Source organism: Peromyscus californicus, unplaced genomic scaffold (genome assembly GCF_007827085.1).
Source record: "Peromyscus californicus insignis strain IS unplaced genomic scaffold, ASM782708v3 Scaffold_6__1_contigs__length_162567912, whole genome shotgun sequence".
In the NCBI taxonomy this organism is placed as follows: domain Eukaryota; kingdom Metazoa; phylum Chordata; class Mammalia; order Rodentia; family Cricetidae; genus Peromyscus; species Peromyscus californicus.
The window spans coordinates 136,798,291-136,930,229 of NW_026294584.1; the positions used below are offsets into that span (position 1 = coordinate 136,798,291).

At 41.2% G+C, this 131,939-nt stretch overlaps 2 protein-coding genes across 2 annotated transcripts; both read left to right on the plus strand.

Moving 5' to 3' along the window:
- Positions 1-4,420: 4,420 nt before the first annotated feature.
- On the plus strand, positions 4,421-64,039 carry LOC128099739 (alpha-1-inhibitor 3-like). Its single transcript, XM_052721560.1, has 37 exons — positions 4,421-4,506; positions 5,672-5,855; positions 6,566-6,725; positions 6,840-6,892; positions 15,975-15,995; positions 16,237-16,405; positions 16,783-16,867; positions 17,864-17,913; positions 22,975-23,006; positions 24,396-24,510; positions 24,670-24,779; positions 25,431-25,592; positions 30,490-30,717; positions 30,901-30,964; positions 36,177-36,325; positions 37,437-37,586; positions 41,571-41,720; positions 42,902-42,986; positions 45,383-45,554; positions 46,169-46,397; positions 47,137-47,263; positions 47,515-47,636; positions 48,114-48,165; positions 50,429-50,512; positions 50,780-50,956; positions 51,151-51,238; positions 52,035-52,191; positions 52,427-52,501; positions 52,997-53,177; positions 53,924-54,147; positions 55,538-55,756; positions 55,918-56,045; positions 57,481-57,571; positions 58,211-58,279; positions 59,229-59,331; positions 60,475-60,516; positions 63,936-64,039. The coding sequence occupies exons 1-37, from the start codon at positions 4,421-4,423 to the stop codon at positions 64,037-64,039; spliced, it is 4,497 nt and encodes a 1,498-aa protein (XP_052577520.1).
- Positions 64,040-74,238: 10,199 nt separating this feature from the next.
- On the plus strand, positions 74,239-130,920 carry LOC128099740 (alpha-1-inhibitor 3-like). The gene is made up of 35 exons (XM_052721561.1): positions 74,239-74,324; positions 75,487-75,670; positions 76,385-76,544; positions 76,659-76,711; positions 87,242-87,262; positions 87,481-87,649; positions 88,031-88,115; positions 89,111-89,219; positions 95,647-95,764; positions 95,924-96,033; positions 96,726-96,887; positions 100,746-100,973; positions 101,158-101,221; positions 105,585-105,733; positions 106,834-106,983; positions 111,784-111,939; positions 112,940-113,024; positions 115,475-115,664; positions 116,264-116,492; positions 117,230-117,356; positions 117,608-117,729; positions 118,206-118,257; positions 120,534-120,617; positions 120,885-121,061; positions 121,268-121,355; positions 122,152-122,308; positions 122,544-122,618; positions 123,119-123,299; positions 124,055-124,278; positions 125,650-125,868; positions 126,030-126,157; positions 127,420-127,510; positions 128,143-128,211; positions 129,068-129,170; positions 130,733-130,920. The coding sequence occupies exons 1-35, from the start codon at positions 74,239-74,241 to the stop codon at positions 130,918-130,920; spliced, it is 4,593 nt and encodes a 1,530-aa protein (XP_052577521.1).
- Positions 130,921-131,939: the final 1,019 nt, after the last annotated feature.

Below are 131,939 nucleotides of genomic sequence, written 5' to 3' on the forward strand. Positions count from 1 at the left end.
AGAGAGAGAGATCTGGGCCTGGCATGGGGTTTTGAAATTTCAAAGCCCACCCCAGTGACACACTTCCTCCAACAAGGCCACTCCTCCTAATTCTTTTTATCCTTTCAAATAGTGCCTGGTGATTAATCATTCAAATATGTGGGACTATAGGGAGCATTCTTATTAAATCACCTCATTCTGCTCCTTGGCCTCCATAGACTTTCAGTCATATCATCATGCAAAAATGCATTCAGTGCAATTTCAAAAATCCCTATAATCTATCACAGTCTCAACACTGTTTAAAAGTCCAAAGTCTCTTCTGAGATTCAAGGAAATCTCTTGAATGCTATCCTCACAAAATGAAAATGAAAAAAACAAGTCACATACTTCCAACAGACAATGGCACAAAATATACATTATGATTCCAAAAGGGAGGAAAGGGAGTGTAGTGAAGAAATACTCAACCAAATCATAACCAAAAACTAGGAGGACCATCTCCATATTCTGAATCTCCATGTGTGATGTCAAAGTGCTCTTCAGGTCTCCAAAGTTTCAGCTTTATTGACGACAACACACTTCTGTCTTGGGCTGGTTTCACATCAGATGTGCACATCTTCTTTCCAGGTACCCATGACTCTGACATCACCAACATCCTTGTTTGTGATGGCTAAGAAAAACTCCTTTTGCACTAGAAGCACATTCTAAATTCCTAAAAGAGGAAAATTTCACTTTGTGCTAGCAACCCATTCTAATTTTCTAAAAGATGAGCTTCCAGTAACTCCGATTCCATGCCCCCACCCCAAAGTTGTAAAAAATGCTATGAGATAATTAATCAGTTATGCTGGTTTTTAAAATCCACTTTTGGGTGTGTATCATGAAGTGATACAGCTCCTTTATGAGTGTACACAGGAGGATAGAGAGAGGTTCTAAAGTTGAGGAGAGTAAAAGCAGTTTCTCACTCAGCTTCACACTTCACACAATTGAGATAGTTGTGTTGTGCACCTTTAAGAACCCTTCCTCTAGACAGATCTGCATAACATGTCTTAGATTTGAGTTAAAGGCTATTGACCTGTTGGTAGTAATTAAAAAATTCATTTAATGATATTTTGAATTAAGTCTTTGGTCTTCTAAAGTGTATTTGAACTCTGTAACAGGTGTCTCCAAGGCAATCCAGGCTTCACCTTCACAGCTCCACACAATGGCCTCTCTGGGCCTCCATGCAGGGATACCCCTGACACATGCCTTAGTGGCTCTCCTTAGCCATGGAGGAAGATTCTACAACCCCTTTCTTGTATTCTTGACTCTAGAGATCAAACCGTGTGACTGATGCTACCAAATTCTGCTGCTTGATGGGGCTGGCACTTGGGTCCCTTCTTTCAATTCTGTTTGCATCAGCTTTCTATTGTTGATAGTTTCTTTCACTGCTTAAGGTTTTCTTTAATTCCTTTTCACAGTTTGGAAGTTTAACTTGGCAGGGTACTGCCCTGAAGTAAATAGTCCCCTTATACCATTTAACACCAGGTTTTCTTTAAAGTTTTTTTTAATCTCCTTGAACACTGGATTTTGTTCCATTATGTTTCTTGGTGCTCTTTTTCTCCTCAAGTAGACATTTTGTGTTTCACTTTGTCCAGCTTTCTCCTTTTCATGATAGGTCTGCATAAGAGTGATTACTATTAACCACATGACAGAGTCAATACTAGGCTATATTAAAATATCCTTTGCCAACACCATTAATTCAAAACTCTTTAATTTAGCCTCAGGCAGATTTTTGAGACAGAGGCAAAAAGCAGCCTTATTCTTTTCCAAAATATCACAAGAATGGTTTCTAGGTCACTTACTAATATCCTTCCCCGCTGAAACTTCTTAACCCAGGCTGCCATAATTTACATTGACCTCAGCACATGTTCCTACTAGGATAGCCCAGTAAGCACCCTTAAAGTGTTCAACCACTTCTCTATTCCAAAGTCCCAAAGTTCACATTATGTCAACTCAGCATGGCCAGGCACATCACAGATATATCCCAACCCCTGGTACCAATTTCTTGCTTACAGTTTCAGAGGTTTAGTCCATTATCATATTGCAGGGAACATGGCCACATGCATGAGTCATGGTGTTGGAGAAGTAACTGAGAGCTACATCCTGATCCATAGGCAGAGAGAGAAAGACAGAGACAGAGAGACAGAGGGGAAATTCTGGTGGCATAGGATTTTGAAACTTCAAACTCACCTCCAGTGGCAAATTTCCTGTAACAAGATCACACCTTCTCCTTTCAAACAGTTCACTCTCTGGTGACTAAGCTCCACAACATATGAGCCTATGGGGGCCATTATTATTCAACCATCACAGTAAGGAAGATGTCAGTTATCTTGGAGGTTTGCCACCTTTATTTCCTAGATATAACTCATCTCCCGATCTGTCTACCTACCAGGGGGTCTGTCTAACTCCTAGTCTCTCAGTTTGAAACACCATCATCACAGCATGTCTAGATAACTACTACAGTCATCCAGTGGGGTCTCTAGGTTTTCAGTCATCCTCTCAAGCTACCACATAAGTTATCATGTTCAATAGAAAAGTCTTTATATCCTTTAATTATTTAAATCATTTTAGGTTATACTCCAAGTCCTTCCCATAGGCCCTCTTCATTTAAGCTTAGCTTTATTGCAGCATCAATATTCCAATGAAATATTTCCATTTTAGACATGTCAATGCTTTCCTGGTCTCCACACCTTTCACAGGCTTTATCAAGATTCAGATCTGTACTCCACTTTTTCCTCTGACTCAAAACTTTAAGTAAATCACTGTAGCATGTCTGTTCTCTAACAGAAAGTCATCTTGTGAGGTCTGAGCCTGGGTTATGCACAATCTCAGACAAGCCCTGCCATCTGATACTATCCTGCATTGTTAGGACTCATTTATGTTTCTGTATCTGCTGCTTCTATAATCATCTGATAAATTTAAAGCCATTCATTGTCATGCTCCAAAATAAAAAGAAGAAAATGAAGGTGAAAAACTGTAGTTATTGTTTCAGTGGAATTTGGATGAAAAGGATCAGTTCAGTAGCTGTTGAGGCTTCCTTTTGATGATTAATTGGTCAGAGGTCAATCAATGAAATACAGAAGTGTTTTTTCCTCTTTCAAGATTTCCATGCTTACCCTACATCCCCTCTTCAGCATATTATATAACTGAAAGTTTCTTGTCCCAACCAGTTTGAGGCTTATATTGATTGTAAATGCTTGACCAATAGCTCAAGCTTGTTACTAACTAGCTCTTACATTTTCAGTTATTCCACATTTCTTATTTATGTTCTGCCACATGGCGGTACCTTTATTAGCATGGCACAATCATCCTCTGCTCTCTCTGCCTCTGATGGCAACTTCTGACTCAGCCCTTCTCCTTCCCATCATCCATAGTTTGGTCACCCCACCTATACTCCTTGCCTGGCAACAGACCAATCCACATTATATTAAACCAATTCACAATGTACAGAGGATTGTTCCACAGCAATGTCCTTTCTTTTTACTTAATGCCTCAAGATTATAGTTGTTCTAGCTTATGATATTCCTTCCTCTCAAGCCAATGCTGTAAGTTTTTGCAAAAATGGACAGTCCCGTGATCTAGAATAGAAATGCTAATGTACTTCCCAGCTCATACCTTAATGTCCTTCCAAAGGAACAGAGTTGTATCCCAAATATTGATGTATTTAAATCATTTAAAGCAATCACCTCTAGCTGCACAGATTATATTTGACTTCCTAGTAGACCACAGAGATAAAGTTTCTCAACTGTACCTGTAGATGAACTTGGTGAACTTCTGTTCTAACAAAGAAGGGTCAGGCATGGTGACTTGTAGTAGGTGAGTTTTTGAGCTTGCCCCGTATCCACAGTTCCCCTTTCACACACAACACCCATGAAGGTAGATACTTGAATGACTAGAAACAGGAGAACTGAAAATCTCCAACCTGGACTACTCTAGGGACTCTCACATGAGGAAAGAGAGAAACTGAGTTGTCACCTCCCAGGGAGTGCTGCTAGATTCCAGGTGACCAGAAGCAGTGAGGTAGCAAATGTCACACAATCATAGCACAGTCACCCACTGCAAAGATTTACAGGTGGGTAGTAGGAAGACTGAGAAAGTCTGCTCTAATTCAAACTAAGTAGATTCTGTGCCCTTGATCCTTCACCAACACCATCCAAGATACTCTGGCCCCGTTCCTGAGACTGTTGCAACTTATTTGAGTTGTGCTGAGGCCACCACTGAATACAGTGACACTAACAGAAAACTCTTGCAAAATTCCACTTGTCTGGTTGGACACCTAGAGTGGAGGTTCCTGTTTACGCAGAGCACTCGTAAATAAAGCACTGTGTATCGGGGACGTCTCTGGAAACCCTAGCAGGGAAGAGGACTTTATAGGCCCTGTCTTCTTGTCCTTCCTTCCTACATCATGTGGAAGGACAGACAGGCTCTGCAATGTCTGATTTCAGTTCTTCTTGCCTTCCTGGCCTCTGCTTCCTTATCACCTGGACAACCGTGAGTACCACCAAGATCCTCTGTGGATTGTTCCTCCTCCAATCAAAACCATCCATTTCCTTTCACAGTTCCTTCTCCCAAACCCCTCCCTATATCATTTTACTTTTCAATTAACAAATAATAATTGTATGTATGTTTTGCAACTTTACTATTACATGATTCTATGATATCATTTTTCCAATTCTAAAGCAATCAGTGTTACTAAACTGAGGTGTGATGTGATTTAGAATAGCATTCCTCTTACAACTGTACCACTAATATCTAAAACCCCAGTGGTCAGAAACACTTTTCTGTGTTGAAACCATTTCATCTCTTTGAAGATAAGTACTTACATTGTTGGCACTTTGGGTTGGAAATGTGTAGCCTATAGTTTAACCTTGGGACAGGTAAGGATTCAGGCACACTGCAACTCTGTGGATGTTTGTGTCTTAAAACAACATTCTTGTTAGGATCAAAGACCTTGGATTAAACTACAAGTAGAACTTTTATTTGGTGCCCAAATAATCATATTATCAGGATTATATTGTTGAGTGACTTTTCTTGTCATTTTTTTTAAATTAGGAAAATATATTTAAAGTGGTAAAAATAAAAGCAATCTTTTGATTTTTTTTTTCATTATGTGATGTAGTGGTGATAGTCTAGATTTTGGTCTAGTTTGGGTACAAAAAACTCTAATGCCAGAAAAAGGTAGAGAACAATTCCTACAGACAGCCTTTGGCACATGTTCAAGTATAGCATATGTGAATCATGCTGCTTTGAATTGCACAGTCACATTATAAGTCTTAGGTTTAAGGGTACTCCCCTAAAAAAGCAGGGTACTGTTATTTTTCGAGAATTAAAAATGGTAATCAAGAGCAGTCTTGATAAATTTTTATGAAAAGAATAATTTATCCTCCCAGATTTTTATCTAAAAAATTTAAAACCTCCCAGCACTTGAATGCTCGCTGCTTCAGTGATGGTAGTGCATGCCATGTGAAGCTGCCTTGATGGATATCACTGCTGAAGCTGAGTGATTACCATTACAAACACTGATAATTGACCACTCTGGGGTATCATGCTGTCACCTGCCATCTCAGGCTGGAGAGTCTTGGATGGTGATGATTATTGTGAAGAAACTACAGCCATGATATCTATCCCCAGCTGGCCTCAACTTTTCCCTTTCCAGGAAGTATATGGTGCTGGTCCCTTCCCAGCTCTACACTGAGACCCCTGAGAAAATCTGCTTCCATCTATATGATCTGAATGAGACAGTGACTGTCAGGGCCTCCTTGCAGTCTAGCTGGGGAACCAGAAGTCTGTCCAATGAGTTTGTGGTTGACAAGGACATGTTCCACTGTGACTCCTTCACTGTGAGTACTAGATACCTGTCCCTGTTTGTTTTCTATATTTATGTACATATGTGTGTAGATGCATATATAATATACTTACATATTTCTAAAAAAGATTAATCTAGAAACACAGCTACTACTTCATAACAATAGACACTTAGAACATTTACCCAATAAACAAATAGCATAGATAATCCCACCCCAAAATAGGAAGAGCCAATACTTGTGCATGTGCTGCTTTCCCGCTGAAGTTCCTCAAAGAACCTAACCCAGAGAAAGAAGGATTTTGCCACTGTGTAGTACTTGCTGGTAGTAAGTTACAGACTTCCAATTAGCACTCCATCTAATCAGAACCACATCTCCTATGTGTAGTTGCTATCCTGAATAAGTGCTGGGTTTCTTCTTCTGTACCTATCCTCAAGATGCAGTTCCTACCACCATCAATATGTTAGTTTTCACTCTACCTTAGATCCACAGTTATATCTAATTTTCAATCAAGATTATATTTATTCCATAAAACGACTGTGTCATTGTTGCTTCCATTGACTCATGAATGATGTGTTTTTCTTTTCATACTTTGTTTCTGACATACCCTCCTCACATAACACTTAAACAGAAACTGAGGGACCCTGATCTCCTTCCCATGGTGTGGATGGACAGGAGGTAAATAGGAAATCTAAGAACTCCAAAGGATCTGATGGTGAGGAGTCTTGTTTTCCTCTCATTCTCAGCTCCCCAGAGTCTCAGCTTCAGATGAGAAAGTGTCCCTCTCTGTCCACATCAAAGGACCGACACATGAATTCAACAAAAAGAGTACGGTGCTAGTGAAGAACAAAGAAAGTGTTGTCTTTGTCCAGACAGACAAACCCGTGTACAAACCAGGACAGTCAGGTACGAAGGTCCATCACGGGCTATGGAGTGAAGAAGCCATCCTGAACATGGCACAGAGAGGGCCTGGCTCTCTGGACCTCACTAGAAAATTCTCTCTCTCTCTCCCTTTTCCAGTCAAGTTTCGGGTTGTCTCTATGGATAAAAACCTACGCCCCCTGAATGAGTTGGTGAGTCTTTTACATGTGGGTATTGGTGGGTTTGTGAAGACACAATGTGACTGAAATATTCTCATTTCTAGCCCCTTGCTAAGGTATGAGTTGGTCTTCTTCTCTACTCTGTTCTTTTTACTATTTATACCCCTTACTCAGTTACCATTGACCATGCAATGTCTTCCTTATGTTTTGCACTCCATTACTGGTTAACTGTCTTTGGATTTCTTTATACTTCATGGAGACTGTTACTGTACAGAACCTTTGGGCTTAATCACATTTTTCAATCATTTCTTTTGTAGTTTCTGTTACTTCGTGCCTTCCTTAAGAAATTCATTTCTAGTCTAACAGGGGTATTTCTCACATATAACCTTATATTTAAAATTTAGATCCTTCCCTAAATGGACTCTCTTAGTAATAAAATAGCATTTCAGAGTCTCTTGTCCTGTGCACTTCAGCAAGTGGCGGGTGTCTGTGCTAATCACCCTCACCTTCTCTGACAGGGCTGAGAGATGCTTTGATCTTTAAGTATAAAGATACATCAATATCAGTTGGTTTAACACTATGTCCTTTAGCAGCAGAATAATAATGGGTTCTCCTCTGGTCCTATGGCATGTCTAGCCACAGATTCTTGGCCCTATAATGATGTCTAATGTGGGTTTCATCTTGCGTAGTAGGACTTAAATCCAGTCAGAGAGTGGTTGTCTACTTCCATGACATTTGTGCTACTATTGCACCAGTGGGCTTGTCTTGCTAGGCCAGTGGTTCTCACAGTTTATAGGGTTCACGGCTAGGTGAGATAATGATCCTGCCCTTCTGGTAGTGTGCATAGCACCTTCCTGCTCTGTGAAACTTACTCAGTAGTGATGGCTCCAGTCATCAACAGCTTAACTGTAGAATGTGAAAGCCCATATTAGACATCTAAATAACATCCTCTCCAACTAAGAAGCATAGATTATTGTGTCAGAGAGGAAGGAATGACTGTAAGAGCCAGAGGTAGTGAATGAATACAAGGAGACAGTCCTCTAGACTTAGCATGGCAGCCACACATAGGAACTTATAATTCTGTTAGCATGCACAAGCACATTCCAGACCAGGCCAGACCAAACCTTAGCATGGAGAGGGGACATGTACATGAAATCCCACCCTTAACTGAGGTGCTACTGCTAACTGATAGCTACTGGCAGAAACTCAGTTTTCTTTAGAGTATAGATGCAGATAAGTCAACTATGCTCCAGTGGAAGCCCACATATCCAAGAATATATGGGAAGCACAAATTGGAATTAATGTGAAAAAAAAAGGGAGAAAACACTAAGTCAGGTGGGTAGGGAAGGAAGGTAGTTCTGGTATGAGTTAAGGGAAGGGGTGAATATCATCAGAAAACAGTGTACAAAACTCTCAAAGAACTAGCTAAAAATTAAAACAAACAATAAAATAGCCATCCCATTTTACTTAATGTGCTCTTTACAGATAACAAATTACAATAGACATCCTTTGGTAGAGAGTAGAGATTCTATCCTATCACAATAATCTATTGTATAATTCTATCAAGGATTTTTTTCTTTTTTTATTGTTCTCTCACACAATACATCATGACCATATCCTCCCCTCCCTCCACTCCTCTCAGTCTCCCTCCCTCATCTAGATTCATGTCCCTTCAGAAAAAAGCAGGCCTCCCAGGGATATATGCTGTACATGGCATAACAAGATGTAATAAGACCAGGCACAAACCCCTTCTATCAAGGCTGGATGAGACAACCCAGTAGAAAGAAAAGGGTCCCAAGAGCAGGCAAGTTAGTCAGAGACATGCACACTCCCACTCTTAGGAGTCCCACAAAAACCCCAAACAAACAACCACAGCATGCATGCAGAGGACCTAGCTCAGACCCACAGAAATCACAGGCTCTGTGATTTCTTCAGTCTCTGTGAGCCCCTATGAGCCCTGCTTAGTTGATTCTGTGGGCCATGTTCTCCTGGTGTCCTTGATCCCTCTGGCTCCTACCATCCTTCCTCCCCTCTTTTGCGGGGTTCCCCGAGCTCTGCCTAATTTTTGGCTGTGGATCTCTGGATCTGCTCCCATCAGCTGTCAGAGGAAACCTCTCTGATGACAATTGGGCTAGGCACCAATCTTGTGAGTATAGCAGAATATCATTAGGGATCATTTCATTTATTTATTTGTTTGTTTTTTTATTGGTTGGGGTGGTTGGTCATGTTTGGTTCTACCCTAGGTCTCTGTCTGGCTTCCGGTTACTGGCCATCCAGACAGTGTGGGCCATGGGTTGCCTCTAGTATCTTTTCCCTCAAGTTAGACCAGTCATTTGTTGGCCATTCTTACAAGCTCTGGGCCATCATTGCCTCAGCACATCTTGCAGGCAGGACAAGTTGTGGGTTGAAGGTTTTGTGTCTGGGTAGGTGTCCCTGTCCCACAACTAGAAGCCTTGCCTCCTTATAGAAGATGGCCAGTTCAGACTCCATATACATCATTACTAGGAGTCCTCAGTAGGATCACCCTCATAGGTTCCAGGAAGTTTCCACTGCACTAGGTTTCCACATTGCTCTCTAATGCCCCCTATTCCAGCTATCTCTTTCTGTACTCTCTCCCCCAATCCCTTGCTCCCCACCTGATCTCTCATGCTCCCATCTCCACTGGCCCCCAGTCCACTTGTAAAATCTTCCAAGGGAGATCCATGCATCCCTCCTAAAGCCCTCCTCGTTACCTAGCCTCTCTGGATCTGTGGAGTGTAGTGTGATTATCTTCAACTTAGCAGCTAACAGTCGTTTATAAGTGAGTACACGTCATGTTTGTCTTTCTGGGTCTATGTTGAATCACTCAGGATGATTTTTTTCTAGTTCCCTCCTCATTGTATACACACACATGTGTACGGTTCTGGTGAGCAATCTCTTCACTACTTTACCTATCTCTGTTGGCTGTTGACACTAAAGTTTCCAGTTTCACTTCCTAGCACTTTGTGTGTCTCTGTGTAATACATGTTCATTCTGTGTGCATGTGTGTGTGTGTGTGTGTGTGTGTGTGTGTGTGTGTGTATACATATGTATGTGCTAGCCAGAAGACAATCTTAGATTTCATTTCTTGGGTGCCAAACATCATATGTTTTGAGTCAGAGTCTCTGGCTGGCCTGGTGCTGTATGATCAGGCTAGGCAGCCTGGCCAGTGACCCAGTGACAGCTGTGTGTTTCTGCTTTCCATCTGGGACTACAGTGGGAACAAGTACCCACTTTTTGTCTGGATTCTGCAAATGAAACCCAGGTCTTTCTGCTTGAGCAGCTAGCATTTTACCAACTGCCTCTCCCTCCTGTCTTTTACCTCCTGGTTTCATAAGGATTACAGCACTTTCAATTTTATTTAGGTTAAACTCACTTCCTTGAATTAATCCTTGCTTCAGTATTTCAACAACTACTCCTGGATGTTTTATTTAAATTTTACTATCAGGTTGCAATTCTACAATCAGTCTTGGAAATGTGATTGAAATATTAATAACATATATATTGATTTGGAAAGAGTATAAATCATTTCATGACAAATGTTTCTGTCTAGTGCACATGTATCTGCCCATTATTTTATGTTTCTCTTTATGTAATTCATAATGGTTTGCAATGTTCTTCTTAGGCCTACTGAGTTTCTTATTTGACTTATTCCTGCAATCATAGTTTTCATTAATGAATGGTGTTTATAGAATTTATAATTTGCTGCCATAATTTTCAAAGCAATTAAGATTTTTTCTATGTACCCTATCACTTTTTATCATATTGATCTTGCTGAATTCATTAGTAAAAATGATTTATCTTGGATTCCAATAGGTTGTGTGTACCAGTTATAAAGTGATCTTGCTACTGCTGTATAGGGATCATTTTCTCTGACAGTTAAAGAATTAAAAGGCAGGAAAAATCCTGAGCACAGCAGACAGAGTCAGCCAGTAAAGGAAAGCTTTTATTAGAGTTGAGAAAACACACACAGCAGGCACATGGGTGGGAAGACCCTCTGCAGAGGGGGATTGGGGAACCCTGCCTCTCTCTGAGGTCTAGGGTCTTTGAGGATGACTGAGTGGTCTTTCTTCCTTAAATTGGGGTGGATCAGCTTGAACAAAGACAGAGAAGCAGATATTACTGTAGGGTGAACTCATCTTGGTCTTTTCCTTTAATGTATCAGGCTGGTCCATGGCAGAGGTGCCCTGGTATTAGAGGGAGAGACCTACTGCAGCCTTTAGGCCTGTGTCATAGGTCAGGAGTGTGAGGAAGAAGCCAGGATTTCACTGTTTCTATTATCTGTCTGTGGCTTTTCTTCCTGTCTGTTTACCTACCAGGGCCGGTCTAAGTATTAGTCCCTCAGCTGATAGAAACAATACTCCTTCATTACTCACAGATTTTATATCTTAGTTTCCTTTGCTGATCGTGTAGACTAGGTCATCCAGGATGATATTAAAAGAAATCATATGTAGGACTTTTGTAAAATTTTCTTTTTTCACAACTTTTCTTAATCTGCAGTCTCAATTGACTTCTTTTTAAAAAACAAACAAACAAACAAACATGATTTCTCCATGTAATTCTGTCTTGGTTGAAACTGTCTATGTAGACCAGGTGGGTCTCGAACTTACAGAGATCTGCCTGCCTCTGCCTTCTGAGTGCTGGGATTAAAGGATGTGCCACCCCTGTCTGCCTGGCTCAGTTGATGCTTTTAAAGTCTGTTAAGTCAGCAGGTGCCTTTTCCTTTTCTTTTTTTTTTTTTTTTTTTTTTTTTGGTTTTTCGAGACAGGGTTTCTCTGTGTAGCTTTGCGCCTTTCCTGGATCTCGCACTGTAGACCAGGCTGGCCTCGAACTCACAGAGATCCGCCTGGCTCTGCCTCCCGAGTGCTGGGATTAAAGGCGTGCGCCACCACCGCCCGGCTCTTTTCCTTTTCTTGGCTCATCCTGATCTTGGAAACTGAAACCGCAGTAGTTGTTTCCAAAAGGGCAGTGTCTGCACCCTCGTCTTCAGTATTTGGAGGTGAAAGTGGGTGACAATAAAGACATGGCATTTGAAAAGAACAGGAAAGAGAAGCTTCTGTCCAGAGTACCGCTTAGTTCAAAAGGTGAGGAATAAGGCACACAAAGAGAGATCAGAGGAAAATGGAGAGAGCCTAGTCTCATCAACACAAGTCACAAAGCCAAGAGAAGCTTCCCTCATTCAAGCTTCGTGTAGTATTTGTCCATGAATATTAGCATATTTGAAAGGCAACTTGGTACCATGACAATTTACCTAAACCAAAGAGTCATCTCTCCATTTGGACTAAGATGTCCACGGTCACGGGTTGTTGACGGGGTTTTCAGCACTCTCTATGAATTCAGTCCAACAGGACAGGATTCAAATCAATCAGAGACCAGTTTTCTACCCACATAAAAGTTGTGTCAATCTTGTACCAATGGGCACATCTTGCGTGGCAGGTTGGTGTTAGACATCCTAGGGTTCTCAGCTGGATGAATCCGTTGACATCTCCTCTCCTGCAGCAATCTGCACAGCTCCTTGTGGCATTGTGAAAGCTGATCAGCAGTGGGGATGTTAGCAGAGCACCAGCTTGATTTCTCTACACCCTTCCACCAAGGTTTGTGGTGTCTTCCACAATAGAATATTATCAACTAGTTATTGTGGGCAATCAAGAAGAGCATCAAGATTCTGTATTGTTTGGGGGGTCTCTAGGGCCTCCCTGGCGAGAAACTCATGAGGCGCTATCTCATGCCTAGAACTGGGGCATTTGTTTAATGACACTTGGCCTTCAGGAGCAGCATTATCTACACATGCAGTACCTCTTCCTTTTGACTCTCCTTTTTTTTTTTTTTTTAATTTATTTTGCAATACAATTCAGTTCTACATATCGGTCACGGATTCCCTTGTTCTCCCCCCTCCCGTCCCCCTCACCTTCCCCCCAACGCCCCCCCCCATTCCCATCTCCTCCAGGGCAAAGCCTTCCCCACAGACTGAGGTCAACCTGGTAGACTCAGTCCAGGTAGGTCTAGTACCCTCCTCCCAGGCCAAGCCAAACAATCCTGCATAGGCCCCAGGTTTCAAACAGCCAACTCATGCAATGAGCACAAGATCTGGTCCCACTGCCTGGATGCCTCCCAAACAGATCAAGCCAATCAACTGTCTCACCCATTCGGAGGGCCTGATCCAGTGGGGACCCTTCAGCCATTGGTTCATAGTTCATGTGTTTCCATTCATTTGGCTATTTGTCCCTGTGCTTTATCCAACCTTGGTCTCAACAATTCTCGCTCATATAAACCCTCCTCATTCTCGTTGATTGGACTCCCAGAGATCCACCCAGGGCCTAGTCATGGATCTCTGCATCCAGATCCCTCAGTAGTTGGATGAGGTTTCTAGCACAACAATTAGGGTGTTTGGCCATCCCATCACCAGAGTAGGTCAGTTCGGGCTGTCTCTCGACCATTGCCGGCAGTTTGTTGTGTGGGTATCTTTGTGGATTTCTGTGGGCCTCTCTAGCACTTTGCTTCTTCCTGTTCTCATGTGGTCTTCATTTACCATGGTCTCCTATTCCTTGTTCTCCCTCTCTGTTGTTGATCCAGCTGGGATCTCCCGCTCCCCCAAGCTCTCTTTCCCTCGACCCTCGCCTTTCATTACCCCCACTCATGTCCAGGCTGTTCATGTAGATCTCATTCCATTTCTCTGTCATTGGTTCAGAAAATGGAAAGATCTCCCATGCTCATGGATAGGCAGGACTAACATAGTAAAAATGGCAATCTTACCAAAAGCAATCTACAGATTCAATGCAATCCCCATCAAAATACCAACACAATTCTTCACAGACCTGGAAAGAATAATACTCAAATTCATATGGAAAAACAAAAAACCCAGGATAGCCAAAGGAATCCTGTACAATAACACAACTTCTGGAGGCATCACGATCCCTGACTTCAAGCTCTACTATAGAGCTACAGTAATAAAAACAGCTTGGTACTGGCATAGAAACCGACATGTGGACCAATGGAATCGAATTGAAGACCCTGACATTAATCCGCACACCTATGAACATATAATTTTTGACAAAGAAGCCAAAAGTGCACAATGGAAAAAAGAAAGCATCTTCAACAAATGGTGCTGGCAAAACTGGATATCAACATGTAGAAGGCTGCAAATAGATCCATATCTATCACCGTGCACAAAACTTAAGTCCAAGTGGATTAAGGACCTCAACATAAATCCAGCTACTCTGAACCTGCTAGAAGAGAAAGTAGGAAGTAGTCTTGAACGCATTGGCATTGGAGACTACTTCCTAAATAGAACACCAGTAGCACAGACTCTGAGAGAAACAATCAATCAATGGGACCTTTTGAAACTGAGAAGCTTTTGTAGAGCAAAGGATACGGTCAACAAGGCAAAGCGACAGCCTACAGAATGGGAAAAGATCTTCACCAACCCCACATCTGACAGAGGACTGATATCCAGAATATATAAGGAACTCAAGAAATTAGACATCAAAATGCCCAACAGTCCAATTAAGAAATGGGCTATAGAACTAAACAGAGAATTCTCAACAGAGGAAACTCAAATGGCCGAAAGACATTTAAGGAATTGCTCATCATCCCTAATCATCAGGGAAATGCAAATCAAAACAACTCTGAGATACCACCTTACGCCTGTCAGAATGGCTAAGATCAAAAACACTGAAGACACCTTATGCTGGAGAGGATGTGGAGCTAGGGGAACTCTCCTCCACTGCTGGTGGGAATGCAAGCTTGTACAACCACTTTGGAAATCAATATGGCGCTTTCTTAGAAAATTGGGAATCAATCTCCCCCAAGATCCAGCTATACCACTCTTGGGCATATACCCAAGAAATGCTCAACCACACCATAAGAGCACTTGTTCAGCTATGTTCATATCAGCATTGTTTGACTCTCCTTTTAACTTAAGTTTCTTAATAGGTTTAGAAAGCAGTAAGTTTCCATGTGACTTTTTCACAGATCCTCAGTGTGGGTTAACCCTCCCATCCTCCCCTCTTGCCTCTCCCATCCCACACCCTCATCCCGAATAAATGTTCTGTCCCCAAAAGTGCACCTGTGCTTTGACATTCCCTATGTCATGCTGTGTCCCCTGCCTTGAGGGATTCCCACCCAATGGTCCTCTTCTACTTACCTTGAGTCCACAAGTACTCCGGGTTTGGAGTGAGGAGCCACACATGAGAAAGAACAAACAGCAGTTATCTTTCTGAGCCTGGCTTACCTTTATAATTTTTCCAAATTTTATCTATTTGACTACAAATTTTGTGATTTCATTTTTTGCAGATGAATAAACTTTCACTGTGTATACAGGTACCACAGTTTCATCATCCATTATCATGATTTATTTTTCTAGACTTTCAGAAACAAGTTCTGTCTCACTAAAATTCCCTTACAACTGCCACTGCGGGTCTCTCTTCAACTGCTAGAAATGGTTATGTTTTCCTCAAGCTGATGCTCACCTGAAGGAAATTCACCTCTTCAGTTATGACAGAACCTTAAGTGACCTTGTCACTGTCTGTCTTTACTGTATTCTCCATCTACTTGATCAGAAACCCTTTGCCTGTAAAACCTCTGAACATGCAACCCTCGCCTTAGTCATCAGCAATTCTCCATTGAAGCAAGAGCAGCTACTGAGCCCTCTCTTTGTTCGTATTTCTGGGCAATGGTTAGACAGTGGTTTGCTCTGTTGAACTACGTCCAGGAGGTGTGTATTGAGTTCATGTGCTAATGCCTTTGTGTCTCATTAGATGAGGAGGGGGGCCAGGGCCCTGGGTAGAGCAGCATATGTAGCTTGCCCAGGACATCCCCCCAAGTTAAACATTTTGGCTGGATATAATATTTAAAACTAGTAACCCCATTTCACACTAAATATTCCTGATTTGAACAATAATTCTGTAATCTCCATACTGTAAAGGCTCAGGATGGGTCTCCATAAAATTATTTTCATTGTTACTTCATAACTATAATTTTGTTACTGTTATGAATCTCAATGTAAATACTTTTGGATATAGAAGTTTGCCAAAGTGATAATGACCTATAGGTTGAAAACCGCTGTTCTAAACTAACACTGTTTTCTCTTCTGTTTCAGTTTCCTCTGGCTTACATTGAGGTAAGAAACTTAACTGTTTCATATTCAGAGAGAAATAAATCCACTGAAAGTAACTTAATGTTGGAATGTTGAAGCAGTACTGTGGGTCAGCAGCCTTCCACCATTGTGGATAATTGCTTCATTATATTGCACTAACCTTTATTCCTCCCTACCCTGATGCTTTCATCATGAACACGTGGTCTTAGATGTGTTGATGTAATTAAAACTCTATTACTTACAAAATTCACAACCTGTCTCCCAGGATCCAAAGACGAATCGAATTATGCAGTGGCGGGATGTTAATACAGAGCATGGGTTTAAGCAGCTGTCCTTCAGCCTGTCATCAGAGCCTATTCAGGGCTCCTACAAGATAGTGATAGTGAAACAATCAGGAGTGAAGAAAGAACACTCCTTCACCGTGGAGGAATTTGGTATGGCTTGGGAAGATTGAAAAGGGAAAGTAGATTCATTAGGTTCTGGTTATCATAGGATAAATTGTTTTGAACATGTTGAGTTCAATGGGTAAGGCTGAGATTCATCTGACTCTAGCTAAGGCTATCCACCTAGCAACCTGGAACTTCCAGAAATTTCTGGGATTTTCGGAAGTAAATTACTTGGCTTTTCTCATTTAAGTAGATACCTCTATGGTTTTCCTATCCTGATACAATCTATCACCACTCAACATTCTATCTTTACTGGGAGGGGGTAGCCTTAATAATGTGAAGTCACCATTTCTTGGCAAAGGATGATCATTAAGGCAACGAGAAATGTTATTTCCCACCTGAATTTCTCTTCTCTCTCCCAATAGTGCTTCCCAGGTTTGAAGTTCAAGTAAAGGTCCCAAAGGTCATCTCTGTGCAAGATGAAAAAGTAAACGTGACTGTGTGTGGAGTGTGAGTTACCTGTGTTTAATCTTCCATCCTTTGGAATGTACATGGACACAAAAGCTACCTGGGATAACGTGTCATTGTAGAATATGTAGAAATGCTAAGGTTGTCCTTCCTCCTAGAATGATCCCCCTGTGGTGTTCATTTCTTCCTCAGTCCCCACTGCTCTGCATCCATTACTGCTTGATCATTCATTGCATATGTTGATGATGTCAATTCTGATCACACCAGTGATAAATCAGTTGTATGAGGCAGTAGAGAGTTCCTGCCTTTGGAGACAGGATGGTACCTACAAAGATCCCCTGACCCATGTGAAGAGAACACAGGCACTAAACACAGCATTCTGCTGACCTGTTATGGCTTGAGAGAAAGAACAGAGAAACAAGAGCTCCCAATCCGGTTGTTGTTCCAGCCACTGCTGCCCAAGTTTAACCTTTAAACATCTCACTTTGTGTTTGCATTTCTGTACTGGATAAATGTGGATCCTGTGTCACAGCAACTGAAGTTGCTATTAAAGTCTGGAACCCCAGTAAGTCAAACCGTGCTAGAAGGAATTTGCAAATGTACCTGAATCAAACAGAAGAGACACACCTGGCTCACATCTGCTTGTCATTAAAATAAACATGCTCAAAAGAAAAACTGATGGGAAGAAGGCAAAAGTTTGAGGAGGTCTGTTAGAATGGTTCTGAGTCATTTAGTCATGGTCTCCATTCATCACAGCCCCATCATTTACTAGCTGAGGATCCTGATTGGGTCACATAATCTTTTCAGAACTAGAACAGGGAGAAAATCATGTCTCCCAGAGGTTCTTAACAGGGCTAAATTGTTAATATATCTAAATAGAACATGTCAATTGGTAGTAATGGGCCCTATTTGTTGTCAGTGTGAAAATACACAGTGCCAATCTACAGTTACAGATTGACAGTGTGGACTGTGGGTGGGACGACTGTGGGTCTCTGCTTTAGGCTGACCATTGGTTTCTCTGAATCTGTCTTGTAACAGATATACCTATGGGAAGCCTGTACCAGGACAGGTAAAGATGCATATATGCTGTGACTATCAGGATTCTAGCGGGAAGGGAGTGGGTGCATGCATACCACTCAGTTACCAGGTGAGTAAAAACTGCTCAAAGTTCCATTTTTAATATTGAGGGTTAACTAACATTGAAATACAGATAGCAAAGCTGAGAGGAAATGCACACCCAGTTACTGAAAAGAGGATGTTCTGGGACCTTAGGATGTCATGGTGTAGCTTTGTCCCAAAACACTAGCCAGGCACATGTCCCCAGCATGCCCAGCCCCCACACACAAAAGTGATAGTCCTGGGACCCACTGTTATTAAAGGTATATTTCAGCAATTTTACAGCTAAACTTGGCCACCAAATATATTTTTAGTATATATTCATTGTACAAAGTAATAAGTTTACGACATTTCATATCATGTATTTTGACCATATTCCCTACTCCCACTGCCACCTCAGCTCTCTTGTGTCCTCATTCCTGTGTCCTTCTCTTCCTGTTTATCCCTCACTACTTTCATGACTTAGAGACTATTTTTTGAAATATTCTTTGAAATATAATTGGCACATAGAGTCTGTGAGTAAATTGTACAAAACAACAGGCTTCTTTACAGTGTGTTCATACACATGCATCATGTACTTGAATATCTCCTTCACTACCTGCCCTGTTCTCTCCATCTGTTCTTCTGCTACACCCTTCCTCTTCCCAAATGGAACAACATCTACATGGCAGTGTTTCTGTTTTACCCTTACACATGACAGAAACTGTGCCCGGCTGTGTGTCTGAGTCTGGTATTCTTTGTGAAAGGTGACATTCTCCATGCCCATAACATTCTCTGACTCAATTTTGATTATCCATTCATCAGCTGATGGACTCATTTGATTGTGAGTCACATAAATGAGCAGCATGCCTGTGAACATATGTGTTGTGTACTGACACAGATACCTTTTATATATTCTTCACAGATGATCATATGGTACTTTGACCTTGTAATCTATGAGGAGCTTCTATACTGACTTGTGCAGTGGTTGTACTAGGTTGTAGGTTCACTCACAGTGTATGAGGTGTAGAGAGCACAAGGTCCTTGTGCTCATAGATGAGCATTAGGGAAACCAGGAATGTTAAACAGGAAGGGATGTCTTCTCAGTGGAGGAGGTGTATACCTGTTTTCCACCCAAAAAGCTGGGAATGGGTGGAGTTAACATTCTGGTGATCTGTGTTATCTGTAGGGCCAGGACACACCTGAACCTCCCAGACTACTACATTCATCCCAGACTCTTCCTTTCTAGACCTTTATCTTGAGTTTTATTTCTCAGTCTATAGAATCCATCCTTATGGAAGATGTCACGTGTACTTTACAATACCCTAGGTGACCTCTGTGCTATCTGCAGGGCCAGGCCACTCCTGACTCCCACAGACACTTATGTTCACCTCATTCATTCTCCCCAGACCCTTAGCTGAGCATTGTTTTTCAGTCAATAGAACCCATCTTTATGGGAGATGTCACACATACTTAAGAAATGAGCAGAGCCTAGGTGACCTGTGTGCTACCTGTAGGGCAGGTCACACTTGACTCCACAGACTTTATGTTTACCTCCCTTATTCTCCCTATACCCTTATCTTGGGCATTCTTTTTCAGTCAATAGAACCCATCTTTATGGTAGAGGTCACATGTACTTTGTAAAGAGTTTCAAAGTAAACATGTTTGAAACTTTGTTGTATACACATGGGATTGAGTTAATTTCATCAGGAAAGTTTTTTCCCCAAAATTATGCTGTGTTTAAATATGCCTAAAATAAACTGTCCAGTACCAGGCTCTAGCAGTTTGAGCCAACAGGGGCTACTAAGTCATGTTAAACTAGATTTCCTTCTTGCCTACACAGATTGTTACTCTGATGGTCCTGGTGTTTACAGAGACTCCCACATTGAGGGTTTACTCCTCACAACATCACCAGCATTGAATTTTGCTTTCTTTACAGTAGCCACTCTGTCTATGGTGAGAAAGATAGTTTCAGGGTTGCATTTTCTTGTTTCTATAGATGTTAAATTAATTTTTTCATATATTTTGAGAGGTTTGTATTGCTTTTTCAAACTGTTTCTTCAAATCACATCATTTGCCATGGAATGATTCATTTTATTGGTTTTACATATTTTAGTTTTTATATACATTTTTCTTAATTTTAAATATTTTTGAGTGTTTCATGGGAAATGTGTCTATGTCATTTATGCCTCTCTTTCCTCCTCTCCAATGCTTCCCATGTCTCCCTCAATTCTCTCTGAAATTCATGACCTCTTATTCTGTAACTATTATTGTTACACATATAAATAAAGTGTGTGTGTGTGTGTGTGTGTGTGTGTGTGTGTGTGTGTGTGTGTGCGCGCGCGCGCGCGTGCACAATCAACCTGCTGAGTCCATTTAGGATTGCTGCTATGAACATGTACATAAGGATGACCATGTGGGATTGCATAGCCTACCCACGTATTCCTTGGAGAAGAATGGTTTTCTCTCTCAGCAGCCATTGATCACCTGTTGCTCTTGATCTTGGAGTGGGGCTTTATGAAATTACCCCATCCTCCACATGTTGTGTTAACTGGTGTTACCATTATATAAGTCTTGTTTAGGCAGTCACATCGTTGAGATTTTTTATGCATGTGTTTTCCCTGTTGTGTCTGGATAACACTATTTTGCAAGAGGCATTCTGGTCTTTTACAATCTTTCTGATCCTTGCTCCATGATTTTTCCTGATCCTTTGACACAGAGGTTATTTTGGAGATATGCCAGGTGGGGTTGAGCACATCTTAGGCATTTATTCTCTGCATGTTGGTAAGTTGTGAATCTCTATAATGGGCTCTATATATTGAAAAATATGATTATTTGATAGGGGGTGAGATCTAGACTTATCTGTAAGGTTACGTCTTTGGATTATAATAAGAAACTCTATTGGTTTAGGTAAATTGCGGTGGTGGCTTTCCCCCCACAGAGCCTATGTGACTGTTGAAGTTGTCCATTTCTTATTGGTTTAACATTAGTGTTTTGGATGAATGTAGAAATTTGTCCATGTGTTTTAGGTTTTCTAAATAATTAACGCAGTACAGGTTTTTAAAGTATTTCTTTGTAATATTACAAATTACTCTAATGTCTGTGTAATATTTCCCTGTAAATTTCTGATTCACTCAATTTAGATAATTTCTTTCTTTCTTTGGTGAATTGTGCCAAAGGTCTGTTGATATTATCTTCTTAAATAACCATCCCTTGGACTCATTGATTCTTTGTATTCTTTATTTCTGTTCCAGTCTTTATTATTTCTTCCCATTACTAATATTGTGTTTGATTTTATTTTTCTTTTTCCAAATCCTTGAATTGTATCATTGAATCATTTATTTGTGTTATTTCTTTTCTTTCTTATATTAATACTGAGACTTGTAAATGTCCCTCTTAGGACTGCTTTGAATGGATTCCAGAGGTTTTGTTGTGGTGTGTTTTCATTTTCACTTAATTTCAGGATTTAAAATTTTTTTCCTTTCTTGATTTGTTCTTTGATTCATTAATTATTCAGTATTAGTCTGTTTAATTTCCATGACTTTGTGTAATTTCTAGAAATTCTTTTGTTGTTGATTCTAAGAATTATTGCATTGTGGTCAGATAGGACGCACTTGGTTATTTCAACTTTCAACAATTATATTGGTTCAGATTTGTTTTGTGTCCAAGTATTTTGTCTATTTTAGAGATATTTCCATTTGTTACTTCAAAGAATAAATATTCTTTGGTGTTTAGGTGGAGTATTCTAAAGATATATGTTAGCTTCATTTAATGTATGATGTTATTTAATTCTGATGATTCTGTCCAGATACCCTATTGGAGAAATTAGGGTTCAGAAACCACGTATAATTTTATAATTACTGAATTGGTTTCATCTATGTCTTGAAGTTCAGTAGTATGCTTTATATGAAGGTGTGTGTGCTAGAGTTTGGTTCATATATGTTTCGATTTGTAGTGTCTTTTCAGTTAATTGTCCCCTTGATAAGAATAAAGAATTCCTCTTTATCTCTTCTGATTAATTTTGGTTTTAAATCAATTGTGTCAGATATCAGAATATCAATAACTGCTTGCTTTCTGGTCATTTGCTTCAAAAACTTTTTTCCATCCTTTCACTGTAAGGCCGTGCCTATCCTTGAAGATAAAATGAGTTTCTTGTAAACAACAAAAAGACTGATTTTATAACCCATTCAACTATCCTGTGTCTTTTGATTGGAGAGTTGAGGCCATTAATATTTAAAGTTATCTCTGAAAGATGTGTGTTGATTACTGTCACTTTATGATTTTGTTGCTATTTCTGTTTAATCTTATCTCATGTTTCTATAATTTAGCTTTATTTTTTTTTTCTGTAGCCTCTTACTATGCATATTCTCCTCCTCAGTCCAAAGTATTGTTTTTGTTATTCTCTGTATGGCTGGTTTGGTGGACATGAATTCTTTTAGCCTATTTGTCACCTTATAATCTTATCAGTTTTAGGAACTTCTTGAGACTTGTGAGTTGCTTAATTCCTGAGCCTTGTAAGGCTTATATATGTCCTGAGTCTTAGTGAGCCTCCTTACAGATGGAAAGTTTAAACAGATGAAATTCTTATATAACACTCTGGAAATTATTATGTTTTTGTCCAGATGGGCAATTAATGAGTATGGAGTACTAAAGTCACCCATTATTATTTAATCTGAACCTATGTATCCTTTAATTAGTATTATTTCTTTCATGAAATTGGATCCATTGACATGTTTACTCAGTACTCTTTTTTGGTTTATTCACTTCACTGATAGGTAGTGATATTTTATTTCCTGTAACTAACTTTGGACTGAAGTCTATTTTATCAAATATAAGTATTGATACTTCTACTTCTTATCAGCTTTGGATTTTCTTGATCTATCCTTTCCTATCTACCTTAGTTAGGGTTTTTATGCTGTGGAGAGACACCGTGACCACGACAGCTCCTATAAAGGAAAACATTTAATTGGGTGACTTACAGTTCAGAGGTTCAGTCCATTATCATCATGGTGGGGCCAGGCAGTGTGCAGGCAGACATGGTGCTGGAGAAGTAGCTGAGAGTCCTACATCTTGCAGACAACAGGAAGTGGTCAACAATAGTGGGTGCGGCTTGACCATATAAAGATTTAAAGTCTGCCTCCACAGTGACACACTTACTCCAATAAGGCTGCTCTTACTCCAACAAAGCCACACCACCCTATAGTGCCACTCCCTATGAGCTTATGGGGGCCAAGTACATTCAAACTACCACACTATCCTTTCATTTTTAGAGTCTAATTAGTTGTCCCATGTCTCTTATTAAGAGAGTTAAAATCATTTATATTTAAGTCTATTTGTTGATAATTATTTATTTATTTTATTTCCTATGATTTTTTGGATGTTCTGGTTAATTCACATGCTATTTATCTTTTATTGACCATGTCATCTGTTACTGACTTTCTCATTCTTGTCCTGAATTGATACTGTCATCTGCTTATTTGAATCCTCTTTGAGGTCACTAGCCATTTCCAAAACTAGACAATTAGATAATTTGTCCAGCATCACCACAATCTCAGAATTCTGGGGTTTATAGTTAGGAGTCGTACCCTCTTGTAATTCTCACACTGCCTTGTGTCATGTTTCCTGTATTTCTACATTGTGATCTACAAATCTCTTATGATGAATCTCTCCTCTGGTGTATTTGGGGGTCTTCTTAGGAAGCAGTTTTCACTTAACAGCTCATTCACCTCTAGCTTTCAGTGATAAAATAAAACAAAACGAAACAAAATGCAATAACACCAGAAAACCAAAGATGATAGAGCAACACAATTTAAATAAAATAAAGCACACTATGATGCCAGCCATCAGGGTACAAAAGAGAATGGCAAACAGTATAAAGTAAGCTGTGAAGTTAAAATTGAATTAAGAACAAAGTAATGTGATTCTGGTGACTCTTCTCTTTCATATTTCAGAATAATGTCAGTTCTTCCTTATGAAGACTCTTCTCATTCACAGAACCACACAGAGGTAGCTCCTAAGGCCCCATTACACTGTGGAAATAGATTTCACTTTATCTATTTACTGGTACTTGGTATCAAGCCAACAGTTTCATGTCTACTAGAGAAATGTACCATTGGGCTGCATCCAAGCCTGTGGTTGATATTTTAAATAATGCAAAGTGATTATTAAGTCCTAGTGGCACACAAGTAAGTGTTCTGATTACATGATAATTGTGAATTTACTTAATATTCCTAATGTGTCTATAAAGATAATCATTATTTTTATAGATGACTAAGTCAACACAACTTTGCGACTGGCTCATGATCATGGCTCACAGCAGCTCATTGTGTTAGCCAAGTCCCATAATTATGACCAGAATGTCATACTGTACAGCACTAAGCACTCATTTTTCTCAAAGAAGTCCTCATGTGTGGGTTTGAGTCGACTGTCAATATACACAGTGTACCATGTTACCTTATTTTTATCCTCATAACAGCTAGACCACAATGGCTGCACCACACAAGAAGAAAACATCCCTGTGTTTCCTTTAAGGAAAAGACATGAAGCCTATCGTCTCTTTGTGATGGCAAGGATTATAGAAGAAGGGACAGGTACGTGAGTAACCTGAGAATATAGAAAAAGAAGCTGTGAAAATTCACACCTGTTCATGTCAGTGGTGGTTTGAACAGTACAGAAAAAGGATGTAGAAAACAAGCAATTCTTCACTAACTGTCTTGGGCTTTCAATGTTGTTGCTAATTTCTTTTACAGGATTTGAGTCCACGGGATCTGGGACAACTAAAATTGAAAGAACCACAACCAAACTCATATTTGTGAAAGCAGATTCACACTTTAAACGTGGGATTCCATTCATAGTGAAAGTAAAGTGCTTTTTGATTCATAAGTGGTTGGGCTATATTGTGATATCTCAACCTAGGTCATTCTGCTCAGTGTTAAACTTGTCTGATATCAGTGGTTCTAGTACAAGAATTTAACATAGTTGCAGACTATGTTATCAAGTTACAATGTTATAAGTTATCAAGAAGCCCCAAGCCTAAAGCATATGGATCAAAATTTTTATTTATAATTACTGTCCTTGAAAACTTTAAACCCCTAAGTGTCACTGTGTTTCAACAATGAAGCAAGATACGCCACATATTCATAACCAACCCCCACTCTCCATTCGCCTCAGTGTCCTCACTAGATTTTAGTTTGACTGTGTCAGTGCATCTGCCTCCCTTAGTTGACACAATGAATTCTTCGATGGTTTCTTGTGAATAGCAGCTAAGTATGAAGCATCTATTATGGAGTCATATTAAGAACATGACACCTTCAGCCTCTGGCTTTCACAGCACAGCCAGTCCTACTGGTGTAGATCTTAAAGTGTTAGATGTTTGTAAAATGTTTTATGCATACTGAATTAGTTGGTGCATCTTTTGTGATATTTACATAATATTGAAACAAGTTATTCTCTTCTATTCTGTATGGTATCATCATACCTACACTATACTCTTCTTCCTTGTTCAATTTAGGTCCGCCTAGTGGATATCAAAGGAGCTCCCATGCCAAATGAGCAAGTCTTCATCAAAGCACATGAACTTGACTATACCAATGTTACTACCTCTGATCAGCATGGCCTGTCGGAGTTCTCAATCAACACCACCAACATTGAGGGGTCTTCCCTCACTATCAAAGTAAGTCAGAAATGCGGGCATAAGACACATGGTGAAGCTTTCTAACAGCTTGAACTCAATAATGTGTAGCTTCATGAAAAATATCCCCATGCCAAATTTTCTTATTTTGGGGCAAAACATAAAAGGTTTCTGATCAGTAATAAATGTATGAGCAAAGGGCTAGAGAAATAAGTACACACATTATGAATACATCCTTTTAAATACAATATTTTCATAGACTCTCTTATTTTGTTTGTCTTCTATATATCTTAAGTCAGGACTTTCAATCAAAAATGATTAAAAGCATATTTTTATCTATTCAGTCAAGAACAGGTGCTGTGTATTCTCAAATTCATTATCCAAATATGCTGTGCCCATTTTCTCAAACAAGGGGCAGTTAATGTGTAACTGAATATGATTGATGCTACACTAGTTCCTGCTTTAGGCAGGCATACACACAAACACACACACACACACACACACACACACACACACACACACACACACACTCACACTGAGAGGGTTCCTCTGATGTAAGGAGAAACTCAGCCAGTCAGAAGATGGGTTTAGCTGGCGAGATCACACGTAGCTCACACTGTCATTACTTAACAGACCCCCACACAAGCACATACATAGACTCAGTGACCGGAAGTCAGCCCTGCAGTGCTTCAGATATTGTCTTAGCTCAGCTGGTGGCTCAGGCTGGGACTCACTCTTCTGATGGCCCATCTACCTTGCTCTCCTGATGCCCTGTCTACCTTGATCTGATGCCCTGTCTACCTTGATCTGATGCCCTGTCTACCTTGATCTGATGCCCTGTCTACCTTGATCTGATGCCCTGTCTATCTTGCTCTCCTGATGCCCTGTCTACCTTGATCTGATGCCCTGTCTACCTTGATCTGATGCCCTGTCTACCTTGATCTGATGCCCTGTCTATCTTGCTCTCCTGATGCCCTGTCTACCTTGATCTGATGCCCTGTCTACCTTGATCTGATGCCCTGTCTATCTTGCTCTTCTGATGGCCTGTCTGAGTTGATATGATGGCCCATCTACCTTGCTTTTCTGATGGATGTTTACCTTGATCTTCTTGACTGGAGCTCAGATGGAACAAGTCACTTCCCTGCCCTCTTTTCTCGTAATCCTGGTGGATCCTCGAAATAAGGCCTTAGGAAAGATTCCTCTCTACCTAAGTCACAAGAATTAGATTTCATTTATTCTTTCCTGGTTTTACTTCAGACTTTTCTTCCTTCTCACCCTCCTGCCCACCCCACTTCTTCTTTCCCCCTCCTCCTCTGAGTTTGTTGTTTCTGTTTGATTTTAATTAGCATAGAAAGTAACAGGCTTCACTGTGTCATTTTTATACATTTTTTGCTTGATCCTCCTCCCCAATTATCTCTCCAACGCCCCCCACCCCAACTCTTACACTTCGGCCCCAGTAGTCTTCTTTCCATTCACATCTCATACTTCAGACTTCTAGTGGGTTGTTCCTTGATTTTATTTCTCAGACTTGGGCCTCCTTTCCTTTCTCTCTGATCTTGCTTCTTTTTTCTTTTCCCCAGACTCCCTTTTTGCTACTTTAATAATGAAATTTACCTCAATTTCTTTTTGCATTTTTTAAAAAAAAAAACTTTTTATTGACTCTTAGTGGATTTCACATCATGTATCCCAATCCCACCCATCTTCCCACCCCCTCAATTCTGCCCTCTGACCTTGTGATACCCACCCCCCAAAAAAACCCTCAAAAATTTTTTTTTTTTTTTTTGGTTTTTCGAGACAGGGTTTCTCTGTGTAGCTTTGCGCCTTTCCTGGCACTCGCTTTGGAGACCAGGCTGGCCTCGAACTCACAGAGATCCGCCTGGCTCTGCCTCCCGAGTGCTGGGATTAAAGGCGTGCGCCACCACCGCCCGGCCAACCCTCAAAATTTAAAAGTAAAACAAAATCAAAACAGAAAAAAACACTAAAAACCAAAAGCATATCAATGTAGAAGCTGTTGTCTGGCCCAGTGAGTCACACAATATACACTTTAGTCCACACATCTTTACTTGTAAGTAAGTGTTCACTGCATGTGGTGGATCAATCTGTTGAATACTAGTTTTTACCTGCTGTATACACCCATGGCCTCAGGTAAAGCCATTGCTACCAGCATTCTCAACAGGAAGGGGCAGGGGCAACTCACTTGCTCTCACGTCCACAGACCTGGCTCACCTCTGCACCCCTGCCAACAGGGTCAGCTCTAGTGTGTTGCCCAGGCAAGGTGCAAGGCCTGCTCTCCTGTGTGCTGCAGCTGGTGAGGGGCAGGCCCAGCTTTCCCACTCTAATGACCCTGGGAACAGCTCTCTCACCTGCCTCACGCAGGCCACCACATGGCATATGGGGGAGGGTCACGGCTCTTGCTCCCATGCCCTCCAGACCAGCTCACCTGCACCACCACCAACAGGGTCAACTCTATTGTGCTGCCAGGACTAGATACAGGGACCACTCGCTCAAATGCTGTCCCTGATGAGAGGCAGGATCAGCTCTCCCACTCACATGACCCCAGGACCAGCTTTTCTTGCCTGCAGTAGGTGGTGAGAGGTCAGTGATGAGGGGCAGATGGGAATCTCTCCCTTCCCCATGCCATCACGTGACAGACCATGAGGCTAGCTCTTCCACTCTGGCATCTTCAGGACCAGATCTTCCACACCCTCACCAGCAGAGAATGCTCTACTGTATGCCCTGGGGAGGTACAAGGCCCACTCTCCTGAGTGCTACAGTCAGTGAGGGCCAGGGCTAGTTCTCCCTAGTGCTGTAGCCAAGGAGGGGCTGGACCAATTGTGTGCAAGCCTATCCTCACTGCTATCAATGATAACAGGAGCCATGGACATCAACTCAGACTGTGGCTGCAGCAGGGTCACAGGTCGGACATGACTCTTAGCAGCAGCCCAGGTCCAGACAACACCATGGCCCAGGGTGGCTGCAAGGGTTACTCAGATCTGTATGGCCCAATCAGAGGCTCGGTCCTTGGACACTATAATGGCCCTAGGTGGTAGTCCAGGCCTCTGATATTTGTGTGGCCCTTGGTGGCAATACAGGCCACATAAATCAATACAAACCGCAGCTATGGTTGGACCACTGACCCAAGACATGATCCCTAGCAGCAGTCTGGGCCCAGATGTCACCATAGCCCTAACTGGCATTGCACATCACCCAGATGAGGATCTCCCCAGAAGCAGCATGGCCCTCAAACACCAACATGTTCCCAGGTGGCAGGTAATCCCTCTAGCATCTACTCAGGCTTCGATGGTAACAGGAGCCATAGACATCAACCCAGACTCAGGCTCTGTTAGGGTCATTTACCTAGACATGGCCCATGCCCACAGATTGGGTCCTGATGATACCACAGCCTTGGGTGGCAGCACAGGCCACCCAGGTCTGTAAGACCCTTGACCTTCAAAGACCAACATGACCTCAGGTGTTAGCCCAGACTTTAGGGCTCTGGATGGCCCTTCAGGACAACAGGAGCCACAGATATCAACTCAGAGTCAGGCCACAGCAGGGTTATAGACCCAGACATGGCCCCTAGCAGCAGTCTCAATACTCCAGGGTGGTAGCGTAGACCTATTTGATTGGCATGGCTCCTGCGGGGGGCACATCCCTTGGTTGTGGACATGGTCACAGGTGATGGCTTGGGCCATCCTCAGGACCCTCAGTGGTAACAGAAGCCACAGACATTAATGCAGACCCACAAAGCTACATCAGGACCATGGACCAAGTTCATGGACCTTGGCAGCACCCCAGCTGGAACAACACCAAGGCCCTCTGTGGCAAGCAGGCCATCTACATCAGCCTGTTCCCTACCACCCTCTTCAGATCTACCTCTCTCCCTAGCACATGACTCATTCTGCCTCTCTCTCTCTCCCATTTCCCCACCTTGTGTTCACTCACCATAATGGTGGTGCCCAGAAGGCTCATGGCTGATTTCTTCCTGCCCCAAGTCTCGATGCCTGGGGTGGACCTGTGACTGTCCTCAGTGAGACCACCAGACCTAGAAGTGCCAAGAGGCTCCTCTCTCTATTTTTTAACCTAAGTGTTTAACTTCAGTGTAGTTTCCCTTTCTGTTCATTGGAATTGGGTTATAGTAGATATTTGTAGACAAATTTCTAAGCGGCCTTATTAAATAAAAAACGTGGAGCCAATATGAGGTGAAAGCCTGAGAGGTCAGGGAAATAAGATTAGGCACCAGATAATGTTTCCTGACCATGCTGCAGCTTCCAAATGTGAACCATCTCCTGACTACCCTTGTCCTTACTTCCTTGTCACTGCCTATCTGTACAGAACTTCAGCTCTCTATGGTTGGTACTGGGATTAAAGGCATGTGTCACCATGCTTGCACTGTTCCCTAGTGTGTCCTTGAACACACAGAGACCCTGCCTGATAAGTAGTAGGATTAATGGCATGTGCTACCACTGCCTCACTTTTGTGTTTACTTAAAATGACTCTGTTTCCTCTGATCTCCAGGCAAACTTTATTTATTAACATGAAAATAAAATATCATCACATTTCAGCACAAATAAAATATCACCACAGGTATTTTTAGTTGTTTTGAATGATATTCATACATCTACTTTACTTTGGTGTTGATGAACTTTTTGAAATTTCCTCCATACTCCTGAGGATTATTGGAGATCAAGCCTTTCAAAGAAGGCTATTCATTAAGAAAATTTGCTTTTAATAGTAGATGTCCTATATTCATCCTCACAGATGTGCAAATTTCAACATCAAAATAGAAATATGAAAAACAAAACAATAAAACTTATTCCAAATCCCCCAATTTTTCAGTAACTGGATTCAAACTTATTGAAGCATATGCATGTTATATAAATAATTTTACACATCTAATTTTTAAAATGATTAATGACAAAATTTGTTGTTTCTCCAGGTCTACCACAAGGACAAAAATTCATGCATCCATCACCCTTGTACAGCAGAAGAGCACGCAGAGATATATCATGTGGCTCACAGTGTGTACTCCTTCAGCAGGAGCTATGTCCACCTGGAAACAGAGGCTGGGGTCTTGCCCTGCAGTCAGAATCATACAGTTCCGGCACATTTTATTCTGAAGGGTCCGGTCTTGAGAGTGAAGGGAGAGCTTATCTTCTATTACCTGGTGAGTTTTACCTCCATGTTGAGAACTACAAAGAATCCTTTCAAGTCCTGACCCTGTCTCTCCTTCTGTCATGTGGGGTTGTAGGCTGGGTATTTCTGTCTGGGTCTCAAACAATAGATTTGTCAATTAGAAGAAAGCTTTGTAAAATATAGATGTAAGCTTGGAAAACACTTTCTATTTTAGGTCATGGCCAAGGGCAGCATTATCCAGACTGGAAGCCACACTCACCACATGGAGCCAGGAGAATGTGAGTATTTCCCGCCTGCCCAGTAACACATCTCCAACTGAGTTCCCACATACTCACCAGTGAGATCTCACCACTGAGCACCTAAGGATGCCATGGTGCTTGTGTATCATGGCAAACACTCTCCACAGCAGGAGTTCAAGGTTCTGCCATATAATGTAGGTTATCACTCATACCATGACCTTCAGGATGCAAAAGTCTCAAACTTCCAAACTGGGTATCATTCAACATGGGGAACTATCTGTTCTGAAGATGTAACACCTGAAAACACAAAATACTCCAAGTGATGAATCTATGCATTCACACACAGATTATCACCAACAAGGCAAAATGTGTTATCTTAGTGTCCATCCATAAAAAAAAAACAAAACATTAAGGGTTGCATCCTTGGTCTTTAAAACACTGTAGGTACGTCAATTTGATTCATATGATTCATTTTTAATTTTTTTAAATTGTGTGTGTGTGTGTGTGTGTGTGTAAGTATGTGCATATCAGTGCAGATGCCCTCAAAGTCATGGCATCAGATTCCCTGAAGCTGGAGTTACAGACTTCTGAGCAGCCTGAGTGGGTGCTGGAAATCAAACTTGGTCCTCTACAAGAGCATCAAGTGATCTTAACCCTGAGCTATCTCTCCAGTCCTTTGTTTTTACTTTTAAAGACATTTTATTTATTCCTTGAAAGTTACATATATTTGTGCAATGTATTTTTAATTTATTTATTTTATATCTTGACTGCAGTTTCTCCCCCCTCCTCTCCTCCCACCACCTCCTCCCACTCCCCAATCCATTCCTCCTGTGTCTGTTAAACAGGTCTCACATGGCTATTAAAAAAGCATGCACATCAAATTGTAGTAAGACTAAGTTCCTCCCCTTGGGTTCAGGCTGGACAAAGCAATCCAGTATGAGGAACAGGTTCCCGAGAGCCAGCCAAAGTGTTAGGGACAGTCATTGCTCCTTTTGTAAGGAGTCTTACAACTAAACCAAACTATACAACTGTCACATATGTGTAGAGGGACTAGGTTGGGCCCATGCAGGATCCCTAGTTATTGGTCTAGACTCTGTGAGTTCCTATGAGTCAAGTTAGTTGATTCTGTGTTCTTTTGATGTCCTAGAGCCCTCTGGCTCCTACAATTCTTCCTCCGTCTCTTCAGCCTAATGTTTGGTTGTGGATCTCTCCATCTGTTTCCATCAGTTACTGAAGGAAGACTCTCTGATGACCATTAGGGTAGTCTTCAATCTGATTACAAGAGAAAGCCAGTTCAGGCTACATATCCACTATTGTTAGAAGTCTTACCTGGGACATTCTTGTAGATTCCTGGGAATTTCCTTTGCATCAGGTTTCTACCTGACTCTAAAGTATGCCCCCTTTCCAGTCATCTCTTTCAGTACTCTCCCCCGCCATCCATCTCCCAACATGATCCCTCAAGTTCCCATCCCCACCTGCCCCAGTCCACCTGCAAGATCTTTTCTATTTCCTCTTCCCAGGGAAATTTATGTATCCCATCTCGCTTTGGGCCCTTCTTGTTACCTAGTCTCTCTGTGTCTGTGCATTATAGCATGGTTATCCTATACTTTTCAGTTAATATCCACTTATGAGTGAATACATACCATATTTGTCATTCTGGGTCTGGGTTACCTAACTCAGGATAATTTTTTCTAGTTCCATCTATTTACATTTTCTTCTCTTTTTTTTTGTGGTACACACCTTTAATCCTACCAATCAAGAGGTAGATACAACCCGTGAGTTCGAGGCTAGCCTAATCTACATAGAGTTCCAAGACAGCCAGTACTACACAATGCATTTGCTTTTTCTTGATGTCATTGTTTTTAACAGCTGAATAATACTCCATTGTGTAAATGTACAACATTTTCTTTATCTATTCTTCAGTTGAGGGGTATCGAGGTTGTTTCCAAGAACTGAGTATTATGGATAAAGCTGTTATAAATATAGTTGAGCAAGTGTCCTTGTAGTATGGTTGAACATCCTTTGGGTATATGCCCAAGAGTGATATAACTGGGTCCTGAGGTAAATCAATTCCCAATTTTCTGAGAAAAAAAACATATTGATTTCCAAAGTGGCTGTACAAGTTTGCACTCCCAGTAGCAATGGAGGAGTGTTCCTCTTGCTCCATATCCTCTTCAGCATAAGATGTCATTTGTGTTTTTGATCTTAGCTATTCTGACAGGTATAAGATGGAGTCTCAAAGTCATTTTGATTTGCCTTTCCCTGGTGACTAAGAATGTTGAACATTACTTTAAGTGTTTCTCGGCCATTTCAGATTCTTCTGTTGAGAATTCTCTGCTTAGTCTGTACTCTATTTTTAAATTGAATTTTTTTTTGATATCTAGTTTCTGGAATTCTTTATATATTTTGGAGATCAGCCTTTTGTTGGATGTGGAGTTCATGAAGATCTTTTTCTATTCCATAGGTGACTTTTTTGTCCTGCTGATCATGTCCTTTGTCTTACAGAAGCTTTCAGTTTCATGAGGTCCAATTTATTAATTATTGATCTTAGTGTCAGTTCTACTAGTGCTCTATTCAGGAAATTGTCTAAATGCAATTAAATCACTACCAATCCACAAAAACAGCTTAATGATTGTATGAATTTATTGGGGGTGTTAACTCATGATACAGGAAACTCACAATACAGGAAATAGGGATTATAGCAGAATCCTGGAATAATGAGGCATCGTTCATTGCTGTTCTCCAGAGAGCTCTGCCCTGATCCACACCAGCATCCAAGACCATGAGGTAGCAAAGGGAAGAGAGTGCACATACATTCGTACATCCCAAGTCTTAAGGGTGCCCATCCAGGCTAAGCCGAAGGGGAGGTACCTGGCAGCTACCTGCAGCCTCACTACAGCCGGTGCTTCAGGGCATGGCACAGACAACAACCTACTACATTGTCTCCTGTGCCAGTGTGTTCAAGGCTACTTCCCACTTTCTCTTCTGTCAGGTTCAATGTAACTGCATTCATGTTGAGGTCTTTAATTCACTTGAACTTGGGTTTTGTGCAGGATGGTTGATATTGGTCTATTTGTGTTCTCCTACATGCCGACATCCAGTTATGCCAGCACCACTGGTTGAAGATGCGTTCTTTTTTCCATGTACAAAGTATTTCAATCATACCTACTCCTCATTAATCTCCTCCAGCCCCTCCCTGCCTACCTCCACCAGGCCTTCCCTACTTCCCATCCTTTTTTTTGAACTGGTTAAGTTCAGTGAGTACTCCCCATATGTGCATGTGGTATGGGGCCATCCACTGAAACATGGGAGGTCTACCAGGGCCTGCATCCCTGAAGAAATCTGACTCATCCTCCCCTCAGCAGCCATCAACTGTCAACAGCTCCTCAGCTAAGATTGGGTCTCCATGAACCCCTCCCCATCCACGCTGGAATTTTGACAGGCTTGATGTTGCAAAGGTCTTGGGCAGGAATCATAGCTGCTGTGACTTAAGGAATGAAATCACTCCCTGTTTATTGCAGTTTTGCAAGAATTTGGTCTTTTTCCATTGAAAGATGAAAACCTCTGTCTCTTTTCTATTAGCTACGGGGATTCTCAGCTTCTTGAGGCCACTTTTATGCTCTGAGATTTATCAGTCTTCTTTCATCTTTAAAACTAGATGTCAGGCCGGGCGGTGGTGGCGCACGCCTTTAATCCCAGCACTCGGGAGGCAGAGGCAGGCGGATCTCTGTGAGTTCGAGGCCAGCCTGGTCTACAGCGCGAGATCCAGGAAAGGCGCAAAGCTACACAGAGAAACCCTGTCTCGAAAAACCAAAAAAAAAAAAAAAAAAAAAAACTAGATGTCAATGAATGGATAAATGGATGTAGTGGTATTTGCTCTGCCCACGACCTTGGGCTATATGGCCCAAAGGAGGCAGCGCTTCTTACCTTCCTAGGTGACCTCTTAAAATGAGAGGAGAGAGGGCTCATATGTTTCTTTCTTCCTTTTTCCTGGAGTGAACCTGAGTCCTCTGGAATATCAGTCAGTGCTCTTAACCACTGAGCATCTCTCTCCTCTTTAAAAAGAAAGAGAGGGGTCATGAGGCCCCTGCTTCCTACTTCCTGGCATGATCAGACTGCCAGGTGGATTCACTCCTAGTTAGGACAGAGGACAACTTCAACTGTTTACTTGGTTCTATATTTGTGAGTGTATTTCCTCAATTTATATCTTAATAAATCTCTATTATCCATTTAAAAAAGAAAAAGAAAGAAATGAAATCACTCTGTCATATCCTGATGACAATGCTCAGTTCTACTTGGCTCACCTGTCACTCTCTTAATGGGGCCCCTTCTACCTGCTCCTATTAAAATCCCAAGTTACCACTGGATCCCGGTTTTCACAGTATTCGTCTTCCTGCCATCCTTTCCTTTCCAAAGAGCACTTACCACATGCAAATATATTTTCTATAATTTACCTATTTATTATCCATTTCTCTTCATTACTGACTGCATGAAACACATAAATTTGTGTATGTAGTTTCACAGAAATCTTCCAAGTGATTTCTAGAAGTGGTAGGGATTTGCTAGATGCTCAACAAACTTACTGAAGAAGAGCTTCCTTGTCAATTATAAAAACTATTTAGCTATTTAATAAAATATCCAGTTAGTTCTTCTACAAACATTAAACAGGGATCATAGCACTCATCTTGAGAAGGTTTATGAATCACCTCGGGTTCACCAGAAATAATACAAGAGACTTCAAAATTGCATAATTTTCTCTCAAGAAATGTAAATACTGTGAACATTTTATTGACTACAAAGATATGCTTATTGTTTTCAAATGTAACTTACTCCTCTGAGATAATCATTAAATATCAGCTCCCTGAGTACCAGGTTGTCATCTATATTTTTCTTCCTCTTATCTAAATAATAAGTGAAACATTAGTCAAGGTTGTTTCACCCATTTTTATAACAGGAGTATCTAACAGATGCTGTTTGGGATGTTAAGATGTAATAGAGATAAGAAGTTAGTATGTGAATAGCTATAAATAAGCAATATAACTTTCCGTGGTGAACATCTTGGTTGAAGGTATCTTGCTGTGGGCATCCCATACCCTTCTGAGATCATTAGCATGCAAACAATTAAACACAGAACAGCCCAGATGTAAGAATGTCTTCCACATACAGACAGTCCTCCAGTCCACTGTATTTAGTTATTTGAGTTTTCTTGTCAGTATTCTGACCCATAACTGTCTCTTCCCGTTCCCTCCAGTTCCAGTGAAAGGCGACTTTGCCCTGGAGATCCCCGTGGACTTGAGCATGGCTCCTGAGGCTAAAGTACTCGTCTACACCATCCTGCCTGATGGAGAAATGATTGCAGATTCTGCAAAATTTGAAGTTGAAAAGTGTCTTCTCAACAAAGTGAGTGATTTCTTTCTTTAAATTTCTATTTGAAAAGAGAAAAAAAAATGGCTTAATGATACAGATTTCAGATACACTAACCCTGGCAATTGGTGTGTGCCTCAGTGGCAAAAATATAAACAGTACCAGAGTACCAGATTTCTGTTCATAAACCCCCAAAATGGCTGGAGGTTGACAAGAAAGAAAACAAGGAAATGGAGCAGGAGAGGGGGACTGAGTGATTAATAACTGCCTAACGAGTTCCAACTCCTGTAACTTAAAAACTATTATATTTATGCCATTTGCACGTGCACATGAATGTACACATGTGGGGGAAAGAGAACAATGTTCACATGTCTGTCTCCTCCAACATGAGTCCAGGAGATCAAGGTCATGTCATGAGGTCAACAGCAGGTGCCTTTACCCATTGAGCAATCTCATAGACCCTAATGTCACGTCAATTTATGCAAGACCAGTAATAGAATCCAGGCCTATCAATGGTTAGTATATTTAGTTTCCTTCCAATTTTTCATTATGATTTTCCTATGTGTGTGATAAGGACACATAGATAAGAGAGCCTTGCTGTTATTAAATGTTATGATACAACACTGTTAAATGTATGCTGAATCATAGATCCCAGCACTCATGTAAAAAAGCCAGGCATGACTGGCTACTTCTACAACCCCACTGCTGTGGAGGCCAGAGGCAGGAGAATTGCTGGAACTTTCAGCCTGCCAGTTTAGCTCCAGGTTCATGAGAGACAGTCTCAAGTCTATAAGACAGAGAGTGAGAGCAGGACACACACACGCTCCTCTGGCCTCTGCTGGGTGCATGAGTACATGCACCTGCACACACGTGTGCATTACACCACACTCACATACCAAAAATGAGCTATTAACAAGAATTTCAGGGAGCTGAAATAGTCGTTTGTTGCTTCAGAGTTTGACTGACACATCTGCTGTCTTCCTAAATCAATCCCAGTGGTGAAAAGGAAGCAATGAGCCTTGGCTGAGCTTCTGACAGTCATAATCTGGTAAACAGATGTGCATGCAGAGTTACAGGGTGACTCTCGTGGTGGGCTTCTTGGCTGCAAGAGCAGGACGCTGGCTAAGCTTGATTTCCCTTCCCACAGGTGGACCTGACCTTCACCCCAGCCCAAAGTCTTCCTGCCTCACAGGCCCATCTGCGTGTTACAGCTTCTCCTCAGTCCCTCTGTGGCCTAAGAGCCGTGGACCAAAGCATGCTGCTCCTGAGGCCTGAAGCTGAGGTTTCCCCTTCCTGGGTGAGTCCCCATCATCCTCTGTCCAAGAAAGGCCTGTGGTGAGGCTCTGAGATGATGGTTCTGATAAAGTAGTGGTCATTCAGACACTAGGGCTCTTTAACGTAAAAATACCGCATTTAATGCTAAAGGCATCACTAAGGGAGTTCTTCATCATAAAATCCCAAGGAAAAGCTCTGAAAACTCAGCCAATAAAGTCAAGACAAAGCCTGAGTCAAGCACTCAGTGAGCTGTAAAGCTTGTGTGTGACCGAGGCATTCTGGGTTCTTACTGCGCCTCTCCTACCCCGGGAGTGGCTTGTCCCCTAACACACTCATGATGGAGCTTTTCTGAGAGACGCTGTCTGGGGGAGCCAAATGAAACAGTTTATACAAATGGAATCTTGTACATCTCAAGAGTTCCCCAAATAAGAAGACAGAATGCTTTAAAATTTAAAGGCAGAGTACAAGGAAGTTCTCAGCTTGTTTTGAAAATTCTCAGCAGCGTAACTCAAACCATAAACTATTTACTGGAGTCTCAGCCAAGTTAACGAGAGCAAACCTCTTCCTCCTATCATATTAAGAATGATGTTTATTAGGAAAAATTACATAATCACTGTAATAGTGTTAAAAATTATTATTGCCACTGACTAATAGCATATTTTAAAATGTATGTAAGGTTCTTACGCAATTTAAAAACAGTAAGTTTTAGTTCAGATAATGCTAGGAACTACCCAGTTTTCAACTAATTCGTAAGTTAAACCAGCATTTAAGTTTGTTTTAGTGATGAAGGTTTTGATGCACTTGAAAAAAATGCTTAGGAAAGTATCTGATCAATATGTTTTTCTTTTAGATTTCAACTTTTCCCAAATCCATTAAATAAGAGATTTCTCGAGCTATTGTTTTAGACGACAAATACAGGCAATTAGTTAACAAACAAAAGAACAAACTCATGTACTGCCCAGAGAGTTATAAGAAAAAACATGAACGGATATCCCTTTCTCCCACAACCCTGCCCTGTCCATGCTTTGGCTGCTTATACTTTCGATGATCACAGCTATTCCTTTACTGTTTTATTCCACATTCTCTATCAGTCGTTGAGAGTATTGGCCTTTATTCATTATTGGCGTCATCTACTCATTCTTATTATAAAGCAGCATATTAAAGCTGATTATGAAGATCCTTCCGGTCTTCACCTTGCCTACAAATCTATATGATTACTGCGTGAAATCCTTAGACAGTTTTCATTTCTATAACCAACATATGTAGCTCATTATGAAGTCAGATAGTGAGCTGTGGTCATATTTCCTCTCATTTGTATTCCTATGTCCTGACATTTAATCATTCCTTCTTATATTTACTTCAAGGCCACCCTCCTCCTCACTTGATTTCAGTTCTCCAGCATCTGTGGCAGTGCTCAGTTCTGCTACTGTCCCCAGCAGAGCCCTCTGTCACCCTGCTATCACCTGGTTAACTTCCGAATCACAGGTGTTCACCCCTATTTTGGGGAGTCCCTTCAAAATGTTTTCTGACTTCTGTGACTTTTTCTCAGGTTGCTGCCTCCCTTAGGGTACTAAGCATGTGCTAGTACTGTTCTGAGAAAGAGGGAATCAGTGACAAACTTCTTTTGCGGCTATACTTACGTCAATAATTAGTACTTTGAAATGGTCAAATTGTTAGCTAAGAAATCATGTTCCCTCAGAACTCTGGAGACATTGGGTGTATGGATTCATCTTTCTAAGTTAGTACTAAGATGCTCAATACCATTAATTCTGCATCATTCTATTTGTTCAGTATTTTCTCTCTGGAATTTTTTAAAGATTTTTTATTTAGATCTGATATCCTGAATATTCACAAGCATCTGAGGCCGTGGGTTCTTACTGTGTCCTGGGGAGCCTGTGTATCATTTCTGACATTACTGTTTTTAAATGCATGAGATAAAATATGTAAGAATACCAGAAAGAAGAATTGCAAAAAAACTATGCCCTGTATGAAATAACAGCCCAAATAAGCTACAAAATCAATACAAATCATCACTAAGCAAGTTAAAACTAGAAAGGGCTGAAGCAGAGATCGCACAAACACTCCTATGTTTACTATGGGCTGTCTTAACTCACATTCTTCCACACACTGGTTGTCAACCAAGTATAGTAGGGAACAGTGGAGCCCACCTCCAGACGGGACCTCTGGACTGAGAAAATAGGAGTTCACTGTTCAGAAGCTGAAGGTTCCTGAGTACCAATTGTGCAAAGGTTGCCCTGTTCTGCCTTGTGGATCAAGCTGGCCATTTTTTAATCCACTCAAGTCCTGACGAATAATGATGCAGACAGCATTTCAAGCTCTCTGAATAAACCAAATACAATGTGAAAACATCTCTGATATTGCATAAGGTCAAAAGTCATAATCTTCCTAATACGTGTGTATGTGGCTACTTATTGATTCATAAGTCAGGCAATGTTAAATTTCTGTTATATACCTAGGAAAGTAAGGATATGAATTTTCCTACCCAAATATTCAGATTGCTAAATTCTCAGTCCCTTGAGATCATGGGGATTCCAAGGTAAAAACATTGATGGAGAGGTTAATTTGCTTCTTTTCTAAGATTTTTTTTCAATTCTTATCTATTTCTCTCTCAGTCTATTGCTCTTGTTAGGCAAATGGTGAGTGTCTTGAGGAAATCGTCTAACGTTGTCTTTCTTTTACCCCAATTGTCCTTGGGATTTCTACTTTCTGAGCATTTTCTTCAGATGTACCTGACATATTTTGAAATATTTTGTTACAAATTAGTTTTATGTCCAAACCTATTTTTTCCTGCTCTAGATTTGAAAGAATCTTGAGTTTACTGCATGGATACAATGTGCCCCACCTCTGTGAGAATTTTATAGTTTTTGTTTGTTTTTTTCTTCTTTTCTTTTTATTTTGGAGGTTTTCGTTTTATTATTTAGCTTCTAACTACCATTCTTTCCTCAACTCTCCTATCTTTGTTCACGTTGGTTTCTGTCATTAACACTGGAAATCTGTAGAAGAATTACAAGTCGATTCATTGGGAACGGAAGCTGGCACTGTGGTCTGGGCTTGGGTGATGCTGTCTGTCACATGACTGGCTGTGTTGCTACTTTAGAGCAAGCCAGTATGTTCTTTGGAGGAGCCACAAAAGGCAAAAGTCAGTTCGTGAGCATTGTTCCCCAGAGTCACCGTCCATTCAAAGAACAAGTTCATGTCTCAGAGTCACAGGTTCAGACCATCCTGGGTTGATAAGATTTTGTTTCCTGTCTTCCTCACACTTTCCCCTAGCCTTGCCTTCTGTGGACTCCTGACCTCCAGTGCCCAGGCTGGGTCAGGTGCAGTCTGGCAAACTTGCTTGTACATCATCAGCTTCTCCTGTGGCTCCTACCATGATGCCCTTCCATTTGAACACGTGACCTGCAGTCCCTCTCCCTCTTTCTAATTCCACACACTACGGTTTGGAGCGTTGAATACATCCTTCTGTCAAAGATAGAGGTGGCTTGGGTTTGTTTGTTTTGTTTTGAAATTTTTTCCCCAAATTTTAGGAAAAAAATATGTAGAGAAATCTTCATTCAGATCTTTTCAGGCTATTTGCGAACTGACCAACTCAATTTTTGTTTTGTTTGTTTTTATAGTGTACCAGTAGGCAGAAATATACAACCTTGTATTTCTATTTATTGAATGGTTTATGTAGTGTAAATATATTTCTAAGTGTTTGATATATTTTATTAAATTATATTAAAATTACATTATTCTCAAATATAATATGCAGGATTTACGTTCATATTTTTTAAATATGTGAAGTATTTTTAGTCTTTTTCTAAATATTGTGAACACTCTCAGAATAAAGCACTCTTCACCAGAAAATATTCAGAAAGCTCTGTTAGGGGATCATTGAGAAACTGAGAAATGATTTGCAGTGATCACACTGATTCTTTTCTTTTTGTGTGAATCTTCCAAGAAAGCCCAAGAAAGAGGCTCCCTTGTCTCCTGTTTCTTACAGATATACAATCTGCCAGATATGCAGCCCAGCGACTCCATCCCAGGTTCGTACCAATTATTTGAAGATGAACAAATGTGTTGGTGGGGTGGAGATGAGGATGGACTCCCACCCTTACGACCAAATGAGAGAGATGTCCACAGTTACGTGGAGGTAAGCAGTATTACCCATTAACAGGCTGCTCTAGGAGTTATTTAGGTTTCATGAAATGCTATATTGGTAAAGAATTTTAGAGTCAGGCCAGGGATGTGAAGAACTAGCAGACCAACCACCTTACCTGTGGTGGTTCATGGATTCCATCCCAAGCATTATAAAAACTGTATCTTGGAAAGTGCCCAGTCTAGGCACAGAGTAGATGAATGGCATTTTCTTAATTCTGGTTTTTTTGAAACAGAGTGTCACTCTGTAGCTCTGGCTGTCCCAGCACTCACTCTTTAGATCAGGCTGGCTTCAGACTTACATGATTTGAAACAAGTCTTTCTCTGTCCCACCAGCCAGCTCCCAAGTAAAGACACTGAGCTTATTATTAATTATGAGTGTTCAGCCTTAGCTTAGGCTTGTCCCACTAGCTCTTTTATCTTAATTTATCCTGTTTCTATTCATCTGCATTTTTTTTTTTTTTTTTGGTTTTTCGAGACAGGGTTTCTCTGTGTAGCTTTGCGCCTTTCCTGGAACTCGCTTTGGAGACCAGGCTGGCCTCGAACTCACAGAGATCCGCCTGCCTCTGCCTCCCGAGTGCTGGGATTAAAGGCGTGCGCCACCACCGCCCGGCTATTCATCTGCATTTTGCCTTGGGGCTTTTGACCTTTATTTCATTCTGTATGTCCTATTTTTCTGCTTCCTCTGGCTAGCTGTCTGGCTAGCTGGACCCTGGCATCTCTTTCTCTTTCTCCCCCTCATCCCATTTTAAATTCTTCTTCCTACTTGCTCTCCCTTCCTGGAAGTCCCACCTATTCTCCCTGGCTAGCGATTGGCCATTTAACTTTTTATTAAACCAGTCACAGTGACATATCTTTACACAGTGCTATCAAGTATCTCACAACAGAGATCTACCAGCCTCTGCTTCCAAAGTGCTAGGATTAAAGGCTTGCACCACTGTGTGTGGCTGTGAGTGACATTTAAAAATTACAGGGCTTTGTATCAGAAAGAAGTATGCCTCACTACGAAGTCTGTGTACCTCACCACACTCTCTAAAGAGTATGAAAATAAAATTTGAGTAGGAATTCTACTTGAACATGTGAACCTATATCTGAATAAGTTACTATAACTTTTATTCACATTGAGGTTTTTCAAATTTTTGAGATATTTTGCTTGATTACTAATTTTCTTTCCAGGACATGGGCTTAAAGGCATTCACCAACTTGAAGATCAAACATCCTAGACTATGTGTTTTATATGGTAGATATCCTCCAATAGCAGGTAAAATAACAAATCAGCATTTATTTTCAGAATAAAATAAATGTGAATTATCTACCAAAGGTGATAAAATATAATTGTAGAGCATGTATAGTATCCAAATAAAAGAGAAAGAGCCTAAACCTACCTGAGCAAAATGTGTCCAAATGCATGCTGGTACTACAAGGAAGTTGGAGACTGGAGGCTCTTCCTTCAGTGTTAAAGAGACAGATAAGACCAAGGGCAATAGTGTAATAGAGAATCATTGTGTGAGGTGTGAAGAACTCTTGTAGACATGTCAGAGAGGTGAAGAGAATTTCCTAAGTGTTAGAGATGAAGAAGAGAAGGGAAAAGCCAGGCATTGCAGACAGAGGAGAGGATGGAAAAAGCAAAGCACTCGGGTCAAAGGTCACGCTCACTCTCTCTTCAACCAATACCAACCACGTGTAACCTTTCCCTCTTGCTTCATGGGAGCCACTTCCAGAGTGGCTGCACCAGTTTGCATTCCCACCTTCAGTAAGAGAGAGTTTCCCTTTCCCGTTCTTCTCCAAATCGGTTGTCAGGTGTTTTGTTGACTAATCTGACTGGGGTGAGATGAAATCTCAAAGTTGTTTTAATTTAGATTTCCTGAATTGCCAGCATGACGAGCACTTTTTAAAGATATTTCTTAACCATGTTTATTTCTTTTGAAAACTGTGTTTGGATCCCATTTGTAAGTTGGGCTGTTTTCTTGACTCTTTGTTTTTCAGTTCTTCATATACTGTGGATATTTACCCTCTATCGTATGAATAGAAGCAAAGATTTTCACCCACTCTGTGGGCTTCCATTTCATTCTATTGATTGTTTCTTTAGCTGTGTAGAAACACTTTAGTTTTGTGAGGTGCCACTTGTCAATTATTGACCTTAATTTCTAAGTAAAGGGTCTTATTTAAAAACTCCTTTCCTACACATCTGTTTTGTAGGGTTACTGCTTATGTTTCCTTTCTAGCAGTTTCAGATTTCAAGTTGAGGTCCTTGATCCATTTGGAGTCGATTTTGTGTCGGGTCATTGATGTAGGTCTGTTTTCATTCTTCTACATGTGAGCAGCCAGTTTTCAGAGCACCATTTGTTGAAAATGCTGCCTTTCCTCTAGTGCGTGTTTTTTGCATTCATGTGAGCTATCAGATGAGCTTGTGTTTGGATCTTGAATTTTGTTCCATTGATGTACATGTCTATTTTTGTGCCAGTACCATATTGGTTTTATTACCGTACCTTGCAATATAACTTGAAATCATGAATCCCTATCTTCATTATTATTCATATTCTAAATACTAAAATTTATTTTTACATGTGTGTTAATATAAAATAAAACATAATTTTGACTGGACTATATTAACTTTCCTCATACTGATTTGAAAAGTAATAGAAATATCACCACAAGCAACAGGACCTAACACAGTAACTACTCTAGACTGTGGATAAATTGGGCAACTATCCTTGTAGATGCTTAAGGCAATGAATGAAGAACTTACTTGATAGAAAACACCAAATAATTAAAGGCAAATATAAAGACAGCTGTGAGGTTGTGGTCATCACAGAGAAGGACCTCTAGAAATGAGGCTATCTGTGTGTCTATGTATTTAATATTGGGAGAGAATTCCAAAGCTGAGATTCAGTTGGGAAATACTTAGACGAAGCCCTAACTAAATCTGCATGTATACTTGTTCTTGGAAAATGCAGAGCACAGACCCTCTGTCGCCACCTTCAAATCTTGCATTTCTTGCCAGTATAAGCCCAAGCCAATGCTATAATTCTTGAGTTATAAAGTTTCTTTGCATCACCAAAAAAAAAAAAAGAAAGAAAACAAAAAACAAAACAGAACCTTGATATGGACTTTTCTATTGTATGTGTTTCTGATCCAAGAATTTGTACCTATACCTCTTTCAGTTTTTATAAAAATGGAAACCTATGAAAATATTGTATTAGTCCTACAAATCTAGAGATCTTGAAAAAGAAAAAGCATTCTAAGAATGTCTTTGCTGATAAATGTAGCCATCACTCAGCTCTGGTCTGGAGTGATGCTCATTGTAGCCACAGGATCTGTTGCCTAGGAGATAGTATTATGGATCTTCAATCCTCCTAGTGGGAATGTTATATTTGTAAGCATTCCCTAACTATCCAACCCAAGAAAATATGCACCGTGCTTCCTTACAACTCAAACTACATTAGGTGCTATTTTCTCCGGGATTTCATAATTTCTGTTTTTGACAGAGATGTTACCACTCTCCCCCAAAGTGAGAGGTTCAATGTTTCGTTTCCAGTGTCATTTTGATAGCATTTAACAGTCAAGAAGAAACTGAAAATTAAGCTACATTGACCCTGCACATTGTATCCCACTGAAATCAGAACTATGTCCATTTCTTCTATTGTAACCTCATAGTGCCTTTTAAGACATCTGATGATGGGACTAACAGAGGACATGAAGAAATCATGAACATACCAACAGTTGAATATGCACCACCAAGGAAAGATCCACCACGTGAAGATCCACCTACTGAGACCATTAGAAAATACTTCCCTGAAACCTGGATCTGGGATTTAGTCACAGTAAAGTAAGTAATTTCCATTGGTAAGATTCAGGCTGGGTATGAAAATTTTCTTTCTTTGTTTTCTAGTAATTTTCTAATTAATTTCTATCATAAACAAGGGAAATGACTAATTTAGAAGACCATTACATATCAATCCATCAATTATAAAATATATTTATTTCCATCACTCCTAGAATTCACACAAAAATTTATCATATACTTTCTCATGCTTAGAACCATTCAGGAACGTCATATTGAGTAGGAAGTGAGGCAGTCCTACATGGGGTAGACTACATGGAATGGACCATAAAAGTCATAAAATTGTCCTATGGTATTCTGGAGATGGGAGTTCAGAGACAACTTTAAATCTATGTAAAAATTTCCACTAACACACAAACTTTGAGGTGTCATGAGGCCATGATTTGAACTCGGTAAACAAGGCTTCCAAAAAAACCCTTATTCTTCTACCTGAAGTCCTGTTTACACTATTCACTTCCTATGACTCTTTTGAAAAACTCAAAGTGGTGATTTGAAGTCACTCTCATTGGTGAGAGCATTAGATCACAATCATAGTGACCATCTCAGAAATAACTAGTTCACGTGCTTACTTTCTGTCCCTCATATCCTCACTCTCCCAGCTCCTCAGGAGTAGCTGAAGTGGAAGTGACAGTCCCTGACACCATCACTGAGTGGAAGGCCGGAGCCCTCTGCCTGTCCAGTGACACTGGACTTGGCCTCTCTCCTTCGGTATCTCTCCAAGCCTTCCAGCCCTTCTTTGTGGAGCTCACGATGCCCTACTCTGTGATCCGTGGAGAAGCCTTCACACTCAAGGCCACCGTGCTGAACTACCTCCCTACATGCATCCGGGTGAAGACCTTTCTGAATAAAGCATGACCAGAGGGAAGAGGGAAACTAGTGTGTGTAAACTTTACCTAAGAATTAAATAAAAAGAAGGAATAAAGGGAGGAAGGGATTTTATTGGGCCCATCAGCACTGGTTCTAAATGCTTAAAAAATTCCCAGACTCTAGCTACATATACAACAAAGAGTTGTTTAACTATATGGACACTACATAAAATGTATTAGGTGATTTTGCCATTATTGAACTAGTACATACTATACTGACAGACATAGATAGTCCATGTGACCTCTGGATACAATCAAAAGATATGGTCCACAAAGATGTCTTAGGCTGTTGTCGGGATAAAACGGCATATTGTTCTACAATAGATTTTTTTTTTGTTAGAGGTATATGTATACCAACAATGTACAGTAGTTAAAAATATAGTACAGTAAATATATCTTTGCCATCAAAATAAAGCAAACATGAATAGATAAATATATAATTCACTCTCTAATTATTTGTGTAGATAATACATAGATGATAGCTAGATAAAATTCTAGACATGTATGTGCATATGAAATACATGCAAGCTTCTGTGTCACCTTATGTGACATTTTAGGCACATGAGTCCCAAAATCACCGCTCCTACTCTCTCTTTAACAGAAATCCCCTCCACACCCTTTCTCCTACCTCCATCCACACATAATAGGTTATCCTCCTGTGGTGACATCTTTGCTATTTCTTTGCCCATGTGGGGCCACAGGTCGGTGTGCTGCTGGAAGACTCCCCTGATTTCACAGCTGTCCCAGTGGCAAAAGACGAAGATTCTTACTGCCTCTGTGCCAACGGGAGGCACACCACATCCTGGTTGGTAACTCCCAAATCATTAGGTAAGTAGAAACTCTGTAAGGGGACTCTGCAGAAAGACTGAATGCAGGAAGGTTTCTGAAGTTACTTTCTTCTCATTGGGCCCTCAAGCTCTGGGTCACGACTACTTCTGGCCCGTGCTTACCACCTTCTTAAACACAGGACAAGCCCTTGAACTGCTCATAGAACTGAGGATACTTTGCAGATCTTGGGGTTTGGAGGATGCCAAGTTCCTGGCACATCTGAGCTCAGCTCTGTGGGCCGTGTGTTTCAGGGAATGTGAATTTCTCCGTGACTGCAGAAGCACAACAGTCCCCAGAGCCTTGTGGTTCTGAGGTGGCCACAGTTCCTGAAACTGGGAAGAAGGACACAGTTGTCAAAGTCCTGATAGTGGAGGTGAGCGACCTCTCTTGATTGACAGTGTGCTGAGACTGGAGCGAGGTTGACTGTGTTTAGATGAAAAATAGAAGATAGTAATGTGTGATCTTAGGATACCTCACAGCAAGTGGCAAGCTCAGGCTTTAAATCAGTGTGTTCTGTCTTCTTTTCTCTTCCCATTCTCTTTACTAGAGCTTGGAGGGGATGGGCTATGCCAGTTTATCTTCTTAAGCTTGAGCTCTGTCTTCTGATCCTATATTTTGTCTTTATTATCTTTCCTTGTTATCTTCTTTTTGACCTGGCATCCCCAAATTCTCAAATGTTTATGCCGTTCCTGATATGGTGGAAAGTTAGACCATCTAATTCCAGTCCTGGCCCAAAAGTAGAGACGCTGTCTCCCTTCACCAAAAAATAAAAAAAAAAAATGTTGCTAACATCTTTGTATTTGCACACTCAGTAATTTCTTGAGTCTGAACTTTCTATCTTTTTGTCAAGCCTGAAGGAATTAAGAAAGAACACACCTTCAGTTCACTGCTCTGTGCCTCAGGTGAGAATCCTTCAAAACAGCAATAAGATAACAACTTAGATCATTGACTTAGATCTTTTGAAATATTTCTATAAGAAAACCAGGATAGTTGAGTAGCTTGGTCTGTTTGTGAGGCTTCTAGCAGCGAGATCAGAACCTGTCCCTGGTACATGAGCTGGCTTTTGGAACGTATTTCCCAGCCTGGGATGCCTTGCCCAGCCTTGATGCCAGGGAAGGAGCCTGTTCCTGCCTGAACTTGATATGCCATGCTTTGTTGGCACCCAAGGATGCCTGCTCCTTTCTGAATAGGGGAGGAGTGGCTGGGGGGGCAGACTGGAAGTGGGGGCAAGGAACTGGAAAAGAGAAGGGAGGGGAAACTGCGGTTGGTATGTAAAATAAATGAAAAAATTAAAGAAAACAAGAATACTGTATACCTTATAACCACAAAATAAATAACCAAATTGAGTCACACAAACTTTCAAGATCTTTACTCACCTGATAAAGCTATCAAGAGTACAGTCATAGTTCTACCGAGAACTTCAGAGGTCATTGTGGCTCTTTTCTTTAGAACACAGAAAACATTTCATCTAGCCTATCTCAGTACTTAGAAAATTATAGCTAGGGAATAGCTAAGAAGAGATCATAACCAAACTTTTTCTAAAAAAAGAAAGAAAGAAAGAAAGAAAGAAAGAAAGAAAGAAAGAAAGAAAGAAAGAAAAACACAGACAATATCTTAGGAAGGACCATGTTTCTTTTATATTAGATTGTAAATAAAAACAGAGGATTTTATGGCTGAATAAATTCCATACATAAGCCAAGCTACATCGTGATGTGTACCAAACATAATATTTCTCTGTAATAGTTGTTTCTATGACTAGTTCTTTCATCCATGCTCCTCACTGGATGCACTATTGCAAAAGAAATGCAGCAATGTGTTACACAAGGGGAGCTAGCTCACTGTCCCCTGGGAGGGACAAGCACAAAGGCAGAGACTGTCCACTCACAGGAATGACCACATGACCAGCACCTGCACTAGTCAGTGGAGGAGTACATGTCCAACATATATTTGTCAAAAGAATAAAGAAATTGGAATTAGTTTAAATTTAATGTAAAATCCATTATTATATGAAAATTAGCAAAAGAGATGAAATAAAGCAAATTTCTTTGTAAAAGAGATAAATTAATGTAACAGTGACTAATACAGTCTGTAGAAGAAAATCATCATATAATGCTAAAGTCCTTTAAATGTTTTCCGTGGAAGGAAGTGCATGAACGGGGTTACTGGAGATTAATTTTTTTAAAAAGCAAGGACAAGGTAACAAAAACCCTATTCTTCCCATTGGTCAATTCTGGTTCTCCTGATACTTATTTATTACAAGGCAATCTGGCCATTACTCCTGCCATAGGAAAGCCTTCCATGAGAGCATCTCGGGAGTGATCAGTGAAACCTCCTAAGGCCACTCAGGGGGAACCAGGAATAACAAAGGCCAGTTTAGAATTTATCCATTTACTTATTCTGACATACTGGAGGTTTATTCAAACATTGCCTTATTTTAGGTTTCCACAGATAAGATAAAACATCATGACAAAAAGCACGTTGGAGAGGAGAGGATTATTTCATCTTATACAGTCAAGTCCATCATGAGGGAAGTGAGGACAGGAACCTGCAGGCAGGAACTGAAGCAGAGCCGTGGGGGAGTGCTGCTCACTGGCTTGTCTTCCCTGACTTGCTCAGTTTGCTTTCTTATATAACTGACAGGACCACCTGCTCTGATGAGGACCACCCAGACTAGGCTAGGACCTGCCACATCCATCATTAAAAAGAAAATGCCCCCAAGACCTGCCTACAGGCGGATTTTATGGAGACATTTTCTCATTTGGGATTCCTATTCCCAGAAAACACTAACGTATGTCAAAGTTCACACACACACAAAACAAAGCAAACCAAAAAATCCCAAAGCAGAGTATACCTAAACCAAACTTCAATCAATAAACATATTTTCATATGTTTATTAAATAATCAAGTAAATCATTGATAGGAAACTCAGAAATTCCTTTGGGAGGTGCTTTGCTTCAATACAATCAGTGATAAAAGCAGAAGCAATAGAGCTTGGCAAGCCAGTACTACCAGGAAATGTGGGTTTGTGATATTTACAACAAGATCATTTTTCAAGAGAGACAAGAAGTCAAAGCTTAAGACACAGTTCTAAGCTACTAACCGTAGGTCATTTTAGAAGTTCTGAGTACTGAGATAATCATGTACCTGTTTGTTTTGTTTATTAAGATGCAGGCATATCTGAAAAATTGTCGCTGATGCTCCCACCAGCAGTAGTGAAAGATTCAGCCAGAGCCCATTTCTCTGTGTTGGGTGAGTCATTCCATCCCTGGAGGATTTGGGACAATAGTCACTACCACTGCCCTGTGTCCACCATGATTCCAAATGTAGCTTCTGAACTACTACACTTGAACTCTTTGACATCCTTCTTCTGTCTCTAGACCCTCAATATCCACTGGGTTCCCAGCACACCGCACCCTTGAAATTCCTTCACATCATTGGAAGTGATTCTATTAAAGATGTTATTTTGTTCTTGAAGATAATGGCTGTTCTGTCTGATGTTACATCTCTCACTCGCAGGTGATATCTTGAGTTCAGCCATAAAAAACACACAAAATCTTCTTGCAATGCCCTTTGGCTGTGGGGAGCAGAACATGGTGCTTTTTGCTCCTAACATCTACGTACTGAAATATCTGAATGAGACCCAACAGCTGACTGAGAAGATCAAGTCAGAGGCCATTGGTTACCTCAATGCTGGTCAGTAAGGCTTAGAAACCACACTATTTTCTTGTGAATGGTCTCTCTAGAAACAGGCTTAGCATTGGAGGGGGGTTCTCATTCAGTCAGTCCTATAAGCCAGAGTATGTAAGGGCCTCTCTGGCTTCAGCCTGACATCCTGTCCTTCTCTGAGCATCAGTTTCTTCAAAACACACCCAAGCCTTCCATTCCAGGCTATCAGAGGGAGCTGAACTACAAACACAAGGATGGCTCCTACAGCGCCTTCGGGGATCAGGGCAGCCAGAGTCAAGGAAGCACTTGGTAAGGAAAGTCCACTATGTGTCAGGCTTGCTCAACTCTTGTTCCTCATGGCAACTCTGTGTGTGTCTTAAGTCATGGAAATACAGTTGATGCCAGGGCTGGAGACGGACATGTCCGAGGTAGCGGGAATCCTAAGTACAGAACTGAAATTGTCTCAAGGCTCATCTGCCTTGAATCTGGACCACCTGTTTTACTCAATTCAATACCCTGAATATTTCATTCCTCCACAAGATCTTTCATCAGTAAATACCCAACAACATATTGCTGAACATCCAAAGAGGCTCGTACCTGAGACTTGAAAAGTTGATACCATTCTTCATGTGGTCCTGCACTGCATAAGAATTTGTTCTTGGGATAAAACACACAGACATTACAGGTGACAAATGACATAGAAACTGATAGAAACGGGAAGTAAGCCAAGGAGAGGGATGGACATTTTGAGGTGGAAAACATGTTGCAGGGCTTTTAGGAGAGAAGGTTTTCTGATCTACAAGAGAAAATCATCGGACGGGAAAAGGCTAAGATGAGGGTGCAGGTGTTAGGGAAACAGGAGAGCGCGTGATGGAGAAGCAGTAAGAAGCAGAGCAGGAAGCAGATGGACCACACTGGAGTGTCCACATCCAAGAGGACCAGGGATGCAAGACTACTTTGAAAGAGCAAGAGACACTGTCAGCTTCATGCGCTCAGAGACCCTTAGACTATTACTCATGGGAGTGGTCCAGACCCCAGAAACCCGTGTGTGAAATGCTGCATCAGAACAAACGCCCTCGTCTCCCCACTCTCCCTCCCCGATCAGGCTCACAGCCTTTGTGCTCAAGTCTTTTGCCCAAGCTCGAGCCTTCATCTTCATCGATGAAACACACATCACCCACGCCTTCACCTGGCTCTCCCAGCAGCAGCAGGACAATGGCTGTTTCAGGAGCTCTGGATCGCTGTTCAACAATGCCATGAAGGTGACCTATTCTGAACTACTTATAAGCATGATGACCTAATAATAACATCTGAAAGTCGGGCCATACTCCTTACCACTGGGATGAACAACCCTTTAGCCTGGGGAAGTATTTTTTTCATAATGAAGAAATAACTGAGAACTTCCATTGAATACGGAGGATTAGACACAAGCAGAGAAGACATACTTAGTGGATTGCTTGCTGTATACTTTACCTCTTTCAATCCTTTTGTTTACAGGGTGGAGTAGAAGACGAAGTTACTCTCTCAGCCTATATAACCATTGCCCTTCTGGAGAGTTCACTTCCAGACACAGTAGGTGCCACATTGCTTCTCCATCTTCCCAAACTAGTCTAAATCTTAAGGCTTCCTATCCTCTCTAAAGCCAAATGGCAGCTTTTTTAAACAAGATTTTTGCATTTGTAATATTCCACTAATGAGCATCTACCTGCTCAAAGAAATCCTGACTACATTCCAAAATCAAGACAAAAACATGTCCTCTAATACTGTCTTTATTAGTCTGTATTTAAATGGAATATAGTTTATAAAGGAAATGGCTCCAAAAGATAGAGGATAGACAGATGATAAATGACAGAATAGGAAAGAAAGAAGGAAAGGAGGGAGAGAAGGAAGGAGGGAAGGAGAGAGGAAGGGATAGAAGAAAAGAGGTAGGGAGAAAGGAAAAAAGAAGAGTGGAGGGCAATGGAAGGATTCATTTGAAAAGCATAAATGTCTACATCCTCCTTGTTTCTTCCAAGGCCTGCTAGGACACTTTTTCATGTTGCTCAGGATTTACTGTTCTGCCAACAGCAACCTGTTGTCTCCAAAGCGCTGACCTGCCTAGAGTCATCCTGGAAGACAATACAGCACAGGGGAAATGGCAACTTTGTTTACACCAAGGCTCTGCTGGCCTATGCTTTCGCTCTGGCAGGGAACCAGGACAAGAGAAATGAAATCCTAAAATCACTTGATACTGAAGCTGTAAAAGAAGGTAGGAATGTGTGTTATCGTGTTTGTCTCCATCCAGTTCCAGTGACGGGAAACAGGGGAGTAGACGATGTGTGGAAATAGTATCACATTTTAGTTCTGTCTCTATGGCACACTGAGGTTTCTCCTTGGACTGACACATTAGGAAATTAGCCTTTCTTCTGCACACAAACACCTTCTCTTCAGTACTTTCTCCTAGTGTGACCCAATCAACAAATGTAATATCACAGTAGAATGCAACACAGTTCCAACTACCGTTACAAAGGGAAATGTAGCTAAAGCTTAACTTTCCTCTCTGATACACATATACCTGTCAGGAGGAGCCAAGACTATAAAGAACAGGAAAAAAGAAACGACGATTCAAGGTCTTGCTCTTTCAACTGCAATTCTGAAGCCAATGGGAAACTTCCCTGAGTCATTTGGACTGAACACTGAACAAGTGATGTTTTGTAGGGTGTGAGGGAATTAATGAGTGAAAGAATCATGTCTGTTCTTGTCTTCTCACCAACTCTGCTAGAACATCACTGAGGGTGTAGTTTAGTTAATACCTTAGGAATTTCTGTCTTCATATTTTTCGTAGTCATACACTATCATACCAACAGCAGATTTTTTTTTACTGGTAATAATAAATCTGGGGATATTGTGAGTGAAATTTTTAAAACCTACTACAACCTTCTTCTATTTTCTTCTCTCTATATAGAGACACTAGGCTACTCACACTTCTAGTTATTTCTCTATTTTTACCCTAAGACAACTCCGTCCATTGGGAAAGACCTCAGAAACCCAGGAAATCAGAGAGGTATCTGTACAAACCACAGGCTCCCTCTGCTGAAGTGGAGATGAATGCCTATGTCCTCCTCACTCTCCTCACTGTCCAGCCAGCCCCAACCCCTGAGGACCTGGCTTTGGCAGTGCGCATCGTGAAGTGGATCACAAAGCAGCAGAATTCCCATGGCGGCTTCTCTTCCACACAGGTCAGTGACTTCCTTCAGAGTCCCATGCAGTGAGGGAATTTGAAAAAGAGATGCAGGAACAAGGAAAAGGGGAAGGGGAGAAAAAAAAACAAGGACATTTTACTCGTGGGTATTTTGAGTCTATAAGAAGTGAGGGATGATACATTCCATAATAAATTTTCCTAGTTCCTGTGTTCAGACACAAGAGGTCTCTTCACACCACATTTAGTGAAACAGGCCTAAGTTGCTGAGAACTTCTGACCCAGACCCAAACCTTGATAGAAAACAATGGCAAAAACCCTGGAGTGTCCGGAATCCTTACATAATCCCTCACTCTAGAATAGCACATAGAGTACCTAAGAGATGCTACTTGGACCAAACTGCATCTTTATCATCGTGCTGCTCTTAGGTGAGGCCATTCCCCTTCTCCTGTCAGACTCTCCTAATCTTATGTATGAAGAGATTGCCCTCAGGTTTTCCCCAAGCTAGTAGAACTCCTGCAGCCCTGCTTTACCTCAGGACAGTTGGAAACAATCAAGGCTGTAAACGATTTGCTTTATCATCTAGTCAGTATAATTCTCATGAGGTCATAGTTTCCAAAAATACACATCTACTACCGTGTCTCTAAATGATGCTCCTATATTCAGGGCATATATGGCAGAGTTAATCTCCAGAGAAGTATAGTGAGGAGGTCAGTTCCTCTAAAGGAGAATAATGTACCAACAGGAGCCTTCCATGACATTAGCCACCCTGTTTGCATTCAATTTTTTCAATCTTTCACCTCACTAGGCAGTCTGCATTGTAAATACAGTAACACCCTCACTGCATGTTTCTGTTCTCTTGTTGGGCTCTGCAGTCAGGATAGCATCTGGAGCTGACGGGATAAGGAGGGATCCTGTGGCAGAGATCCTCGCTAGAGCATGGAGTACATCCCCACAGAGTATGCTGCCAAGGAGCAAGGCGAGGAAGGACAGCACTAGATCACAGTTTTTCCTTTTATTTGATAAGATTGGATCGTGACTAGCACTTGGCCATGGGTTGATGTCTCTTGAGTGTTCCTCAAGTGTGGAAGAAAGTTTGGTGATAAGAGCAAGAACGTGATTTTGTTGAAAGATGCTGGGCATCATCATGGGAATCAAGGACAAAGGAAGAAAAACAGTAAATGCTAGGAGGAAAATCTAATTTGCCTTTATTCTTTGTACTAGTTTGGGGGAAATCTGCATATGCTAGGGTGCTCTGTGTAAAGAGAGAAATTAAATGGATGTTTTTGGTTCTCAAATATTTCCTAAATTAAAGTCTAGAGATCAAATAACTAGAGACAAAACCTCATGACACTTTTGTCACAGCCTCGAGAAGAGCCCGAGCCCTCCACACTGATGCTATCCTGAACTTCTATACTCATCCCTTGCAGGACACTGTGGTGGCCCTCCATGCTTTGTCCAAGTATGGAGCAATTACTTTTGCTAGAAGTCAGAAAACTCCTCTGGTGACGATCCAGACTTCAGGGTCATTTTCTAGAGAGTTCCAAATAGACAACAGCAATCGCCTGTTGCTACAGCAGGTCCCACTACCAGACATCCCTGGGGACTATGACATCAATGTGTCAGGGGAAGGATGTGTGTATGCTCAGGTAAGATTCTGGGGAAGTTATGAATATACAGCTGGGAACCTCCTTTCCCAAAATGGAAAGTTTCCCTTTGCCTACCTGCACACATTATGTTCAGATTTGGAGAAATGGATCCAAGTATCCAGTGCAATGGAGGTAAAGTATTTCTATTCACTACTTCTCAGACAACGCTAAGATACAACGTGCACTTGGAGAAACAGGAGTCTGCGTTCACTCTGCGGGTACAGACAGTACCTCTGACTTGTGATAACCCCAAAGGCCACAACAGCTTCCAGATCTCACTAGAAATCAGGTATGAGCCTCTGTCTCTCTCTTGGCTACTACAGTGTTGTCTTCCTAGAACTCTTCACAGAATGGGTTCAGAGATATCCAAAGCCAGGCTCTTCATTAGGATTTTGTTTTGTCAAAAAAAAATAAATACTTGACTCCAGCAAAGTGAACAATGAAGAATTATAGAATTATAATCTCTAATTTGTCTACTTTTTGGGTTCCTTTCTCACCCACTATCATAGTAAATAATAGATTGTTCTTTTCTCTATGATACTTTAACGTGGCCTATTCTTCATCAACAAAGGCAAACCTTCTTGGTTTTTTAAGATTCCATTTTTCTAGAGGGAAAAAAAGATATTCTGTTCTTCTGACACTTGTCAAAAACTTCATATAAACTATAGCCAATAGTGGGTGCTAACTGCAAAAACTGAAGGGCTTTTGGATTGAAAGAAGACTTCCACAGTGTGACCTATTATCTTGTTTCCCACAGTGTGATGGGGTGTAGCTTGTTGTTTTACTCTTTGGGAGACTACCACCCTGCTCCTAAATAAATACCTGGAGACTTATTCTTACTTTATGAATGACCAGCCTTAGCTTGGCTTGTTTCTAACCAGCATTTCTAACTTCGCTTAAATTTCCCATTTCTCTTTAACCATGTTTTGCCCCTTGGCTTTTTACCTTTCTTTATTCTATATATCTTGCTTTCTTTCCTTCTTATTCCATGGCTGGCTGTGTGGCTGGTGGCTTGGTCCCTGGCTCCAGTCCTCATCTCTTCCTTTTCTTGCTCCTCACTTTTCTTGAGCCTAGATTTCTCCTTGTATATATTCTCTCTGCCCGCCAGCCCCACCTATCCCTCTCTCTTTCCTAGTCATTGATCATTCCCCTCTTTATAAGTCCAATCAGGTGCTTCAGACAGACAAAGTAACACAGCTTTACAGAGTTAAACAAATGCAACATAAAAGAATGCAACACATCTTTGCATCATTAAACTAATATTCGACAACAGTCGTGTGTGTATGGGTGTGTGTGTGTATAGGTGTGTGTGTGTGTGAGAGAGAGAGAGAGACAGAGACAGAGACAGAGACAGAGAGACACAGAGATACAGAGACACAAAGAGAGACAGCGACAAAAACAGAAACAGGACAGTCTCCACTCTCAGTCCTCAGCTTCCATATGCATTAGGTTTTTGAGATGCGGTTTCTTAGTGCCCCAGGCTTGTTAAGAAGACTATGCTGGCTGGCCAGTACACTGCATGGATGCCTCTATTTTTAATGAACTCCAAGTTGACATTGTTATGCAGTCTATTTTGAGAATTATTTATATTGACTGTAAAGGCCATATATTTTAAGGGATGAAAAAAATCACAGAGGGCATATCAGGAATTGCTGCTCGAGCTCCAAGGAGGCAAGATTCAAAGTATTAAAAATATTCCTTCCATCCACTTCTCTGGTCTGCAGTTATACAGGGAGCCGTCCAGCCTCCAACATGGTGATTGTTGATGTGAAGATGGTATCTGGTTTCATTCCATTGAAATCAACAGTGAAAAGGGTAGGTAGACCAGATGTGTGGATTTCTGTATCCTCAGACCAGGAATGTGCCAACATCATCACAATAATGCCATCCTGAACCAAAACAGCATTAGTACTAATTTAATAAAATTGGATTTATATAATTCTAACTATAGGTGTGGATTGTGATAGCAGTCAGCAGAAAAAATATAACAATGGTGTTTGAGTTCATTGAGTTCACAATCTAGCTAACAATAATTTTTAAAGCATAATGAACCTGGTCAATAATGATTCAGGGGAAAATAATATGAAATACCAAAATTGTAGATGTGGTGTTTTAAGAACTTTGAAAATTAACAACAAGCTAAGATCAACAGCAGAGGACACAGAAAGATACTTGCACAGAGAATATGAGGTGAGTACTATCGAATGCAGGACCATTCACCTTCAAACAAAGTCAAAAATACCGATTACTAAGTCAGGTCTTATTCTGTCAGGCCTCTAGTGGAGCGGCATTCCCGGTCTTCTTCATGCATTTTCATTCTTATTGGAAAGTCTCTTCCAACTCACTTTAATGAATTGGTGACATCTCTATCATCTTCCACCCCTCAGTTCATTTGCCTTCTTCACCCCCAAGGCCTTTGCCTTTTCAGTAACACAGTGTTTTCTCTCATTCCAGCTTGAAAGATCAAAGCATGTGAGCAGAACAGAAGTGAGCAACAACAATGTTTTATTTTATGTGGATCAGGTGAGGGTTCTTCCTGCCTCCCTACCTATGTCTAGTGGACAGTCCTTGGTTTATGTAGGTCAGGTGAGGGTCCTTCCTGCCTCCCCAGACATGTCTAGGTGAACAGTCCTTGATCTATGTAGGTCAGGTGAGGGTCCTTCCTGCTTCCTCAGACATGTCTAGTGGACAGTCCTTGATCTATGTAGGTCAGGTGAGCATCCTTCTTGCCTCCCCAGACATGCCTAGATGAACAGTCTTTGATCTATGTAAATCAGGTGAGCATCCTTCCTGCCTTCCCAGACATGTCTAGGTGGATCTTTGTGGGAAATGTAAGGCAGGAGAAAAGCAATTCTCTAGGAAGTCTTTTGGGGAGGCACCTTCCCTCAGCTCATACTGATGATATTTTAAATTGTCATTCCTGGCCTGGAGACATGGCTCAGCAGTTAAGAGCACTTACTGCTCACTAACTAACTCAGAACTGCCTGTAATTCCAGTTGAAGGAGATCTGATTCCCACTTTTGGCCTCTACTAGTATATGCATGCACACATATACAATAATAATAATAATAATAACAACAACAACAACAATACAAACCTTTACATTCCCTTTCCTCATTGCTGGATTTTCTGGGACTTATCATAGGCTCCCAAATCAACAGGTCAAAGGGCTTAACTCTCACCCTGAACAAAGCCCTACATCACACATTAAGGAGGAATATGGATTTTTGGAATAGTTTAATAGACTAGAAAAGTTTCATATACTCCCAGGAGCCTCTACTTTAGTTCCTCACATCTCTACTCTAAAATCCATATCACCGTCCACATATTTGAGCAGATGAACACAGTGACTGTGAGGTTAAATGCTATCCATGCATAACTGTTTCTCAAACACCAAGGACTGAGTGATGCTGAAGAAAAACAGTGGCCACCACCGTGATGTGATCCTGGATTACTTTTCTCTCTTTCCCAGGTGACCAATCAGACACTGGCCTTTTCCTTCGTCATTCAACAAGACATCCCAGTGAGGAACCTGCAGCCTGCCATTGTGAAAGTCTATGACTACTACGAGACAGGTGAGCAAGGGATTAGGAAGCGCCCTAAAGCAACTTGAAGTTTTCTCTTTTTTCCTTTTCTTCCTTTTTTTTTTTTAAGACAGTTTCTCAATATGCAGCCCAGGCTGACCTCAAACTCTCAATTCTGACTCAGTCTCCAAATGCAGATATTACTTGTATATACCATTGCACCCAGTGTTTAAAACAATTATTTTACAGATAGGGACACATTATATAGGCCAGACTGGCAAATCTGCCCTTAATAAAAGAATGTGAGTATGACAAATGTTTATAAGATTTTAATTTATTCAGTCACTGATGTCTTGTTCCTACTTGTTTGTCCAAACAACCATATGTGACCAAACATGTCTAAATAACACAAGGGACCAAACATTTGACAAAGAAGTGTCTATTGGTGGAAAGACATACAAATCTACTTCTGAATATAGCAACGCAAAGATGAAGAATTATACAAAGAATTATAGTAGGAATAAAAAGATGAGAGAGAATTATAGCCTGAGTGGTCATTGATGACGAGAGAGAGAGAGAGAGAGAGAGAGAGAGAGAGAGAGAGAGAGAGAGAGAGGCCAGAGCTGGGGAATAAAATGGGGATTTTCTGTGCCAAATGTTTCAGAATAGATGAGTTCAAGAAATACTGAAGGAAAAAAATCAGAAATATAGAAAGGCATCTGAGAGGACACACGTCTCCATGGATCACTCCCTGTATTCTGCTCAAACACTGCAGAATAAGCACACTTCAATATTCTCAGTTGGGTGAATTATTCTGATGTTGTCGCCCATTTGCTTATTTATTTCGTGAGAGGGAGGCATGTCACTGTGCCTGTGGAGTTCAGAGGGCAATGAGGAGAAATGGTTACTCGCCCTCTGCCCTGTGGATCCCGAGGACTGAACTCACTGTGGTCACTAGGCATGGCATCAAGCACCTCTCCCCACTGAGCCATCTTGCTGGCCCAGGATAAACGTGTCAACCAGTGGCTTCAAGGGGATATTTTCTTTGCTTGGTTTGTCCCCAGAGAGACGACTTTTCAGTAACCATTCAGGTTCTGATGGAGGAAATTGGTCAGTCCTAACACATCCACTGTGCTCCACAAAATGCTCTTGCATCAAAACTCCCATTCTCAATTTTTTTTCCATGTCTTTCAGATGAAATGGTTTTTGCTGAATACAGCGCCCCCTGCAGCTCAGGTGAGCTCCTAGCACTCCTTGCAAAAAGTCTTCCTCTGACCTCTTCCCCTTCAAAACTACCCAGAACTTTTGTTTGGTGAGCTCAGAACCATCTCATCCTGTGAAAACACTGCATGGTACACCATGGGATTGGCACACTAACCCTGGAAGACTCCTCTAACTTCCTTACCAAAGTATATTGTAGCTTATGGTAGAAAATCCAATGGATCCCATTTTCCTCCATGGTCAGTTTACTTTCCTGCAGAAAACCCTGCTATCCGTACCCAGTTAGAATTATATCATCTGATGTGCTGTTTTCTTCTCTCCACATACACAGAGAAACAAAATTCTTGAAACTCATATTTGAGGACAAGACATTGCTGGAATCCTCAAACCCAGGAACCTTCAAGATGGTGATTTTTGTTGCCTCTGCAATACAAATACTGAACAAGCGTGGTAAATAAATGCATGCTTTCAGACAGTCTCTGTCTTTGATACTTTCTTCACTTAATCCAAATTTACTTCATGCTCACTTAGTGCCTTGCTCTGTACCCCACATTTGCAACAAACAGAAATGACATTCAAACAGAAGAACATGGGTTGTGAAAATGGGGAACCCTTTACAACTGCTCAATAGTACAGACCCTCAGAGCATGAAGAGTAACACATGGCAACCTTTCCTCCATAAGAAAAATCACGATGGGTATGCTAGTGACCCAAGACTATTAACCAAGCAAGAAGTGGTGATTCAAGTCTTCATTCAGAGCATTTCTGGAGGGTGAGACTGGAGGATTGCACATTTAAGAGCAACATAGGCTACCTAGAAATTCCAGGTGAGTCTGGGCTTCATAACCAGACTCTGTCTCAAAACATCAAAAGGCAGGGATTATAGCTCAGTGGTGGAATATTTGACCAGCATTTTCTTCTCTTTTTCGTAAATTTTTTCTTTTTTTATTGAAAATAGAAAACTTTTTTGCCTCACGTAATATATACTGATTAGTGTTTGCCCTCTCTCTACTTCTCCCAGTCCCCCCTCACACACACACACAAACCTCCTCTCCCATCTGGAAATGCTGTATGGTTTCTAATAGCTCTCCCAGCTATTAGAAACCATACAGCAGCGAGGCAGTGATGGTGCACGCTTTTAATCCCAGCACTCAGGAGACAGAGGGAAGCAGATCTCTTTGAGTTCCAGGACAGCCTGGTCTACAGAGCTAGTTCTAGGACAACCAGGGTTACCCAGAGAAACCCTGTCTCAAAAAGAGAGAGACAGAGAGAGAGAGAGAGAGAGAGAGAGAGAGAGAGAGAGAGAGAGAAAACAAGCAGACTTCTAAGGGATAATTGTAATATATAATATAATATGATACGGTGATAAAGCAAAACCAACACATCATAATAAGACAAAACAAACAGAAGGAAGTGAGCCAAGGAGAAGCATAAGAAACAGCTATAGACACAGAGACCCACTTCTTCACACACTCAGGAATCCCATAAAACAGTAAAGAGGAAGCCATGATGGATATGCAAAGGACCTCTAGGGTCCATTATCCTGACAGGCAGATGTGGTGCTGGAGCTGAGAGTGCTACATCTTGCAGGCAACAAGAAGTCAACTGACTGTCACACGGAGTGAAGCTTGAGAAAAGAGACCTCAAGGCCCACCCTCACAGTGACACACTTTCTCCAACAAGGCCACATTTCCTAATGGTGCCATTCCCTTTGGGGGCAATTTTCTTCCAAACTACCACATTTAACCTGTTGTTCTGAAGCCTGTGACAAGGGAGCATGTCACAGGGGAAAGCCCCTCCCTTCAGGGGTGGCATTTAAAGGAGAGAAAGAAAAGGACATAATCCCCTCAGTGACCTTTCTTGTTCCCATTGGTCAACCCCTTCTAAAAGTCCCCAAACCTCCCAATTGCACCACAGGCCGAGGGCCTGTGCTCTCAAGGCCTCAGTTCCTAATGTGGCCTTTTGGGAGGTGATGGGAATCTTAAGAACTTGATGGTGTCCTCATAGGGCTGGTGGGACCAGGCTCCTACTCACTGACTTACCTTTTTCTTTCATACCCATGAGGTAAGTACTTCACTTAGCTTTGCTTTGGTTTGTTATGCACTGTGACCTCAGTGCTCCCTCACCACAGGACCTAAAAGAGCAGGACAATCAATGAGTCAGAATGAAAAGTTCCCTCTCTAAGTTGATAGTGGCAGACAACTGGTACAGTAACAAAATGCTGTCTTAACGAAAGCACGATGGCAGTGTTTATTTATGCCACTATGAGACTGGAGATAGGAGTTGAGAATAATTTATCAAGAGTATTATTTTATTGTAGAAGCTGGTGGGATCATTTATAAACAACGGTTATGAGACACACGGTGGCCCATGCTTTAAGTCCCAGCTCTCAGGAGGCAGAGGCAGGTGGATCTCTGTGTTTGAAACCAACCTGGTCTACAGAGTGAGATCCAGGACAGCTAAGGCTACACAGAGAAACCCTGTCTCAAACAAACAAACAAACAAACAAACAAACCAAACCAAACCAAACCAAACCCAACAACAAAAAGCAGTGGTTGTGTAACCGGATATGATGTAGAATAACAACAATGGTGGCCGGAGCTGTGGTAGGAAGGTCACAACAGGTCTGTCTCAAGGAAGCTTCTACTTCTTAAAACATTTTTATTTAATTTTTAGGGAAAGCCAAAATTGTTTGGGACATTACAAGTAGTCCTAGAACAAAATGAAATTCTCCTGAGAGATTAGACCCAGCTGCCTATGCAATTTTTTCTTTTCTGGAATCCACTTCAGTAAAGAGGCAGGATTAACAATGTATTTCCAGAGTCATTTTGTATCTTACTTTGAGGTGGAATTAGGAATCGAGACTATTCCAATTAGGCTATGTTCAGTCAAATGGGATTTTAAAGAATGAATGCTATTATGAGACACGTGAGCAATGCTGGATGCATGGGTCAGGTTCTTTGTGCCTTGTTGTAGTTTAGTGTGTGTTCCCTGTTTACTCCTGCTCTGGTCACAGTAGCTGAATCCTTTTTCCCCCAGGACAGTAATGAAAGATTACCAGATTACCACATGGTGGCAGCAAAGGTTAAAATAGAAGTACTGTTCTTTTATTAACACCACACGAGAAAGTAAGAAATGGACAACATGCTCCAGTGGACGGCCCCACGCCCACATGCAGACAGAGAGCTCTAACTGGATCAGTGGACTATAAAAGAAGAAAATCAAGAGGAAGAGGAGAAGATGAAGTTGGGAGAGGAACATGAGGTGGATGATACGATCAAAATATATTGTATAAATATATGAAATTCTCAAAGAATGAATAAAATAAAATGGCCAAAAGGAAGAGAGACAAGGAAAGGAAAATAAGTGTGGGACGATAAAATGATAAAAATACAGCAATAAAGTATCTAGTGTAATATTTGATTCTCTTTAAGCTACCAAAGCTGCAGGGCAGACTCATGTGGACAGAGGGACTAAACTCCATACTGGAACAGTGGTCCAGCCCATGACATTGCTGGACAGGAGTCAGGCCCCGTAGCTTCAGGAGATGCTCCTTCCCACTCCATGACTTTTGGTGACTAGTTGATCTGCTGAAATGCAGACATAGTTTTCAAATTAGGTCCCTGGGCTTTTCCTAAAAGTACACTGATTATGTGGGTGAAAGCTCTTCCCTCTTGATCTAATAATTGCCCAAAGGCCTCCATCTCTCGATACCACCATGTTGGGAATTAGGACTTCCAAACATTGAAGGCTCACAACCATTGAATCTGTGACAGCGCACGGATCATAATTAACAGCAAAGTACCAAGCAATCCCATTAATAAACAGAAAAATTAATAGAGCACTTTTTAGATTATGTGAAAAAATGTTCACCATGTTCACCCATTAAAGAAATGGAAATCAAAAAGTAACCTGGAATGTTAACTCTCCCAGGTTTAATGGCTACTGTGAAAAAATAAATGCAATGGATGTTGGTGAGGATGTGGGGGAAAAGGGACTCTGCGCTGTTAATGAGAATTTAATTAGTCTGGTGAGGCACCCTCTCCACTATTGCCAGAAATCTTAGCTTGAGTCATCCTTGTGGATTCTAGGGAGTTTTCCTCACACCAGGCTTCTCCCTAACCCCGTAATGACCCCTCTATCAAGATATCTCTTTTGTTGCTCTCCCTCTCCATCTCTTTCACTACTCAGCCAAGCTGATCCCTCATATACCATCTCTACTTCCTCCCCTCTTCACCTCCCACCCCAGTTTACCCAGGAAATCTCATGTATTTCCCTTTCCCAGGGCGAACCATGGGTGCTCCTCTTAAGGTCCTCCTTGTTACCTAATTTCTCTAGGACTGTGGGTTCTAGCCTGGTTAAGTTTTGCTTTACATCTACTATCCACTTATGAGTGAATACATACTGTGTTTGTGTTTCTGGGTAAGGGTTACCTCCCTCAGGATGATTTTTTCTAGTTCCATCCATTTTTCTGCAAATATCATAATGTCATTATTTTTTTACTGCTGAGTAATATTCCATTGGGTATATGTACCACATTTCTTTATCTATTCTTTGATTGAGGGGCATCTAGGTTGTTTCCAGAATCTGGCTATTAGGAATAATGCTACTATGAACACAGTTGAGCAAGAGTCCTTGTGGTATGATTGAGCATCCTTTGGGTATATGCCCAAGAGCGGTATCACTGGGTCTTGAGGTAGATTGATTCCCAATTATCTGAGAAGCTGCCATAATGATTTCCAAAGTGGCTGTACAAGTTTGCACTCCCACCAGCAGTGGAGGGGTACTACAGGGGAAGTTTTTTGAAACATAAATGTGTGTGTGTGTGTGTGTGTGTGTGTGTGTGTGTGTGTGTGTGTGTGTGTGTCTGGGAGGAGGGGACTGGACCTGCCTGGACTGAGTCTACCAGGTTGATCTCAGTCTGTGGGGGAGGCTTTGCCCTGGAGGAGGTGGGAATGGGGGGTGGGCTGGGGGGAAGGTGAGGGAGGCGGGAGCGGGAGAACAAGGGAATCCGTGGCTGATATGTAGAACTGAATTGTATTGCAAAATAAAAATAAAATGAAATAAGATAAAATAAAATATTTTTAAACTGTGTGTAAGAGGGTGGGCAGAAAGTGAATTCTCATTTGTTGCTGGTATGAGCTTGATTTACAGAGAACAACTTAGAAATGTTTACAAGCACTAAAAATATATAAAACTACATCTTGGAAAATTGAGTCCTAACAAACCTCTTTGTACGGGCAAAAGAGGAAAGGATCTAAGCCTATACTGAGAGACAAAGAGATTGGTAAAAACATAAAATGCACTCAATCCAGCCACATAAAAGAATTAGTAAGGCAGCCAGGCATAGTGGCACAGTATTATACTCTCACTTATGTGGGAGGCTGAGGTAGGAGAGTATCTTGAGGCCAAGAAACCAGCCTGGGGAATATAGCTAGACTCATTGCCAAGTGACAAAACAAAATGAAACAGGGCCATTTTAATAATTATGAGCACAGAAAAATATCCTTATGAGCTTTCAAGGAACTAGGCAATGCATGCCTAAAGATAGATTTACAGATATTAACCATTTTGCAACAGATTTTTTGGTTGGTTGGTTTTATTTATGGGTTGTGGTTTTGTCCTTTGGTTGGAGGCTTTTGTTTTGTTTTGTTTTGTTTTGTTTTGTTTTGTTTTGTTTTGTAGGATAACCCATCACCTCCACATGCTATCACTGAGCTATATTGCCAGTCCCTCCCCCAAAGACTCCCTTAGTGAACCCCATATGGTGCTGACCACACTATGTCTCAGCTGTTCTCCAAAAAGGGACAAGAGGTTTTTGTAGAGCAAAGGATACGGTCAACAAGGCAAAGCCACAGCCTACAGAATGGGAAAAGGTCTTCACCAACCCCACATCTGACAGAGGACTGATATCGAGAATATATAAGGAACTCAAGAAATTAGACATCAAAATGCCCAACAGTCTAATTAAGAAATGGGCTATAGAACTAAACAGAGAATTCCCAACAGAGGAAGCTCAAATGGCTGAAAGACATTTAAGGAATTGCTCAACATCCCTAATCATCAGGGAAATGCAAATCAAAATGGCTCTGAGATACCACCTTACACCTGTCAGAATGGCTAAGATCAAAAACACTGAAGACAGCTTATGCTGGAGAGGATGTGGAGCTAGGGGAACTCTCCTCCACTGCTGGTGGGAATGCAAGCTTGTAAACCACTTTGGAAATCAATATGACGCTTTCTTAGAAAACTGGGAATCAATCTCCCCCAAGATCCAGCTATACCACTCTTGGGCATATTCCCAAGGAATGCTCAATCATACCACAAGGGCACTTGCTCAGCTATGTTCATATCAGCATTGTTTGTAATAGCCAGAACATGGAAACAACCTAGATGCCCTTCAACTGAAGAATGGATAAATAAAATGTGGTCCATATACACAATGGAATACTACTCAGCAGAGAAAAACAATGACATCATGAGGTTTGCAGGCAAATGGATGGATCTAGGAAAAATCATCCTGAGTGAGGTAACCCAGACTCAGAAAGACAAACATGGTATGTACTCACTCATAGGAGGATACTAGAGGTAAAACAAAGATGACTAGACTGCTACTCACAACTCCAGGGAGGCTTCCTAGAAAACAGGACCACAAGAAAGACACAGGGATCACCCAATTATAGAGAAATGGATGAGATCTACATGAACAACATGGATGTGAGTGGGGGTAATGAAGGGCAAGGGTCGAGGGAAAGAGAGTTTAGGGGAGCAGGAGATCCCAGCTGGATCAAGAACAGAGAGGGAGAACAAGGAATAGGAGACCATGGTAAATGAAGACCACATGGGAATAGGAAGAAGCAAAGTGCTAGAGAGGCCCACAGAAATCCACAAAGATACCCCCACAATAGACTACTGGCAATGGTCGAGAGAAAATCCGAACTGACCTACTCTGGTGATAGGATGGTCAAACACCCTAATTGCCGTGCTAGAAACCTTATCCAATGACTGAGGGAACGGATGCAGAGATCCACAGCCAGGCCCCAGGTGGAGCTCCAGAAGTCCAATTGGTGAGAAAGAGGAGGGTTTGTATGAGCAAGAATTGTTGAGACCAAGGTTGGATAAAGCACAGGGACAAATAGTCAAACAAATGGAAACACACGAACTATGAACCAATAGCTGAGGAGCCCCCAACTAGATCAGGCCCTCTGGATAAGTGAGACAGTTGATTAGCTTGATCTGTTTGGGAGGCATCCAGGCAGTGGGACTGACCTGTCCTCAGTGCATGAGCTGGTTGTTTGGAACCTGGGGCTTATACAGGGACACTTGGCTCAGCCTGGGAGGAGGGGACTGGACCTGCCTGGACTGAATTTACCAGGTTGAACTCAATCCTGAGGGGAGTCTTTGCCCTGGAGGAGATGGGAATGGGGGGTGGGCTGGGGGGAAGGGGGGGAGAGCAAGGGAATCTGTGGCTGATATGTAAAATTAAATTAAATTATAAAATAAAAAAAGAAAACTAAAGAAATAAACAAATTCATTTATAAGTATAAACAAAAATCAAAGTAAAATAATCATGAATCACTTAGAGATGGGGACATATTATGAGAACTGCACCATTGACTGACTTTGATTTCATTTTTGTACAAGCATTACAGGGTATACTTATGCAAATGTCCATGTTACAGGTCAACCACTTTCTGTGGCCTCTAATTGTAATTGTTAATGCATGTTAATTGTACAAATTAGTAGGATCCTACCCACCCGTGCTGTTTCTACCCTCCCTCCTTCCTTCTCTAACCCCTCTGCAAGCTTCTTTTTAGGGCTACTAGAGTCCCTCTTCCACTTCCAGCCCCCCATGGATTTTTCTGTCTTCCACACATGTAAAGAACCACATCACAGTTGTGTTTCTGCATCTGGCTGATTGTACTTTCCATCATGACCTTCATGCCATGAAGATTTTATTTTCATCACCAAAATGATCCTCAATTCTTATAAAAGGATTCCAAAGAAATCTCAAGAATGGAGACTTCAGCCACTATATTTGAAAAGAAAAGAAAGAAATCCCAACAAGGCCTTCCTCTCTGGGTTTATTGAAAATAATTTCTCCCCTGTTTGCAGAGCTGAATGAGATGAGGCAGACATGTGGGGTCCACAGAAGAGCTGGGAGGGACCATCTGTCTGGTGGAAGAGTCATATCCCTGGATCTCCTATACCATGGAGGGACCATGAGGGGCCACTGCCACACACCAAAGCCACTAGTACCTATCCAGGGACACACATAGTCCTAACTCTGACACAGTCAGATAAAGTCCATCAGATGAGGTGGGAATGGTGTCATGGTGCTTGCCTGATTACCACCATGCAGAAGTAGGCAGTATAATCATAAGTTCCACACTACCTTTATAAAGTCTGTGTTTTCATGAGAATATTTGAAAGTAAATTGTAGGAAAGCATTCCTGGGAATTGAGAAGATACAAGTTGACATTGACTTTGTCTCTTAACTTAAGTAAATTGTAGGAAATCATTCCTGAGAATTGAAAAGACACAAGTTGACACTGACTATATCTCTTAACAAGAGTATGCATGCAGGCTGTTTCTTATACGAGACGATCCCAGGGTGGTGTTCATCTACATCAAGTGTCTGGAGGCTGTTATATACTCTTCCTCTTGGACACCCCATGGAGAGCCTTAGCACATAGAGACCTGAGGTGCTATTCTTTTGAGGAACCAAGGTATCCCATTATTATGTAGTGCACAAGGCTTCAAGCTCTAGATTTGACATCTGGTCATATATGTGAAGATAAGGGAAGTAATGGCTCCTCCTGAAATACAGAAACACTCTGCACACGTTTCTAAAAAATGTTGATTTTAGACTTTTGTTTATCCACCAGCAATCCATGTGCTTACCAGGTCAGAGTCCAGCCTGCCTGAACCCAAACTATCATTTTAGGAGTTGAGACTAAACATTGGACCTAATAGTGAGATGGTGCTAGCTAGCAAGACTGACGACCCAGATTCAAAATCCGGGACCCACAGGAAAGAAGAGAACTGACTCCTTCAAGTTGTCCTCTGACCTCCATATATATGCCATGGTGTGATTCCACAAATCGGTGTAAAAGCCAAAACCAAAGGGGAAGAGAACCACATTTGGTCCAAGCTGCATGTTCCTCATGAGACAGTGCTTGGCACGTCACCGCGGCTCCACTGAACTGTCTAGAATGTCCTTCCTGGTATGTTCCTCACTAGGCCCTGCTTCAAGGACTGCTCCCTCACGGGAAGCAGAGGGGAATAGCGTCCCTCAGAGGCTGCACACATCTCCTGAGCCACATCATTAAACACAAGTCTAGGAGGTACCGTGAAGGGAATTTGCAAAGTAAATTTACTGATCATCTTCCTAAAAAATGGTCCCAAAAGAGATGGTGTGGGTGGGCCTGACTCCATCAGTTACAAAGTCAATCAATTAAAGTTTGGATAGCTCTGATTCAAAACAACAATGACGGCTGATGCTGCTCTTTCCTTCTGCATGCTCCTTGCACTTCTGTCTGTGGCCATGCTCAGTTCATACTGTCGGTCACAGTCCCTCCCTGAACTCAATTGCTGCTTCGTTTCCCCCCCTGGGTATAGAGATGAATACCTGTAAGAAGTGTGTTTACACAACACATTCCTTTCCATTTTCTCTCCTGTGTGTCCAGAAGCACATATGCAGCACACATTGCTTCATTGTGTTGAGGAGGCATGCATGCATTCATCCTGTTTCCTGATTGTGGATATCATGTGACTAGCCGCTTCTAGTTCCTGCTGCCTTGACTTCTCCATCATGATGGACTACACCCTTGAACTGTGAACCAGAAGAAGCCGCTTTTCCCTTAAGTTGCTCTTGTCTGGATTTTTTTTTTTTTAATCTTCAATAAAACTTGCATCATGTGGCTGGAAGGTCCATGATAAGTTCCATGGTCCTTTATCTTATACAAGGAACAAAGATGATGCTCATTGCATATTGGGGACTCTTAAAGCCTAGAAACACAAACAGTTATGGGCCTTAAAACTCCAAGAAGAACCTGTCTGTAGTCAAAATATCAAACACAGGGGATCTTGATGATATGGACCCATTTCCCTGAATTGCAGTATGGCCCTGGATGAGGGTACTCGCTGTTTTGCCATCACAGAACAAAAGAAAGTCACAGATCAATACATTCAATATTGTGTGCTTTTAGATTCTGGACTCACAATGGGAAAGTTTTCAATTTGGCTGAACTGAGGTGGAAAGACTGTTGCTGATGTGCTGTGGCAGGGCTGCAATCCTGGACTAATAATAAAGAGAAAGCCAGCTGAGCACCAGCATTCCTTGCTCTCTGCCTCCTCTGGCTACAGACACAGTGGGATAAGCCCCTCCCCCTCCTGTCACAGGCCTCTCCTCCATGAAAAACTGAAAGTTCTCAGATGCAGACTCAAGGAGTTCACTAAAGTGGATTGTGGGGGCAAATAGGAGTTTAGTGAAAGAGTTATTGACACCATGGACAGACAGATGGACAGTGAACCACACTGCAGAAGCTCTGAGGAGAGTTAAAGCCCAACAGCAGAGACAGACGGCATGGTGAGAGTTCTGAAGACAGGAATCAGGGCCTGCATGTCAGAGCCTGGCTCCCTTCTTATTTTTGATTCCAAGACAGGATTCTGGGAAGGGGTATGGAGAAGGCAGTGTGGACAACACACCTTCTTTGGCATAAACCTCACATCCCCAGGTAAAAAGCATGGATCTTATGTATCTATCGACTGGAGATTCCTAGACAGCCTGGTGATACCTGTTAGAGGAGATGTCAATGGCAGCAGTTGGGTGTGGATTCTCATTTTGTCCAGCTTTCTCCTTTTCATGATAGGTCTGTATAAGAGTGATTACTGTTAACTACAGGACAGAGTTAATACTAAGCTGTCTTAAAATATCCTTTGCCAACACCATTAAATCAAAACTCTTCAGTTTAAACTCAGGTAGATTTTTGAGATAGAGGCAAAAAGCAGTCTTATTCTTTTCCAAAATTTCACAAGAATGGTCTCTAGGCCACTTACCAATATTCTTCCCTGCTGAAACTTCTTAAGCCAGACTGCCATAATTTACATTGCCTTCAGCACATGTTTCTACTAGGTAGCCCAGTAAGCACCACTTAAAGTGTTCAAACACTTTTGTAGTCCAAAGTCCCAAAGTTCACATTATGCCAACTTAACATGGCCAGGTTCATCACAGATATATCCCAATTCCTGGTACCAATTTATTGCTTACAGTTTCAGAGGTTTAGTCCATTAACACAATTGCAGAGAACATGGCTACATGCATGAGTCATGGTATTGGAGAAGTAACTGAGAGCTACATCCTGATCCATAGGCAGAGAGACAGACAGAGACAGAGACAGAGAGAGAGAGAGAGAGAGAGAGAGAGAGAGAGAGAGAGAGAGAGAGAGAAAGAGAGAGAGATAGCAGATTCTGGTGGCATAGGCTTTTGACACCTAAACCCACCTTTAGCATCACATTTCTTCCAACAACATCACACCTTCTATTCCTTTCAAGCAAATGACTCTCTGGTGACGAAGCTCCACAGCATATGAGCCTATGGAGGCCATTCTTATTTAACCATCACAGTAATGAAGATGTCAGTCTCTTGTAGGTTTGCCACCTTTATTTCCTAGCTATAACCCATCTCCCTATCTGTCTATCTACCAGGGAGTCTGTCTAACTCCTAGTCTCTCAGTTTGAAGCACCATCACAGCATGTCTAGATAACTACTCCAGTCATCCCGTGGGGTCTCTAGACTTCTAGTCATCCTCTCAAGCCACCACACAAGTTACCGTGCTCAACAGAAAAGCTTTTATATCCCTTCGTTATTTAAATCATTTTAGGTTTTACTCCAAATTCCTTCCCATAGGCCCTCTTCATTTAAGCTTTATTGAAGCATCATTATTCCGATGAAATACTTCCATATCAGACATGTCAATGCTTTCCTGGTCTCCAGGCCTCTTCATAGGATTTTTCAAGATTCAGATCTGTACCCCACTGACTCAAAACTTCAAGTAAATCATTGTAGCCTGTCTGTTCTCTAACAAGAAGTCATCTGTGAGTTCTGAGCCTGGGTTATCCACCATCTCAGACAAGCCCTGCCATCTGATATTATCCTGCATTGTTAGGACCCATTTATGTTTCTGTATCTGCTTCTTCTAGCATCATCTGAGGAATTTACAGCCATTCATTGTCATGCTCCAAAATAAAGAACAAGAAGTGAAGGTGAAAAACTGTAGTTATTGTTTCAGTGGAATATGGACAAAAAGGATCAGTCCAGTAGTTGCTGAGGCTTCCTATTGATGATTAATTGATGTTCAGAGGTCAATCAATGAAATACAGAAGTATTATTTCTCTTTCAACCTTTCTATGCTTATCCTTCATCCCCTTTTCATCATGTTCTACAATTGGAAGTTTCTTGTCCCAACCACCTATGCCAAAATAACCACTCATTTATATTGACTGTAAATGCTTGACCAATAGCTCAGGCTTGTTACTAACTAGCTCTTACATTTTAAGTTAATCAGTATTTCTTATTTATGCTCTGCTACATGGCAGTACCTTTATTAGCATGGCACAATCATCTTGGGCTTACTCTACCTCAGCTGGCAACTTCTGACTCAGCCCTTCTCCTTCCCATCATCCTTAGTTTGGTCACCCCACCCATATTCCCTGCCTGGCTAGAGATCAATCCACATTATATTAAACCAATTCGAGTGACAAATCTTTACAGTGTACAAGAGAATTATTCCATAGCAATGTTCTTTCTTTTTACTTAATGCCTCAAGATATAGTTGTTCTAGCTTATGATGTACCTTCGTCTCAAGCCAATGCTGTAAGTTCTTTCCAAAAATAGACAGTCCCATGATCTAGATTAGAAATGCTAATGTACTTCCCAACTCAAACCTTAATGTCCTTCCAAAGGAACTCAGTTGTATCCCAAATATTGATGTATTTAAATCATTTAAAGCAATCACCTCGAGCTGCACAGATTATATTTGGCTTCCTAGTAGACCACAGAGATCAAGTTTCTCCACTGTACCTGTAGATGAACTTGGTGAACTTCTGTTCTAACAAAGAAGGGTCAGGCATGGTGACTTGTAGTAGGTGAGTTTTTGAGCTTGCCCCGTATCCACAGTTCCCTTTCACACACAACACCCATGAAGGTAGATACTTGAATGACTAGAAACAGGAGAACTGAAAATCTCCAACCTGGACTACTCTAGGGACTCTCACATGAGGAAAGAGAGAAACTGAGTTGTCACCTCCCAGGGAGTGCTGCTAGATTCCAGGTGACCAGAAGCAGTGAGGTAGCAAATGTCACACAATCATAGCACAGTCACCCACTGCAAAGATTTACAGGTGGGTAGTAGGAAGACTGAGAAAGTCTGCTCTAATTCAAACTAAGTAGATTCTGTGTCCTTGATCCTTCACCAACACCATCCAAGATACTCTGGCCCCGTTCCTGAGACTGTTGCAACTTATTTGAGTTGTGCTGAGGCCACCACTGAATACAGTGACACTAACAGAAAACTCTTGCAAAATTCCACTTGTCTGGTTGGACACCTAGAGTGGAGGTTCTTGTTTACACAGAGCACTCGTAAATAAAGCACTGTGTATCGGGGACGTCTCTGGAAAACCTAGCAGGGAAGAGGACATTACAGGCCCTGTCTTCTTGTCCTTCCTTCCTACACCATGTGGAAGGACAGACAGGCTCTGCAATGTCTGATTTCAGTTCTTCTTGCCTTCCTGGCCTCTGCTTCCTTATCACCTGGACAACCGTGAGTACCACCAAGGCTTCTTCCATGTTGTTTCTCCTCCAATCAAAACCATCCATTGCCTTTCACAGTTCCTTCTCCCAAAACCCTCCCTATATCATTTGACTTTTCAATTAACAAACAATAATTGTATGTATGTTTTCCAACTTTAGTATTACATGATTCTATGTTGTCATTTTTCCAATTCTAAAGCAATTACTAAACTGAGGTGTGATGTGATTTAGAATAGCATTCCTCTTACAACTGTACCACTAATATCTAAAATCCCAGTGGTCAGAGACATTTTTACGTGTTGAAACCATTTCATCTCTTTGAAAATAAATATCTTCATTGTTGGCACTTTGGGTTGGAAATGTGTAGCCTATAATTTAACTTTGGGACGGGTAAGGATTCAGGCACACTGCAACTCTGTAGATGTTTGTGTCTTAAAACAGCACACTTGTTAGGATCAAAGACTTTGTATTAAACTGCAAAGAAGAACTTGTTATTTGGTGCCCAAATAAGCACACTATCAGGATTATATTGTTGAGTGATTTTCTTGACATTTTTTGATCAGAAAAATGTATTTAAAGTGATAAAAATAAAAGCAATCTTGATTTTTTTTCTATTATGTGATGTAGTGGTGACAGGCTAGATTTTGGGAGAATTTTGGTACAAAAAAACTCTAATGCCAGAAAAAGGTAGAGAACAATTCCTACAGACAGCCTTTAGCACATGTTCAAGTATAGCATATGTGAATCATGCTGCTCTGAATTGCACAGTCACATTATAAGTCTTAGGTTTAGGGTACCAAAAAATAAAAGCAGGGTACTGTTATTTTTCAAGAATTAAACATCATAATCAAGAACAATCATGATTAATTTTTATGAAAAGAATAATTTTTCCTCCCAGATTGTTATTCAAAAAAATTTTTAAGCCTTCTAGCACTGAATGCTCGCTGCTTCAGTGACGATAGTCCATGCCATGTGAAGCTGCCTTGATGGATATCACTGCTGAAGCTGAGTGATTACCATTACAAACACTGATAATTGACCACTCTGGGGTATCATGCAGTCACCTGCCATCTCAGGCTGGAGAGTCTTGGATGGTGATGATTATTGTGAAGAAACTACAGCCATGGACAATGATATCTGCCCCCAGCTGGCCTCAACTTTTCCCTTTCCAGGAAGTATATGGTGCTGGTCCCTTCCCAGCTCTACACTGAGACCCCTGAGAAAATCTGCTTCCATCTACTCGATCTGAATGAGACAGTGACTGTCAGGGCCTCCTTGCAGTCTAGCTGGGGAACCAGAAGTCTGTCCAATGAGTTTGTGGTTGACAAGGACTACTTCCACTGCGACTCCTTCACTGTGAGTACTAGATACCTGTCCCTATTTATTTTCTATATTTATATACATATGTGTGTAGATGCATATATAATATACTTACATATTTCTAAAAGAGATTAATCTAGAAACACCGCTACTACTTCATAACAATAGACACTTAGAACATTTACCCAAAAAAAAATATCATAGATTATCCCACCCCAAAACAGGAAGAGCCAATATTTGTGCATGTGCTGCTTTCCCTGTGAAGTTCCTCAAAAACCTAACCCAGAGAAAGAAGGATTTTGCCACTGTGTAGTAAGTACTTGCTGGTAGCAAGTTATAAACTTCCAATTAGCACTCCATCTAATCAGAACCACATCTCCTATGTGTAATTGTTATCCTGAATAAGTACTGGGTTTCTTCTTCTGTACCTATCCTCAAGATGCAATTCCTACCACCATCAATATGTTAGTTTTCACTCTACCTAAGTTCCACAGTTATATCTAGTTTTCAATCAAGATTATATTTACTCCATAAAAATGACTGTGTCTTTGTTGCTTCCATTGACTCATATGAAATGTTGTGTTTTTCTTTTCATACTTTGTTTCTGACATACCCTCCTTACATAATACTTAAACAGAAACTGATGAACCCTGATGTCCTTCCCGTGGTGTGGAAGGACAGGAGGTAAGAAGGAAATCTAAGACCTCCAAAGGGTCACGGTGAAGGGTCTTGTGTTCCTCTCATCCTCAGCTCCCCAGAGTCTCAGCTTCAGATGAGAAAGTGTCCCTCTCTGTCCACATCAAAGCACAGACACACGAATTCAACAAAAAGAGTACAGTGCTGGTGAAGAACAAAGAAAGTGTTGTCTTTGTCCAGACAGACAAACCTGTGTACAAACCAGGACAGTCAGGTACGAAGGTCCATCACGGGCTATGGAGTGGAGAAGCCATCCTGAACATGGCACAGAGAGGGCCTGGCTCTCTGGACCTCACTAGAAAATTCTCTCTCTCTCTCCCTTTTCCAGTCAAGTTTCGGGTTGTCTCTATGGATAAAAACCTACGCCCCCTGAATGAGTTGGTGAGTCTTTTACATGTGGGTATTGGTGGGTTTGTGAAGACATAATGTGACTGAAATATTCTCATATCTAGCCCCTTGCTAAGGTATGAGTTGGTCTTCTTCTCTACTCTGTTCTTTTGACTATTTATACCCCTTGCTCAGCTACCATTGACCATGCAATATCTTCCTTATATTTTGCACTCCATTACTGGTTAACTGTCTTTGGATTTCTTTATACTTAATGGAGACTGTTACTGTACAGAACCTTTGGGCTTAATCACATTTTTCAATTATTTCTTTTGTAGTTTCTGTTACTTCATGCCATCCTTAAGAAATCGATTTCTAGTCTAACAGGGGTATTTCTTACATATAACCTTGTATTTAAAATTTAGATCCTTCCCTAAATGGAGTCTCTAAAGAATAAATTAGCATTTCAGAGTCTCTTGTCCTGTGCAATTCAGCAAGTGATGGGTGTTGTAGCTGGAGTTTTCTTGTGTCCACCCTGGTCCTGCAGCTGCTTATTCCCAAGTAAACACACAGAGACTTATATTACTTATAAACTGTATGGCTGTGGCAGGATTCTTGCTATGTAGTTCTTAAATCTTTTTTTTTGTTTGTTTGTTTTTTGTTTTGTTTTTTTTTCATTTTTTTTTATTAATTTATTTTGCAATACAATTCAGTTCTACATATCAGCCATGGATTCCCTTGTTCTCCCCCCTCCCGTCCCCCTCACCTTCCCCCCAACCCCCCCCCCATTCCCATCTCCTCCAGGGCAAAGCCTTCCCCACAGACTGAGGTCAACCTGGTAGACTCAGTCCAGGTAGGTCTAGTCCCCTCCTCCCAGGCCGAGCCAAACAATCCTGCATAGGCCCCAGGTTTCAAACAGCCAACTCATGCAATGAGCACAAGATCTGGTCCCACTGCCTGGATGCCTCCCAAACAGATCAAGCCAATCAACTGTCTCATCCATTCAGAGGGCCTGATCCAGTGGGGACCCCTCAGCCATTGGTTCATAGTTCATGTGTTTCCATTCATTTGGCTATTTGTCCCTGTGCTTTATCCAACCTTGGTCTCAACAATTCTCGCTCATATAAACCCTCCTCATTCTCGTTGATTGGACTCCCAGAGATCCACCCAGGGCCTAGTCATGGATCTCTGCATCCAGATCCCTCAGTAGTTGGATGAGGTTTCTAGCACAACAATTAGGGTGTTTGGCCATCCCATCACCAGAGTAGGTCAGTTCGGGCTGTCTCTCGACCACTGCCAGCAGTCTGTTGTGTGGGTATCTTTGTGGATTTCTGTGGGCTTCTCTAGCACTTTGCTTCTTCCTATTCTCATGTGGTCTTTATTTACCATGGTCTCCTATTTCTTGTTCTCCCTCTCTGTTGTTGATCCAGGTGGGATCTCCCGCTCTCCCAAGCTCTCTTTCCCTCGACCCTCGCCTTTCATTACCCCCACTCATGTCCAGGCTGTTCATGTAGATCTCATTCCATTTCTCTGTCATTGGGTGATCCCTGTGTCTTTCTTGGGGTCCTGTTTTCCAGGTAGCCTCCCTGGTGATGTGAGTAGCAGACAAGTCATCCTTGTTTCATGTCTAGTATCCTGCTATGAGTGAGTACATACCATGTTTGTCTTTCTGAGTCTGGGTTACCTCACTCAGGATGATTTTTTCTAGATCCATCCATTTGTCTGCAAACCTCATGATGCCATTGTTTTTCTCTGCTGAGTAGTATTCCATTGTGTATATGTACCACACTTTGTTTATCCATTCTTCAGTTGAAGGGCATCTGGGTTGTTTCCATGTTCTGGCTATTACAAACAATGCTGATATGGTAGTTCTTAAATCTTAAATTAACACATTTATACTTATCTATAAGTTGCCATGAGGCTTGTGGCTTACTGGTACTTTTACATCTTACTTCCTCTGTGTCTGGCTGGAGACGCCTGACTCTGTCTTCCTGTTCCCAGAATTCTCCTCTCTGCTTAACCTGCCTATCCTAAACTTCCTGCCTGGCTACTGGCCATTCAGTGTTTTATTTATCAACCAAATCAGAGCAACACATTCACAGCAAACAGATCGATATCCACAGCAGGGTGTCTGTGCTAATCACCTTCTACTGCAAGTAGAGGCTTCTCTGACAGGGGCTGAGAGAAGCTTTGATCTATAAGTATAAAGATACATCAACATCAGTTGGTTTAACACTATGTCCTTTAGCAGCAGAATAATAATGGGTTCTCCTCTGGTCCTATGGCGTGCCTAGCCACAGATTCTTGGCCCTATAATGATGTCTAATGTGGGTTTCATCTTGCATAGTAGGACTTAAATCCAGTCAGAGAGTGGTTGGCTACTTTCATGACATTTGTGCTACTATTGCATCAGTGGGGGTGTCTTGCTAGGCCAGTGGTTCTCACAGTTTATAGGGTTCATGGCGGGGTGAGATTGATGATTCTCTGCCCTTCTGGTAGTGTGCATAGCACCTTCCTGCTCTGTGAAACTTATTCAGTAGTGATGGCTCCAGTCATCAGCAGCTTAACTGTAGAATGTGAAAGCCCATATTAGACATCTAAATAGCATCCTCTCCAACCAAGGAACATAGATTATTGTGTCAGAGAGGAAGGAATGACTGTAAGAGCCAGAGGTAGTGAATGAATACAAGGAGACAGTCCTCTAGACTCAGCATGGCAGCCACACATATGAACTTATAATTCTGTTAGCATGCACAAGCACATTCCAGACCAGGCCAGACCCAAACCTTAGCATGGAGAGGGGACATGTACATGAAATCCCACCCTTAACTGAGGTGCTATTGCTAACTGATAGCTACTGGCAGAAACTCAGTTTTCTTTAGAGTATAGATGCAGGTAAGTCCACTACACTCCAGTGACAGCCCACATATCCAAGAATATATGGGCAGCACAAATGGTGTTAATAGGTGAAAAAAAAGAGAGAAAACACTAAGTCAGGTGGGTAAGGAAGGAAGGTAGTTCTGGTATGAGTTAGGGGAAGGGGTGAATATCATCAGAAAACACTGTACAAAACTCTCAAAGAACTAACTAAAAATTAAAACAAACAAAATAGCCATCCCATTTTACTCAATATTCTCTTTACAGATAAAAAATTACAATAGAAATCATTTGGTGGAGAGTAGAGATTCTATCTTATCACAATAATCTGTTGTATAATTCTATCAAGGATATTTTATCTTTTTATTTATTGTTCTCTCACACAGTACATCATGACCATAGCTTCCCCTCCCTCCACTCCTTCCAGTCTCCCTCCCTCATCTAGATTCATGTCCCTTCAGAAAAGAGCAGGCCTCCTAGAGATATCAGCTGTACATGGCATAACAAGATGTTTGGTCAGGCACAAACCCCTTCTATCAAGGCTGGATGAGACAACCCAATAGAAAGAAAAGGGTCCCAAGAGCAGGCAAGTTAGTCAGAGACATGCACACTCCCACTGTTAGGAGTCTCACAAAAACCCCAAGCAAACAACCACAGCATGCATGCAGAGGACCTAGTTCAGACCCACAGAAATCACAGGCTCTGTGATTTCTTCTTCAGTCTCTGTGAGCCCCTATGAGCCCTGCTTAATTGATTCTGTGGGCCATGTTCTCCTGGTGTCTTTGACCCCTCTGACTCCTACCATCCTTCCTCCTGTCTTTGCGGGGTTCCCTGAGCTCTGCCTAATATTTGGCTGTGGATCTCTGCATCTGCTCCCATCAGCTGCCAGAGGAAGCCTCTCTGATGACCATTGGGCTAGGCACCAATCTTGTGAGTATAGCAGAATATTATTAGAAATCATTTCATTCATTTACTTATTTATTGGTTGGGGTGGTCAGTGATGTTTGGTTCTACCCTAGATCTCTGTCCGTCTTCCAGTTACTGGCCATCCAGACAGTGTGGGCCATGGGCTGCCTCTAGTAGCTTTGCCCTCAAGTTAGACGATTTGTTGTCATTAGTTGTTAGTCATTTGTTGGCCATTCTCACAAGCTCTGAGCCTCCATTGCCTCAGCACATCTTGCAGGCAGGACAAGTTGTGGGTTGAAGGTTTTGTGTCTGGGTAGGTGTCCCTGTCCCACACCTGGAAGCCTTCCCTCCTTATAGAAGATGGCCAGTTCAGACTCCATATACATCATTACTAGGAGTCCTCAGTAGGATCACCCTCATAGGTTCCAGGAAGTTTCCACTGCACTAGGTTTCCACATTGCTCTCTAATGCCCCCTGTTCCAGTTATCTCTTTCTGTACTCTCTCCCCCAATCCCTTGCTCCCCACCTGATCTCTCATGCTCCCATCCCCACTGGCTGCCAGTCCACCTGTAAAATCTTCCAAGGGAGATTCATGCATCCCTCCTAAAGCCCTCCTCATTACTTAGCCTCTCTGGGTCTGTGGAGTGTAGTGTGATTATCTTTTACTTAGCAGCTACAGTCGTTTATAAGTGAGTACATGTCATGTTTGTCTTTCTGGGTCTGTGTTGCTTCACTCAGGATGATTTTTTTCTAGTTCCCTCCTTCATTGTATACACACACATGTATATGGTTCTGGTGAGCAACCTCTTCATCCCTTTACCTAGCTCTGTTGGCTTATGCCACTGTAAGATTTCCAGTGCAGACTGTTGATTCACTTCCTAGCACTTTGTGTGTCTCTGTGTAATACATGTTCATTCTGTGTGCATGGGTGTGTGTGTGTGTGTGTGTGTGTGTGTGTGTGTGTGTGTGTGTACACATGTATGTGCTAGCCAGAAGACAATCTTAGATTTCATTTCTTGGGTGTCGAACATCATGGGTTTTGAGTTAGAGTCTGGCTGATCTGGGGCTTAATGATCAGGCTAGGCAGCCTGGCCAGTCATCCGGTGACAGCTGTGTGTCTTTGCTTTCCATCTGGGACTACAGTGGGAACAAGTACCCACTTTTTTTTTTTTTTTTTTTTTTTTTTTTTTTGGTTTTTTGAGACAGGGTTTCTCTGTGTAGCTTTGTGCCTTTCCTGGAACTCACTTGGTAGCCCAGGCTGGCCTCGAACTCACAGAAATCCGCCTGGCTCTGCCTCCCGAGTGCTGGAATTAAAGGCGTGCGCCACCACCGCCCGGCCCACTTTTTGTCTGGATTCTGCAAATGGAACCCAGGTCTTTCTGCTTGAGCAGCTAGCATTTTACCAACTGCCTCTCCCTCCTGTCTTTTACCTCCTGGTTTCATAAGGATTACAGCACTTTCATTTTTATTTAGGTTAAATTCACTTCCTTGAATTAATCCTTGCTTCAGTATTTCAACAACTACTCCCGGATGTTTTATTTAAATTTTACTATCAGGTTGCAGTTCTACAATCAGTCTTGGAAATGTGATTGAAATATTAATAACATATATATTGATTTGGAAAGAGTATAAATCATTTCATGACCAATGTTTCTGTCTAGTGCACATGTATCTGCCCATTATTTTATGTTTCTCTTTATGTAATTCATAATGGTTTGCAATGTTCTTCTTAGGCCTATTGAATTTCTTATTTGACTTATTCCTGCAATCATAGTTTTCATTAATGAATGGTGTTTATAGAATTTATAATTTGTTGCCTTCATTTTCAATGCAATTAAGATTTTTTTCTATGTACCCTATCACTTTTTATCATGTTGATCTTGCCGAATTCCTTGGTCAAAATGACTTATCTTGGATTCCAGTAGGTTGTGTGTGCCAGTTATAAACTGATCTTGCTGTTACAGTGTAGGGTTATTTTCTCTGACAGTTAAAGAATTAAAAGGCAGGAAAAATCCTGAGCACTGCAGACAGAGTCAGCCAGTAAAGGAAACCTTCTATTAGAGTTGAGAAAACACACACAGCAGGCACATGGGTGGGAAGACCCTCTGTAGAGGGGAATTGGGAAGCCCTGCCTCTCTCTGAGGGTAGGGGTCTTTGAGGGTCTTTGAGGGGTCTTTCTTCCCTAAATTAGGGCAGATCAACTTGAACAAAGTCAGAGAGTCAGATACAAATGCAGAGTGAACTCATCTTGTTCTTGTCCTTGAATGTATCAGGCTGGTCCATTGCAGAGGTGCCCTGGTATTAGAGGGAGAGCCCTACTGTGGCCTTTAGGCCTGTGTCATAGGTCAGGAGTGTGAGGAAGAAGCCAGGATTTCACTGTTTCTATTATCTGTCTGTGGCTTTTCTTCCTGTCTGTTTACCCACCAGGGCCGGTCTAATTATTAGTCCCTCAGGTGATAGAAACAATACTCCTTCATTACTCACAGATTTTACAGCTTAGTTTCCTTTGCTGATCATGTAGACTAGGTCATCCAGGATGATATTAAAAGAAATCATATGTAAGACTTTAGTGAAATTTTCCTTTTTCACATCTTTGTTTACTCTGCAGTCTCAATTGCCTTTTTAAAAAACAAATGAAACAAACAAACAAACATGATTTCTCCATGTAATTTTGTCTGACTTGAAACTGTCTATGTAGACCAGGCTGGCCTTGAACTCACAGAGATCCTCCTGCCTCTGCTTCCTGATTGCTGGGATTAAAGGATGTGCCACCACTGTCTGCCTGGCTCAGCTGATGCTTTTAAAATCTGTTAAGTCAGCAGATGCCTCTTCCTTTTCTTGGTTCATCCTGATCTTGGAAACTGAAACCGCAGTAGTTGTTTCCAAAAGGGCAGTGTCTGCACCCTCATCTTCAGTATTTGGAGGTGAAAGTGGGTGACAATAAAGACATGGCATTTGAAAAGAACAGGAAAGAGAAGCTTCTGTCCCGAGTACCACTTAGTTCAAAAGGTTAAGGAAATAAGGCACACAAAGAGAGATCAGAGGAAAATGGAGAGAGCCTAGTCTCATCAACACAGGTCACAAAGCCAAGACAAGCTTCCCTCACTCAAGCTGCTTGTACTATTTGTCCATGACTATTAGCATAAATTAGAAAGGCAACTTGGTACCATAACAATTTACTTAAACCAAAGAGTCATCTCTCCACTTAAACAAAGACTTCCACAGTCACTGCTGGTGGGCATGCAAGCTTGTACAACCACTTTGGAAATCAATATGGTGCTTTCTTAGAAAATTGGGAATCAATCTCCCCCAAGATCCAGCTATACCACTCTTGGGCATATACCCAAGGAATGCTCAATCATACCACAAGGGCACTTGCTCAGCTATGTTCATATCAGCATTGTTTGTAATAGCCAGAACATGGAAACAACCTAGATGCCCTTCAACTGAAGAATGGATAAATAAAATGTGATACATATACACAATGGAATACTACTCAGCAGAGAAAAACAATGACATCATGAGGTTTGCAGGCAAATGGATGGATCTAGGAAAAATCATCCTGAGTGAGGTAACCCAGACTCAGAAAGACAAACATGGTATGTACTCACTCATAGGAGGATACTAGAGGTAAAACAAAGATGACTAGACTGCTACTCACAACTCCAGGGAGGCTTCCTAGAAAACAGGACCACAAGAAAGACAAAGGGATCACCCAATTATAGAGAAATGGATGAGATCTACATGAACAACATGGATGTGAGTGGGGGTAATGAAGGGCAAGGGTCGAGGGAAAGAGAGTTTAGGGGAGCGGGAGATCCCAGCTGGATCAAGAACAGAGAGGGAGAACAAGAAATAAGAGACCATGATAAATGAAAACCACATGAGAATAGGAAGAAGCAAAGTGCCATAGAGGTCCACAGAAATCCACAAAGATACCTCCACAATAGACTACTGGCAATGGTCGAGAGAAAATCCGAACTGACCTACTCTGGTGATAGGATGGTCAAACACCCTAATTGCCGTGCTAGAAACCCCATCCAATGACTGAGGGAACCGGATGCAGAGATCCATGGCCAGGCCCCAGGTGGAGCTCCAGGAATCCAATTGGCGAGAAAGAGGAGGGTTTGTATGAGCGAGAATTGTTGAGACCAAGGTTGGAAAAAGCACAGGGACAAATAGCCAAACGAATGGAAACACATGAACTATGAACCAATGGCTGAGGGGCCCCCAACTGGATCAGGCCCTCTGAATGGGTGAGACAGTTGATTGGCTTGAACTGTTTGGGAGGCATCCAGGCAGTGGGACCGGGTCCTGTACTCAGTGCATGAGTTGGCTGTTCAAAACCTGGGGCTTATACAGGGATGCTTGGCTCAGCCTGGGAGGAGGGGACTGTATTGGTGAAATTATTAAGGCCACTCCACGTAGTTAAAAGGAGATTTATTTAATTGCATAACTTACAAGTTAAGGGATAGGTAGGTCGCGGGGTCTGGGGAAGGTGTATCGCAGTCCAGCGGTGTTCCCTGGAGCTCTGCTTGGCCCACCTTCACCGTCCAAGGTCCTGGAACCGAGTGAGTGCGCTGCCCATCCAGATCTCAGGTCTCCAGGCACCTCCCTTGGCCCCGCCTTGTAGGCGTGACAGTTGCTGAAGTCTCAATGGGGGTTGGAACTACCAGATCAAAGCTGGAATGGCTACCCACTACAGGACTGGACCTGCCTGGACTGAATCTACCAGGTTGAACTCAATCCTGAGGGGAGTCTTTGCCCTGGAGGAGATGGGAATAGGGGGTGGCCTTGGGGGAAAGCGGGGGAGGAAACGGGAGGGGGGAGAACAAGGGAATCTGTGGCTGATATGTAAAATTAAATTAAATTATAAAATTAAAAAAGATGTATAACAAAAAAAAATAAAAGACTTCCACAGTCACGGGTTGTTGGTGGGGTTTTCAACACCCTCTGTGAATTCCGTCCTACAGAATAGGATTCAAATCCAGTTTTCTAACCCCATAAAAGTTGTGCCACTCTTACACCAATGGGCACATCTTGCGTGGCAGGTTGATGTTAGACATCCTAGGGTTCTAAGCTGGATAGGACCGTTGACATCTCCTCTCCTGCAGCAAGCTGTACAGCACCTTGTGGCATTGGGAAAGCTGATCAGCAGGGGGGATGTTAGCAGAGCACCAGCTTGATTTCTGTACAACCTTCCATCAAGGTGTGTGGTGTTTTCCACAATAGAATATGATCAACTAGTTATTGTGGGCAATCAAGAAGAGTGTCGAGATTCTGTATTGCTTTGGGGGTCTAGGGCCACGCTGGCCAGCAACTCATGAGGCGCTATCTCATGCATAGAACTGGGACATTTGTTTAGTGACCCTTGACCTTCAGGAGCAGCATTATCTAGACATGTAGTACATCTTCCTCTGACTCTCCGTTTAAGCTATGCTTCTTAATAGGTTTAGAAAGCAGTAAGTTTCCATGTGACTTTTTCACAGATCCTCAGTGTGGGTTAATCCTCCCATCCTCCCCTCTTGCCTCTCCCATCCCACACCCTCATCCCGAATAAATGTTCTGTCCCCAAAAGTGCACCTGTGCTTTGACATTCCCTATGTCATGCTGTGTCCCCTGCCTTGAGGGATTCCCACCCAATGGTCCTCTTCTACTTACCTTGAGTCCACAAGTACTCCGGATTTGGAGTGAGGAGCCACACATGAGAAAGAACAAACAGCAGTTATCTTTCTGAGCCTGGCTTACCTTTATAATTTTTTTGAGTTTTATCATTTACAAATTTTGTGATTTCATTTTTTGCAGATGAATAAACTTTCACTGTGTATACATGTACCACAGTTTCATCATCCATTATCATGATTTATTTTTCTAGACTTTCAGAAACAAGTTCAATCTCACTAAAATTCCCTTACAACTGCCACTGCGGGTCTCTCTTCAACTGCTAGAAATGGTTATGTTTTCCTCAAGCTGATGCTCACCTGAAGGAAATTCACCTCTTCAGACAGCTCAGTTATTACAGAACCTTAAGTGACCTTGTCACTGTCTGTCTTTACTGTAGTCTCCATCTGCTCGATCAGAAACCCTTTGCCTGTAAAACCTCTGAACATGCAGCCCTCGCCTTAGTCAGCAGTAATTCTCCATTGAAGCAAGAGCAGCTACTGAGCCCTCTCTTTGTTCGTATTTCTGGGCAATGGTCAGACAGTGGTTTGCTCTGTTGAACTACGTCCAGGAGGTGTGTATTGAGTTCATGTGCTAATGCCTTTGTGTCTCATTAGACGAGGAGGGGAAGCCAGGGCCCTGGGTAGAGCGGCATATATAGCTTGCCCAGGACACACCCCAAGTTAAACATTTTGGCTGGATATAATATTTAAAACTAGTAACCCCGCCGGGCGGTGGTGGCGCACGCCTTTAATCCCAGCACTCGGGAGGCAGAGCCAGGCGGATCTCTGTGAGTTCGAGGCCAGCCTGGGCTACCAAGTGAGTTCCAGGAAAAGCGCAAAGCTACACAGAGAAACCCTGTCTCGAAAAACCAAAAAAAAAAAAAAAAAAAAAAAACTAGTAACCCCATTTCACACTAAAAAATTCCTGATTTGAACAATAATTCTGTAATCTCCATACTGTAAAGGCTCAGGATGGGTCTCCATAAAATTATTTTCATTGTTACTTCATAACTATAACTTTGTTATTGTTATGAATTATCATGTAAATACTTTGGAGATAGAGGTTTGCCAAAGGGATCAAAACCCATAAGTTGAGAACCGCTGTTCTAAACTAACACTGTTTTCTCTTCTGTTTCAGTTTCCTCTGACTTACATTGAGGTAAGAAATTTAACTGTTTCATATTCAGAGAGAAATCAATCCACTGAAAGTAACTGGATGTTGGAATGTAGTAGCAGTACTGTTAGTCGTCAGCCTCCTACCATTGTGGATAATTGCTTTATTATATCGCATTCCCTACCCTAATGCTTCCATCATGAACACATGTGTTGATGTAATTAAAACTCTATTTACCTACAAAATTTAAACCTGGCTCACAGGATCCAAAGATGAATCGAATTATGCAGTGGCGGGATATTAACACAGAGCATGGGCTTAAGCAGCTGTCCTTCAGCCTGTCATCAGAGCCTATTCGGGGCTCCTACAAGATAGTGATAATAAAACAATCGGGAGTGAAGAAAGAGCACTCCTTCACCGTGGAGGAATTTGGTATGGCTTGGGAAGATTGAAAATGGAAAGAGATCTAGTAAGATTCTGATTATCATGGGATAAAATGTTTTGAACATGTTGAGTTCAATGGGTAAGGCTGAGCTTCATCAAACTCTAGCTAAGGCTATCCACCTAGCAACCTGGAAATTCCAGAAAGTTAAGGAATTCTCAGAAGCAAATTACTTGGCTTTTCTTATTTAATTAGATACCTCTGTGGTTTTCATGTCCTGATATAATCTATCACCACTCAAAATTCTAACTTTACTGGAAGGAGGGAGGTAACCTTAATAATGTAAAGTCACCATTTCTTGGCAGAGGCTGATCATTTAGGCAACAAGAAAAGTTAATTCCCACCTGAATTTCTCCTCTCTCTCCCAATAGTGCTTCCCAGATTTGAAGTTCAAGTAAAGGTCCCAAAGGTCATCTCTGTGCAAGATGAAAAAATAAACGTGACTGTGTGTGCAGTGTGAGTTACCTGTGTTTAATCTTCCATCCTTCCAAATGTACATGGACACAAAAGCTACCTGGGATAACGTGTCATTGTAGAATATGTAGAAATGCTAAGGTTGTCCTTCCTCCTAAAATGATCCCCCTGTGGTGTTCATTTCTTCCTCAGTCCCCACTGCTCTGCATCCATTACTGCTTGATCATTCATTGCATATGTTGATGATGTCAATTCTGATCACACCAGTGATAAATCAGTTGTATGAGGCAGTAGAGAGTTCCTGCCTTTGGAGACAGGAAGGTACCTACAAAGATCCCCTGACCCATGTGAAGAGAACACAGGCACTAAACACAGCATTCTGCTGACCTGTTATGGCTTGAGAGAAAGAACAGAGAAACAAGAGCTCCCAATCCGGTTGTTGTTCCAGCCACTGCTGCCCAAGTTTAACTTTTAAACATCTCACTTTGTGTTTGCATTTCTGTGTCTGATAAATGTGGATCCTGTGTCACAGCAACTGAAGTTGCTATTGAAGTCTGGAACCCCAGTAAGTCAAACCATGTTAGAAGGAATTTGCAAATGTACCTGAATCAAACAGAAGAGACACACCTGGCTCACATCTGCTTGTCATTAAAATAAACCTGCTCAAAAGAAAAATTGATAGGAAGAGGGCAAAAGTTTGAGGAGGTCTGTTAGAATGGTTCTGAGTCATTTAGTCATGGTCTCCATTCATCACAGACCCATCATTTACTAGCTGAGGATCCTGATTGGGTCACTTAATCTTTTCAGAACTAGAACAGGGAGAAAATCATGTCTCCCAGAGGTTCTTAACAGGGCTAAATTGTTAATATATCTAGTTAGAATGTGTCAAGTAGTAGTAATGGGTCCTATTTGCTGTCATTGTGAAAATACACAGAGCTAATCTACTGTTACAGATTGATAGTGTGGACTATGGGTAGGAAGACTGTAGTCTCTGCTTTAGGATGACCTTTGGTCTCTCTGAATTTGTCTTATAACAGATATACCTATGGGAAGCCTATACCAGGACAGGTAAAGATGCATATATGCTGTGACTATCAGGATTCTAGCGGGAAGGGAGAGGGTGCATGCATGCCACTCAGTTACCAGGTGAGTAAAAACTGCACAAAGTCCCATTTGTAATATTGAGGGCTAACTATCACAGAAATAGAGATACCAAAGCTGAGAGGAAATGCACACCCAGTTACTGAAAAGAAGATGTTCTGGGACCTTGGGACCTCAGGGGTAGCTCTGTGGTGGAACACTACCCAGGCATGTGTGCAATCCCCAGCAACACCACCCTCTGACAAAAGTGATAGTTCTGGGACCCACTGTTATTAAAGGAATATTTCAACAACTTTATAGCTAAATCGACCACCAAGTTTATTTTTTAGTATATATTCATTGTACAAAGTAATAGGTTTATGACATTTTCATACATGAGTATTATGTATTTTGACCATGTTCCCTAGTCCCACTGCCACCTCAGCTCTCTTGTGTCCCCATTCCTGTGTCCTTCTCTTCCTGTATATCCCTCACTACTTTTGTGACTTAGAGACTATTTTTGAAATATTCTTTGAAATATAATTGGCACATAGAGACTGTGAGTAAATTGTACAAAACAACAGGCTTCTTTACAGTGTGTTCATACACATGCATCATGTACTTGATTATCTCCTTCACTACCTGCCCTATTCTCTCCATCCATTCTCCTGCCACACCCTTGCTCTTCCCAAATGGAACAACATCTACATGGCAGTGTTTCTGTTTTACCCTTACACGTGACAGAAACCATGCCCTGCTGCTGAGTGTCTGAGTCTGGTATTCTTTGTGAAAGGTGACACTCTCAATGCTTGTAACATTCTCTGATCCAATTATGATTATCCATTTATCGGCTGATGGACTTATTTGATTGTGAGTCACATAAATGACCAGCATACCTGTGAACACCTGTCTTGGTATACTGATAGAGATTCCTTTTATATATTCCTGACAGATGATCATATGGTACTTTGACCTTGTAATCTATGAGGAGCTTCTATACCGACATGTGCAGTGACTGTACTAGGTTGTAGGTTCATCCACAGTGTATGAGGTGTAGAGAGCACAAGGTCCTTGTGCTCATAGATAAGCATTAGGGAAACCAGGAATGTTAAACACAAAGGGTTGTCTCCTCAGTGGAGGAGGTGTATACCTCTTTTCCACCCAAAAAGCTGGGAATGGATTAGTAAACATTCTGGTGATCTGTGTTATCTGTAGGGCCAGGACACACCTGAACCTCCCAGACTACTACATTCATCCCAGACTCTTCCTTTCTAGACCTTTATCTTGAGTTTTATTTCTCAGTCTATAGAACCCGTCCTTATGGAAGATGTCACGTGTACTTTACAATTCCCTAGGTAACCTCTGTGCTATCTGTAGGGCTAGGCTACTCCTGACTCCCACAGACTCTTATGCTTATATCACTCATTTTCCATAGACCCTTAGCTGAGCATTATTTTTGAGTCAATAGAACCCATCTTTATGGAAGATGTCACACATACTTAAGAAATGGAACAGAGCCTAGGTGACCTCTATGCTACCTGTAGGGCAGGTCACATTTGACACCACAGACTTTATGTTTACCTCCCTCATTCTCCCCAGACCCTTATCTTGAGCATTCTTTTTCAGTCAGTAGAACCCCTCTTTATGGTAGAGGTCACATATACTTTGTAAAGAGTTTCAAAGTAAACATGTTTGAAGCTTTGTGGTATACACATGGGATTGAGTTAATTTCATCAAGAAACTTTTTTCCAAAATTGTGCTGTGTTTAAATATGCCTAAAATAAACTGTCCAGTATCAGGCTCTAGCAGTTTGAGCCAACAGGGGCTACTAAGTCATGTTAAACTGGATTTCCTTCTTGCCTACACAGATTGTTACTCTGATGGTCCTGGTGTTTACAGAGACTCCCACATTGAGGGTCTTCTCCTCACAACCTCACCTGCATTGAATTTTGCTTTCTTTACAGTAGCCACTCTGTCTATGGTGAGAAAGATCTCTGTAGTTTCAGGGTTGCATTTTACTGTGTCTAAGGATGTTAAATTTATTTTTCATAAAATTTGAGAGGTTTATATTGCTTTTGCAAACTGTTTCTTCAAATCACATCATTTGCCATGGACTGAATACATTTTATTGGTTTTACATATTTTAGTTTTTATATACATTTTTCTTAATTTTAAATATTTTTGAGTGTTTCGTGGGAAATGTGTCTATGTCATTTATGCTTCTCCTTCCTCCTCTCCAATGCCTCCCATGTCTCCCTCAATTCTCTCTGAAATTCATGACTTCTTATTCTGGAATTATTATTGTTACACATATAAATAAATTGTGTGTGTGTGTGTGTGTGTGTGTGTGTGTGTGTGTGTGTGTGTGTGTGTGTGTGTGTTTGTGTGTGTGTACATAATCAATCTGCTGAGTCCATTTAGGATTGCTGCTATGAACATGTACATAAGGATGACCATGCAGGGTACATAACCTACCCCCGGACACCTTGGAGAACAATGGTTTCCTCCCTCAGCAGCAATTGATCACCTGTTGCTCTTGATCTTGGAGTGGGCCTTTATGAAATTAAGCCATCGTCCACATGTTGTGTTAACTGGTGTTACCATTATGTAAGTCTTATTTAGGCAGTCACATCGTTGAGATTTTTATGGATGTTTTTTCCCTGTTTTGTCTGGATAACACTATTTTGCAAGAGGCATTCTGTTCTTTTACAATCTTTCTGATCCTTGCTCATGATTTTTCCTGATCCTTTGAAGCAGAGGTTATTTTGGAGATATGTCAGGTGGGGTTCAGCACATCATAGGCGTTTATTCTCTGCATGTTGGTAAGTTGTGAATCTCTATAATGGGCGCTATATATTAAATATAAGATTATTTGATGAGTGGTGAGATCTACGCTTATTTGTAAGGATAAGGATAAGTCTTTGGATTATAATAAGGAACTCTATTGGTTTAGGTAAATGGCGGTGGTGGCTTTGCCCCCCCAGAGCCTATGTGACTGTTGAAGTTGTCCATTTCTTATTGGTTTAACATTAGTGTTTTGGATGAATGTAGAAATTTGTCCATGTGTTTTAGGTTTTCTAAATAATTAATGCAGTATAGGTTTTTAAAGTATTTCTTTATAATATCACAAATTACTCTAATGTCTGTGTAATGTTTCCCTGTAAATTTCTGATTCACTCAATTTGGGTAATTTCTTTCTTTCTTTGGTGAATTGTGCTGAAGGTCTGTTGATCTTATCTTCTTAAATAGCAATCTCTTAAACTCATCGATTCTTTGTATTCTTTATTTCTGTTCCAGTCTTTATTATTTCTTCCCATTACTAATATTGAGTTTGACTTGGTTTTTCTTTTTCCAAATCCTTCACTTGCATCATTGAGTCATTTATTTGTGTTATTTCTTTCTTTTCTTATATCAATACTCAGACTTGTAAATGTCCCTCTTGGGACTACTTTGAATGGATTCCAGAGGTTTTGTTGTGGTGTGTTTTCATTTTCACTTAATTTCAGGATTTAAATTTTTTTCCTTTCTTGATTTGTTCTTTGAGTCATTCATTATTCAGTATTGGGTTGTTTAATTTCCATGACTTTTTGTAATTTCTAGAAATTCTTTTGTTATTGATTCTAAGTATTATGCATTGTGGTCAGATAGGACGCACTTGGTTATTTCAATTTTCAACAATTATATTTGTTCAGATTTGTTTTGTGTTGCAGTATTATGTCTATTTCAGAGAATTTCCCATTTGTTACTTCAAAGAATAAATATTCTTTGGTGTTTAGGTGGAGTATTCTAAAGATATATGTTAGCTTCATTTATTGTATGATGTCATTTAATTCTGATGATTCTGTCCAGATACCCTATTGGAGAAATTAGGGTTCAGAAATCAACTATAATTTTATAATTACTGAATTGGTTTCATCTGTGTCTTGAAGTTCAGTAGTATGCTTTTTTGAAAGTGTGTATGCTAGAGTTTGGTTCATAATGTTTCGAATTATAGCGTCTTCTCAGTTAATTATTCCCTTGATAATAATAAAGAGTTCCTCTTTATCACTTCTGATTAATTTTGGTTTTAAATCAGTTGTGTCAAATATCAGAATACCAATTTCTGCTTGCTTTCTGGTCATTTATTTTGAATACTTTTTCCCATCCTTACATTGTAAGGTCGTGCCTACCCTTGAAGACAAAATGAGTTGCTTGTGAACAACAAAAAGACTGATTTTATAACCCATTCAACTATCCTGTGTCTTTTGATTGGAGAGTTGAGGCCATTAATATTTAAGTTATCTCTGAAAGATGTGTGTTGATTACTGTCACTTTATGATTTTGTTGCTATTTCTGTTTAATCCTATCTCGTGTTTCTATAATTATAGCTTTATTTTTTCTTTTTGTAGCCTCTTACTATGCATATTCTCCTCCTCAGTCCAAAGTATTGCTTCTGTTATTCTCTGTATGGCTGGTTTGGTGGACATGAATTCTTTTAGCCTGTTTGTCACCTTATAATCTTATCAGTTTTAGGAACTTCCTGAGCCTTGTAAGTCTTGTATATGTCCTGAGTCTTAGTGAGCCTCCTTACAGAATGTTTAAATTCAGATGAAATTCTTATATAACGTTCTGGAAATTATTATTTTCTTTTGTCTAGATGGGCAATTAATGAGTGTGCAGTCCTAAAGTCACTCATTGTTATTGTATCTGAACCTATGCATCCTTTTATTTTATTATTTCTTTTATGAAATAGGATGCATTGACGTGTTTATTCAGTATTCTTTTTTTGGTTAATTCCATTCACTAACAGGTAGTGATGTTTTTATTTCCTGTAACTAAATTTTGACTGAAGTCTATTTTATCAAATATAAGTATTGATACTTCTGCTTCTTATCAGCTTTGGATTTTCTTGATCTATCCTTTCCTATCTACCTTAGTTAGGGTTTTTATTGCTGTGGAGAGACACCATGACCATGACAGCTCCTATAAAGGAAAACATTTAATTGGGTGGCTTACAGTTCAGAGGTTCAGTCCATTATCATCTTGGTGGGGTCTGGCAGTGTTCAGGCAGACATGGTGCTGGAGAGGTAGCTGAGAGTTCTACATCTAGTGCAGGCAACAGGAAGTGGTCAACAGTAGTGGGTGTGACTTGATCATATAAAGATTCAAAGTCTGCCTCCACAGTGACACACTTCCTCTAATAAGGCTGCTCTTGCTCCAACAAAGCCACATCTCCCAATAGTGCCACTCCCTATGAGTTTATGGCGGCCAAGTACATTCAAACTACCACACTATCCTTTCATTTTTAGAGTCTAATTAGTTGTCCCATGTCTCTTATTAAGAGAGTTGAAATCATTTATATTTAAGTCTATTTGTTGATAATTATTTATTTTTTATTTCCTATGATTTTTTGGATGTTCTGGTTAATTCACATGCTATTTATCTTTTATTGACCATGTCATCTGTTACTGACTTTCTCATTCTTGTCCTGAAATGATAACATTAATACCATCATTTGCTTGTTTGAATCCTCTTTGAGGTCATTAGCCATTTCCAAAACTAGACAATTAGAAGATTTGTCCAGCATCACCACATTTTCAGAATTCTGGGGTTTATAGTTAGGAGTCGTACCCTTTTGTAGTTATCACACTGCCTTGTGTCATGTTTCCTGTATTTCTACATTGTGATCTACAAATCTCTTATGATGAATCTCTCCTCTGGTGTATTTGGGGGTCTTCTTAGGAAGCAGTTTTCACTTAACAGCTCATTCCTCTCTACCATTCAGAGACTTAAAACACAAACTGCCGTAACACCAGAAAACCAAAGATGATAGAGCAATACAATTTAAATAAAATAAAGCACACTATGATGCCAGCCATCAGGATACAAAAGAGAATGGCAAACAGTGTAAAGTAAGCTGTGAAGTTAAAATTGAATTAAGAACAAAGTAATGTGATTCTGGTGACTCTTCTCTTTCACATTTCAGAATAATGTCAGTTCTTTCTTATGAAGAGTTTTCTCATTCACAGAACCACACAGAGGTAGCTCCTAAGGCCCCATTACACTCTGGAAATAGATTTCACTTTATCTATTTACTGGTACTCGGTATCAAGCCAACAGTTTCATGTCTACTAGTGAAATGTACCATTGGGCTACATCTAAGCCTGTGATTGATATTTTAAATAATACAAAGTGATTATTAAGTCCTAGTGGCACACAAGTAAGTGTTCTGATTACATTTAATTGTGAATTTACTTAATATTCCTAATGTGTATATAAAGATAATCATTATTTTTATAGATGACTAAGCCAAGGCAACTTTGTGTCTTAGTCATGATCATGGCTCACAGCAGCTCAGTGTGTGAGTTGAGTTCCATGCTTATGACCAGAATTTCAAGCTGTACAGCAAGCACTAAGCACTCATTTTTCTCAAAGAAGTTCTCATGTGTGGGTTTGAGTTGACCATCAATCTGAACAGTGTGCCATGTTTCCTTATTTTTATCCTGCATAACAGCTAGACAACAATGGCTGTATCACACAAGAAGAAAACATCGCTGTGTTTCAATTAAAGGAAAGATATTATGAAGTCCAGCGTCTTTTTGTGATGGCAATGGTTATAGAAGAAGGTACAGGTACGTGAGTAACCTGAGAATATAGAAAAAGAAACTGTGATAATTCACACCTGTTCATGTCAGTGGTGGTTTGAACAGTACAGAAAAAGGATGTAGAAAACAAGCAATTCTTCACTAACTGTCTTGAGCTTTCAATGTTGTTGCTAATTTCTTTTTCAGGATCCAAGTTCATGGGATCTGGGACAAGTAAATTTGAAAGAACCACAACCAAACTCATATTCGTGAAAGCTGATTCACACTTTAAACGTGGAATTCCATTCATAGTGAAAGTAAAGTACTTTTTAATTCATAGATCGTTGGGCTGTATTGTGATACCTCAACCTAGGCTATTCTGCTCAATGTTAAACTTGTCTGATATCAGTAGTTGCAATACAAGAATTTAACATAGTGGCAGACTTCATAAATCACATGCTCAGATGCATGATTTCAATTCCCAGAGCTGAACTGAAAACATAGAAATGTTATTAAGAAGCCCCAAACCTAAAGCATATGGAGCAAAATTTTTATTTATAACTACTATCCTTGAACTACTGTCTTAAACCCCAAAGTGTAACTGTGTTTCAACAATGAAGCAAGATACGCTACATATTCATAACCAACCCCCACTCTCCATTAGCCTCAGTGACCTAACTAGATTTTATTTTTACTATATCAGTGCATCTCCCTCCCTTAGTTCACACAATGAATTCTTCGATGATTTCTTGTGAATAGCAGCTAAGTATGAAGCATCTATTATGGAGTCATATTAAGAACATGACACATTCAGCCTCTGACTTTACAGCACAGCCAGTCCTACTGGTGTAGATCTTAAAGTGTTAGATGTTTGTAAAATGTTTTATGCATACTGAATTAGTTGGTGCATCTTTTGTGATATTTACATAATATTGAAACAAGTTATTCTCTTCTATTCTGTATGGTATCATCATACCTACACTATACTTTTCTTCCTTGTTCAATTTAGGTCTGCCTAGTGGATATCAAAGGAGCTCCCATGCCAAATGAGCAAGTCTTCATCAAAGCACATGAACTTGACTATACCAATGTTACTACCTCTGATCAGCATGGCCTGGCGGAGTTCTCCATCAACACCACCAACATCGAAGCGTCTTCCCTCACTATCAAAGTAAGTCAGAAATTCGGGCACAAGACACATGGTGAAGCTTTCTAACAGCTTGAACTCAATAATGTGTAGCTTCATGAAAATATTCCCATGCCAAATTTTCTTATTTTAGGGCAAAACATAAAAGGTTTCTGATCAGTAATAAATGTATGAGCAAAGGACTAGAGAAATAAGTGCACACATTATGAATACACTTATTTAAACACAATATTTTCACAGTCTCTCTTATTTTGCTTGTCTTCTATATAGCTTAAGTCAAGACCTTCAAGCAAAAATGATTAAAAGTATATTTTGATCTATTCAGTCAAGAACAGATGCTGTGTATTCTCAAATTCATTATGCAAATATGCTGTGCCTGGCTCTTCTTATGAACTTGTTCTTCTGATGGATGTCTACCTTGATCTGCTTCACTGGGTCTCAGATGAAACAAGTCACATCAATACCCTCTCTTCTCCTCAGATTTCTGGTGGATCCTCAAAATAAGGCCTTAGAAAGATTCACTTCTACCTAAGTCAGGAGAATTAGTTTTATTTATTCTTTCCTGGTTTTTCTTCAGACTTTTCTTCCTTCTCACCCTCCTGCCCACCCCACTTCTTCTTTCTTCCTCCTCCTCTGAGTTTGTTTTTTTGTTTGTTTGTTTAGCATAGAAAGTAACAGGTTTCGCTATGTCATTTCTACACATTTTTTGCTTGACCCTCCTCCCCAGTCATCTCTCCATCTCCTGAGCTCCTCCCACTCATACACTTCCGCCCCAGTAGTCTTCTTTCCATTCACATCACATACTTCAGACTTCTAGTGTGTTGTTCCTTGATTTTCTTTCTCATTCTTGGGCCTCCTTCCTTGCTCTCTGATCTTGCTTCTTTTTTCTTTTCCCCAGACTCCCTTTTTGCTACTTTAGTAATAGAATTTATCTCTATTTCCTTTTGCATTTAAAAAAAACTTTCTATTGATTCTTAGTGGATTTCACATCACGTATCCCAATCCCACCCATCTCCCCACCCCCTCACTTCTGCCCTCTGACCTTGCGATACCCACCCCCCAAAAAACCCTCAAAATTTAAAAGTAAAACAAAATCAAAACAGAAAAAACACTAAAAACCAAAGCATATCAATGTAGAAGCTGTTGTCTGGCCCAGTGAGTCACACAATATACACTTTAGTCCACACATCTTTACTTGTAAGTGTTCACTGCATCTGGTGGGTCAATCTGTTGAATACTAGTTTTTACCTGCTGTATACACCCATGGCCTCAGGTAAAGTCATTGCTACCAGCATTCTCAACAGGAAGGGGCAGGGGCAACTCACTTGCTCTCACGTCCACAGACCAGCTCACCTGCACCCACCAACAAAGTCAGCTCTCTTGTACTGCCAGGACTAGGTACAGGGACCACTCACCCAAATGCTGTGGCTGGTGAGGGGCAGGATCAGCTCTCCCACTCTCTTGACCCCAGGACCAGCTTTTCTTGCCTGCAGTAGGTGGTAAGAGGTCAGTGATGAGGGGCAGGTGGGAATCTCTCCCTTCCCCATGCCATCACGTGACAGACCATGAGGCTAGCTCTTCCACTCTGACATCTTCAGGACCAGATCTTCCACACCCTCACCAGCAGAGACTGCTCTACTGTATGCCCTGGGGAGGTACAAGGCCCACTCTCCTGAGTGCTGCAGTTAGTGAGGGCCAGGGCTGGTTCTCCCTAGGACTGTAGCCAAGGAGGGGCTGGACCATTATACTGAGCAACCCTATCCTCACTGCTATCAATGATAACAGGAGCCATGGACATCAACTCAGACTGTGGCTGCAGCAGGGCCACAGGTCCAGTCATGACTCTTAGCAGCAGCCCAGGTCCAGACAACACCATGGCCCAGGGTGGCAGCAAGGGTTACTCAGATCTGTATGGCCCAATCAGAGGCTCAGTTCCTGGACACTAAAATGGCCCTAGGTGGTAGCCCAGACCTCTGATATCTGTGTGGCCCTTGGTGGCAATACAGGCCACATAAATCAATACAAACCCCAGTTGTGGTTGGACCACTGACCCAAGACATGATCCCTGGCAGCAGCCTAGGCCCAGAGATCATCATAGCCCTAGCTGACATTGCAGATCACCCAGATCAGCATCTCCCCAGAAGCAGCATGACCCCCAAACACCAACATGTTCCCAGGTGGCAGGTAATCCCTCTGGCATCTACTCAGGCTTTGATGGTAACAGGAGCCATGGACATCAACCCAGACTCAGGCTCTGGTAGGGTCATGGACCTAGACGTGGCCCATGCCCACAGATTGAGTCCTGATGATACCACAGCCTTGGTTGGCAGCACAGGCCATCCAGGTCTGTAAGACCCCGGCAGCAGCTTGACCTTCAAAGACCAACATGACCTCAGGTGTTAGCCCAGACTTTTGGGCTCTGCATGGCCAATCAGGACAACAGGAGCCACAGATATCAACTCAGAGTCAGGCCCAAGTAGGGTTACAGACCCAGACATGGCCCCTAGCAGCAGTCTGGCTCAATACTCCTGGGTGGTAGTGTAGGCCTCTTTGATTGGCATGGCTCCTGCAGGGGCACAATCCCTTGGTTGTAGACATGGTCACAGGTGGTGGATTGGGCCATCCTCAGTGGTAACAGAAGCCACGGACATCAGTACAGACCCACAAGGTTACATCAGGACCATGGACCAAGTTCATGGCCCTTGCCAGCAGCCCAGGCAGGAACAACACCAAGGCCCTCTGTGGCAAGCAGGCCATCTACATCAGCCTGTTCCTCACTGCCCTCTTCAGATCCACCTCTCTCCCTAGCACATGACTCATTCTGCCTCTCTCTCTCTCACATTTCCCCACCTTGTATTCACTCACCATAATGGTGGTGCCCAGCAGGCTCATGGTTGATTTCTTCCTGCCCCAAGTCTAGATGCCTGGGGTGGACTTGTGGCTGTCCTCAGTGAGACCACCAGACCTAGAAGTGCCAAGAGGCTCCTCTCTCTATTTTTAACCTAAGTGTTTAACTTCAGTATATTTTCCCTTTCTGTGCACTGGAATTGAGGGTACAGTGGGTATTTGTAGACAAATTTCTAAGCAGTCTTATGAAATAAAAAAAAAAACACGGAGCCAAACAGTTCAAGCTAATCAACTGTCTCACTTATCCAGAAGGCCTGAGTCTACCAGGCTGGACTGATTTCCCAGGGGAGACCTTGCCTTGGAGGAGGTGGGAATGGGGGCTGGGTTGGGGGGGAGACCTGGGAGGTGGGAGGAGGGAGGACTGGGGAATCCGTGGCTGATATGTGAAATTAAGTTAATTATAAAATAATATTTTTAAAAAGAATTAATTAAAAAAACAGAACCAAATATGGGGTGAAAGCCTTAGAGATCAGGGATATAGGAATAGCCACCAGATAACCTTACCTCACCATGCCACAGCTTCCAAATCTGAACCACTTTCTGTCTACCCACACCTTGACTGCCTTGCTATTCTGCCCTCTCATTGGCTATCTTAGCCCAGCTTACTCATTTCCTTGTCACTGCCTGTCTGAACAGACCTTCAGGTGTCTATGGTTGGTACTAGGATTAAAGGCATGTGTCACCACACTTGGTTCTGTTCCCTAATGTGGCCTTAAACACACAGAGAGCTGCCTGATAAGTTGTAAGATTAAGGGCATATGCTACCACTACCTCACTTTTGTTTTTACTTAAAATGGCTCTCTGTTTCCTCTGATCTCCAGGCAAACTTTATTTATTAACATACAAATAAAATATCACCACATTTCAGCACAAATAAAGTATCACCACAGGTATTTTTAATTGTTTAGAATTATATTCATATATCCATTTTGCTTTGGTGTTGATGAATAATGACAAAATTTGTTGTTTCTCCAGGTCTACCACAAAGAGGAAAATTCATGCATCCATCACCCTTGTACAGCAGAAGAGCACGCAGAGATACACCATGTGGCTCATAGTGTGTACTCCTTCAGCAGGAGCTATGTCCACCTGGAGACAGAGGCTGGGGTCTTGCCCTGCAGTCAGAATCATACGGTTCGGGCACATTTTATTCTGAAGGGTCCGGTCTTGAGAGTGATGGGAGAGCTTATCTTCTATTACCTGGTGAGTTCTACCTCCATGTTGAGAACTGCTAAGAATCCTTTCAAGTCCTGACCGTGTCTCTCCTTCTGACATGTAGGGTTGTAGGCTGGGTATTTCTGTCTGGGTCTCAAACAATAGATTTGTCAATTAGAAAAAAGCTTTGTAAAATATAGATGTAAGCTTGGAAAACACTTTCTATTTTTAGGTCATGGCCAAGGGCAGCATTATCCAGACTGGAAGCCACACTCACCACATGGAGCCAGGAGAATGTGAGTATTTCCCGCCTGCCCAGTAACACATCTCCAACTGAGTTCCCACATACTCACCAGTGAGATCTCACCACTGAGCAACTAAGGATGCCATGGTGCTTGTGTATCATGGCAAACACTCTCCACAGCAGGAGTTCAAGGTTCTGCCATATAATGTAGGTTATCACTCATACCATGACCTTCAGGATGCAAAAGTTTCAAACTTCCAAACTGGGTATCATTCAACATGGGGAACTATCTGTTCTGAAGATGTAACACCTGAAAACACAAAATACTCCAAGTGATGAATCTATGCATTCACACACAGATTATCACCAACAAGGCAAAATGTGTTATCTTAGTGTCCATCCAAAAAGTAATATGAAGGGTTCCATCCTTGGTCTTTAAAACACTCTAGGTATATCAATTTGATTCATATGATTCATTTTTAATTTTTTAAAATTGTGTGTGTGTGTGTGTGTGTGTGTGTGTGTGTGTGTGTGTAAGTATGTGCATATCAGTGCAGATGCCCTCAAAGTCATGGCATCAGATCCCCTGAAGCTGGAGTTACAGAGTTCTGAGCAGACTGAGTGGGTGCTGGAAATCAAACTTGGTCCTCTACAAGAGCATCAAGTGATCTTAACCCTGAGCTATCTCTCCAGTCCTTTGTTTTTACTTTTAAAGACATTTTATTAATTCTTTGAAAGTTACATATATTTGTACAATGTATTTTTAATTTATTTATTTTATATCTTGACTGCAGTTTCTCCTCCCTCCTCTCCTCCCATACCCTCCTCTCACTCCCCAATCCACTCCTCCTGTATCTGTTAAACAGGCCTCACATGGCTATTAAAAAAGCATGCACATCAAATTGTAGTAAGACTAAGTTCCTCCCCTTGGGTTCAGGCTGGGCAAGGCAATCCAGTATGAGGAATAGGTTCCTGAGAGCCAGCCAAAACATTAGGGACAGCCATTGCTCCTTTTGCAAGGAGTCTTACAACTAAAGCAAACTATACAACTGTCACATATGTGTAGAGGGACTAGGTTGGGCCCATGCAGGATCGCTAGTTATTGGTCTAGACTCTGTGAGTTCCTATGAGTCAGGTTAGTTGATTCTGTGGTTTGTGTTCCTTTGATGTCCTAGAGCCCTCTGGCTCCTACATCCTTCCTCCCTGTCTTGAGTGGGATTCCCTGAGTTCAGTCTAATGTTTGGTTGTGGATCTCTCCATCTGTTTCCATCAGTTACTGAAGAAAAGCTCTCTGATGAAAATTGGAGTAGTAACCAATCTGATTACAAGAGAAAGCCAGTTCAGGTTACATATCCACTATTGCTAGAAGTCTTACCTGGGTCATCCTTATAGATTCCTGGGAATTTTCTTTGTATCAGGTTTCTACCTGACTCTAAAATATGCCCCCTTTTCAGTCATCTCTTTCAGTACTCTCCCCCTCCATCCACCTTCCAACATGATCCCTCAAGTTCCCATCCCCACCTGCCCCAGTCCACCTACAAGATCTTTTCTATTTCCTCTTCCCAGGGAAATCCATACATCCTGTCCCCCTTTGGGCCCTCCTTGTTACCCAGCCTCTCTGCATCTGTGCATTATAACATGGTTATCCTATACTTTACAGTTAATATCCACTTATGAGCGAATACATACCATATTTGTCATTCTGGGTCTGAGTTACCTCTCTCAGGATGATATTTTTCTAGTTCCAGCCATTTACTTGTTCTTGATGCATTGTTTTTAACAGCTGAGTAATACTCCATCGTGTAAATATACAACATTTTTTTTTATCTATTCTTCAGTTGAGGGGCATCTAGGTTGTTTCAAGATCTGGATATTATGGATAAAGCTGTTATGAACATAGTTGAGCAAGTGTCCTTGTAGTATGGTTGAACATCCTTTGGGTATATGCCCAAGAGTGATATAACTGGGTCCTGAGGTAGATCAATTCCCAGTTTTCTGAGAAAAAAAACATATTGATTTCCAAAGTGGCTGTACAAGTTTGCACTCCCACTAGCAATGGAGGAGTGTTCCTCTTGCTCCATATCCTCTTCAGCATAAGACATCATTTGTGTTTTTGATCTTAGCCATTCTGACAGGTATAAGATAGAATCTCAAAGTCATTTTGATTTGCCTTTCCCTGATGACTAAGGATGTTGAAAAATTGTTTAAGTGTTTCTCGGCCATTTGAGATTCTTTTGTTGAGAATTCTCTGTTTAGATCTATACCCAATTTTTTAATTCTATGATTTATTTTTTGATGTCTAGTTTCTGGAATTCTTTATATATTTTGGAGATCAGCCCTTTGTTGGATGTGAAGTTCGTGAAGATCTTTTTCCATTCCATAGGTGGCCGTTTTGTCCTACTGATCATGTCCTTTGTCTTACAGAAGCTTTCAATTTCATGAGGTCCAATTTATTAATTATTGATCTTAGTGTCTGTTCTACTGGTGTTCTATTCAGGAAGTTGTCTTAATGCAATTAAATCACTATCAATCCACAAAAATAGTTCAATGATTATAGGAATTTATTGGGGTGTAAACTCATGATACAGGAAACTCACAATACAGGAAATAGGGATTATAGCAGGATCCTGGAATAGTGAGGCTTGGTTCCTTGCTGTTCTCCAGAGAGCTCTGCCCTGATCCACACCAGCATCCAAGACCATGAGGAAGCAAAGGGAAGAGAGTGCACATACATTCGTACATCCCAGGTCTTAAGGGTGCCCATCCAGGCTAAGCCCAAGGGGAGGTACCTAGCAGCTACCTGCTGCCTGACTAGGGCATTGCATCAGGGCATGGCACAGACAACAACCTACTACATTGTCTCCTGTGCCAGTGTGTTCAAGGCTACTTCCCACTTTCTCTTCTGTCAGGTTCAATGTAACTGCATTCATGTTGAGGTCTTTAATTCACTTGAACTTGGGTTTTGTGCAGGATGGTTGATATTGGTCTGTTTGTGTTCTCCTACATGCCGGCATCCAGTTATGCCAGCACCATTGGTCGAAGATGCGTTCTTTTTTCCATGTACAAAGTATTTCAATCATACCTACTCCTCATTAATCTCCTCCAACTCCTCCCTGCCTACCTCCACCAGGCCCTTCCCTACTTCCCATCCTTTTTTTGAACTGGTTAAGTTCAGTGAGTGCTCCCCATATGTGCATGTGGTTTGGGGCCATCCACTGAAACATGGGAGGTCTACCAGGGCCTGCATCCCTGAAGAAATCTGACTCATCCTCCCCTCAGCAGCCATTAACTGTCAACAGCTCCTCAGCTAAGATTGGATCTCCATGAACCCCTCCCCATCCATGCTGGAATTTTGACGGGCTTGATGTTACAAAGGTCTTAGGCAGGTAATCATAGCTGCTGTGACTTAAGGAATGAATTCACTCTGTCATATCCTGATGACAATGCTCAGTTCTTCTTGGCTCACCTGTCACTCTCTTAATGGGGCCCCTTCTACCTGCTCCTATTAAAATCCCAAGTTACCACTGGATCCCCATATTCTCAGTATTCGTCTTCTTGCCATCCTTTCCTTCCCAAAGAGCACTTACCACATGCAAATATATTTTCTATAATTTACCTATTTATTATCTATTTCTCTTCATTTCAGTATCGACTGCATGAAACACATAAATTTGTGTATGTAGTTTCACAGAAATCTTCCAAGTGATTTCTAGAAGTGGTAGGGACTTGCTAGATGCTCAACAAACTTACTGAAGGACTTCCTTGTCAATTTTAAAGACTATTTAGCAGTTTAATAAAATATCCAGTTAGTTCTTCTACAAACATTAAACAGGGATCATAGCACTCATCTTGAGAAGGTTTATGAATCACCTCGGGTTCACCAGAAATAATACAAGAGACTTTAAAATTGCATAATTTTCTCTCAAGAAATGTAAATACTGTGAACATTTTATTGACTACAAAGATATGCTTATTGTTTTCAAATGTAACTTACTCCTCTGAGATAATCATTAAATATCAGCTCCCTGAGTACCAGGTTGTCATCTATATTTTTCTTCCTCTTATCTAAATAATAAGTGAAACATTAGTCAAAGTTGTTTCACCCATTTTTATAACAGGAGTATCTAACAGATGCTGTTTGGGATGTTAAGATGTAATAGAGATAAGAGGTTAGTATGTGAATAGCTATAAATAAGCAATATAACTTTCCGTGGTGAACATCTTGGTTGAAGGTATCTTGCTGTGAGCATCCCATCCCCTTCTGAGATCATTAGCATGCAAACAATTAAACACAGAACAGCCCAGATGTAAGAATGTCTTCCACATACAGACAGTCCTCCAGTCCACTGTGTTTAGTTATTTGGGTTTTCCTGTCAGTATTCTGACCCATAACTGTCTCTTTCCATTCCCTCCAGTTCCAGTGAAAGGCGACTTTGCCCTGGAGATCCCCGTGGACTTGAGCATGGCTCCTGAGGCTAAAATACTCATCTACAGCATCCTGCCAGATGGAGAAATGATTGCAGATTCTGCAAAACTTGAAGTTGAAAAGTGTCTTCTCAACAAAGTGAGTGATTTCTTTCTTTAAATTTCTATTTGAAAAGAGAAAAAAAATGGCTTAAGGATACAGATTTCAGATACACTATCCCTGGCAACTGGTGTGTGCCTCAGTGGCAAAAATATAAACAGTACCAGAGTACCAGATTTCTGTTCATAAACCCCCCAAATGGCTGGAGGTTGACAAGAAAGAAAACAAGGAAATGGAGCAGGAGAGGGGAACTGAGTGATTAATAACTGGCTAACAAGTCCCAAGTCCTGTAACTTAAAAACTATTATATTTATGCCATGTGCATGTGCACATGAATGCACACATGTGGGGGAAAGAGAACAATGTTCACATGTCTGTCTCCTCCAACATGAGTCCAGGAGATCAAGGTCAGGTCATGAAGTTAACAGCAGTTGCCTTTACCCATTGAGCAATCTCATAGACCCTAATGTCATGTCAATTTATGCAAGACCAGTAATAGAATCCAGGCCTATCAATGGTTAGTATATTTAGTTTCCTTCTCATTTTTCATTGATTTTTCTATGTGTGTGATAAGGACACATAGATAAGAGAGCCTTGCTGTTATTAAATGTTATGATACAACATATGTTAAATGTATGCTGTATGATAGATCCCACGTAAAAAGCCAGGCATGACTGGCTACTTCTACAACCCCACTGCTGTGGAGGCCAGAGGCAGGAGAATTGCTGGAACTTTCAGCCTGCCAGTTTAGCTCCAGGTTCATGAGAGACAGTCTCAAGTCTATAAGACAGAGAGTGAGAGCAGGACACACACACGCTCCTCTGGCCTCTGCTGGGTGCATGAGTACATGCACCTGCACACACGTGTGCATTACACCACACTCACATACCAAAAATGAGCTATTAACAAGAATTTCGGGGAGCTGAAATAGTCGTTTGTTGCTTCAGAGTTTGACTGACACATCTCCTGTCTTCCTAAATCAATCCCAGTGGTGAAAAGGAAGCAAAGAGACTCGACTGAGCTTCTGACAGTCATAATCTGGTAAACAGATGTACATGCAGAGTTACAGGGTGACTCCCATGGTAGGCTTCTGGGTACAAGAACAGGAAGCTGGCTAAGCTTGATTTCCCTTCCCACAGGTGGACCTGACCTTCACCCCAGCCCAAAGTCTTCCGACCTCACAGGCCCACCTGCGTGTCACAGCTTCACCTCAGTCCCTCTGTGGCCTAAGGGCTGTGGACCAAAGCGTGCTGCTCCTGAGGCCTGAAGCTGAACTCTCCCCTTCCTGGGTGAGTCCCCATCATCATCTGTCCAAGAAAGGCCAGTGCTGAGGCTCTGAGATGCTGGTTCTAATAAAGTAGTGGTCATTCAGACACTAGGGCTCTTTAACTTAAAAATACCTCATTTAATGCTAAAGATATCACTAACAGAGCTCTTCATCATAAAATCCCAAAGAACAGCTATGGTGATATTTTATTTGTATTAAAATGTTATTTGTATGTTAATAAATAAAGTTGCCTGGGGTCAGAGCTATTAGCAAGCCATAGGAAAGCAGGGCAGTGGTGGCGTACGCTTGTAATTCCAGCACTTGGTAGGCAGAGCTAGGTAAATCTCTGTGTGTTCAGGGATACAGCCAGTATTGGATACACATGCCTTTAATCTTAATACCAATCATGGAAAACCTGGAGGTCTATACAGACAGGCCGTGACGAGCCTGTCATGTGGTTGGGTTTACAACCAATGAGAAGGCAGAACAGAAACTCCATATAAAACTTTAACACAGAAAGTAGCTCTGGCCGGGCGGTGGTGGCGCATGCCTTTAATCCCAGCACTCGGGAGGCAGAGCCAGGCGGATCTCTGTGAGTTCGAGGCCAGCCTGGGCTACCAAGTGAGTTCCAGGAAAGGCGCAAAGCTACACAGAGAAACCCTGTCTCGAAAAACCAAAAAAAAAAAAAAAAGAAAGTAGCTGTGGTTCGGAGAGGTAGGACCACCGCAGGAGGAAGGGTAAGGTTTTAGCTCTTAGCCCTGACCTCTTGGCTTTCTTCTTTGCATTGGTTCTGTGTTTCTTATTTAAAAAGACGGTTGGTTACATCCACAAACAGCTCCAAAAACTCAGCCAATAAAGTCAAGACAAAGCCTGAGTCAAGCACTCAGTGAGCAGTAAAGCTTGTGTGTGACCGAGGCATTCTGGGTTCTCACTGCGCCTCTCCTACCCCAGGAGTGTCTTGTCCCCTAACGCACTCATGATGGAGCTTTTCTGAGAGACGCTGTCTGGGGGAGCCAAATGAAACGGTCTATACAAATGGAATCTTGGACATCTCAAGAGTTCCCCAAGTGAGGAAAAGACAGAATGATGTAAAATTTAAAAGCAGAGTACAAGGAGGTTCTCAACTTGTTTTGAAAATTCTCAGCAGCATAAATCAAACCATAAACTATTTACTGGAGTCTCAGCCAAGTTAACGAGAGCAAAATTCTTCTTCTTATCATATTAAGAATGATGTTTATTAGGAAAAATTACATGATTACTGTAATAGTTTTTAAAATTATTATTGCCACTGGCTAATAGCATATTTTAAAATGTATGTAAGGTGCTTAAGCAATTTAAATTTAAAAACAGTAATCTTTAGTCCAGATAATGATGGGAAATACACAGTCTTCAACTAATGTGTAAGTTAAACCAGCATTTAGCTTAGTTTTAATGATGATGTATTGATGCACATGCAAAAATGCTTAGGAAAGTATCTGATCAATATGTTTTTCTTTTAGATTTCAACTTTTCCCAAATCCATTAAATAAGAGATTTCTTGAGCTATTGTTTTAGACGACAAATACAGGCAATTAGTTAACAAACAAAAAAACAAACTCATGTACTGCCCAGAGAGTTATAAGAAAAAACATGAACGGATATCCCTTTCTCCCACAACCCTGCCCTGTCCATGCTTTGGCTGCTTATACTTTCAATGATCACAGCTATTCCTTTACTGTTTTATTCCACATTCTCTATCAGTCGTTGAGAGTATTAGCCTTTATTCATTATTGGCGTCATCTACTCATTCTTATTATAAAGCAGCATATTAAAGCTGATTATGCAGACCCTTCCGGTCTTCACCTTGCCTACAAATCTATATGATTACTGCGTGAAATCCTTAGACAGTTTTCATTTCTATAACCAACATATGTAGCTCATTATGAAGTCAGATAGTGAGCTGTGGTCATATTTCCTCTCATTTGTATTCCTATGTCCTGACATTTAATTGTTCCTTCTTATATTTACTTCAAGGCCACCCTCCTCCTCACTTGATTTCAGTTCTCCAGCATCTGTGGCAGTGCTCAGTTCTGCTACTGTCCCGAGCAGAACCCTCTGTCACCCTGCTATCATCTGGCTGACTTCTGAATCACAGGTGTTCACCCCTATTTTGGGGAGTCCCTTCAAAATGTTTTCTGACTTCTGTGACTTCTTCTCAGGTTGCTGCCTCCCTTGGGGTACTAAGCACATGCTAGTACTGTTCAGAGAAAGAGGGAATCAGTGACAAACTTCTTTTGCAGCTACCAGTATCTATACTTATGTTGATAATTAGTACTTTGAAATGGGGCAAATCGTCAGCTAAGAAATCATGTTCCCTCAGAACTCTGGAGACATTGGGTGTACGGATTCATATCTTCCTAAGTTAGTGCTAAGATGCTCATGTCATTATTCTGCATCATTCTATTTGTTCTGTGTTTTCTCTTTCGAAACTTTTAAGATCTTTTACTTATATCAGATATCCAGAATATTCACGAGCATGTGAGGCCATGCGTTCTTACTGTGTCCTGGGGAGCCTGTGTATCATTTCTGACATTACTGTTTTTAAATGCATGAGATAAAATATGTAAGAATACCAGAAAGAAGAATTGCAAAAAACTATGCCCTGTATGAAATAACAGCCCAAATAAGCTACAATATCAATACAAATCATCACTGAGCAAGTTAAAACTAGAAAGGGCTGAAGCAGAGATCGCATAAACATTCCTATGTTTACTATGGGCTAACTTAACTCATATCTTTCCACATACTGGTTGTCAACCAAGTAGAGCAGGGAACAGTGGAGCCCACCTCCAGATGTGGCCTCTGGACTGAGAAAATAGGAGTTCCCTCTTTAGAAGCTGAAGGTTCTTGTGTACCAATTTTGCAAAGGTTGCCCTGTTCTGCCATGTGGAGCAAGCTGGCCATTTTTTAATCCACTCAAGTCCTGACGAATAATGATGCAGACAGCATTACAAGCTCTCTGAATAAACCAAATATAATGTGAAAACATCTCTGATATTGCATCAGGTCAAAAGTCATAATCTTCCTAATGCATGTGATGTGGATGCTATTGATTCATAAGTCAGGCAATGTTAAATTTCTGTATATACAGCCGGGCGGTGGTGGCACACTCCTTTAATCCCAGCACTTGGGAGGCAGAGCCAGGCGGATCTCTGTGAGTTTGAGGCCAGCCTGAGCTACCCAGTGAGTTCCAGGAAAGGCTCAAAGCTACACAGAGAAACCCTGTCTCAAAAAACCAAAAAAAAATTTCTATATATACCTAAGAAGTAAGGATATGAATTTTCCTACCCAAATATTCAGATTCCTGAATTCTCAGTCCCTTGAGATCATGGGGATTCCAAGGTAAAAACCTTGATTGAGAGGTTAATTTGCTTCTTTTATAAGATTTTTTTCAATTCTTATCTATTTCTCTCTCAGTCTATTGCTCCTGTTAGGCAGATGGTGAGTGTCTTGAGGAAATCGTCTAACGTTGTCTTTCTTTTACCCCAGTTGCCCTTGGGATTTCTACTTTCTGAGCATTTCCTTCAGATGTACCTGACATATTTTGAAATATTTTGTTACAAATTAGTTTTATGTCCAAACCTATTTTTTCCTGCTCCAGATTTGAAAGAATCTTGAGTTTACTGCATGGATACAATGTGCCCCACCTCTGTGAGAATTTTATAGTTTTTGTTTGTTTGTTTCTTCTTTTCTTTTTATTTTGGAGGTTTTCGTTTTATTATTTGGTTTCTAACTACCATTCTTTCCTCAACTCTCCTATCTTTGTTCATGTTGGTTTCTGTCATTAACACTGAAATCTGTAGAAGAATTACAAGTCGATTCATTGGGAACAGAAGCTGGCACTGTGGTCTTGGCTTGGGTGATGCTGTCTGTCACATGACTGGCTGTGTTGCTACTTTAGAGCAAACCAGTATGTTCTTTGGAGGAGCCACAAAAGGCAAAAGTCAGTTTGTGAGCATTGTTCCCCAGAGTCACCGTCCATCCAAAGAACAAGTTCATGTCTCAGAGTCACAGGTTCAGAGCATCCTGGGTTGATAAGATTTTGTTTCCTGTCTTCCTCACACTTTCCCCTAGCCTTGCCTTCTGTGGACTCCTGACCTCCAGTGCCCAGGCTGGGTCAGGTGCAGTCTGGCAAACTTGCTTGTACATCATCAGCTTCTCCTGTGGCTCCTACCATGATGCCCTTCCATTTGAACACGTGACCTGCAGTCCCTCTCCCTCTTTCTAATTCCACACACTACAGTTTGGAGGGTTGAATGCATCCTTCTGTCAAAGATGGAGGTGGCTTGGGTTTATTTGTTTAGTTTTGAATTTTTCCCCTGAATTTTAGGAAAGAAATATGTAGAGAAATCTTCATTCAGATCTCTTCAGGCTATTTACATACTGACTAACTCAATTTTTGTTTCATTTGTTTTTATAGTGTATCAGTAGGCTGAAATATACAACCTTGTATTTTATATTTATTGAATGGTTTATGTAGTGTAAATATATTTCTGTTTGATGTTTTATATTAAATTATATTAAAATTACATCATTCTCAAATATAATATGCAGGATTTACATTCATACTTTCTTTTAAATAAGTATTTTTAGCCTTTTTCTAAATATTGTGAACAATTTTAGAATAAAGCACTCTTCAACAGAAAATATTCAGAAGACCCTGTTTGGGGACCATTGAACATTTGAGAAATGATTTGCAGTGATCACACTGATTCTTTTCTTTTTGTGTGAATCTTCCAAGAAAGCCCAAGAAAGAGGCTCCCTTGTCTCCTGTTTCTTACAGATATACAATCTGCCAGATATGCAGCCCAACAACTTCATCCCAAGTTCATTGAATCACCAATTGCTTGAAGATGAACAACCGTGTTGGTGGGGTGGAGATAATGGTGGACTCCCACCCTTACAACCAAATGAGAGAGATGTCTACAGTTACGTGGAGGTAAGCAGTATTACCCATTAACATGCTGCTCTAGGAATTATTTAGGTTTCATGAAATCTATATTGGTAACCAATTTTAGAGTCAGGCCAGGAACATGAATCACGAACAGACTGACCACCTTGCGGGTTCATGGATTCAATCCCAAGCATTATAAAAACTGCATCTTGGAAAGTGCCCAGTCTAGGCACAGAGTAGATGAATGGCATTTTCTTTTTAATTCTGCTTTTTTTTTTGAAACCGAGTGTCACTCTGTAGCTCTGGCTGTCCTGGTACTCACTCCTTATATCAGGCTGGTCTCAAACTCACAGAGATTTGTAACAAGTCTTTCTCTGTCCCACAGGCTAGCTCCCAAGTAAAGACACAGAACTTATTATTAATTATGAATGTTCAGCCTTAGCTTAGGCTTGTCCCACTAGCTCTTATATCTTAATTTATCCTGTTTCTATGCATCTGCATTTTGCCTTGGGGCTTTTGAACTTTATTTCATTTTCTATGTCTTACTTTTCTGCTTCCTCTATCTAGCTGGACCCTGGTATCTCTTTCTCTTTCTCCCCCTCATCCCATTTTAAATTCTTCTTCCTACTTGCTCTCCCTGCCTGGAAGTCCCACCTATTCTCCCTGCCTAGCTATTGGCCATTTAAATTTTTTATTAAGCCAGTCACAGTGACATCTTTACATAGTGCTATCAAATATCTCTCAACAGAGATCCACCTGCCTCTGCCTCCCAAGTACTGGGTTTAAAGGCATGCACCACTGTGCATGGCTGTAAATGACTTCTTAAAATAACAGTGCTTTGTATCAGAAAGAAGACCAGCACGTATGCCTGACTACAAATTCTGTTTACATTACCACAATCTCTAAAGAGTATACAATACAATTTGAGTAGGAATTCTACTTGAACATGTGAACCTATATCTGAATCAGTTACTATATTTTTTGTACACATTGAGGTTTTTCAAAATTTTGAGATATTTTGCTTGATTACTAATTTTCTTTCCAGGACATGGGCTTAAAGGCATTCACCAACTTGAAGATCAAACATCCTAGACTATGTGTTCTATATGATAATTTACCTCCAATAGCAGGTAAAATAACAAATCAGCATTTTTTTTCAGAATAGAATAAATGTGAATTATTTACCAAAGAAGATAAAAATAATTGTAGAGCATGTACAGTATCCAAATAAAAGAGAAAGAGCCTAAACTTACCTGAGCAAAATGTGCCCAAATGTATACTGGTACTACAAGGAAGTTAGAGATTGGAGGCTCTTCCTTCAGTGTTAAAGAGACAGATAAGACCAAGGGCAATAGTGTAATAGAGAATCATTGTGTGAGGTGTGAAGAACTCTTGTAGACATGTCAGAGAGGTGAAGGGAATTTCCTAAGGATTAGAGATGAAGAAGAGAAGGAAAAAAACAGGCATTACAGATAGAGGATGGAAAAAGCAAAGCACTCGGGTCTAAAGTCACACTCTCTCTCCAACCAATACCAACCACGTGTAACCTTTCCTTCTTCCTTCATGGGAGCCACATTCAGAGTGGCTGCACCAGTTTGCATTCCCACCATCAGCAAGAGAGAATTTCCCTTTCCCGTTCTTCTCCAAAGTGGTTGTCAGGTGGTTGTTTGTTTGTTTGTTTGTTTGTTTGTTTGGTTGACTAATCTGACTGGGGTGAGATGAAATCTCAAAGTTGTTTTAATTTAGATTTCCTGAATTACCAGCATGTTGAACACCTTTAAAAGATATTTCTTAGCCATGGTTTTTTGACTTTTTGTTTTGGGGTTTTTTTTTGAAAACTGTGTTTAGATCCCATTTGTAAGTTGGGCTGTTTTCTTGACTCTTTGTTTTTGAGTTCTTTATATACTGTGGATATTTACCCTCTATCATATGAATAGAAGCAAAGATTTTCTCCCACTCTGTGGCTTCAACTTCACTCTATTGATTGTTTCCTTAGCTGTGTAGAAACACTTTAGTTTTGTGAGGTGCCACTTGTCAATTATTGACCTTAATTTCTGAGTGCATGGGTCTTATTTAAAAAATCCTTTCCTACACATATGTTTTGGAGGGTTACTGCTTATGTTTCCTTTCTAGCAGTTTCAGATTTCATGTTGAGGTCCTTGATCCATTTGGAGTCGATTTTGTGTGGGGTCATTGATGTAGGTCTGTTTTCATTCTTCTACATGTGAGCAGCTAGTTTTCAGAGCACCATTTGTTGAAAATGCTGCCTTTCCACTAGTGTGTGGTTTTGTTTTTTGTTTTTTGCGTCTATGTCAACTATCAGATGAGCTTATGTTTGGATCTTGAATTTTGTTCCATTGATGTACATGTCTATTTTTGTGCCAGTACCATACTGGTTTTATTACTATACCTTGCAATATAACTTGAAATCATGAATCCCTATCTTCATTATTATTCATATTCTAAATACTAAAATATATTTTTACATGTGTGTTAACATAAATAAAACATAATTCTGACTGAACTGTATTAATTTCCCTCATACTGATTTGAAAAGTAATAAAAATATCACCACAAGCAACAGGACCTAACACAGTAACTACTCTAGACTGTGGATAAATTGCGCAACTATCCTTGTAGATGCTTAAGGCAATGAATGAAGAACTTACTTGATAGAAAACACCAAATAATTAAAGGCAAATAGAAAGACAAGTGTGAGGTTGTGGCCATCACAGAGAAGGACCTCTAGAAATGAGGCTGTCTGTGTGTCTATGTATTTAATATTGGGAGAGATTTCCAAAGTTGAAATTCAGTTGGGAAATACTTAGATGAAACCCTAACTAAATCGGCATGTACACTTGTTCTTGGAAAAAGCAGAGCACAGACCCTCTGTCGCCACCTTCAAATCTTGCATTTCTTGCCAGTATAAACCCAATCCAATGCTATAATTCTTGAGTTATAAAGTTTCTTTGCATCACCAAAAAAAAAAAACAAACAAAAGAAAACAAAAAACAAAACACAACCTTGATATGGACTTTTCCATTGTATATAGTTCTGATCCAAGAATTTGTACCTATACCTCTTTCAGTTTTTATATAAATGGAAAACTATGAAAATATTGCATTAATCCTACAAATCTAGAGCTCTTGAAAAAGAAAAAGCATTCCAAGAATGTCCCTGCTGATAATGTAGCCATCACTCAGCTCTGGTCTAGAGTGATGCTCATTGTAGCCACAGGATCTGTTGCCTAGGAGGTAGTATTATGAATCTTCAATTTTTCTAGGGGTAACGTTATATTTGTAAGCATTCCCTGACTATCCAACCCAAGAAAATATGCACTGTGCTTCCTTCCAACTCAAACTATACTAGGTGATGTGTTCTCCAGGATTTCATAATTTCTGTTTATGACAGAGATGTTACCACTCTCCCCCAAAGTGAGAGGTTCAATGTATCGTTTCCAGTGTCATTTTGATAGCATTTAACAGTCAAGAAGAATCTGAAAATTAAGCTATCTTGACCCTGCACATTGTATCCCATTGTACTAAGAACTATGTCCATTTCTTCTATTGTAACCTCATAGTGCCTGCTAAGGCATATGATGATGGGACTAACAGAGAACATGAGGAAACCATGAACATACCAGTACATAAAGATCCACCACCAAGGAAAGATCCACCACCAAAGAAAGATCCACCACGTAAAGATCCACCTACTGAGACCATTAGAAAATACTTCCCTGAAACCTGGATCTGGGATTTAGTCACGGTAAAGTAAGTAATTTCCATTTGTAAGATTCTAGCTAGGTATGAAAAATTTATTTCTTTGTTTTCTAGTAATTTTCTAATTAATTTCTATCATAAAAAATGGAAATGACTAATTTAGAAGATCGTTACGTATCAATCCATCAATTATAAAATATATTTATTTCCATCACTCCTAGAAAATTCATATAAAAATTTATCATATACTTTCTGATGCTTAGAACCATTCAGGAACACCATATTGAGTAGGAAATGAGGCAGTCCTACATGGAGTAGACTACTAGATTGCTACATGGAGTGGACCATATAAGTTATAAAATTCTCCTATGGTATTGTGGAGATGGGAGTTCATAGACAACTTCAAATCTATGTTCAAATTTCCACTAACACATAAACTTTGAAGTGTCATGAGGCCATGATTTGAGCTGGGTAAACAAGGCTTCAAAAAAACCCTATTCTTCCATCTGGAGTCCTGTTTACACTGTTCACTTCCTATGACTCTTTTAAAGGACTCAAAGGAGTAGCCAGAAGTCACTCTCATAGTGACCATCTCAGAAATAACTAGTTCACGTGCTCACTTTCTGGGCCTCATATTCTCACTCTCCCAGCTCATCAGGAGTAGCTGAAGTGGAAGTGACAGTCCCTGACACCATCACTGAGTGGAAGGCCGGAGCCCTCTGCCTGTCCAGTGACACTGGACTTGGCCTCTCCCCTGCGGTATCTCTCCAAGCCTTCCAGCCCTTCTTTGTGGAGCTCACGATGCCCTACTCTGTGATCCGTGGAGAAGCCTTCACACTCAAGGCCACCGTGCTGAACTACCTCCCTACATGCATCCGGGTGAAGACCTTTCTGAATAAAGCATGACCAGAGGGAAGAGGGAAACTAGTGTGTGTAAACTTTACCTAAGAATTAAATGAAAAGAAGGAATAAAGGGAGGAAGGGATTGTATTGGGCCCATCAGTACTGGTTCTAAATGCTTAAAAAATTCCCAGACTCTAGCTACATATACAACAAAGAGTTGTTCAACAATATAGACACTACATAAAGTGTATTAGGTGATTTTGCCATTATTGAAATAGTACATACTGTACTGACAGACACAGGATATTCTGTATGGTCTCTGGATACAATCAAAGTATATGGTTCACAAAGACATATTAGGCTGTTGTGATAAAACAGCAAAATGTTCTACAGTGGATTTTCTTTTGTTAGAAGTAGATATATACTTACAGACAGTAGTTAAAAATGTAGGCGAGTAAATACATCTTTTCCAGCAAAGTAAAACAAACATAAATAGAACAATTTATAATTATCTTTCTAGATAATTATGTATGTAGATAATACATAGATAATAGCTAGATAAAATTTTAGACATGTATGTGCATATGAAATGCATGCAAGCTTCTGTGTCACCTTATGTAACATTTTAGGCACATGAGTTCCAAAATCACTGCTCCTACTCTCTTTTTAACACAAATCCCCTCCACACCCTTTTACCTACCTCCATCCACACATAATAGGTTATCCTCCTGTGGTGACATCTTTGCTATTTCTTTGCCCATGTCGGGCCACAGGTCGGTGTGCTGCTGGAAGACTCCCCTGATTTCACAGCTGTCCCAGTGGCAAAAGACGAAGATTCTTACTGCCTCTGTGCCAATGGGAGGCACACCACATCCTGGTTGGTAACTCCCAAATCATTAGGTAAGTAGAAACTCTGTAAGGGGACTCTGCAGAAAGACTGAATGCAGGAAGGTTTCTGAAGTTACTTTCTTCTCATTGGGCCCTCAAGCTCTGGGTCACGACTACTTCTGGCCCGTGCTTACCACCTTCTTAAACACAGGACAAGCCCTTGAACTGCTCATAGAACTGAGGATACTTTGCAGATCTTGGGGTTTGGAGGATGCCAAGTTCCTGGCACATCTGAGCTCAGCTCTGTGGGCCGTGTGTTTCAGGGAATGTGAATTTCTCCGTGACTGCAGAAGCACAACAGTCCCCAGAGCCTTGTGGTTCTGAGGTGGCCACAGTTCCTGAAACTGGGAAGAAGGACACAGTTGTCAAAGTCCTGATAGTGGAGGTGAGTGACCTCACTTGATTGACAGTGTGCTGAGACTGGAGCGAGGTCGACTGTGTTTAGATGAAAAATAGAAGCTACTAATGTGTGATCTTAGGATACCTCACAGCAAGTGGCAAGCTTATACTTTAATCAGTGTGTTCTGTCTTCTTTTCTCTTCCCATTCTCTTTACTGGAGCCTGGAGGGGATGGGCTATGCCAGTTTATCTTCTTAACTTGACTTCTTCCTTCTGATCCTATATTTTGTCTTTATTATATTTCCTTGTTACCTTCTATGTCACCTGGCATCCCCAAATTCTCAAATGTTTATGCCATTCCTGATATGGTGGAAAGTTATACCATCTAATTCCAGTCCTGGCTCCAAAAGTAGAGAAGCTGTCTCCCCCTGCCAAAAAAAAAATTAGAAAATGTTGCCAAATATCTTTGTATTTGCACACTCAGTAATTTCTTGAGTCTGAACGTTCTATCTTTTTGTCAAGCCCGAAGGAATTAAGAAAGAACACACCTTCAGTTCACTGCTCTGTGCCTCAGGTGAGAATCCTTCAAAACAGTAATAAGATAATAACTTACATCATCTACTTGGATCTCTTACAATATTTCGCTAAAGAAACCTGGATAGTTGAGTACCTTGGTCTGTTTGTGAGGCTTCTATCAGTGGGATCAGGACCTGTCCCTGGTGCATGAGCTGACTTTTTGGACCCTATTCCCCATGGGATGTTTTGCCCAGCCTTGATGCCAGGGAAGGAACCTGTTTCTGCCTCACCTTGATATGCCATGCTTTGTTAACTCCCATGGGAGGCCTGCCCCTTTCTGAATGAGGGGGGTTCCTGGGGCGGGGGGTAGACAGGAGATAGGGGAAGGGAACTGGAAAAGAGGAGGGAGGGGAAGCTGTGGTTGGTATGTAAAATAAATGAAAAAAATTAAGTAAAGAAAACCAGGATACTGTATACCGTATAACCACTAAAATAAATAACCAAATTGAGTCACACAAATTATCAAGATCTTTACTCACCTGATGAAGCTACCAAAAGTACCGTCATGCTTCTACCTAGGACTTCAGAGTTCACTGTAGCCATTTTCTCTAGACCACAGAACCTTCTCATCCAGCACATCTCAGTACTTAGAAAGTTATAGCTAGGGAATAGCTAAGAAGAGAATACAACCCAAATTTTCCTAAAAAGAAAGAAAGAAAGAAAGAAAGAAAGAAAGAAAGAAAGAAAGAAAGAAAGAAAGAAAGAAAGAAAGAAAAAAATACATAAAATCTTGGGAAGGACAATGTTTCTTTTATATGAGATTGTAAATAAAAACAGAGGTTTCTATGGCCAAATATATTCCACACATAAGCCAAGCTACATCGTGATGTGTACCAAACATAATATTTCTCTGTAATAGTTGTTTCTATGACTTGTTCTTTCATCCATGCTCCTCACTGGATGCACTGCTGCAAAAGAAATATAGCAATGTGTCACACAAGGGGAGCTCTCTGTCCCCTGGGAGGGACAGGCACAAAGGCAGAGACTGTCCACTCACAGGAATGACCACATGACCAGCACCTGCACTAGTCAGTGGAGGAGTGCTTGTCCAACATATATTTGTCCAAGGAATAAAGAAATTGGAATTAGTTTAAATTTAATGTAAAATCCATTATTATATGAAAATTAGCAAAAGAGATGAAATAAAGCAAATTTCTTTGTAAAAGAGATAAACTAATGTAACAGTGACTAATACAGTATGTAGAAGAAAACCATCATATAATGCTAAAGTCCTTTAAATGTTTTCCATTAAAGAAAGTTCATGAATGGGGTTACTGGATATTAATTTTTAAAAAACCAAGGACAATGTAACAAAAACCCTATTCTTCCCATTGATCAATTCTGGTTCTTCTGATATTTATTTATTATAAGACAATCTGGCCATTACTCCTGCCATAGGAAAACCTTCCATGAGAGCATCTCGGGAGTGATCAGTGAAACCTCCTAAGGCGTCACTCAGGGGGAACCAGAAATAACAAAGGCCAGTTCAGAATTTATCCATTTACTTATTTTGACATACTGGAGGTTAATTCAAACATTGCCTTATTTTAGGTTTCCACAGCTAAGATAAAACACCATGACAAAAAGCACGTTGGAGAGGAGAGGATTATTTCGTCTTACACAGTCAAGTCCCTCATGAGGGAAGTGAGGACAGGAACCTGCAGGCAGGAACTGAAGCAGAGTCACGGGGGAGTGCTGCTCACTGGCTTGCCTTCCCTGACTTGCTCAGTTTGCTTTCTTATACACCTGAAAGGACCACCTGCTCTGAAGAGGACCACCCAGACTAGGCTAGGCCCTCCCATGTCCATCATTATAAAGAAAATGCCCCAAGACCTGCCAACAGGTTGATTTTATGGAGGCATTTTCTCAATTGAGATCCCTATTCCCAGAAAACACTAACTTAGGTCAAAGTTCACACAAACACAAAACAAAGCAAAACAAAAACTCAAAGCAGAGTATACCTAAACCAAACTTCAACCAATAAACATATTTTAATGTGTTTATTAAATTATTAAGTAAGGCATCGATAGGAGCCTCAGATATCCTTTGGGAGATGCTTTGCTTCAATACAATCAGTGATAACAGCAAATGCAACAGAGCTTGGCAAGGCAGTACTACCAGGAAATGTGGGTTTGTGGTATTTACAACAAGATCATTATTCTAGAGAGACAAGAAGTCAAAGCTTAAGACACAGTTCTAAGCGACTAACCGTAGGACACTTTAGAAGTTCTGAGTACTGAGATAATCATGTACTTGTTTGTTTTGTTTATTAAGATGCCGGCATATCTGAAAAATTGTCGCTGATGCTCCCACCAGCAGTAGTGAAAGATTCAGCCAGAGCCCATTTCTCTGTGTTGGGTGAGTCATTCCATCCCTGGAGGATTTGGGACAATAGTCACTACCACTGCCCTGTGTCCACCATGATTCCAAATGTAGCTTCTGAACTACTATACTTGAACTCTTTGACATCCTTCTTCTGTCTCTAGACCCTCAATATCCACTGGGTTCCCAGCACACCGCACCCTTGAAATTCCTTCACATCATTGGAAGTGATTCTATTAAAGATGTTATTTTGTTCTTGAAGATAATGGCTGTTCTGTCTGATGTTACATCTCTCACTTCCAGGTGGTATCTTGAGTTCAGCCATAAAAAACACACAAAATCTTCTCGAAATGCCCTTTGGCTGTGGGGAGCAGAACATGGTGCTTTTTGCTCCTAACATCTACGTACTGAAATATCTGAATGAGACCCAACAGCTGACTGAGAAGATCAAGTCAGAGGCCATTGGTTACCTCAATGCTGGTCAGTAAGGCTTAGAAACCACACTATTTTCTTGTGAATGGTCTCTCTAGAAACAGGCTTAGTCTTGGAGGGGAAAGCTGAGCAGGATTCTCATTCAGTCAGTCCTATAAGCCAGAGTATGTGAAGGCCTCTCTGGCTTCAGACTGACATCCTGTCCTTCTCTGAGCATCAGTTTCTTCAAAACACACCCAAGCCTTCCATTCCAGGCTATCAGAGGGAGCTGAACTACAAACACAAGGATGGCTCCTACAGTGCCTTCGGGGATCAGGGCGGCCAGAGTCAAGGAAGCACTTGGTAAGGAAAGTCGGCTATGTGTCAGGCTTGCTCCACTCTTGGTCCTCATGGCAACTCTACATGTATCTTATGTCATGGGAATACAGCTGATGCCTGGGCTGGGAACAAACATGTTCGAGGTAGCGGGAATCCTAAGTACAGAACTGAAATTGTCTCAAGGCTCATCTTCCTTGAATCTGTACCACCTGTTTTACTCAATTCAGTATGCTGGCTTTATCATTCCTCCACAAGATCTTTCATCAGTAAATACCCAGCTACATATTGCTGAGCATCTAAAGAGGCTCATAACTGAGTCTTAAAAAGCTGATACCATTCTTCATGTGGTACTGTATTGCATAAGAATGTGTTCTTGGGATAAAACACACAGACATTACAGGTGACAAATGACATAGAAACTGATAGAAACGGGAAGTAAGCCAAGGAGAGGGATGGACATTTTGAGGTGGAAAACATGTTGCAGGGCTTTTAGGAGAGAAGGTTTTCTGATCTACAAGAGAAAATCATCAGACTGGAAAAGGGCTAAGATGAGGGTGCAGGTGTTAGGGAAACAGGAGAGCGCGTGATGGAGAAACAGTAAGAAGCAGAGCAGGAAGCAGCTGGACCACACTGGAGTGTCCACATCCAAGAGGACCAGGGATGCAAGACTACTTTGAAAGAGCAAGAGACACTGTCAGCTTCATGCGCTCAGAGACCCTTAGACTATTACTCATGGGAGTGGTCCAGACCCCAGAAACCCGTGTGTGAAATGCTGCATCAGAACAAACGCCCTCGTCTCCCCACTCTCCCTCCCCATCAGGCTCACAGCCTTTGTGCTCAAGTCTTTTGCCCAAGCTCGAGCCTTCATCTTCATCGATGAAACACACATCACCCACGCCTTCACCTGGCTCTCCCAGCAGCAGCAGGACAATGGCTGTTTCAGGAGCTCTGGATCGCTGTTCAACAATGCCATGAAGGTGACCTATTCTGAACTACTTATAAGCATGATGACCTAATAATAACATCTGAAAGTCGGGCCATACTCCTTACCACTGGGATGAACAACCCTTTAGCCTGGGGAAGTATTTTTTTCATAATGAAGAAATAACTGAGAACTTCCATTGAATACGGAGGATTAGACACAAGCAGAGAAGACATACTTAGTGGATTGCTTGCTGTATACTTTACCTCTTTCAATCCTTTTGTTTACAGGGTGGAGTAGAAGACGAAGTTACTCTCTCAGCCTATATAACCATTGCCCTTCTGGAGAGTTCACTTCCAGACATAGTAGGTGCCACATTGCTTCTCCACCTTCCCAAACTAGTCTAAATCTTATGGCTTCCTATCCTCTCTAAAGTCAAATGACTGCTTTCCTTTTAACAAGATTTTTCAATTTATAATATTCCACTAATGAGCATCTACCTGATCAATGAAATCTTGGATCCGTTCCAAAAATCAAGCCAAAAACACAGCTTAATTATTAGTCTATATTTAATAGTTTATAAAAAGAAATGACTCCCAAAAGATAGAGAATAGACAGATGATCAATGACAGAAGATAGGAAAGAAAGAGAAGGGAGGGATGGAGGGACAGAGGAGGGAGTTAGAGAGGGAGGGAGAGAAGGAGAGAGGGAGGAGGGAGAAACGGAGGTAGAGAGGGAAAAAGAAGAGTGGAGGGCAATGGAAGGATTCATTTGAAAAGCATAAATGTCTACATCCTCCTTGTTTCTTCCAAGGCCTGCTAGGACACTTTTTCATGTTGCTCAGGATTTACTGTTCTGCCAACAGCAACCTGTTGTCTCCAAAGCGCTGACCTGCCTAGAGTCATCCTGGAAGACAATACAGCACAGGGGAAATGGCAGCTCTGTGTACACCAAGGCTCTGCTGGCCTATGCTTTCGCTCTGGCAGGGAACCAGGACAAGAGAAATGAAATCCTAAAATCACTTGATACTGAAGCTGTAAAAGAAGGTAGGAATGTGTATAATCGTGTTTGTCTCCATCCAGTTCCAGTGACGGGAAACAGGGGAGTAGACGATGTGTGGAAATAGTATTACATTTTAGTTCCGTCTCTATGGCACACTGAGGTTTCTCCTTGGACTGACACATTAGGAAATTAGCCTTTCTTCTGCACACAAACACCTTCTCTTCAGTACTTTCTCCTAGTGTGACCCAATCAACAAATGTAATATCACAGTAGAATGCAACACAGTCCAACTACCGTTACAAAGGGAAATGTAGCTAAAGCTTAACTTTCCTCTCTGATACACATATACCTGTCAGGAGGAGCCAAGACTATAAAAAACAGGAAAAAAGAAACGAGGATTCAAGGTTTTGCTCTTTCAACTGCAATTCTGAAGCCAATGGGAAACTTCCCTGAGTCATTTGGACTGAACACTGAACAACTGATGTTTTGTAGGGTGTGAGGGAATTAATGAGTGAAAGAATCATGTCTGTTCTTGTCTTCTCACCAACTCTGCTAGAACATCACTGAGGGTGTAGTTTAGTTAATACCTTAGGAATTTCTGTCTTCATATTTTTCTCAGTCATACACTATCATACCAACAGCATATTTTTTTACTGGATATTAATAAATCTGGGGATATTGTGAGTGAAAATTTTCGAACCTACTACAACCTTCTTCTATTTACTTCTTTCAAGATAGAGACATACAGTCATTCATTGGCTACTCACACTTCTAGTTATCTCTCTATTTTTACCCTAAGACAACTCCGTCCATTGGGAAAGACCTCAGAAACCCAGGAATTCAGAGAGGTATCTGTACAAACCACAGGCTCCCTCTGCTGAAGTGGAGATGAATGCCTATGTCCTCCTCACTCTCCTCACTGCCCAGCCAGCCCCAACCCCTGAGGACGTGGCTTTGGCAGTGCGCATCGTGAAGTGGATCACAAAGCAGCAGAATTCCCATGGCGGCTTCACTTCCACACAGGTCGGTGAGGGGATTTGAACAAGAGATGCAGGAACAAGAAAAAGGGAAGGAGAGGGAAAAAAACAAGGACATTTTACTCATGGGTATTTTGGGTCTATAGGAAGTGAGGGATGATACATTCCATAATAAATTCTTCTAGTTCCTGTGTTCAGACACAATAATTCTTTTCATACTTCATTTAATGAAACAGGCCTACGTTGCTAGGAACTCTAACCCAGACCCAAACCTTGACAGAAAAAAATGGCAAAAACCCTGGAGTGTTCAGAATCCTATACATAATCTCTCACCCTAAGGGCACATAGTGTACCAAAAAAAAATGCTACTTAAACTAACCTGACATCTTTATCATCGTGTGGCCCTTATGTGCAGCCATTTCCAATCTCCTGACAGACTCTTTTAATCTTATGTGTAGAGAAATCACCCTCAGGTTTTCCCCAAGCTAGTAGGAACTCCTGCTGCCCTGCTTTATCTCTCCACAGTTGGAAACAATCAAGGCTGTAAAGCATTTGCTTTATCATCTAGTCAGTATAATTCTCATGAGGTAAAAATTTACAAAACTGCTCATCTACCATAATATCTATAAATTATGCTCTTGGTATTCAGGGCATATATGGCAGTTAATCTCCAGAGGGGGACAGTGAGGAGGTCAGTTCCTCTAAAGGAGGGTAATGTACAAACAGGAGCCTTCCATGACATTAGCTACCCTGCTTTGCATTCAATTCTTTCAGTCTTTCATGTCAATAGGAAGTCTGAATTGTAAATGACAGTAACACCCTCACTGCATGTTTCTGTTCTCTTGTTGGGCTCTGCAGTCAGGATAGCATCTGGAGCTGACTTGGGATAAGAAGGGATCCTGAGGAGAGATCCTCTCTAGAGCATGGAGTACCTCCCCACAGAGTATGCTGCTGAGGAGCAAGGCGAGGAAGGACAGCACTAGATCACAGTTGTTCCTTTATTTGATAAGATTGGATCGTGACTAGCACTTGGCCATGATGTTGATGTCTCTTGGGTGTTCCTCAAGTGCAGAAGAAAGTTTGGTGATGAGGTCAAGAATGCTGTTTTGTTGACAGATGCTCAGCATCATCATCATGGGAATCAAGGACAAAGGAAGAAAAACAGTAAATGCTAGGAGGAAAATCTAATTTGCCTTTATTCTTTGTACTAGTTTGGGGGAAATCTGCATATGCTAGGGTGCTCTGTGTAAAGAGGGAAATTAAGTGGATGTTTCTGGTTCTCGAATATTTCCTAAATTAAAGTCTAGAGATCAAATAATCAGAGGCAAAACCTCATGACACTTTTGTCACAGCCTCCGAAAAAGTGGAACCCTTCCACACTGATGCTGTGCCAAACTTTTACACTCATCTCTCACAGGACACTGTGGTGGCCCTCCATGCTTTGTCCAAGTATGAGGCAATTACTTTTGTCAGAAGTCAGAAAACTCCTTTGGTGACGATCCAGTCTTCAGGGACATTTTCCATAGAGTTCCAAGTAGACAACAGTAATCACCTATTACTGCAGCAGGCCCCACTACCAGACATCCCTGGGGACTATGACATCAATGTGTCAGGGGAAGGATGTGTGTATGCTCAGGTAAGATTCTGGGGAAGTTGTGAATATACAGCTGGGAGCCTACTTCCCCTAAATGAAAAGTTTCCCTTTGCCTACCTGCACACATTATGTTCAGATTTGGAGAAATGGATCCAAGTATCCAGTGCAATGGAGGTAAAGTATTTCTATTCACTACTTCTCAGACAATGCTAAGATACAACGTGCACTTGGAGAAACAGGAGTCTGCATTCACTCTGTGGGTACAGACAGTACCTCTGACTTGTGATAACCCCAAAGGCCACAACAGCTTCCAGATCTCACTAGAAATCAGGTATGAGCCTCTGTCTCTCTCTTGGCTACTACAGTGTTGTCTTCCTAGAACTCTTCACAGAATGGGTTCAGAGATATCCAAAGCCAGGCTCTTCATTAGGATTTTGTTTTGTCAAAAAAATAAATACTTGACTCCAGCAAAGTGAACAATGAAGAATTATAGAATTATAATCTCTAATTAGTCTACTTTTGGGGTTCCTTTCTCACCCACTATCATAGTAAATAATAGATTATTCTTTTTCCTATGATTCTTTAATGTGGGCTCTTCTTCTTCACCAACAAAGGCAAGCCTTCCTGGTCTTTTAAGATTCCATTTTTCTACAGGGAAAAAAAGATATTCTGTTCTTCTGACACTTGTCAAAAACTTCATATAAACTATAACCAGCAGTGGGTGCTAACTGCAAAAACTGAAGGTATCTTGGATGGAAAGAAGACTTCCACAGTGTGACCTATTATCTTGTTTCCCACAGTGTACTCTTTAGGGGCCTACCACCCTGCTCCCAGATAAATACCTGGAGACTTATTCTTACTTTATGAATGACCAGCCTTAGCTTGGCTTGTTTGTAACCAGCTTTTCTAACTTCACTTAAATTATCCCATTTCTCTTTAACTATGTTTTGCCCCTGGGCTTTTTACCTTTCTTTATTCTATATATCTTGCTTTCCTTCTTATTCCATGGCTGGCTGTGTGGCTGGAGGCTTGGCCCCTGGCACCAGTCATTCCCTCCTCCTTTTCTTGCCCCTCACTCTTCTTCTTGAGCCTAGATTTCTCCTCCTATATATTCTCTCTGCCCGCCAGCCCCATCTATCCCTCTCTCCTGCTTAGCTATTGGCCTTTCCACTCTTTATAAGTCTTATCAGGTGCTTTAGGCAGACAAATAACACAGCTTTACAGAGTTAAACACATGCAACATAAAAGAATGCAACACATCTTTGCATCATTAAACTAATATTCCACAACAGTCGTGTGTGTATGGGTGTGTGTGTGTGTGTGTGTGTGTGTGTGAGAGAGAGAGAGAGAGAGAGAGAGACAGACAGACAGACAGACAGACAGACAGACAGAGACACAGAGAGAGAGAGACAGAGACAGAGACAGAGACAGTGCAATCTTTTTTGGAGAATTATTTATATTGACAGTAAAGGCCATATATTTTAAAGTATAGAAAAATCACACAGGGCATATCAGGAATTGCTACTGGACCTCAAAAGAGGCAAGATTCAAAGTATTAAAAATACTCCTTCCGTCCACTTCTCTGGTCTGCAGTTATACAGGGAGCCGTCCAGCCTCCAACATGGTGATTGTTGATGTGAAGATGGTATCTGGTTTCATTCCATTGAAACCAACAGTGAAAAAGGTAGGTAGACCAGATGTCTGGATTTCTGTATCCTCAGACCAGGAATGTGCCAACATCATCACAATAATGCCAAGATAAATCAAAGCAATATTAGTACTAATCTGACAAAATTGGATTTATATAATTCTAAGCATATGTTTGGACTGTGATAGTGGCCAGTAGAAGAACTAAAAACAAAGGTGTCTGAGTTCATTAAGTTCACAATAATTTTTAAAGCATAATGAACCTGGTCAATAATGATTCAGGGGAAAATATTATGAAATACCAAAATTGTAGATGTGGTGTTTTAAGAACTTTGAAAATTAACAACAAGCTAAGATCAACAGCAGAGGACACAAAAAGATACTTGCACAGAGAATGTAAGGTAAGTGAGTACTATCGAATGCAGGACCATTCACCTTCAAACAAAGTTAAAAATACCGATTACTAAGTCAGGTCTTATTCTGTCAGGCCTCTAGTGGAGCGGCATTCCCGGTCTTCTTCATGCATTTCCATTCTTATTGAAAAGTCTCTTCCAACTCACTTTAATGAATTGGTGACATCTCTATCATCTTCCACCCCTCAGTTCATTTGCCTTCTTCACCCCCAAGGCCTTTGCCTTTTCAGTAACACGGTGTTTTCTCTCATTCCAGCTTGAAAGATCAGAGCATGTGAGCAGAACAGAAGTGAGCAACAACAATGTCTTATTATATGTGGATCAGGTGAGGGTTCTTCCTGCCTCCCTAACTGTGTCTGTGTGGACAGTCCTTGATTAATGTAGGTCAGGTGAGGGTCCCTCCTGCCTCCCCAGACATGTCTAGTGGACAGTCCCTGATCTATGTAGGTCAGGTAAGCATCCTTCTTGCCTCCCCAGACATGTCTTTGTGCCTCTTGTGGGAAACATAAGGTAGGAGAAAAGTAATTTAAAGGAAGTCTTTTAGAGACGCACCTTCCCTCAATTCATACTAGATGATACTTTAAATTGTCATTCCTGGCCTGGAGACATGGCTCAGCAGTTAAGAGCACTTACTGCTCCTGAAGTACACCAGAGTTCAGTTCCTAGAACTCACACCAACTCACAACTGCCTGTATCTCCAGTTCTAGGGGATCTAATTCCCGCTTTTGGCCTCCACTAGTATATATATGAACACATAATAATAATAATAATAATAATAATAATAATAATAATAATAATATACAAATCTTGAAATTCTCTTTCCTTGTTGCTGGCTTTCCTGGGACTTATCATAGGCTCCCAAGTCAACAGGTCAAAGGGCTTAACTCTCACAATGGACAAAGCCCTACATCACACATTTAGGAGGAATATGGATTTTTGGAATAGTTTAATAGACTAGAAAAGTTTCATATACTCCCAGGAGCCTCTACTTTAGTTCCTCACATCTCTACTCTAAAATCTATATCACCGTCCACATATTTGAGCAGATGAACACAGTGACTGTGAGGTTAAATGCTATCCATGCATAACTGTTTCTCAAACACCAAGGACTGAGTGATGCTGAAGAAAAACAGTGGCCACCACCGTGATGTGATCCTGGATTACTTTTCTCTCTTTCCCAGGTGACCAATCAGACACTGGCCTTTTCCTTCGTCATTCAACAAGACATCCCAGTGAGGAACCTGCAGCCTGCCATTGTGAAAGTCTATGACTACTACGAGACAGGTGAGCAAGGGATTAGGAAGCGCCCTAAAGCGACTTGAAGTTTTCTCTTTCTCCTTTTCTTCCTTTCTTAAGACAGGTTCTCAATATGCAGCCAGGCCGACCTCAAACTCTCCATCCTCCTGTCTCAGCCTCTCCAATGCAGACATTTCTTGTATGTACCATTGCACCCAGTGTTTAAGACAATTATTTTACAGATAGGGACACATTATATAGGCCAGACTGGCAAATCAACTCTTAATAAAAGAATGTGAGTGTGACAAACATTTGTAAGATTTCAGTTTATTCGGCCACTGATGTCTTGTTCCTGCCTGTTTGTCCAAACAATCATGCGGGATCAAACATGTCTAAATAACCCAACGGACCATCCATTTGACAAAGAAGTGTCTATTGGTGGAAAGACACACAAATCTCCTTCTGAAAATAGCAACACAAAGATGAAGAACTATACAAAGAAGTATAGCAGGAATAAAAGGATGAGGGAGAATTGAAGCCCGAGTGGTCACTGATGACCAGAGAGAGAGAAAGAGAGACAGAGAGAGACAGAGAGAGACAGAGAGAGACAGAGAGAGACAGAGAAGCCAGAGGTGGAGGATTAAGTGGGGATTTTCTGTGCCAAATGTTTCAGAATAGATGAGTTCAAGAAACACTGAAGGAAAAAAAAAACCAGAAATATAGAAAGGCATCTGAGAAGACACACATCTCCATGGATCACTCCCTGTATTCTGCTCAAACCCTGCAGAATAAGCACACTTCAATATTCTCAGTTGGGTGATTTATTCTGGTGTTGTTGCCCATTTGCTTATTTATTTCGTGACAGGGAGGCATGTCACTGTGCCTGTGGAGTTCAGAGGGCAATGAGGAGAAATGTTTACTCGCCCTCTGCCCTGTGGATCCCGAGGACTGAACTCACTGTGGTCACTAGGCATGACAACAAGCGCCTTTTTCCACTGAGCCATCTTGCTGGCCCAGGATAAACGTGTCACCCAGTGGTGTAGGTAGAGTTTTCCTGCCTGGCCCACAGTCAGGACAAATCTCTCTCACCTGCCAGTCCCACAGCCTTTCAAACCCGACCAAGTAAACACAGAGACTTATTTTGCTTACAAACTGTATGGCCATGGCAGGCTTCTTGCTAACTGTTCTTACAGCTTAATTTAATCCATTTCCATTAATCTATACCTTGCCACATGGCTCGTGGCTTACCGGCATCTTCACATGCTGTTTGTCATCGTGGCGGCTGGCAGTGTCTCTCTGACTCAGCCTTCCACTTCCCAGCTTTATTCTCCTTGTCCCGCCTACACTTCCTGCCTAGCCAATGGCCAATCAGTGTTTTATTTATTGACTAATTAGCAACACATCTGCCATACAGAACATCCCACAGCACAGTGGCTTCAAGGGGGATATTTCCTTTGCTTGGTTTGTCTGATGTCCCCAGAGAGACGACTTTTCAGTAACTATCCAGGTTCTGATGGAGGAAATTGGTCAGTCCCAACACATCCACTGTGCTCCACAAAATGCTCTTGCATCAAAACTCCCATTCTCATTTTTTCCTCCATGTCTTTCAGATGAAGTGGTTTTTGCTGAATACAGCACCCCCTGTAGTTCAGGTGAGCTTCTAGCACTCCTTACCACAAGCCTTTCTCTGATCAACCTTCCTTCCCTTCAAAACTACCCAGAACTTTTGTTGGATGATCTCAGAACGCTCTCATTATGTGCAAACACAGAATGGTACACTTTGGGATTGGCGTACTAACCCTGGAATACTCCTCTAACTTCCTTACCAAAGTATATTGTAGTTTACGATAGAAAATCCAATGGATCCCATTCTTTACCACGGCCAGTTTACTTTCCTGCAGAAAACCCTGCTGTCTGTACCCAGTTAGAATTATATTCACCTGACGTGCTGTTTTCTTCTCTCCACATACACAGATAAACAAAATTTTTGAAACTCCTATCTGAGGACAAGACATTTCTAGAATCCCCAAACCCAGGAACCTTCAAGATGGTGATTTTTGTTTGCCTCTGCAATACAAATACTGAAAAAGTGTGATAAATAAATGCCTGATGATAATGATAAATCTGTTGAGTTATGTAATGGAAGGTGTTCTTGTTTTGATATAAAATGTCCCCCCACAGGCTTGGGTGTTTGAGCAATTGGTCAGTCCCAAGCTGGTGCTGTTCTGCCAGGTTGTGAAATCTTTTGGATACAGGTCCGAGATGGCAGTAGGGGTGAAGCTTGACAATTCTAGCCTAGTGAAGTTTTGTCTTCTTCTTGATCCATGGAGTATGAGGAATCCATTTCATAAGCTCTTGCATCTTGGACCTAAACATTCCTAGCCACTATGCTTTCCCTATCGTGATAGGCTGTATCCCCTTGACCTGAGAACCACCAGCTAATGGCCAGATGACCATGATGGGCTGTATCCCCTTGACCTGAGAACCACCAGCTAATGGCCAGGTGACCATGATGGGCTGTATCCCCTTGACTTGAGAACCACCAGCTAATGGCCAGGTGACCATGATGGGCTGTATCCCCTTGACCTGAGAACTACCAGCTGATAACCGGATCTTTAAACACATGAGCCCTTGGGGATATTTGAGATTGAAACCCTAATGGTTAGTTAGTGTCTTACTTAGGGTTTTTCTATTGCTGTGAAGAGACACCATGACCACAGCAACTCTTATAAGCAAAACATTTAATTGGGTTGGCTCGCTAACAGTTTCAGAGGTTCAGTCCATTATCATCATGACAGGCAGATGTGGTGCTGGAAC

Excerpts from the sequence above, each read along its gene's own strand:
- LOC128099739 (XM_052721560.1), top strand. The coding sequence starts at position 4,421 with ATGTGGAAGGACAGACAGGCTCTGCAATGTCTGATTTCAGTTCTTCTT. Across the intron at positions 41,721-42,901 it reads ATGTCCACAGTTACGTGGAG|GACATGGGCTTAAAGGCATT; the intron begins GTAAGCAGTATT and ends TTTTCTTTCCAG. Across the intron at positions 53,178-53,923 it reads TACTGAAGCTGTAAAAGAAG|ACAACTCCGTCCATTGGGAA; the intron begins GTAGGAATGTGT and ends TTTTACCCTAAG.
- LOC128099740 (XM_052721561.1), top strand. The coding sequence starts at position 74,239 with ATGTGGAAGGACAGACAGGCTCTGCAATGTCTGATTTCAGTTCTTCTT. Across the intron at positions 87,263-87,480 it reads TTCCTCTGACTTACATTGAG|GATCCAAAGATGAATCGAAT; the intron begins GTAAGAAATTTA and ends CCTGGCTCACAG. Across the intron at positions 105,734-106,833 it reads AAAAGTGTCTTCTCAACAAA|GTGGACCTGACCTTCACCCC; the intron begins GTGAGTGATTTC and ends CCCTTCCCACAG.